We start from the raw sequence: 144,179 nt of genomic DNA, 5'->3' as shown, positions 1-144,179 counted from the left end.
TGTTGTTTCATTCAATTTTGAGCCATAGCTAAATTCTCCTTCAGTCCTAAAAGTACCTGTTTTTGATGAAGCAAGTGGTCCTCTACTTCTTGAACTCTTGGTGACACCTTTAATGATGATGTGATGGAAAGAGGATGATATCCATAAAGTGCCAAAAATGGAGATATTTTTGATGAGCTATGAAAATAAGTATTGTACCACCATTCTGCAAGAGGTAGCCAATCTACCCATTGAGATTGTTTTTCTAAAGTGAAACAACGTAGATATCCTTCCAAATATTTATTAACAACCTTAGTTTGCACATATGATTGAGTATGGTATGAAGAACTATGAGCCAATTACATACCCAAACATGAGAATAAATCTTTCCAAAAGTGACTAGTAAAGATAGGATCACGATCACTAACAATAACCTTATTTGTTTGACAAACCAAACATTCAACCTCAAATTTTTGAACATCACCTTTTAGCCCTTCCCAAAAAAATCTTGCTTGACCCAATGATATGTCTTAAAAAATCTTGAATGACCACCAATTGGGGACTTGTGTATATCTTTGAGAATCTTGTCTTTAAGAGTGGAATTCTTGTAGAGATACAAGTGTTGTTTATACCAAAGAATATCTCGCTTCAAACAAAACTTATCTGAACTACTAGGGTCACTTTTTATTTGATGGATGAGATTACTTGTTGCAACATCATTTTGCCACTCTTCTTTGGCTTCTACGACCCAATTTTCTTGTAATATTGAAAGGGAACACAATAAGGCTTCATCTTTTTAATCCTTCCTGGAAAGTGCATTGGCCACAATATTTTCCTTCCCTTTCTTGTATACAATTTCAAAATCATATCCCAACATCTTAGTGACCCATTTTTGTTGCTCTTCTAATGATAGTCTTTGTTCCAAAAAATATTCTAGGCTATCATGATTTGTCTTAACCTTGAAGTGTCGACCCATTAAATAAGACCTCCATTTTTTAACTACATGAAGGATTGCTAGCATTTCCTTCTTGTAAATAGGTTTGAGTTGAGTTTTACCTTTTAATTGATGACTCTCAAAAGCAATTGGTCAACCTTCTTGCATGAGAACTACTCTTATCCCATTTCCAAAAGCATCACATTCCACAATGAATTCCTTGGTGAAGTCTGGAGTGGCAAGCACTGGAGTTGTACACATAGCCTTCTTCAATTGCTCAAATCATACATTAGCAGATTCATTCCAATGAAAATAATCCTTCTTCAATAGAGTGGTAAGGGGTGCTGCTATACGACCATAATTCTTCACAAATCTTCTATAGTATCCTGTCAATCCCAAGAAACCCCTCAGTTTCTTAACAATTTTTGGAATAGGCCATGATAGCCTTAATTTTGTTAGGGTCCACCTTTACTCCTTCATGTGAAACTATGTGTCCCAAATACTCCATGCCCTTAAGACCAAAAGTACACTTGGATGGCTTAGCATAGAGTTGATGATCTTCGAGTAATTGTAATGCTTGATCTACATGCTGCAAATGTTCTTCCCAAGTCTTGCTATAAATTAATATATCATCAAAAAATACTAACACAAACTTTCTCAAGAACTTCTTAAAAATGGAATTCATCAAACTTTGGAATGTAGATGGTGCATTGGTAAGACCTAATGACATCACCAAAAATTCATAATGACCCTCATGAGTTCAAAATGTTGTCTTACAAATATCTTCCTCCTTAATTTGAATTTGATGATAACCCGATCTAAGATCTAACTTGGTAAAATACATAGCTCCATTTAACTCATCTAGAAGATCATCGATGACTAGAATAGGAAACTTGTCTTTAATGGTGTACTTATTGAGCACTCTATAATTTGGACACATGCGCCAAGTATCATCCTTCTTATGCACCATCACAACAAGTGACGAGTAAGCACTTTGGCTATGCTTGATAATTCTTGCCTCTAGCATTTCCTCAACAATTTTTTCTATCTCACTTTTTTGTATGTGTGGGTACCTATAAGGCCTGGTGTTTGGTGGTTGGCTCCCTGGAACTAGTTGTATGGCATGGTCATGATCCCTCTTAGGAGGAAGTCCTTTAGGCATATCTCTAAGAATCATTGAGTGACGATCAATTATTGCTTGTAAATCTGGATGAGTAAGATCATTAGATTGAGAGATTTCTAATGAACACAGCTATGCCACAAATCCATCCACACCTTTCTTAAGAAACTTTTTCATTTGATGAAAGCTTACCATCTGTGGGGATTTTGCCTTTAATCCCCTTAGCTCCACTACCTTTACTTTTGATTGAAATCACATGAATAGTTCTTGGAAGTTCATCTCAATTGTTCCAATGTAGTAAGCCATTATACTCCCAAAATAATATCTACCACACCCATGGGTATCCAATACATTGGGGTATCAAGTTGATAATCTCCCATGGATAATTTGATGCCATAACACTTCCCTAAACAACTAAATGTGCCCCCATCTGCAATCAAAACTCAAAACGTTGGGGCTGGATATATAAAACAATTTAGAAGAGATGCCAACTTTTTATTGATGAAATTATGAGTTCTACCCAAGTCAATCAACAATGTTACTTTCTGCTCCTTTAAGAAACCCACTACCTTGAGGGTTTGTGGTGCACTGAAACCTGGAAGTGGATGACAAGAAATGATTGATTGAGAATCATGTGATTCCTCACTTGACTCCCTATCCTCCTCTAATATGGGCTCATCCTCTTCTTCCTCACTTGGAACTTCAATATAGAACAATTTCTTTTCACTAAATTTATGTCTTGGACTATATTTGCTATCACAATTGAAACACAACCCTTTTGCTCTTTTCTCTTCAATTTGTTGTGGAGTCAACCTAGAAGGTTGAGGAAGAGAAGGTGTTGAATATCCTTTTTCTCTTATCACATTAGCCCCTTGCTTTCTAGGAATCAAGAACTTCTCCTCTACCTTGCGTGCCAATATAAAAGACTCATTTACTGAGCTAGGAGAAAACATGCATACCTCATATTGAATGTGATCCTTCAGACCACCCAAGAATAAATCATTCAAGCTCTCCTCTTCCACTCTTAAGGATAGATTTTGGAATTTTTGAATATGATCCTTAACTAATCCTATTTGTTGAAGCTTAGCAAGTTGGCTAAAGAATTTTTTTGTCACACTATTGCTATATTGTGCTTAGAGTTATTCTATAAAAATTGACCATGATACAGTGAGACTCTTTTTCCTCCTATGAGTACAAAGCCATTGATACCAAATGAATTGATCTAGTTCTAGATATAAGGAAGCCATTGTGACCTTTTACCCATATGGGATTTGATGTACTTCAAAAAAATCCTCCATTTGATTTATCCATGTTATAGGATCCTTGCCATCAAATTTGCGCATATCTACCTCTGGAAAAAAATTCCTAGATCCCGTAGGATTAGTAAAATTTGTGTCATTATTAGTCGACTTGAAGGTTTCACTTTGATTGCTTGAGAGCTCCTTCCTTGTTTCATTCATATAGGTTCTTAACATGATTCGTATATTTGATATATCTCCTCTTAGGTCACACGTATCCCTCTTAACCTCTTCCTTGAACTTACTAAGTTCCTCATTGGGATTACTATCCTCTGTTGCTTCCCAATCTTGATAAGAGGATTTCTCGGTGTGGTGGCATTCTTTTTGCCTCTTGTTGAAGGCCTCGTCATGATGGAAACCAATATTTCACACAAATAAAATGTAAACTCTTTGATTTATTTATTTATTTATTACTGTAACTTACTAACGCCAAGGTACCCTTAGAAAAAAGATCCAATTTTTTTTAGCTCAATTTTGCTCCCTTGAGAGAGAATTTTCCTAATTTTTTAATATCTTGCTTGCTTATTTTTTCTTCAATCTCTCCAAGCTTTGAAATTTGGGCTCCTCTAATATGTATTAAAAAACCCAATACAAGTTATACTCCAATTCAACAAGATGTGAGAGATATGAAGATCTATAAATTGTGTAGAAATAGTAATTCTACAATAAATTTCTCAAATTTGCTCCAATTCCTCTGAATTTTGGACTATAGCTTCTTTAATATGGTCTTCAAAAACCCTTTTAAAATCTTTTTAAAAATTGCTCAAATATGAAAGTTACACTCTTCCCAAAATCGCCCCAATGTTGAGAAAAAATCTTGCCTCTATGGTGTCAAGATCATGCTCCAATACCACTTGTAATGAAATAAATTGCATAATATAAGAAATACTATGAAATATTATATAAATACTTGATAATAACTAAGAGTAATAGGCCACTTCAAGGGGGCAACCTCCAATATCTCCAATGAGAACACATAGCACAAAATGATGTTGAAATAAGACTCAGAACCTCCTATATATACTTAATTATGCTTAGTTTGAATAGACACAACCCTACATAACACCTAGGCTGACCTACCTACCTAAATAATAATATAATAATGATAACATGACTTAATTAAGGATTAAGATAGCCACATATTGACTAGTCATAACCCTATAAACACCAATATTAAGGGCATAGCAAATAATCGTGACTAAAAACATCACATAAATACGTCACATTAAAGATGTCATATTAAAAACAAACACTTCACAAGCCTTTGTGTACAAGCCTATAGCCAACTAAAACCCACACAATAACCCACATCAAGAAAATAACACACATGTAAAATAAATTATGATTCAAGATTTAATGGTTAACCAAGGTTTAGTTTTGCTATAAATATTTTGTTTAATGTTTAATAGTTTTAAAATGTGGAATTTCACTAAATTCTCATTGTATGATAAAGTTCACTAATAGAAAGCATTAATTCTCTAATTAATAATTCATATAAAATCTCATCAAAATGAATAATTATCATTATATATATACACACTCAAAAATAGAACTGCTAATTTATTTTTTTTGAAATCTAATAAATCAAATTTCTAAAAATAGAACTTTTTAAAATAGATTTTTTGCTACAAATATTTTTTCCTAAACATAGGATTTGTAGATATAGAAAATTTCAATTTTTTTTAAAAAATAATTATTTTAAAATAGAAACTTTTAAAAACAACAATTTCTAAAAACAGAGATTCATTAAAATTATATATGAATTTTAAGCATGAAAACCTCAACTTGAATAATTCTTTCAACAATCAAATAGAAAATAATACATGAAAACTCATATTGGTGTGAAGAAGATAATAACTGAATTTAAAAAAAAAAATTTAAATCAGTGATATCAGATTTCCACAATCCATGATACAAATTTTCACTTCTGGGTTTGATTATGTAATAGTTTTTTACTATCAACTTTAAAGAGACCAACTCTAACCCAAAAGTCAAAGTTCTTTCTTTTTCTTAAATTAAAATTACAAAGATTCAAAACTCTAACTTAAACCAATTAAGCAATTTGAAAAGAAGAGAGAACAAAATCTCAACCAAAAATTTCAACTTTGAATTACTTTCTCATTTCTTCGAAAAATCCTCAAGATTCTTCCACCTAATAATAATGAATTTCTAAGATGAAAACCTCATCTAATTTATAGAGAAAACTAATTAGATTTTCTAAAAGTAGAACTCACCCTAAAAAAAAAAAATATTAACAATCTAATTCCTAATTTAAGTCACTATAGGGTCTTTTTGGGTCATGGAACAATTTCTACAATTCTCAATTTAGTCAAATCAAGGTTTTGCAAATCTTCATTCTTATTTTTGGAGTTTTAGTTGAATTGTTTGTTTCACTTAGAAGATGAGTAAGAAGACATATTTTTATGCATAAGCTTGGAGTTGCAGGTAGACTCCAAAAAGTAGTCCAATCTATTATTTTTACACTCCTCAAAAAGCATAACCAGGTTTTGATTCTCAATTCCTACTTGTTAGTGGAAAGTCTAAAAACCTAGTTTTGAGACAAAATTAGAAGTCTGATATTCTAATTCCATTTTTCCAATTTTGAAACAAATGCATAAATTTTCAAATTCAGATTTTGAAAAAGCCAATTCCTGTTATCTTCCATGAACCAAACGAACCCTAAAACTCAACTAATATTAAAGATTGAGTTCTAATTTTATAATAAAGTTCTTTTTAGTTTGTTTAATTTAACTTTAATTAATTTACAATATTTGACTCAATTATTTTATTTTATTTTATAGGTAAAAGACCTTATAACCTGGGATTGTATTTAGATTTAAAAAATCATCACAATTAGACACCAAAGATCAAAGGTGCATAGGTATCTGTTGACACAATAGTCTGCACCCTTGTTTGAGGTATGACCCTCAAACAACTTCGTGTAACATGGAAATGACCTCCAAGTGTAGGACTTGTGCTCTGAGGTCGAATCTCTAGAGAAGGTTGCCTTCCTTACAATTAGGATACACCTAAGTACACTTTGAATTAAAATGGAGAAGGAGATACATGAAAGAAAACTACCTAGTCTAATCTAAAGGGGGTGATGCACCTAGATTGAATGGTCACAACTCTATCTACAACTACACAAAACATCAATGAAAACTTGAAATACACTAGACTTAACTTTAGTCTATTCCCCAAAGCGAATTGCAGGTTTGAAACTAATGAAACATTGAAAGGAAAGATAATATTCACTTATGCAACGATCGCCAACAGATTGAACACAACATGTAGACTTAGGAAAATAGAAAGAAAACATGTACTACAAGGCACATACATGCACTAAACAACAAAATGGCAAGAGAAGGCGAGGAACAAATATTTCATTAATGAAAGGAAAAGTTGCAGAGCGTAATGCTACTGCAAAATACAAACAGGGCAAAATGTCTAAAACATATTTACAACTGCCTTTTATAGAGTTCATGCATAATTGATATTTCATTGAGTTCAAACTCTAACCAGGTAGAGTTGAGATTGCAAAGAAGCAATAACTGTTGAGTAGAAGAAATCATGAACAAACACACATCTCCATACAGGAAATCAAATCTTTTACATGCAAATTTGGCTCTGAATGGATAGAAACAACATCCATCATTATTTTGGTTGGGTAGATGGATAAGCAAGTAGCAAAAGGAGGAAAACTACATTTATCAGGCATGAAGAACATCAATAGGTGGTTGTAGTCAATCAAAAGGATTAATTTTCCATTAATGAGTTGCTTTCCTTCATTCTCAACATGCCAAATCAGACATACCATCAAGTCAAATAGAGTCAACTATCTAACTTGCCATGTGAAGCAATGTCCTTTCAGCTTTCTACCACCTCACCCAACCTTCTATTTTTATGTTGACCTGTGCCTTTGCCAGTGTTTATGGCTTTGTAGTCTAAATTTCTCTTTAACTATTTGCCCTTACGAAACTGTGACCACCCTTGTTTATGCTTCATCGCTATGTCACAACGTAAAATCATGTTGGCTCCTTAACTGTCGCGACCTTGCGACATCATGAAATTGGCCCTTCGCACCATCGCCATAGTTTAGAGCTAACAGTCTTCTAACCATGCGATGATGCCAAAGCAGTTATCTTACCTTTGTCACCTTGTCGTAACTTAAATCTTGGCTAGCATGAAATGTTTGTGACCCTGCGACCATCAAGAACCCTAACTGCTAGCACTATTATTCACGTTATTGCGGCCTAAAGCCTAACTACATTAAAAATACTTACGACCTTGCCAAGACAAGGTTTTGATCGTGATCACTGTTGGGCATTTTTTTTGCACGAGGTCAACGGTAGAAATCCATAGTGTAATTCCTCTCTTGAAAAGTAAATCTTTTTAAGGATCCACTCCAAGGTTCAGTGTTTGTCTTGTGACATACCAAATTTCGCTTAGTAGAAGATAAATGTGAATGTTCACAAGGAGGCCTTTGCTGGTTCTAAAACCCTTTTATCTTGGAATTGAAGTAAAATCCATTTGTTGTCTCAAAATATCACACCAAAAGAACAATATTTTTGTATTTTCTGTTTTTCAATGAATGCAACTCTAACAATGCAGCTACTATGAGGTCCTATTCTAACAAGGAGTTAGCAAAGCAAATAACATGAAATCAAATAACTTGAAATTGAAATTCCTAAATGGACATAAGCTACATAACACAACACGTTGCAAGTTAAACCTTCGAAGAAATCGGTAGGAAACCAATGAAAATAGGAGCAGCGCTTCCTAGAATCCACTGATGCAATCGTCAGTGAGAATCTTTAACAAATCGAATGATGTTTCACTCTTCGTAAAATCACAAGGCCATAGAAAGTGAACACATGCAAGACAAAAAGCTATGTAGACACAATCAGATGATCTCTTCTCAAGCTCGTTACGTCAACAGAATTCATATATCTGTAGCAAACACTAGAACTAAAAGATCGCACAACCAGAAACAACACAATAAACCTTTGGCTCAATCAAACAATGACACATCCAGGCAAGAATAACTAAACTCCAAATGGTAGCACCAAAAGCATAACTTGATTGCATAATAACGATGGCCCTTGTTACATTTTACAATGGGGTATTTATAAGAAATCGTCTCCTCAATTTGTGTTGAGACTAAGAGATATCTTAATGCAATAAAATGCTTTTAAAACATTTAAAACAAACTAAATATATACAAACTGATAATCTAACTAGTGCTTAGAGGAAATCTATCCATATTTTATTCATTAATTGGATACATGAGCCCTTTACATGTCAAAAACAATGAAAGCATGAGAGAGAAAGTAGGAGGAAGCCATCAGTCGAAGTAGAAGTGCATGGAGACACCAAAAATAGAAGCTGGCCCTTTACTTGATGTGTGTCGGAGTTAACTTGCCATCAAAATGCGCTCCTAATGCATGGAAAGTGATATTTTTGGAATTGGCAGTCAACTATCGGCACACCTTTGAATTGTGGACCTGCGGACCTCGACTGGGTCAAAATCTGAAAATTTTACTAAGTGTCAAAATTGAAATTTATGCATTTGGGTTTTGCTCATTTTTATCCTAAAGATATGTTTGGATGTTTGTCCTTGAATTTCTCTATAATCTTAGTAATCTTAGTAGCATCAGGAAGATCCAAAGCCTCATACTTGTCTTTGACCTTCTATTTGTAGTTGTCCACCTCAATTTGAGTTTTTGCAAAATCTCTGAGTTTGGTGTCCAACTCTAATAGTGCTTCTTCTATCCTGAAGGCTTGTCTGATGCCTTCATCACTGGATGCTTCCTCTAAAGTTTTTCTGAAATTCTCCACAACTACCTCAACTGGTAAAAGCTTCTCTCGTTCTTCATCTTCAAAAATGTCCAAGCATGCATCACTGTACAACTTTTCTTCTTCCAAAATTTGCTCTCTGGCTTGGTCCTTGAGCCTATGTCTCTCATCATGCAATGTTTCCATCACTTTATTTCCATCTACAATCTTTTCTATCCAATAATCTATCATGTCTAACTCTTCTCCGGTATATACATCAATTAGAATGTGGTACCTTTGCCCTTTTATGACCTGTAGAGTTTGTAAATCCTTGCTCCATACCCGTACCTCATCCATAATACTGAAGTCCTGCCTCAAAATTGCCATGATCTTATCAACATTCTCTTGTGTAGCATGCAATAACTTCAGACTTCCTGTGATTATAGTGACACCCTTATCCTCAAGGCTGTCTCGCCAATCCTAAAAAGCTCTCAAAAATAGACTGAACCGTACACCTTCCCCTTCTCTAAGAATGGTATTCAAAGTCTCCTCAGGGCGTTCAGAATCAAGAGGACCAATAACTTCAGCTAAATATCCTTTTAAGATCTCAACTTGCCTTCAAAGTGTTCTGATCTCAATCTCATCCTGTTCCATATGGTTAAGAACCTCCTTGACTCCCATAGTCATCATGTGTCGAGAAGTATCCTGTGTAGGCTTTCCTAACCTGATATCCTTCACTTCATAGTCCTGAAGAAGCCACCTGTGCAAATAAGTCCTGGTTCTGAGTAGTAGTAATGAATACAAATGGTGTTGCATCATGTAATGGAGAGTTAGGCTTGTTCAAAATCTCTACAATGTCACAAATATCATCCTATGAAGCAAGGAATTGATGCTTAGCACTTCTCGTTATTTCTTTCCGAAACCATCTCGAGATATGTCTTTCTATAACCTTAGCTCTGGATGATGAAGGGATGTGTTCAATTACCTCCTTCCCTTTATCGCTCTTGCTTGGAGTCTCCTGTTGTGAGGGTTCTTCTTCTGTAGTCTTAGTTTTTGTAGATCCCGTAGTTTGATCTTCAATTTCTTGAGAAGGTTGTTGTATACATTCTACTACCTGTGCCTCTTTTGATGGCTCATCAGTAACCCTTGGTTCTGGTTCTCCTTGTAATGATGATTCCTTCTGAACATGTTCTTCTGAACTCGGAGGTGGAGGTGTCACTGAAACCTTATCTACCATCATAACCTGAGGTGAAGATGGGGGAGTTGGATGAGGACCTTGTCTCTCGGGTGGCATCTGCGTCCAATCTTTCTATTGAAGTTCACCTGTAGGAGTATCTCTAATCTTATCTCCGACCAATTCTGTACCCACTGGCATGAAATCAAAATCTGGGATCGAGAGAACATCATCACTTAGCTCCCTTTTCTCATTCACTCATCTTTGTACTTCATCTTCCGAAGAAGAGAGTTCTACCATTTTAGCTTGGGTGGGTGGTGGGGTATTAGTGACACTCTTCTTTCTTTCCAATTCTGTGGCTTTGGCCAGTCAAGTTCTCCTTTGTAGAGGCACCTTCTCCCCCTCATCCAACTTTGTTTCCCCCTCATCTGATTCTTCCTCAGGAATGGTTTTAGGAACATAAGGATTAGGCACTAATCTTTTATGAACTCTTTGCCTCTTGTTCATTCTAACCTTGACCCTCTTTTGCTTCTATGGAACCATAGGAGAAGCAGTCTCTTCATGTATCAGATGAATGGATGTCTCTGGAATCTCTCCCTCCTCTTGTTGGCTTGACAAAACATGAGGCAATGGAAAATCAACCTGGACATGAGAAATTCCAAAGTCTTGGGGCTCCTGGGGAGTAGATTCTCGTCATTGCTGCAGGGGCATGTTCTTCAACATGCTCTATCTAAATCCTCTGAGGAGAGGCTCTCTTCCTGTTTTCCTTCTTCTTCTCCGAACGATGGTAGTATCCCACTGGACAATCAAGTTGGTAGACTATTTTTGGCCTGATAAGAGACTAGAGTGCAAAGATAGGAACTGTAACTTTCTTCCCCTTTACCCTTTCTGGGTGAGCATGTGCATGAAATATCACTGTATCCGGAATTGGATCAAGTGGAAAGGGTTTCTTGATCCAACTCTTTGTCATTCTAATGACATGTCTTGCTCGATGATTAATATCATCTCCTTCCTCTCTATTAATTCCTACATTCAGGATGGGCCTCTCACCAACTTTATCTGTATTGAATAAGGGATCCACTAGCTCTTGTGAATCCTATAGCCTTATCTCATCCAGGATGGTCAAATTGAGAGCCTTCTCCGCTAAATACAAAGTCATTCTACAATAGTCCTCGATACGAACATCATAGTCATTTGTGGCATTCATCCAATGATCTTCAATGGCGTCCTCGTGATAGAACTCTTTTTCTGCCAAGTTTTCCACTTTACCAACATTGTCGAAGAATGGTCAGGGAGAGTTATATTCTTCAAGAGGATAATTCTCCCATTCCCACTTGAAAGTCAAGATATCCTACTTTCTCTTTACCTGGTATGCTCCTATTACAAAAGGCCAATCCCAACAAGGCCTTCATTGTTTTTTGATCCTCTCATAAGCTGACTCAATCTACCAAAAAATTTCCATTAGAACCAACTTGTCACTTGGGTATCTTGGGAGCTTCTTTGGATGGATGGATGCACCACCAACCTGAATGTATGTGAATGTTTGAAACTGGATGAAATATGCACTGAGAGCTGTGATCTGTGCCTTGGCCTCATCAGTCAATCTCTTCCCATAATCCCCTTCGATGAATCGAATGATGGCAAAGATGAAGGCATCATTCACAATTCTGTACTCCTTGCTTTGCGATGAGAGCTTCTTCTTAACTAGCTGAGGATAGACTATATACGGCCATGCATTAGGATCCTGCATACTGCCCTTCTTGTACAACCTGGGATAGTTAGTGGCTCTTGCTGCAAGTAGATTGTAAGAATTTGGCTTAGGCCAAAATTCACCCAAGAACTAAAGAACTCAACACAAACACAAAGTAGACCAAAATAGATAGAGTATGATCAGAATGACGATATTCATTCAATAACTTGATTCAAGAGTACACTAGGAGTGCCTGAATATAAAGGCCTCAAAAGAGCTTCTAGAATGCATAGAAGTCAGCATCATGATATGTCATAAAACCAGGCACATGTCCACCAGATATGGATTATCCTCCATTGAGCATGGGATTAAGTGCGATGATGTGAGGATAAGCCTACAATGGTGTAGCACACAAATTAGTGGAGTAAACAACATGTGCTAAATAAGGAGTGCGGATAACTGTGTTGTCATCATGACAACTCAGTGAATGATGCATACTCTTGTGTTGTAGACACCATGTGCATAATTAGAGTTGTGTAACTCAATGAGAGTTCACAAACTCCTAAGTGTCTCACTAAAATAATAATAAAATAATGCAAAATAATTAAATAATGCATTAACCTAAGTAAAACTTAAGTAAGTGTAATAAGTAAATACTTATTTACACCAACATAGATATACCACATAAGAAGTCATATAGAACTTCTTCTTGTCCTTTACTGTCTGCAACTGATCACACAAGTTCTCACTAAGTGTGGTGGCCCAATCTAGTGGCATCTTTGCATGTCTGATGGTCTCAATGAAGTTGACCATGAATGGAGCGAGATGACCTGCTGCAGGCAATCCCATAACTCTGCTCAAGAGAATGATTGAATATCCAATGTCATCCTTCATGTATCCTCGAGTCATATCTACTTTGTTGATTGTCTTCACCCCGAGGTGGCTTCTTAATGAAGTATGAGGAATATATGATGTCGATGGCCTCCTGGTAATGATCCTTATGCCACCTCTCAACTGCTTCATATGAAAGCCTGATAAACTGATCGACTCTGGCCACTTCCCCAGTGACGCTCTTTACCACCCTTTCATCAGGAACAAAATGCCGAGATAGGGTCATAATCAATTCAGCTGATTGCGCTATCCCAAGATGTGATGCTGCATTTACCAATCCAGAATGGATTAAGGCGGATCTCAAAGATGATATTTTGGTTGGGTTGTTACAAACTCTCAAGAACTCTCGCAAGTCCGTGTTTCCAAGTTTTGTGTCTTTGATCTCAGAGTATTCATCGTGCAACCGTGATTTTGGGTTTACGCCTTGGAACTTGTACACAACTGATTTTGTTGTTGATCTGGATGTGGATGCCATCTGATTATATTACCTGCATGTCACAAAAGAGAAAAAAAATGATTAATTATTAGATATAAAAAAAAACGTAAGAAAAGAAAAGAAAAAATGTCCTTTTAGAAAACTTATTTATTTTGTTATTTAAAAAAAAAATTAATTTTTTCTTACAACTAAATTAAACTTAAAATAAATTAAATAAAAAAAAGGTGGGTGGAGGTGCGCGCCGCCACATGTGCCCAAAAGAGGGGAGGGGGCAAGCAGCGTCGCATCGCGTGCTCATAAGGGCACGACGGCGGCTGTGCGCAGCCCAAAGGGAGTGTGTCGTGGCTGCGCCGCGTGTCCAAAAAGGGGCGATGGCGCTTCCGCGCACTTCCTCCTGTGGTCGCGCGCGTGCTGGGGTTTGAGTGGGAAAAGAAATGGAGGTAGGGGGGAGGGGGTCTCCATACATCTCCCTCTTTGCACTTCTGAAAAAATGAACAAGTAAGAAGGAGAGGGGGGTTTTATAACCCCCTTCTTTTCCTTTGCAAAGCGTGCGTGCCTCGATGCGCATGCACGAGATTTTTTTTTTTAAAATAAATAAATTACTTTTTCAAATTTTTTACTCTAAAATTCTAACTTATTTAACCGAGTTTTCTTCTTTCGACTCTCAAACTATGAGTCCGGGAGTCGAAAAAAGTAGGGGGTCCTCATTCCTAGTAAGGAATGGGGCATGTGTTGTGGAGACCACAACAATCACCCAGTTGCCACTATCATTTGATCTTTTCATCTAACCACTATGACCCCATGAAGCCTTTAAATTTGACTACTAGACATTCCATTGTGACATTGCAACTTAAAGTTTAACCTTGCGATGGTGTGCTCCATGTGTATCGATGTTTCACCATCTTAACCCTGGTGAGGACTAACCTCTTGTGACTTAGCAATGAAAGTATTTCAAAACTTCATGACTCTGACCATGGTTTCCTCTTGACCACTTGCGATGATGCGACGAAGGAGCTATGATTGTGGCCTATTTGACTTTTGCATGCTCGCGACTTAAATCTCTAAAGCTCTTTGATGGAGTGCACTGATTCAATTGATCTGCTTTCATTTGATGAATAAATCCTTTGAATTTGACCCTTGCGACGCTGCAACTGAAGGATCTCAAAAGTGTCTGGCCCACCATGACACATGTCATTTTTTTGTTATGTCACCATAATTAAAGATCAAGCAGTTCCCACTAGCAACATAATGACAGATGTAGATTCTCTTTACATTTGACAACCAAGAAGATTGTGGGCCCTTTGAGGTCTTTCTTAAGACAAAACTTGACCTGCTACCAAAGTTAATCACTCCATCACAACTTAACCATTAACTTTGATCTTTAACCCTACGAGTGAGTGATCAAAGTAATTGTTGCGTTGCATCTTGAACTCTAATTAACCCTTAGCCTCCCGCGATTATGTGATAACACATGAATCTTGACTGTTGAAGTTAATCTTTGCATGATCGCAGCTTGAGACCGTCTGAATTTGGAGTTAATTATGATGCCATGACTGGTTGTGAATTTGACTGCGTCACACTATTGTGGCCTCCTTGATGGTTAAATGCTAATTGCCTGCAAACAAGCAATGAAGGCAGTCCCACAGTTGCAACTTGAAAAGCCTCCTTAGAAATAACTTTCTAAGGCTTAGGGATAGAAGGAAAAGTAAAGATTTTTTCGTCTACATGGAAAAATATTTGAATAGTCAAAGGATGTGAACAAGGCTACCACCTTGGTTTTCATGAGATTGGCAATATTTGGAAAAGAAGGGGGGGCAAAATTGGTCAACATTTCTAGTGACTCAAAGGGGATGCTTGCCTGCTAAGCATGAACCAGTGGCCTAAAGAAATCCATTCGGCTATGGAGTCACAAAAAATGAAACCATTATATTGAATCAACCATAAAACTACAACATCTACAACTATAAAATTTCAAAACTTTGTTATCTCACAAAGAAATAGCTTGTGCTTGTGCACTTCTTGGAAAACAAAAAAAACACCTAATCTACTATGTATAAAATTTATACACAAAATATTAAACAAACCCATTGACCAGTTTGTTGAAAAGGCTGCCCTTTCTCACCAGTTGATTTCTTCTTCAATGCACATGGGCAGCTAAAAATAGTAGCAAACATGACAAGCATATTGTTGTGTGGAGCAAACTTTTCCCAACATTGAACACAATGAAGCTTTCTAGCACTGGGGCGTTACCTTGTTGAGCAAGACTTGTTTGCTCTTCCTTGTGACCTTCACCCTCATGCTCAAGGGTAAGCATGACCAGGGGCAACTTGTTGATTTGTTGTAGATCTAGATGCCTGATGGGGCATCCTCTTGATAGCGCAAGGTCAAGGTAGTATGCCATGACCATGTTGTGCTCTACAATGGTGGTATCTTGTTGGTTTGTAAGTGGATTCTCTTCCTATGAAGAAAAAATCCCCACCTTGTCTTCATTGTATTCATAAACCATCTCCTTAGGAGCTACTAGTATGGTGTGGCCCTCTACTTGCTACTGCTGCAACTCATGATCATCTAATGGAGCAAACTATTTCATGTCCAAGGATGAACAAAACATCTCCATCTCATCCCAAAAAGTCTCCTCATCAGAATCCACTTGCTCTACTGTAGTAATATGCATAGGCTGAGGGAAAACCTCATGCATATCAACATGTTCCTCCTCAAGGACAGATCTATCCTCGAGGCTCTCTTTTCCATCTTCCACATTATGGAGGACTGTTTGTTGCAACAAATGATCTTCTTCCTTAGTTTGTAGTAGATCCTCATTTTCTTCTAAAGGCTCAAATGCCATAACTTGTTCCTCAAGAGAAGGAACAACCTTTTCTTCTTTTTCTTCCTCAACAAAGGAGGGGAGATCTTCAATTAAGAGGATTGAATCCTCTTCCTTTGGCTTAGCAACTACCTCTTTGTTCTCCTCAATAGGGTGCAACTCCTCCCATGGCAACCTTGTTGGTTTTTTTTCCCTCTCCCAAAACTCTATATTTGGACCATCAGGAGTCCATACAACCAGTCCACCCTTGAAGAGTGAAATGGTGATGGGTTCGAAAGGCTGATAATGAGGCCATATTTTTTGCATAGGGAGTGGAGAAGTTATAGCAGCAAGCTCTTGCAATGGAGGGGACTTCTTGAAGCTTGGGATGACATATTTTGGAGAAGGGGTTGCCTTTTCTTCCTTGGTCTGAAAATGAGCTAACTGGAGCCTCATTCTCCTCTCTTGCTGCAATAAATTTCTTTGCAAGGTTCTCCTCAAAATGTCTATCTCTCCCTCTCCTCTTCTTCTTGTTGTAGAGAGGCCTGGTATGCCATCTCCTCCTATTGGCTCTCAAGTTCTTATTGCCTCCATATCTCATCAAGCTACCTATCCCAAGCCAACAATTGCTTAGCATTTTCATTCACTTGGCTTTTGAAAGCATGCAACTGCTCACTTTTCTCATGCAACCTCTGGTCTATCTTTATACTACTCTCCTAAAACTTGTATTCAATCTGAATTTGGAACTCCAACATCATATCTTCAATATTTTTATATGGGGATGTTGGGACTGGTGGAGCAGGGGTAGGAGGAGAGTAAAAATTTTGAGCATACTGGCTATAACCAACTTGGGGCTGAGATGGAAACTAATAATATGAGGGTTGAGGAATAGAATTGTCATGATATGGGGGAGGGGTAATAGTAGCTTTTAATATGGTCATGACTTAAATCTCTAAAGCTCTTTGATTGAGTGCATCAATTCAATTGATATGCTTTCATTCGATGAATAACTCCTTTGAATTTGACCCTTGTGACATTACAACTAAAGGATATCAAAAGTGTTTGGCCCACCATGACACATGATGTCATGTTGTTATGTCACCATAATTAAAGATCAAGTAGTTCCTGCTAGTGATATAATGAGAGATGTAGATCCTCTTTACATTTGACAACCAAGAAGATTATGGGCCCCTTGAGGTCTTTCTTAAGGCAGAACTTGACCTGCGACCATGTGACCAAAGCTAATCGCTCCATTGCAACTTAACCATTAACTTTGATGTTTAACCTTGTGGGTGAGAAATGAAAGTAATCATTGCATCATAGCTTGAACTCTAATTAGCACTTAATCTCTTGCGACTGTGTGATAACACATGAATTATAACTGCTGGAGTTAATCTTTGTATTGTTGTAGCTTGAGACTGCCTAAATTAACTACAATGTCATGATTGGTTGTGAATTTGACTACGTTGTACTATCATGCTCTCCTTGATGGTAAAATGCTAACTGCTTGTAACCAAGCAATGAAAGGCAGTTGCACGGTCACAACTTGAAAAGCCTCTTTAGAAATAACTTTCTAAGGCTTAGGGATAGAAGGAAAAGTCAAGATTTTATCATATCCCTATTGGCCTACATGGAAAAGTATTTGAATAGTCAAAAGACGTGATCAAGCCTACCACCCTGGTTTTCATGAGATTGGCAATATTTGGAAAATAGGGGGGCACAATTGGTCAACAATATCCATGGTGTAGCCCTTATATAAATATCTCACAGTAATTTAACCAATTTTTAGCACCTATTTTTTATTTCTCAATTTATAACTTTGCTCTTGATACTTCCTTGTAAATATAACCTAAAAATTAAACTTGGCTACGATCAAGTTGTTAAGTTGAAAAAAAGTATGCTTCATAATAAAAAATGAAACTTATCTCCTATTAACTTTAACTTTAAAATCAAATAGTATATAATAAATAGTTTTGAATAATTTAGAATATGTCACTTATTTACATTAAACTTCCATGATATCAGCTAAATTTAACATATTTATTTTGACAGTAAAAGTTCCAAACCAATTTCACTTCAAGAACAAGTGTCTAACTTATCATATTAGCTTGTCTTATTAGATTCTCTTCTTCATTTTCTCCTTTGATAGCAAGATTATTTGCTTCTTTATTACCTTCCTTGTAAATATATTTTATGATTATTTCTTCAAATTGATCAACAATGGCTAGGGAATATTGAAATTTAGAATTAAGGATCCAGTTTGGCATCTCTCTTTTTCTTAACACATTTAGGATAATTTGTGAGTCTCCTTTGATAACTTTATTAGATTCTCTTTTCCATTTGCTCCTTTGTTAGCAAGATTATTTGCTTCTCTATTAACTAAACTATAAATATGTTTTATTATTATTTCTTCAAATTGATCAACCATGGATAGGTAACATTCAAATTTAGAATTAAGAATCTAGTTAGGGGTCTCTCTTTTTCTTAACACATTTAGGATAATTTGCGAGTCTCCTTCAATGAATAATTTGTTAATACCTATCTCTCTACTTTGAGCTAAGCCTTCTAGTAGGGCCTTTGATTCAACAAAGTTATTAGACATTGCTCCTAAAGGTTTGGCGTGTTTAGTTAGACATGAACTTTTATCTAAACAAATAATATATCCTAATCATGCTGGTCCTAGATCACCACTAGGGACCCCATCAAAATTTAACTTTGACCATCCAGCAGGAGGAAGTCCCCATTTACATTCTTTCCTAGCGACCTTGTTGGATTTTGAGTATATCATTGGTGAATTAATTAGTTTAAACCAATTTTTATGCATATTTGCATCCCAGATTGAAAAGAAACCTTCCTCCTTATATGATTTACTAAGATTATTGTTAACTACCTCAATAATATAAGCCTCCAATTTATTAAAAAAGGATTTTGTATCAATCTTTTGATTACAAAAAAAATCTTCTATTCCTTTCTTTCCATAATTCACATAGGAGTATGAAAGGGAATATTTTCCATAAATTACTATAAACTTTAGAACAACCATGTTTCAGCCAACTTTTTGAAAAAATTCATACATTATCAGGGAATGTGGTTTGCCAATTTAATTTCTTAAATAAGAAATACCAATAATTCTTAGCAAAGGGACAATCATAAATCAAGTGTTTAGATGTTTCAAATTCTTTTTTGCAAAGTGGGCATCTAGATGGTCCTTCAAAACTCATCTTGGTAAACCTATCTCCTATTAGAATTATCTTTTGGAGAGTAGCCCAAAGGAAGATACCTGCTTTCGAAAGACATGTTGAATCCCAAAATAGATTTAGAGGGGTGTCAATCTTATCCCATTTTTGAGAATTTATTATCTTTCATACCCTGGTTTGACTTTATAATTTTCATCTTTCAAGGCTCCCCAAATTAATTTATATTTCCTATCTTTATGATTTTCCTGCCTACATTTTAAAAATTGGTTAAAAATGTACATTTCTTGTGATGAAAGTGGAGTTTCATCTAGGGTTTTCCATTGCCATCCTCCATATTGATTATCATTAGTTTTAATTTTATAATCACTCACATTCTTATCCCACATAGTTGAAAGAGTGTTTTTTTATGTTAGAAGGTAGATTTACACTATCTGAACAAGGGAGCCCATCCCATGAATCTTCCCAAAATAAAGCATCCTTCCATAAACCGATATCCAAAGTTAAGTTATTAGCAATTAATGGGCTATGGTTCAACATAAAGTTCCAAATTCTTGAACCTTTTGGAGGGTTTTTAGTTCAAAACAAATACAAAGAATTATTATTGTCTAAATATTTATAAAATAAAAATTTGGCCAATTTACTATTATGTTATTTAATTTAGATTCTCCAAATAAGTTTTGCCCCTTGGGCTTCATTTTGCTAGCTTTGATTTTTTTGCCTAGGCCTCCAAATTCTTTAGGTCTACATATTGTTTCCCATTTTATCAAAGCTAGTTTTTTCTTATCTCTAGTACCTTTCCAGAAGAAGTTTTTAAGTTTATAGTTAATTTCCTTTTTAAACCTTTGGGTAGGGGAAGACATGACCTATGGTATGTGGGGATGGCTGAAAGTATTGCTTTGATCATAGTCATTCTACTAGCTTTAGTTAACCATTTCCCTTTCCAACTTCCCATTTTTTTCCTAAAATCATATCCAAAGCTTACTTTCTATAATGCCTTTTTCAAGTTGAATACCAAGGTATTTTCATGGAAAGGTTTCTTTTTTGAATTCTATTGTTCTACAAATTTCTCTCTCCACTTTTTCTTTGGTATTAATAAATAAAATATCTGATTTGTTAGCATTTACTTTTTGGCCTGATGCTTCCATATAATTATTTATTATTTGATTAAAATTTTGAGCTTCTTCCAAAATGGTTTCTCCTGGTAGAATTGTATCATCTACAAATTGTTGACGTGTTACTTTAGGGACCTCCTCAGTTATTGTGATTGCTCTATTTTTCCTTTTAGTTTGAGCTTTTATTATAACTCTGCCAAAATTTTATGCCTTAATAATGAAGATAAAAGGTGATATAAGATCCCCTTGTCGTATTCCTCTAGATATGCTAAAAAAAACTTCAAGGGTACCATTTATGAGAAGGGAGATTTTTAGTGTCTAAATGTACTTATCTATTAAGTTGATCCATTGACAAAAGAATTCAAAAGCTTTGAGTAGTTTACATAAGAATCTTCAATGAACTTTATTGTTGGCTTTTTGGATATCTAACTTCATTAGCATATAAGATTCCTTATTAATTTTTATAGAATGTATTAATTCTTAGATTGTGATAATACCATCAAGAATTGACCTATTAGGAACAAAACATGTATGTTCCTCTGTGTATCATCTTAAAATGGAAGCACTTCCATGTTAAGAGTATTTAGCCCTCCAAGTAAGTGGTCTGGGGTCATGTCAAGTGCGTTGAATGGGTCTTTGCATGGATTTGGTTATTTTCCCCTTGTTCTACTTATCTCTCTCTATTTCTAGCCTATTTCTAGAAACTTTCTCTGTGAACTTGAGGACTTTGACTTTCTAGATCAAGGATGACCTCAATTTTAACCTAGGTCAAGGATGACCTCAACCCTGACCTAGGGAAGGGTCGACCTCATCCCTAACCCTAGGTCCATTTTTCAATTTCTGGGAGTTTCAGGACATTCAGCTTTAGAAAGTTTTATTTTCCCACTTTCGTGTCTGCTATTTTGGGTTTCAAAATGGTAGATTCTTAAATTAAATTTGATCTAGGTCATTTTCTAGGGGTTAGGGTTGATTGGGATTTAATGCTCCCATGTCAGCATTCTCTAGGAGTTTGTGCCCTAGATCTCTATGTAAGGAAGCCTTCTCTCTTTTGGACATCTACAATCTATCCATTATCTAATTTCTATAGGAAAATTTGTTATCTACTTTTTATGAAGAGCATCTACAATCCATTATCAAGTATTCTATCATTCAAGAGTTCAAGTTCCCCATTGAAGATCAAGGATTGAAGCATTCAATCCTTTGAAGGGATTTGGTTCAAGCATTCAAGATTCATCATTTAAATCCTAGATGTAGCCATCATGGTGGTGTGATCTTCCTTCAAGATCCTTTGTTCATCTTAAAGATGTATTCATTCTTCTATCAAGATGGACTCTAGGCATACAATCATGGAGGTTTTGATTTACATATTAATGTTATGTTCAAGCTTTCGTATAAATATACTTGTTTACATTTCAAATACAATTGCATATCATAGCTTCATTGTTAGAATTACTTGTACTACTTGCTAGCATTCCTTATTTAAATTCCATTATCAAGGTTGATTCCAAACCAGGGTTTGACCAAGGCAAACCCCTCATCCAAACAACAAACCATTTTTTCTTGCAGATGTAGGTGTGGAACAACGAATGGAAGAGTAGATTTGGGTACCCTTTTCATCAAACTTGTAGGACCCGTGAACATAAATTTTGTCTGAGTAGTGCAGGTCATCAACTTTTCTGGGTACAATTGTGTCCTGGGGTAAGATAGTGCCCCACTATCAGGGTCAAGGTTGACCTCCCTTCAAAAGGATAAAAGTTTTATGAGTTTTCTCCCTCTCAACAATTCCAGTTTAGAATAGGTTACAAAGATCCCTAAAATTGTACATAGACACTAGAAATCAACATTTTCCAGATTTGTCCTACTTCAAGGTAAGTATTTGTCTTTTATCTATTTCAACATTTAAGCACATACTTCTCAAAATAGGAAGACCATAGGATCTTCTTTCTCCTTATTCTCCACTACATGATCTATTTGTGCATTGATCACTTCCTCATGCCTAATCAATTCAGATCATTCCTATTGGAAATTTGGGTTGAGGATAAACCCTATTTTCACCCTATTCATTTTGGTGAACCCAACATACTTAACCTCTTTTCTTTTGTGGAATTAGATGCCCTATTGTGTTTTGCAATGTTACATTTCATTTCATATTTGTTAGCTCTTTTCTTGCATTAATATAGATTTAGTTTATACTCCTGCATTTTTTAATTCAAAATAACAATAAAAATCTATATACAAAAAATATTTCTTGCATTTTATTTGCTATGAAGATTACTAAGATGCTTTAGTGTGTGGAACTATGTTCTTTATTACCCTTCTTTTATCACATCTTTACCATAATTATGAGATTTATGAGAGTATCATTCATTTTACTATGTTCACGATCTTTCATTTTATTCTCGCTTATGCTTTTGTGAATTTAACCAATACTAGTCTTCCTACATTCAAAACTTTCATTAAGGATTCATGTGGTAGAATTATTATTCTTTTAGATTATGTGATGGACTTGGTATATGATACACCATATCCTAATCTTCCTAACCCAATTCCTATCATTCTTAATCTGATGCCTAATTCTCCATTTGTTAATCCCCATTCTTCCCATACTTATGATGGAATTAAAGCTATAATTCAGGTTGCGAATGTGCAAGATTTCTTTGATTTACCTTCTTCTCTGATTCATGATGATATTAAGGGAAAGGGTAAAGAAACTTCTTCGAAACCTATTATTCCACCTTATACAACATTTACTTATAAGCATGATAACCAATCACCTCCTGTAGAAGCTTTACATGATATGTACACTATAGGATATAATCTAATAAGTAAAAAAGGTTATAAAGATTTCGGACTTGGAGTTAATGAACATGGTATTCTGTATCCATTTCATATACCCTCTAAACTATATTTGCATGGTGTTGGTTGTTCGAAGGTGATGTTAATCATCATCCTCCTCTTCATAAATTTCTTCCCATACCTACTTTAGATAACTCTGATATTCATCAAGAGGTGGCTAAAAAGGTGTATATTGAATTGATGAATTCCAAAAAAGAAATATTTAAACCTATACCAAAAGATGCCTTATCCAAGTACACATGTCCTTTTCATTATCATACTACACACTTACTTGCTAATTGTAGACATTTCAAATTGTATGTTCATGAACAAGTTGCTTTAGGAATTATATCTCACTCTCATGTAGTTTTACAATTCCTTCATAATTTTGATATAGGGGATTCCCTTCCTTGTGATATAATATATATTTATTCTCCTCGTCTCTAGACTGGGGGGCAAGAGGTGTACTTTCATCTAGTCTTCTAGGATCCATTAGGCATTTTATTTGGCTTAATTGGTATTCTTTCTTCCTATTTTCTATCATGCTATGTTCAAGATATCTTTTCTAAGACATTTGTTTTGCAAAGGTATCCCTTGTCTTCCTCCCTGAGGGGCAAGGTTCTTCCTTCTTTCTCTTTGTCTAGGGAACTACTTTCCTTAGCTTAGAGGTATTTATTTATATTGCAATATTATTTCTTCATATTGATAGATTTTTTGACTATGAATAATCTTTTTTAAGAGGTTGTTGTCCTAGGTAATCACCTCTTCCCTATATTGCAAATTATGTTCTTTACAAACTCTTACCTTTTTTTGGTGTTATAGTTGTTTTCCTCATTCCAAAGATTCATTTTTCCTCTTCTTCATAGGAGGCTTGGTGATTGAATCTTTGTTCCCACTTGCTTTATCTTTGAAAGATGGTATTTTATCTAAAATCACTCCTATGTGGTGGGGGTCTTGTTGATAAGATCTCTTTCTTTGAGGATCCCTTTTCCATAAGTGACATATCCTTTTCATGATTATCTATGCTCTTGGATGTATAGGTCAATATCCCTTTGCTAAGAACATAGTGTACATTATTGTTAACATGATATCTCCTTGCCTTGTGAAGTAGGTATCCTCTTCCTCTTCCTTATCATGTCTAGTAGACAACCACGATAAGGAAGGGGGCATATATAGTGTCTCCCTTGTACTATAGTTTTTTATTTATATGCTAAATCCTTGAAGGGAACACACATAAGTTGATAAATCCTAAAGAGACACACATTTTTCATTTTTTATATATGCTAAATCCTCTAAAGGTAACGCACATAAGTTGCTAAATCCTGAAGAGACATGCATTGTTAAATCCTCTGAAGGTAACACACATAAGTTGCTAAGTCCTAAAGAGACATGCAATGCTAAATCCTTTCAAGGTTATGCACATTAGTCACTAAGCCCTGAAGAGATACACATTTTTCAATTTTTCAATATGCTAAATCTTTCAAAGGTAACACACACAAGTTGCTAAATCCTGAGAAGACATGCATTTCATATTCATAGTGATACAAGAAGGTGGATATATGGGTATTCCAGAAGCTATTAGAAGACACATTTAAAATTGCAAGCATAGTTTTTGGGTGAACTATTAGGTTTGGCTACTTGTTGGGCTCTCCCTCTCCCTTGGTGATTCATGGTAAGGTGGGCATCTAACTGGGCGAGGTAATCACTTCTTCTTTTCTTTCTTTTTGCTTTCATGCTAGTAGGACTAGATCATGAAGCTATGCTATTTTTAGTGTTGTTCTTGTCTTTCTTATGTAACCACTTATGTTTTTGTGATATCTTTCCAAATATGATATTAGTATGAGAAATATTTCTTAGCAAGGTTTCTTGTGGTAGTTGATTTGGGTTTGTTTAGTACTAATCCTTTCTTTTATGTTGTTTTTGTTTTCATACCCTTGTACATGTATGTTGAGCTAGAATCCTTAGCCTAGGGGCTTGTGTCCTTAGATAAGTTTTATTTTATCTCATGGTGAATCCAATTGGATCACTTATTTCTTCTCCTTTACCAAGAGTTTGCATTGAGTTCACATTCTTGCTAAACTGGGGGCTAAATGTATCATCTTAAAATGGAAGCACTTCCATGTTAAGAGTGTTTAGCCCTCCGAGTAAGTGGTCTAGGGTCATGTCAAGTGCCTTGAAAGGGTCTTTGCATGGATTTGGTTGTTTTCCCCCTATTTTGCTTATCTCTCTCTATTTCTAGCCTATTCCTAACAACATTTGTTGTGAAACTAAGGACTTTGATTTTCTTGGTCAAGGACAACCTTTTACATCAAGGTCAACCTCGACCTTAACCTAGGTCATGGATGATCTCAACCTTGACCTGGGGTGAAGTTGACCTCATCCTTGACCCTAGGTCCATTTTTCAATTTTTGGGAGTTTCAGGATATCAAGCTTCAAAAAATTTCATTTTCCTGCTTCTGGGTTGGCTATTTTGGGTTTAAGAATGGTAGATTCTTAAATTAAATTAAATCTAGGTCCATTTCTAGGGGTTAGTTTTAATTGGGATTTAATGCTCCCATGTAGGCCTTCTCTAGGAGTTTATGCCCTAGATCTCTATATAAGGAAACCTTCTTTCATTTGGACATCTACAATCTATCTATTATCTACTTTCTATGGATGAAGTTATTATCTACTTTTTATGAAGAACATCTACAATCCATTATCAAGTATTCTAATATTCAAGCATTTAAGTTATCCATTGAAGATCAAGGATTGAAGCATTCATATTTTTGAAGGGAATTGGTTCAAGCATTCAAGATTCATCATTTAAACCCTAGATTTATTCATCATGGTGGTGTGATCTTCCTTCAAGATCCTTTGTTCATCTTCAAGATCTATTCATTCTTCTATCAAAGTGGATTCCAAGCATACAATCATGGAAGTTTTTATTTACATTTATTAATGTTATGTTTAAGCTCTCATATCAATATACTTGTTTACATTTCAAATACAATTGCAAATCTATTGAATATCATAACTTCATTGTTAGATTTACTTCTACTACTTGCTAACATTCCTTATTTAATTTCCATTATTAAGGTTGATTCCAAACCGGGGTTTGACTAAGGAAAACCCCTCATCCAAACAACAAACCATTTTTTCTTGCAGATATAGGTGTGGAACAATGAATTGAAGAGCATATTTGGATACCCTTTTTGTCAAACGTGCGGGATCCACAAACATAAATTTTGTCAGAGCAATGCAAGTCAAGGTTGACTTTTCGAGGTACAATTGTGCCTCGAGGTAAGATTGTGCCTCGCTATTAGGGTCAAGGTCGACCTCCCTTCGAAAGGAAAAAAAATTTTGGGTTTTCTCCATCTCGACATTTCTAGTCTAGAACAGGTTGCAGAAATCCTCGAAACTGTACATAGACAAAAGAAATCAATATTTTCCAAATTTATTCTACTTCAAGGCAAGTATTTATCCTTTATTTATTTCAAGATTTAAGCACATACTTCTCAAATAGGAAGACCATAGGATCTCCTTTCTCCTTATTCTCCATTACATGATCCATATATGCATTGATCACTTCCTTGTGCTTAATCAATTTGGATTATTCGTTTTGGAAATTTGGGTTGAGGATAAACCCTATTTTCACCCTATTCACTCTAAAATGAGCTTTAATGGTACTTTTAAAAGTCTTTTGACTAGCGCTTTTGAGAGCATTCTGTAGATTGTATTACATAAGGCTATGGGCCTAAAATCTCTTGGATCCATATGGTCAGTTTCCTTTGGAATTAAAGCTAGGAATGTATTGTTAATTTCAGTTAGAAGGGATCCAAAATTCCTTCTTCCCTCAATAGCTTTCCAAAGGTTGTCTCCTAGAAATATCCCAACATTTTTGAAAGCAAAAGGCTTGAAAGCCATCAAGGCCTAGAGATTTACTAGGATTAAGTTGAAAAATGGCCTCTTAAATTTCTTCTTTGATAAATTTCCTATTTAAGTTTTAATTATCTTCTACAGTTATTATTTTTGGAATAGAACCTAACATTTTATTTTGAGCTATTAAATTTGATGATTCAAAATTATTAAGGATATTTGTATAATAATTCACAAAGGTTTTCTCTATCTCATTTGAAATTTTAATTACCCTTCCTAAATTATCCTTGATTTTTGTTATTCTATTGATATTTCTTCTATTAATTGTACTACTGTGAAAAGACTTGTCTTTTTATCACCTTCTAACAACCACATTTCTCTTGATTTTTGTTTCCAAAATATTTCTTCTTTTGCTAGTATATTTTCTTGTTTAGCTAGAAGATCTTTTTCTTTGGTATATTTTTCATTATCCATTCCTATCTTAATGATTTATTCATTTAAGTTTTTGAATTCTTTTTCATTCTCTAGTTTTTCTTTAAATATGTTATTAAAATGAGCTTTATTCCATTTATTTATTTTTTCTTTTAATGATTTCAATTTGGCTATGAAACAAAACATTCTTGATCCTTAAATTAATCTTCATGCCACCATTAATATATATTATCAAGATATTTTTTTATCTAGAAACCACATTTTTTCATACTTAAATAGATTTCTTGATGGTTTTTGTGATCTAGTCTAACGGGGTAGCGATTAGATCTTGAATTAGGTAGAATGGATGTATTGAAAGGATGATTATAAGATATTAAATCCCCTTTAAATATTAAATATGTCCAATCTCTCTGCTATATCATAGAAGCTAGCTCGTCTATTATTCCATATGAAGACCTTGTTAGATGTTGGAATGTCAATAAGGTTATCTTTTGTGAACCATGCTTTGAAATATAACATAACCTAGTTGATGGTCATGGATCCACTTGATTTTCTCCAGAAGGTAGAATTGCATTAAAAATCTATAGTGCCTCTCCCATTTGATTTTTGTAAGTCATCCTGATGGATGCAACCTTTATGATCTTACTTTGTAACTGATCATGATGGGGACCTGTGGGTGGTCAATACCCTTAGCGTGATTTGTTTATGTTATTGTATCAACTGGACTAATTTATGCTTATACTTGATCAATGGGATTATGATGTATTTGGTGGTTTTAGTGAGGTTTGTGCCAATATTTACTTGGATTGGTGTGGCATCACAATATTGTTCTGTGATTACCCTGAGACATGAATAGTGGTTTCACTATGTATTATTTATCCTACTGCACTTGACTAGGTTCTTACAACAATGTTTACTCATGTGTTTGACCATGTTGACTTATGTGTTTACTGTGCCTTAATTGTTGTTGAATAACTAGTTATTATTTCCATTATTAAATGCTTAAAATGAGCTATCCATATTAGATTTATGTAATTATGTGCTATGAATATTTACCTTGTTCTTTTAGGTAATTTATGCAAAATAGGCTATTTAAATGATTATTAAAACAAATTAATTCAATGCATTAATTACGTAATTTATGTACTTTTGCTTCGGTTATGATATATTTTGCATCTACACTTGATTGTGTTCATTTAGTGTGCAAGGCTTATATCTCTAGCAATGACGCATGAAGTTAGTGATCAAATTGTTCATGTTGCACCAATATTGTCCTTGTATGGGCGATGGATCTTTTATTTTATGTTAACCCTCTAGTAATTGCTAAATTTGAATTCATAATGCATTACGTGATTAGACCCATGAGTGTGTCTTTGCATTTAGGACTCCATGGTTGCTGTAGAAAAGATTAAATTGAATGTTATTTTAATATCTTAGAAGGATTTAAATTATTTGATTTAATTTTTATTTTATTGCTAGCTAATTTTGTTGTAGTTTAATTCCAAGAAATTAGAATTACTTGATTTATTTGGGTTAAAGGGGCTAGTTGGTTATTAAGTTAATTTAATAACCTAATTTATAAGTCGCTTTGGAAAAGTGCTTATATTGGTAAAAAGAAACTTTATTATACACTTTTCACTTTGTTATTTTCATGATTGGAGAGAGATTTGTCAAACCCTCTTCATGGCATTTTCTTCTTTTGTTGGTTGGGCGAGATTGGCTTGGTAGATCGTCACGTGGTCGGTCTCATTAGATTCGTAGCGGAGAAATCTTGCTATGCCAAGCGTTTCAATGCATTCGATGGGTTTGTTATTTTATGGCATCATTTCCCATTTTAGCTCTTTGGCAGCAAGGTAGGGTCTTCTCATTTTTATGGTTTTGATCTATTTTAGCTTCTATTTCTTGTTTCTAAATGTTAAGGAGTAGAGAAATAGTGTCCCCCTATGTTTTTATGCAATTTCATCACCTGATTGGACGTGTGTGAGTATTTTATGTTTTCAGCATGTGGGTTTGGAGGTTTTCTTGTTGTTATGTTGATGGATTTCCTTGAAGTGTTTGGATCCATGATTTATTTGATAAGTGCGATGTTTAGTGGATTTAGACCAATGGGTTTTAATTTCATCATTTTATTTGATGTTTGAATTTTGGGTGTTTTTGAGATCGCCTTGTTTTGCACGTCATCTAGTTTTTGTTTGTTTCTTTGTTTGGCCTATTTAGGGATTGGATCTTTTCGTCATTGCCTTATCAATTAGGATCATGGAATCAAGATGGTTATAGGACATTATGGAGTATTTTATTTCTCGATCCGAACTCATGTTTCCATATTAGATTTTGTGGACTAGTGTCCTTTGCCAGATTTATCAACTTGTGAATTTGAGCCAGTTTAGTGAGTTTTATTGGATTCATGGTCTTGTGACCCTATGATAGACTTGGGGTTTTAGTTTCATTATTTTTTGAGAAGTTTGGATTTCAGGGTTTTTATCCTTGCCTAGTTTTGTGTGCCACCCATAATTTGTTGGGAGTTTGGCATTGTCTTCTTGGATTGTGGAAATGGATTATATTCCATGTTTCCTTGTATGTTATTCTTTTACTTCATGGACATTGGGATTCATGTAGAATCTATACTCCAGGATTTAGGTCGATTGAATGAGTTCATGATACTTGGCAATTTATTATATAATTGGGATTTGTGTAGAATCCATACTCTCAGATATAGGTTGGTTAAGTGAGATTGATATACTTGTTCATTTGTTGCATTCCTCATATCCAACCTTGCATTGATATTACGTGATTACATTCGTGAAGATGGTTGTGCCCACACACAAGCACGTGTGCATGCACATGAGGGGTTCTTGCACAACTTGTACTCTAAGATATAGATCAGTTGAGGGGTTGTTCATTTGGGGATTGGGTTGGGAACTTGCATGGCCTTTGGGCACTCATTGTGTGATGCGAATGGGTATGTAGTGTAGACAGTGGAGTGACTTCTCTCGTAACCTCAGACTAGGGCCGACAAGGTAATGTGAAGAGGTTTTAAATAAGTGATAACCAAATTAACTAATGGGTAATAAAACTTAATTAAGATAAGGGCACACCTGAACATTCTCTAATGCATCAGTGCAAGGGTGTGTAGTGTCTGTGTGTTCTACAATCTTTCATGGAAGCTGTTACGAGGATATGGTGTGATAGTTTCTTGAGGGATTCATTCTACACTAGAGATAGCTTGTAGTTTCTGATGCCAAGCGACCTACACTCCACTTGAGTCCCTACATAGTTATCCTTAGTGAGTCTGCCCAGTGAACTAATGTACTGCATTATCTTCGTGATCATATAGATGTTGGTATCATGTTCTTGATTGGCATGTACATGTTAGCCATGGGTGATTATCTTGTGTGATTATGGTCAGGTCTATGTCTCAATGACCACGATGGGTGTGGATCTATGGGTACCACATGGTTGGGAAGAGTAGCTAACTATACCACTATTGGGGACCAGTGTACATAGATGGTCTACTTCCTATTTGAGGTCTCATGATGCCATTATGGTAGGAAGGAAATAAGCACAAATGATTTAATTTGGTTATTTCATGCTTGCACTTTCCTTCTTGAGATGTTGTTTATCATAGTTTAGAGTAGCATGTTGTTTATGTGAGTTATCTAGATCTTCTTTATACTTTTGATGCTCTTTAGTGGTTTTTCCTTGAGTATGGTAGTTTCGGTACTCCCTAGTGTGGAGATTCTAACTCTATTTTCTACCTAGTTTAGCCTTTTAACTTTGTTGTTGTTCCTAGACGACACTAGGACAACATCTCGTATGATACTAGTAAAGTATCATACTCAGTTGGTAGAATACTGTATGATATTGGTGAAGTATCACACCATAGTAATGAGAAGTATCATACTACATCTTTAGGAGCTTGGGACATATATACACACACCCTTGCACACGCGCGCACACACACACACACACACACACACACACACACACACATAAGTGGCATATTCTTTTTCCTTTACTCCTCTTCCTCATCTTCCTTATACTTAAGATATATTTATGTATATGATGATTCATTCAAGATAGGTTTCAGCTCTAAAGGAGTTGAGATAAAAATTCCATAAATTTGGCAGGATTTTAGACTTCAGGAGTTTAGGATTCAAATTTGGCCTAATTTCAGGATGCCTACTCATGAATTTGTTCATGCTCTATGCATTTGGTTAATGAACTTGTTTGGTTTAATCATTTAGGAATTTGTGTTTGGGATTTAAATTGAACATCGTAACCTTTTTAGTGTTTTAATGGAATGAACCTTGTATGTTTAACTCATGTAGATGGAAATGAATACATTGTTAGTAATGAACGCTTGGGGATCTTTGGTTGGCTAATTAGTTAAGTCTTCCATTGCAATCTCTTTTATGTTTGTTGTTGAATGTTCCTAAGCTTTATCTTTTTTTTTTTAAAGGTTGTCTTTCTTTATCCTTGTTTCCAAGTATCTCCAGATGAGGCATTACTTCTAGTATTAGAGCCCATGTTCAAACATTGGGATCTCTGTGTATATGTTGCCTATATGGTTGATGTTGTGATTGTGTTAGTGAAATGCATTCCGATTGAGTTTTTTATATCCTATTGCTTAGGTACCTACTTGGGATGAACTTTCTTATCTAGTAGTTGTGACTCGAGTGATGTGAGGGGAAGGAAGTGAAACCTTTGTTTCTATGTATCTATTAGGGATTGATGATATCCCTTGGTGAGAACCTCATCCAAGCATACTAGACCATGTTGTGGGTTGTTGCTCATGGATTTGAGTGGTTAGTGACCCTTGTGTGGTTTATGCGGTTGGTATTGATGTGCCTTAGTATGGCTTGGTTGCTTGTGTGACCCCTTAGATGGAGTCACTACTTGGTGTCCATGTTTTGACCTTGAGTGCCTCTTGTTTTTCTCCTTGTGGAGTAAGGTGACTTGTTTTCCTTGTGTCCTCCTATTGAAAGAAAAAGAAGTTGAATTTAATTATAATTTATTGTTATTTAACTATAGAAAGGAAATATAGATGTAATTCAATGTTATGTCATTATAGCAATGAAATATTTCCTTTCATTGAGAAATGAGTGTACATTTAGAAAATATTGTAAAAGTAGTACCTGTTGCAATAGATCATTTGGGTTAATGACTTATGTCCCCAAATTGCTTGTTTCTTGATCTCAGGAAAATTTTCATAGTATGATGTGTTTAATGAAGTAATTGATGGTATATTATTTAATGTGTATGAGTGTGTTCTCTAACATTTCTTGGATGATATATTTCGTAGCACCATGTGGTGGTTAATCCCTGTTGTGTGGCTATTCTTAGTCATCAAATGTAATGTGATTCACTTGATGCCTTGTTTTATTTTGTCGGTGGAACTTTCCACAGGTTGTTTGGGCTAGCATTGTTTTGGTATTGTCCTTTCTTGGATTAGTCATCTAAATTTATCTATCGCTCTCTTTGTGACAATTTTCAAACTTGATCTATTGTTGAAATACACATATTTTTGAGATTTAATGTTGGAATTGATAATTCCCCCTATTTGGATTGTTCTTTGGTTTCTGGTGACTATTCCAAATATCTTTTATTGTTGCCCAGTTGTGTGTTGTGACTCTGTCATGTTCATTTCAAACCATTAATAGTATGTACAAGGGACAAGATCACATAGAACATACTAGTGTGTTTGTTAATGGATATTGAGTTGTAACAAAAATGTTGTTTGGTTCAATGTTGATATAAATGTAATGTTTTTACAAGAGAGAGAAAGTTGATAAAAGTACATACTTGATTATATGATAATTTATTCTTGTTGTATTTCTCTATCTTGAATTCAAATATTCATAATTTTTTATTGACGATGGAATTAATCCTAATTATGTTAAATGAGATTTTATGGTTTAAAAGCATGCTATTGATTTCTTGTTAGGTTATGTGGTTGTGTCAACATTTCTTCTATTTGTTGGTTCTGGATATTTGGGTTGTTTACATTCTTTCACAACTAGGATGGTTTTCTTTCCACCTTGTTTGATGCTCTTGTGAGTTGTTGTTTGTGTGGTCCTTAGTTGTCCTTAAGTTCTTCATGTCATAGAGCTTGTGTAGACCCCTTTTCACCTCTTTTGTAAAGAGTCAAGTGGAGCTTAAAGGTTGTTTCTCCTGGTAGCTCCTGGTGGATTCTGATAGCTCTTTGTGGCTCCCAAAGTGAAGGTCATTTATTACTTAGTGCATTATCACATGACCTAATGCTTAGAATGCTTTGATCTATGATCATGAGTCTTATGACTATGTGCTTTTCTAGAGCTATCCTTTGTTTGTGGGTGTTATCCTTTGGTAGTTGGGCATAGATTAGTTCAACTTTGAGGTTGACCCTAGTTGTGAGCCTCAGTGTTGGTGTTTTTCCCTTGTGCTTGCCTCTCTAGAGCAAGTAGGTTGGCATGGTTATGACACTAGCACAGTTAGTGTTGGATGAGTGTTTAGATGGTTGGTAGAATTATGAGTTCACCCCAACACATCTTGGGCTGATTTAATGCAAAGGTTGAGAGAGACTCCCTCTTAGTCCTAATACACTATAGTTTCTTTCTCTCTAAGCTTGCATCTTTAGGATGCTATCTTAGTCAAGTTTCTTTTCCTTGGTTGACTTAAGGTTGGAGATTGAGTTTAGTGGAAGATTGGGCACAATTTTCCTAGCATGTGGCTTGAGAGACATGGTATCCGTGGACATGTATTACCCTCTTGTGAGATGGCATGAAGTTTTTTAGTGTAAATAATTAATTATTATTACACTTTACTTAAATTTACTTAGGATAATGCATTTTTATATTAGTTATCATGTAGACAGTTAGGAATATGCATAGACATATGAGTTGTCTTGTTGACAACACATGAGTTAGCAATTTATTTGAGCACATGGTATCTACAACATCTCTTTATGAGATACACCTATGTAAACTTATCCTCTTATCATCACATAAACTCCTGTGCTCAATGGAGGATAATCCACTCTTGGTGGACATGTGCTTAGTTGTGATGTTTATCTCTTTACTGACTCCTAGTCATTCTAGTTGCCTTTATATAAAAGGCACTTCTATGATGTATTCATCCAAAAATCATCTGATATCCATTATCATTTTGATCATTATTGAGATTCTCATTTGATCATCATTTGTCTCTCTTGTGCTATCTATTGAGCTTCTTGATCTTGGTGTTGAATTATTGCCTTAGGCAAATTATTACATGGTATTAGAGCTATACCAAATTCTTACATGGTATCAGAGCCACAAGAGCTTCATTACATAGCCATTGGAGAGGTTTTTTTTTAATTTTTAAATTTTTGGCAGGTCAAGATTGGAGCTTGCTGGTGCAAATCAGATATTGGTATCACATTCAGAAGGTCAAAAACCCCCAAATCGACTTTTGTTTCATCAAAATTGGACATCTGAGGTAAAATCTAGAGTCATTTGATTTTTGAAGGTGCGATGACAACGATTCAAGAAAAATAATTACAGAGGTGATTTTCAAACAACGATATTTCCCTCATACGAACTCCTTTTTTCAAGCAATTTTTTTGTTTTGTTTTGGGGTAGAATTTTGTGATCTACACATTGGTGCAGGATGTTTGAGATCTTTGTTCTTGAAATTTTCTAAAAATCAGAAATCTCAATTTTTACAACTTCAAAGGCTTCATTCGGGCTCATATGGACACATATTCAGGTGCTATTTTTTTTGAAAGTGCATGATTTTTTGTCTACTTTCCAGATCTGGTATCTTTATGGAGTAATTCTAAGTAGACATAGTACTTTTAAATTTTGGTCTCATTTTGACCTATTGGCACTTGTAATTAATTAGATCCTTGAGAGGTCTTGTGTCTTGTCTTATTGAGTTTGATATAGCTTCATATTTGTTGTTGTAATCATCAAAATTAGAAGTCCACTTTGGTTCATTTGGACAAGTGGCTCATTGTAATCGCACTAAATATAAAGTGCTAAATCATGCATTAGGGGGGGTTTCTTTAAAAAAATTTTGCATTTTGGGGGTGTGTACATTATTTAATCTCATGGAGTCATGTCAAAAGTGTCACTTTGGTTTAAGATTCAAATTGACAAAAAGGAACTATCATAAATGGAGTGCTTTGATGATTGATCATCTAAGAGAACATAAGAAAGTGTTTCCTTATCTATATTCAAAGATATTTCCACCTAATACTAATTGGGAACATCTTTCTCTTCTTCTTCTCTTTATGTATAACAATATGAGTAAGGAATCTTTGGCTCCTCTTAGTAAGACAAGTAGTCCTCATCATGTTTGGATGTGTCTTTGGGAAGCATATGGAGATCCATGAGTCCCTCCATTACTAGAGGACATTCTACCTCCAGTCACTCTAGTTGTGGTACCTACAACTCTAGTTGAGATCATGCCTCTTGATGCTCCTGTTGTTTCTACTGATCCAGTTCCAGCCACAAATGCTCCTGATTCATTGCAATAGGAAACACCATGTCTTTCTATTTCAGCTTCATGGGATGACTTCCTTCCAGATATTGTAGTGTTGTTTGTGGAGTCTTACATTGAAGATGTGGGAGACATTATTGATGACATCCATCTTCTCTTTATTGAAGAGAATTCTTCTTCACTTGTTGCGAGGGAACACTTTGACCCTCAACCACTTGATCTTTCTTTTAAGACTAACATGATTGTGGACACTTCTTTTCAGTAGTTAGAGGAGGACTCTTTTACTTCAAAGGAGACATATTAGTCTTTAGAGATTGTATTCCAGTTTCCTCAGACATCATATCTTTTGAGGATTCTTCCTACTAGTTGGGGAGCATTCTCTACTACACCTATGATACTACTTCTTCCTACAAGGAGGAACATCATTTAGTTTTCATGGTGCAACTCATTCAGTCATCAAGGAGCTTCTTTCATGGGTGTGCATTCATCATTGAGGGGAGGCTACATTGCTTCTCTTCCCATATCTTCCTAAAAGGATGATTCCTTGTCTTTGGAGTTTGTTTCACTTTCATAAATGGACATGTTACCTTGTTTGCCACCTTCTTTTGGGCATCCACCAGATTGGCTTGTGGCATCTACATTCATTAAGGACTTGTCAACATATGAGCAGACTTCAGAGGCAGCATCCATAGCATACTACATATGGATTCCTCATCCATCTTCCTATCCACAATGGGAAGTATACTTGCACCTATACTTGGTGTATCTTCTTCCTAAAGGGAGAAATGTCATTTGTAGGCATTGGATACTTTTTTGTCTTCATGGCATCCTTGCAGGAGATTATTCAACATTAGGGGATACCATCCAATATTTTTTCTTATGGGGCATATATGCTTGTACATGCATGATGTATGTCATATTGGGGGATCTTGATTACTCCATTCTTGCATGCATCTTGTATTTCTTCATCTCTCTTTTTGGAGGAGGTTTTTACCATGAGGTTTTCCCTCTTTCTCCATTTTCAAAGAGATTACATTGTATTGTATAACAAGTAGAGCGTTGCATTTGTACATGGGTACCTAACATGGCCTAGTAGCTGGGACTCACATTGCATCTTGCATTTAGCTTTGTGAGCTTAAGTGCATTCCTCTAAGTTGTACTTAAGGGGTTTTTTAGTGTAAATAATTAATTATTATTACACTTTACTTAAGTTTACTTAGGATAATGCATTTTTATATTAGTTGTCATGTAGACACTTAGGAATATGCATAGACATATGAGTTGTCTTGTTGACAACATAGGAGTTAGCAATTTATTTGAGCACATGGTGTTTACAACATCTCTTTATGAGATACACATATGTAAACTTATCCTCTCATCATTGCACAAACTCCTATGCTCAATGGAGGATAATCCACTCTTGGTGGACATGTGCTTAGTTGTGATGTTTATCTCTTTGCTGACTCCTAGTCATTCTAGTTGCCTTTATATACAAGACACTTCTATGATGTATTCGTCCAATTATCAAATCATCTAATATCCATTATCATTTTGATCATTATTGAGATTATCATTTGATCATCATTTGTCTCTCTTGTGCTATCTATTGAGCTTCTTGATCTTGGTGTTGAATTATTGCCTTAGGAAAATTCTTGCATGGTATCAGAGCTATACCAAATTCTTACAAAGTTAAATATATAATTTTGTCGATTAATGAGATTCTTTGTATCCTTGTTGAAAGGTGATGCCTTGTCTAGTTGGGTTAAGTAACCCTAGTTTCCAGTAATAGTTGATTTTTTTGTATCATAGAGACTATGTTGCTCCTATGCTCGGCGGTTAGTTGTTAAGTGTATTTTTTCATAAGAGTATAACTTTGGTAGTAAACTATCATCCTTTGTGTTCTAAGGGTGAGTTGCTTGGTTTTAAGAATACTCATGTGTTGCATGCTAGTATTCTTGGGTGTTTTGGGAGGGTTAATACCCTTGGTTCCAAATCTATTTGGAAGTGCTTAATGTGTTAACCTTTATTTGTGGTCACTTGGTAGGTGTATGTTGTAGTTGGATACCTACGACGAGGTAGATTGGTAGGTTCCTTGCCTTGTAGTTTTGAGTTTTTGGCTAGATGAGTTTCCCTAACTCATGGGAAGTTCCTTGTTGAAGGACTTTGTATTTTTGTGGCACCCTTTTCTGTTGTGGTTGACCTATGAGGGGTTGACAAGATGCCTTGGGAGTGTTGGAGTATTTTTGGTTCAACTTGTGGAGAGGTTGTTGTGGTTTTCTTATTTTGTTTGGATTTGACTTTTTTTTTTCTCTTGGTATGGTTAGTCTCTATTCTTCGATTGCAGGCTTCCCGGAGTAAGCCTAGTCTTTGGGGGGGGGGGGGGGATTATTTAGTTCCTCTCCCATTTGATTTATGTATGTCACCATGATGGATGCAACCTTGATGATCTTGCTTTGTAACTGATCATGATGGGGACCCGTGAGTAGTCAACACACTTGGGGTGATTTTGTTTATGTTATTGTATCAACTGGACTAATTTATGCTTATAGCTAATTAATGAGATTATGATGTATTTACTGGTTTTACTGAGGTTTGTGCCAATAGTTACCTAGATTGATGTGCCCTCATGATGTTGTTTTGTGATTACCCTGAGTTGTGAATAGTAGTTCCACTGTGTATTATTTGTCCTACCGCACTTGACTAGGTTCTTGCAGTAGTGTTTACTCATGTGTTTGACCATGTTGACTTATGTGTTTATTGTGCCTTAATTGTTGTTGAGTAACTAGTTATTATTTCCATTATTAAATGCTTAGAATAATTGTAAATGATATATCCATATTAGATTTATGGAATTATGTACGAAAAATATTTACCTTATTCTTTTCAGTAATTTATTTAAAATGGACTATTTAAATGATTATTAAAAGAAGTTAATTGGATTCTTGAATTGCATAATTTTCAAACTTTTTGCTTCAACTATGATATATTGTACATCTACACTTGATTGTGTTCGTTTAGTGTGCAAGACTTATATCCCCAGTAGTGGCACATGAAGTTAGTGATAAGACTGTTCATGTTGAGCCAATATTGTCCTTGTATGGGCGATGTATCTTTTATTATTATGCTAACCCTTTACTAATTGGTAAATCTAGATTCATAATGCATTATGTGATTAGACCTGTGAGTGTGTCTGTATATTTATGACTCCACAGTTGTCACAAATATTATTTTAATGGCTTAGATGGTTTTAATTATTTGATCTAATCTTTATTTTATTGGGGGCTCATTTTTCCATAGTTGAATTCCAAGCAATTGGAATTGCCCAATTTATTTGGGTTAAGGGGGATAGTTGGTTGTTAAGTTAATTTAATAACCTAATTTATAAGTCACTTTGAAAAAGTGCTTGTATTCTCAAAAATTAACTTTATTCTTCGCTCTTCACTTTGTTATTTTCATGCTTGGACAGAAAATTCCCAAACACTCTTCATGGAATTTTCTTCTTTTTCTCTTTGAGTGAGATTGGCTTGGATGATCTCTGTGAGGTTGGTCTCATTGGATTCATAGCAGTGAAATCTTGTTATGATGAGTGTTTCAATGCATTCAACGGGTCTGTTATTTTATGGTGTCATTTCTCATTTTAGCCCTTTTGGCTGCGAGGTAGGGCCTTCTCATTTTTATAGTTTTGCTTTGTTTTAGATTCCATCTCTTGTTTCTAAATGTTAATGAGTGGAGAACTAGTGTTCCTCTTTGTTTTTATATAATTCCATCACCTAGTTGGATAGGTGTGAATATTTTATGTTTTCAACTTGTGGGTTTGGGGGTTTTCCTATTGTCATGTTGGTGGATTTTCGTGAAGTGTTCAGATCCATGATTTTATTTGAAAAGTGTGATGTTGGGTGGATTTATACCAATGGGTTTTAATTTCATCATTTTATTTAATGCTTGAATTTTGGGTGTTTTTGGCATCACCTTGTTTTGTGTGTCATCTAGTTTTCACCTATTTCTCTATTTGGCCTATTTAGAAATTGAATCTTGTAGCCATTTCCTTATCGACTAAGATTGTGGAATTGGAATGGTTATAGGACATTCTAGGTTATTTTATTTCCCAATTTGAATTTGTGTTTCCATTTTGGATTTTGTGGACTTGTGTCCTTTGCCAGATTTGTCAGTTTGTGAATTTGAGTCTATTTAGTGAATATTATTGGACACTTAGTCTCGTGACCTTATTATAGAGTTGGGGTTTTAGTTTCATTATTTTTTGAGAAGTTTGAATTTTAGGGTTTCAATTCTTGCCTTATTTCGTGTGCCACCCATAATTTTTTGGGATTTTGGCATTGTCTTCTTGGATTGTGGAAATAGATTATATTCCATGTTTCCTTGCATATTATGCTTTTATTTCAAAGGCATTGGGATAATGTAGAATCCGTACTCCCATATTTAGGTCAGTTGAGTAAGTTCCTGATACTTTCCAATTTATTGCATTATTGGGATTAATGTAGAATTCATACTCCTAGTTATAGGTCAATTGAGTGAGATCGTTATACTTGTTCATGTGTTGAGTTTCTCATATCCAACCCTTGCAGCATTGGTATTATGTTATTACATTCTTGAAGATGATTGTACCCACACACGAGCATGTGCGAATGTGCATGATAGTTTCTTGTGAGGTTCAGATTCCCAAATATACGTCGGTTGAGGGATTGTTCATTTGGGGGTTGGGTTGGGAACATGCATTGCCTTTGGGCATTCATCATGTGATGAGAATGGGTATGCAGTGTTGAAAACATATTGATACAAGTATGATAAATGTGTTTCAATCATTGTTTTGTCAACCTAATGTCAAACTTGCTAGTTACTGGTAAGACAATTACTTATATGATTTAAGTACTATCATTTATTTGATTAATGAAGAGGATTTGATCAAATGAGATAACAATAACACCTAGAGGAAAGGTTGAGTTATAATATGAAAAGGAGTACAAGAATCAATTAAGATAGTGATATTATAGTGAATTGATGATCTACTTAAGGTTGCAAAGGTTGGTTACACTGGTTAAGTTCAAAAGAACAAGTTAAACAAAGTTTGTCTGCCAAGTTTAACATTCTGCATAGTGGGTGCTAAGAAAAGTTAGTGCAAGTTGAGTAGAAAATTAGTTGGCGCTGAGAAAAGTCAATTTTAGTGTAAGCCGAGTGAAATAGTGTAAGTTGAGTAAAGTTTAGTTGATGCCAAGCACCAACAAAATTTAGTTGGTGCCTAGTGATTTAATAAAGGATGCCGAGCAACACAATACGTGCCAAGCATCAGAAGCCAGTTAATGTCGAGTGTCAATATTATGAGAAAGTTCAAGAATTTGATGAATCTAAGCTAGCAAGTTTGATTTCTTGGATTATGTAAACTATGTGGAAGATAAGGTTAACGAGCTAGTGGCATAGAGTTCATGGTGAACCATTTTGAGGTGAATTCAAAGAGGATTGAAGGAAAGTTTCTAGAATGGAATGTAATGAAATAAGGGGTAGATTCACTGAATCCTACCTAATCTAACCTAACCCTAATATGGACAATAGAGGTTGAATGATCTAGAAATATCTTAATTCTCTATTTATAGAGATGATTGGTGAGAAGCAAGGGTTGTCATGTGCGAGAATCTAAGGAAGACAAGGAGTCTAGGATATTGCTTCATTTAGTGACCTAAGTAAAGAGATTGTATTGACAAGCAAAGCAAGAAGGCTTACCAGTATAGATGCTTGAAGAGTGAACAAGTTATTAGAGCTAAAGAGTGTGAAAGACAAGCAGAATGGAGAATTGAAACAAAAATCTGTAATCTACAAGTGTGTTGTAAGTTGTTATCAAATCAAGGCTTACTGTTACTCTGTAATCATTGTATTAGTCTCAGATAAATCCTTTGGATTAAGGTTGACCTAACAATCATTTGTAAATCCTTTAACTAGGTGACATTCCAAGTGAATGATCTAAAGTCCTCTAACAAGGCTCACTCCTAACAGGGTGATTGAAATCCTTTAATTGGGTCACATTTAATAGTGTGCATTGTAACCTTTAATAGGTTTGACCTTTCATAGGGCATCACTTCAGAAGAGTGAGAATGAGTAGCATGTTATTTATGGTTTTTCCCAAATTGGGTTTCCACGTTAAATCATTCTGTCAAATGTGTTATTGAATCTGTTATGTTTCATGTTTAAATTTATGCAAACTAATTTGACAATAACCTACAAGCTTAAGTGATTGCATAATCTAATAGATGCATGCACGATGGAAATGTTTTATGGATATGGGCTCACTAAGATGTGAAAAGTTTTATTTGTATTGATTCACCCCCCTCTTAGTTATTCTAAAGAATTCCAACAATTGGTATTAGAGCCATCTACTTAAGATGACTAGTTTGAAGGTACTAGAAGCAAAAATATCAAGATGTCAAAAAAAGAAGTACCCAAGCTTAATAGAGATAACTTTCCTACATGGAAAAGTCTAATGAAGCTACACCTAGGAGGTCTTGGAGATCATGCACAATCTACCATTGCTGTTAAGCATGTTGATCCTGTTGGAGCCCTAATTGTTGAAGATCTAAAAAAGAAAGAAAGAACACAACCAGGCTATGTTGGAGATTGCCTCTACCCTAAGTTATGCCAAGTTTGATGATATTAAAGGTTGTGACAGTGCAAAGAAAATGTGGGATACCCTGCACACTATCTATGGAGGTGACAAGAATGTTCTAAGACCAAAATTGAAAGTCTCAGAGGTAATTTTGATGATATAAGAATGTAAGAAGGTGAGAATATTGCTCAATATTGCTCTAGGATAAAAGATGTTGTTAATGCAATAAGAGGAGCTACTGGTAAAATATATGATGATACTGTACTAAGTAAAGTTTTGAAAAAACTACTGCCCATTTATACTATTAGAGTTTTTGCAATACAAGAACTAAGATGTATGGTAGGGAATGATCTAACTCTTGAAGGTATGGTAAGTAGGCTCACTAATTTTGAGCTATCTAACTTTGATAATTACAAACCTAAAAATACTGAATCTACTTTCAAAGCTAAGCTATCATTAGGAACCTGATAAGAAGAAGAAGAAGAAAAAGGAAAAATATGTGTCCAGTGATAGTGATATAGATGAGGAAGATGTAGATCAACTTGAAGCACTATTAGTAATGAGATTTCACAGTGGTAAAGGCAAGTTTAAAGGTAAGTTACCTATCATGTGTTTCAATTGTAATGAGGTTGGTCATATTACTGCTAGATGTCTAGAGAAGAAGAATTACAAAGGTGGTGACAAGTACAAAAGTAGAAGAGATGAAGACAACAAAGACTGCAAAGATAAAGGCAAGAAGTCTTGCCACATTGCTGAAGAGGAAACAAAAGATAGATCTGATGATCATAATGATGAAGTGGTGTATGTTGCGATGAAGGATGAATCTGATGAGGATGAGGCAATTGTACTAGTGTCTTATGTGAACAAGAATGAAAGATGGATCATTGATAGTGGGTGTTCACATCACATGATTGGAGATAAAAATAAGTTCATTACCTTGAATTATTATAATGAAAATAGTGTAAGGTTTGGTAATGATGCACCATGTCTGATAAAAGGAAAAGTTTCTATCAAGATCACAATTTTTTTTTAATGTAACAATGCTTATTATGTTGAAGGACTTATTTATAATTTGTTGAGTGTGTAACAACTAAATAATTTGGGATGTAAGGTTCAGTTTGAGAAAAAAATTGCTAAGATATATGATATTGATAGAAAAATTATTGAAAAAGGTGATAAACTAGAGGTAATCTATTCTACCTTGATATAGAGGATGCTACTTGTTGAGTTGTAGAATTTGATGATGTGTGGCTATGGCACAAGAGGTTATGTCATGTTAAGTTTGATAACTTGGTTAGTATCAGTAACATGAGAAGAGTAAGAGGTTTGCCTAAGTTGAAGAAGTTTGACAATATAATTTGCAAACAACATCAATTAGGCAAAATGACAAAGTCAAGTTTTAAGAGTAAGGCTCATACCTCTAAAGGAATATTAGAGATTGTTCATATTGATTCGTGTGGACCAATTGAAGTGAAAAGCTATAGAGGAGATAAGTACATTATGCTGCTTATTGATAATTATTTTAGAATGATGACAAATATATTTATAAAACAGAAATCTGATGCTTTCTAAATATTTAAGTGGTACTTAGCAAGAGTTGAGAAGGAAATAGGTAAAAGTCTGAAATGTTTGAGATCTAAAAGAGGGGGAGAATTTACATTAAATGAGTTTGAGATGTTTTCTAATGACAGAGGAATAAAAAGACAAACATCTGCTCCTAGAACCCCTTCACAAAATGGAATTGTTGAAAAGAGGAACAAATCTATAATAGACTGTGCTAGGACACTCATGATAGAGAAAAATGTTGCTTTGAAATATTGGAGAGAAACTATGAGTACAATTGTTTATACCTTGAACTGTGGACAAATCAAGAAAGGTACTCATTCAACACCTTTTGAACTGTGGTATGGATACTCACCCAATGTAAAATATTTTAAGGTATTTGGAAGCAAGTGTTTTATTCTTAAAGATTTCAAGAATGGTAAACTAGATGAAAAAAGTGAAGAAGGTATATTTCTTGGTTATTCCATAAGAAGTAAAGCTTATAAGTGTTTAAATACTAACACTAAAAAAGTTGTGGAAAGTGCAAATGTGAAATTTGATGAATATACAAAAGTATACGAGGCTGAACCTATGAAGAAACCAAAAGAATACAAATCATTTGTATACTTCTATGAAGGTATGCCTGCTAATGAAGATGTTGTAAATCAAGTTCCAAAACAACAAAAAGTTTCAATGACTGTTGAGTCACATACTATGAATGCCGAGTTGCATTCAGGAACTGAGCTACATTCGGGTGCTGAGTTACAAAATGAAGTTGAGGCACATTTTAATTCTGAGATTAGTGTACATGAAAGAGATGCTGAACTACCTAACAAAGAGGTAGATAGCGATTCAAAAGTTAAGAGACCAAATGTAGAAGCTAGAGCTAAACCAAGATTGTCTAAGTATGTCAAGAGACATCACCCTACTGCACAAATCATTGAAGATAAAGATGCTAGACCAATGACAAGGAACAAGTTGAGAAATGATACATGTTTGCTGAGCATGCAAAAACCCAAAATAGTGAAAAATGCCTTAGAAGATGTTGACTGGAGTAAAGCCATGGAAGAAGAGATTGAAAAAATTGAGAAACATAAGACATGGACTCTAGTTCCTAGACCAGAAGACAAAAATGTGATTGGTACCAAGTGGGTATACAAAAACAAGTTAGATGAAAATGGTGAAGTCATAAGGAACAAGGCAAGATTAGTCTGTAAAGGATATGCACAAGAAGAAGGGATAGACTATGAAGAGACATTTGCCTTTGTTGCAAGAGTGGAAAGAGTAAGAACTCTGCTTGTTTACTCTCCATACAAAGGTTTCAAAGTTTATCAAATGGATGTTAAATTTGCATTTCTGAATGGTATATTTGAGTAAGAGGAACTTATATAGAATAAACAGAAGGATTTTTTGATGCTAACAATAAAAACATGTATGTATACTACACAAAGCTTTATATGGTTTGAAGCAAGCACCAAGAGCATAGTATGAAAGACTTCATAATTATCTTGTGAAGATTGGATTTGAGAGGACTGATGATAACAACACTCTATACTTGAAGATAGAGAAAGGAAAAGGTATTTTGTTATCTAAAATTTTTGTTTATGGTATCATATTTGGAGGCCAAGATACTTTATGTAATGCTTTTTCAAATTAAATGAAGAAAGAAATTGAGATGTCTATGTTTGGAGAGATCAAGTTCTTTGTGGGTTTGTAAGTACATCAGATGAAATATGGTATATACATCACTTAGTCAAAGTATGTAAAGGATATATTGAAAACTTTTGGATTGGAGGATTCCAAGCTAGTAAGTACACTTGTGGTGATAGGACATAAATTGTCAAGAATGATGATTCAACTAAGGTGAATCAAACATTATACAGGTCTATGATTGACAAATTACAAGATGTAGTACACAACATACCTAATATTGCATTATCTGTAGGGATAGTTGCAAGATTCTCTACTAATCCCAGGGAGAATCACTTGATGGTAGTTAAGAGAATAATGAGATATCTGAAAGGAACATAGGACTATGGTCTAGACTACAAGAAAAATGAGAAATTTGAATTGAGAGCCTATACTGATGCTGATTGGGTTGAAAATATTGATGACAGAAAGAGCACTAGTGGAGGAACATTTTTCTTAGGCAAAAGGCTGGTTACATGGACTAGCAAGAAACAAAACTACATTTCTTAATCTATTGCTCAAGTTGAATATGTCAATGTTGTGGTAAATTGTACAAACATTGTATGGATCAAACAACTACTCAAAGGTATGAAGGAGGAAATCACTGAACCTATGATACTTTATTATGATAATACAAGTGCTTTAAATATATCAAAGAATCTTGTGATACATACAAAGACTAAGCACATTGCAATCAAGTATCAGAGAATTAGTTCAAGATAAAGAAGTGAAGATGGAATATGTTAACACAAAAGAGAAAATAGCTGATATCTTCACAAAAGCATTACCTACTGATGCTCATGAGTATCTAAGAGGTAAACTACTATCAAAGGCTATCTAAGAAGCATGAGGAGTGCCCTGCATCAAACAAGTTGATTGACATATATTGCACATTGATAAATTGGATCTTACTTTAGGAGCTGCCTAAAGTAATCAAAGAGCTAGAGCTATAAATCAATCACAAGCAAGGTGACAAAGGGAGAAACTAAAAATATTCATATCTACATATAAAGATGACAAGTCTTTGATATTTTTGTTAAAGAGGGAGAAAGTGTACTAAGAGTTAAAGTGTATTGAGAGATTGAAAGCTTAGGCAAATGAAGGAGAAATCTTGATCTGCCTAATCCTAACTACTGAGAGAGAAAGTGTACCTACTGATTACATCTACCTAGTAAGAGGGAGATAATGTTGAGGGAGATATAAGAATTAATCAAGAGGGAGTCATAAGGATGAGTTGTTTGATTGTTTGTTGGTCAGAACAAAATTTTGTAACCTATTCAGAAGATGAAAGTTGTTGATAGAGGGAGAGATTTCAATACAAGGAACTATTTTCTTTTTGGTATTTTGTTGGTCTTACTAATTAAGTCTGGTAAGTTTGGTTTGCCATCAATTCTAAAGAGGGAGATTGTTGAAAATAGATTGATACAAGTATGATAAATGTGTTTCAATCATTGTTTTGTCACCTGATATCAAACCTGCTAGTTGCTGGTAAGACAATTGCTTATATGATTTAAGTACTATCATTTATTTGATTGATGAAGAGGATTTGATCAAATGAGGTAACAATAACACCTAGAGGAAAGGTTGAGTCATAATATGAAAAGGAGTACAAGAATTAGTTAAGACAATGATATTATAGTGCATTGATAATCTACTTAAGGTTGCAAAGGTTGGTTACACTGATTAAGTTCAGAAGAACAAGTTAAATGAAGTTTGTCTACCAAGATTAACATTCTACACAGTGGGTGCCAAGAAAAGTTAGTGCAATCCAAGCATAAAATTAGTTAGAGCCGAGAAAAGTCAATTTCAGTGTAAGCCGAGTGAAATAGTGTAAGCTGAGTAAAGTTTAGTTGATGTTGAGTATCAACAAACTTTAGTTCATGCTAAGTGATTTAATTGAGGATGTCGAGCAACACAATATGTTTCGAGCATTAGAAGCCAGTTAATGCCAAGTGTCAACATTATGAGAAAGATCAAGAATTTGATGAATCTGAGCTGACAAGTTTGATTTCTTTGATTGTGTAAATTGTGTGGAAGATAAGGTTGATGAGATGGTGGCACATAATTCATGGTGAACTATTTTGAGGAGAATTCAAAGAGGATTGAAGGAGAAGTTTCTAGAAGGGAATGAAATGAAATAAGGGGCAGATTCAATGAATCCTACCTTATCTGAACTAGCCCTAAAATGGATGATAGAAGTTGAATAGTAAAATATCTTAATTCTCTATTTATAGAGATGGCTGGTTAGAAGTAAGGGTTGCCATGTGCAAGAACCTAAGGAAGATAAAGATTCTAGGGTATTGCTTCATTTAGTGACCTAAGTAAAGAGACTACATTGGCAAGAAAAGTAAGAGGGCTTAAGAGTATAGATGCTTGAAGGATGAACACGCTATTAGAGTTGAAGAGTGTGAAAGCTAAGAAGAATGGAGGACTGAAACATAGATCTATAATCTCCAAGTGTGTTGTAAATTGTTATTAGATCAAGCCTTATTGTTACTCTCTAATCATTGTATTAGTCTAGGGCAAATCCTTTGGATTAAGGTTGACCTAACAATCATTTGTAAATCCTTTAACTAGGTGACATTCCAAGTGAATGATCTAAAGTCCTCTAACAAGGCTTACTCCTAACAGGGTGATTGAAATTCTTTAACTGGGTCACATTTAATAGTGTGTATTGTAACCTTTAACACGGTTGGCCTTTCATAGGGCATCACTTCAGAAGACTGAGAATGGGTAACATGTTAGTGGTAGTTTTTTCCAAATTGGGTTTTCACATAAAATCATTGTGTCAAATATGTTATTGAATATGTTATGTTTCATGTTTACATTTCTGCAAATTGATTTGACAGTAACCTACAAGTTTAAGTGATTGCATAATCTAATAGATGAATGCATGATGAAAATGTTTTATGGATATGGGTTCACTAAGCTATGAAAAGTTTTATTTTTACATATGGACCTTGGATAATTGATTCACCCCCCTCTCAATTATTCTGATGGCGGCATAGTGATTTCTCTCGTTACCCCAGACTAGTGCAAACGAGGTAATGTGAAGAGATTTTAAATAAGTAATAACTAAATTAACTAATGGGTAATAAAACTTAATTAAGAGATGGGAACACATAAAATTTCTCCAATGTGTTAGATGTGTGAGGGTGTGTGGTGTCTATGTATTCGACAATCTTCTTCAGAAGTTGTTGCAAGGAAACAATGTGATAGTTTCCTAAGGGTTTTATTCTAGATCAGAGATATCTTGGGCTTTTCAATACCAAGCAACCTACACTCCACTTGAGTCCCTAAATATTTATCCTTAGCGTGTCTGACCAGTGACCTGATGCACTGCATTGTCTTCATGATCATATAGATGTTAGTATCATGATCTTGATTAGTGTATGTGTATTCACCATGGGTGATTGTCTTATGTGATTATGGTTAGGTCATTATCTCCACGAGTACAATGGGTGTGGACCTACGGGTACCATGTGGTTGGAAGACTTAGCTACCTATACCACTATTGGGGACCGATGTACATAGATGGTCTACTTCTTGTTTGAGGTCTCATGATGCCATTATGGTAGGGAGGAAATGAGCATGACTAATTTGATTCGGTTATTTCATGCTTGCACTTTCTTTTTTGAGATGTTGTTTATCATGGTTTAGAGTAACATGTTGTTTATGTGAGTTATCTAGATCTTCTTTAAACTTTTGATGCTCTTGAGTGGTTGTTCCTTGAGTTTGGTGGTTTTGGTACTCCCTGGTGTTTTTTGTTAGGGGAATTTAGGCCCCTAATTCTATGTTGTTAGCTTCACGCCTCTGTCAAAAGGAACTTCCCCTTTCCTACATTCATAAAAACATTAATATTTTTCTAGTTGTTAGCTAGTCCTGTAGTTGCTCTAAGTTCAACTGAAGATCTCGTTCCTCTTTTTCTACTTCATTTTCCACATGTGGGATGTTCTAAACCTTGTAAGTTTTCCAAGATACCAAGATTGTCTAGATTGTTACTAGCGTTCTGCACACTTGCAACAATAGATTCATCTTCCATTTTATCTGAATGTTCTTTTTCTAATTCTTTCATAGTTTTATTAAAAAAATCCTCTATCATCCTCGTCCACTTCTCTGCCTATCATTTTCTTAATTTGATCATTTTCTCCATTGATTTTATCCATATCTTGCTTGAATTCTTCTAATTTCTGGATCCTAACCAACATTGGAATTTTTCTACTTTGTTCCTATCTAGAATATCCAAGCCCCATTTATCTGGTATATCTTATTGATTTATTGACTCAGATTCCCTTAAAAATGTCCCCACCTCAATAGGAATATATCTACAATCACCTTCTCTTTTGTCTACTTTTTTCTTGGGAGGGTAAATTAGATTTCATTTCCTTTTGTTTTATAATATTATACTCTTTTATTGTTATCATACCCGATTGTTTATCTTCCTCCATTCCTACTAAAGTTTCTTAGACTATTTTTGTTTTCTTTTTCTGTTAGTGATTCACTATTTTCCTTTGTATTTATTAAATTGTGTTTTGCTAAATTATCCTCTATATCCTCATCTTCAAATCCTTTCTTATCCATTTCCATGATTCTTTCTATTATTCATTTTTTTTCATTCATTGCCTCTTCACTTTCTTCATCTTCTTCTTTAGTGTTAAGATCCTCATGGAAGTCTTCTTCATCTAAGCCAACTTCATCTAAAGGAATGGGGGATTCAAGTCGATCCTCTATATTTACTTTGTTCAATGTTATTTCCTCAGCTTCTATTAATTTTTCTTAACATCCTTTGTTCCAATTTCACTCTTTTCAGGATTAGAAGTAAACCTTTGCTCCTTTTTCCCTTCTTTTCCTTGCTAGTTAGCAATCATATTTTCTTCTTTGAGGAAATATCTTTTTCCTATTGGCATTTTCCAGAACTTATATAACTTTTGATTCTTTTTTAGATCAGTACTCTCATTATCTTGTTGGGTATTTATTTCTTGAGTTTCCCTTCCTTGCATTCTCTACTTCTACATTTTATAACATTGGATTGATATCTTCTATATTGATCTTCTATTGTAACACCCTAGATTTTTTTTTCTCTTTTTTGGCCTTTGTTTTTTATTCTTCCCCTCTTACCATCTCTGATCTTGATGAGTTTTTAATTTTACCCCTATTTAAATTGTTTTCTTTTGTGCCTTCTTGGGCTACTAGATGCTTGGTTTTTCTGATATCTCTATTAATTCTTACCTCTTGTTTTAGTAAATTTAAAGGTAGAGCCTTGTCTGGTCTTGGCTCATAATTAGTTTCAATATTGTTATACAATGTCTATTTTAGAGGCTCTATCTAATTCTCTCTAAACATCTAGTTGTTAGAAAGTATAATATGATTATTTATCCTTGGGATTAGATTTATGTATGATCAATCATCACCTCTCTCTCTCTCTCTCTCTCTGACTTTCATAGATTGTAACCCCCAATGGTGATATTTCTATATTTAACCTCATATCATTTTCCAAAAGTTGATCCTTTATGTTTGTGTGGGGGTTATGAGCTTTTTCCCATAGAATAAGTTGATCACAAATGTCATTATGTATCAACATCATGTCCTCCATCAACTTGTTGTGTAATCTCATGTTTTCTCTTATGTCTTTAATAAATAGATTTTGTTTTATACATTTTTCACATTATTCCAACATCATAATCTTATCTGCTATGTTTGAGTTAACTGGGAAACATCTTTCATTCTCTGTTGTATTCTTCCTCTTCTCTATTAAACCACATATTTTGTTATCTTGGTAGTTTCCTTTTCCTATTCTATCTTGTGAGTAATCCTCTTCATGTTTGCTTGTGCTTGAATAATATTGATCTAGATTAATTTCAAGGCTTAGGTTGCATCTACCTCCACTATCTCTCCTTCTTCAATATCTAGTTTTGGAGATTGGATCATGCTTACTAGGCATTTACCTGTACTCTTTGGATCTCTTGGAATTTGATATCCATCTTTCCTTGATTTTTTACAAATAACCCCTAGTTCTTTTTTCTTTTTACCATTGAGACACAATTTTCTCAAATATAATGTTGGTTGCATAATCGAGTAATAATTTTAATAATTATATCTAGATTCTAGATCAAACAAAATTATTTATTGAATTTGTTTTTCGTATAGGTTATAGTTTATAGATAGATCTATTGGTGATAATTTTAATTGGGTCTAAATCTTGAATTTCATTTTTCATACTAAATAGAACTTTGATATCGCTGCATTTTATAAAGCTAGATTCTAGTCCTTGAAATTCACCTATAGAATTACCAATTCTTTTAAATATCCAAATATGATTAAGTTCCATTAGCAAAATTTTATTTATAATCCCAGTTGATTTTTTTATTTTACTGATGTGAGTTTCATCAAAATTGGGAGACCAATTACAAAAGTTTACGCTATATCCTTTAAGAAAATGTTGAGAATAGTACATCTTTGATTTTCTTATTATTACAATGTAAGTATGCTAAAGAATCAAAGAGATATAAAATACTTACATGACCCTATCAACCTACCTTCAACCATTATGTCAGAGTGTAATTTGTCGGATTTAGATTATTCAAAATTGTGAAAATCCTTGTGGATTTACATTTTAACCACTAGTTTTTTGAGAAATAATTGCTTACGATCATGACTTTTTCTATTATTTTCTTTCTTTCTCTGTGACAACCCTGGTAATCATCTTTATTTTTCTTCTTCTGTTGATTATGATTGAGTCACTAAGATCTCCACTTTTGAATGATTTTTCAACTTTGATCCACTGATTTGTTGCCATTGAATCCTGATTTGGCTCGATTATGAAGGTTGTCAATTACGACTTCCTCTATTTTTTTCTGAGATTTCATTTGTTAGGGTACCAAATAAATTATTTAGTGATATCACATATTTTGTTTTAGCGAAATAATTGTTTTACCTATTTAAATTTGGAATTCGCCTTTTATAATTTGGTAGAGTTGAGTGCCCTACTTTTTGGGCAAAATAATTATGAGGCATAGAATTCACTGCTAAAATAAGGTCGATTATTATTATCTATATTACAAGACAATATCTATGGAAGATTTTTGCTTAATGCAAAAGGGGTCATCTCTACCCTTGCCTTTTGAGATGCAAATATTTTTATAAATCTAATAGAATTTTGATGTGGACAGAGTCTGTCAAAAAAGATTAATGAGGGGAATCCTTTGAGAATGACTTGCCTATCTATGGTGTTCCCAAACTTTGTATATCACAGATCATTGCCAAGATTGTTGTTTCTTTTTATCGACCATGAATTGCACACAATTGGATTGGTGTGTGCGTGGATTGGCTATAAGGCTTGGCCTGATTAGATCATAAAGTGACGACAATGACTAGCGTATTGATTGTGAATGCGGATTCAATGTTGTTGGGTAATGTCCAAAGTAGGATTCCTAGATTGATGATTTGGATGAAATACCCATGCAAGTTGTTTCTAATGGAAAAATGCCACCGATGACTTGGATCTAAATATGTTTCTCAACGAGGGCTATGTACTGAAACAAAATCACAAATCCTCTGTTGACATGGTGTTAGTTGTGTGTGGAGTCGCCTTTTCTTTTTCTGAGGACCTCCTTCAAGTCCTTACCTATCTTTGTTCGAAGCCTTTTCCTCACCATTTATGTGTTCACCATCCCTTGAAGTAGCTGGTCGAAGTCGCAAGCTTCCACGGTTGTGATCCCTTCCTTTGAACCGCTTTGAACCACTTTGAACCTTGGTTCAAAGTAGGTTCAAAGTAGTTCAACCTAAGATTTTCATACTAACGCTTTTTCTTTGGTAGGAAATATTCATCATGCAACAACTTTCTTTGAAGCACTTTGAACCACTTTGAATCTCAGTTCAAAGCAGTTCAAAGTAGTTCTTGATTGGAGTGATCGGTGGTAATTTATTTTTGAAGTATGATGTGCCGCCTTTTCACAATCAATTGATGGTCTTGTCAGAATATCAAGAATCAAAAGATTTTTCCCTTTTTTCGAGGAGGAAGTCATCATCATTAGAAGTGGGAGAATAGATCTTTGATTTGAGGAATGATCGGATATTGTATGAAATCAATCATTGTTAATTCATGTGAGAAGAGAAATCATTAAATGAAAAGCTCATGCAGTGATGCTTCAAATGGGCCAAGCTTGATGTGGGGTGATGTTTCATCATGCCTATTAATTATCTAGTACTTTCACATGTAAACCTCTCCTTTAATAAAATCCATTCAGTAGCTTTGTAAATTACTTTGCAAAAAGCTGATTTCGAAGAGAAGGAGCTGTTAAGGAAGATAGAAGAAGTTATTTGGTTTTTAGTGGAAAGTAGGTGAGAGTTTAGAAATATTTGTTTTGTTCTGCAAATCTGTTATTTTCAAAGGATTGTCTACCAGAGGCTTTGCTTTTTTTGTTGAGAATGAAGTCAGTCTTGCACTTTTTCGGCAATGCTTCTAGCCTTGAATGTAAGAGACAAGTGATCTATGATACAAACTTAGAAGGGGTAAATGTAGAGAAGCTACAAACAAATTTTCTTAAGAATACTAAGGAGATTAAGGGATGCATGGAAGTGTTAACAAGTGGGTTGATTGAAGCTGTTGCCTTTCCTCCTGCTTTCGTAAACCCTGAGCTTCTGCAACTTTGCATTGACCATTATGATGTAAGAAGTAGAAGCATAGTAAGTGAGAATGATAACAACATACTTTCCATCTCAAGAGAAACAATTTCATCTATTTTACAATCAACATCAAATACGTTTTCCGCATTCTCACCCACTCAAGCTTTAGCCAAATACCAAGAAACCCCTAGCATATTCCGAAACACCCTTGCCAGGAAATGGATGAAAGTTAACTATGGAGGTGGGTCTAGGCTGCCCAAGGTCATAACTAAGGATCACATGAAACCCCATATACACGACCTGGTTGTATTGTTGCATAGAGTGAAGGGTTCAGTTGATGTATATTTGTTTGAATATTGGATGTATAGGTACATTGAGATTATCTTAAAGGGTGAGCAATGGATGGATTGGGCGGAGATCATTGCCAATTCCTTGAGGAATCAACTCAAATGTGCCAAAGAATCTTGCGAGGATTTCTATATGGCCTTGTATTTAACTTATTGTATTGCTTGTACATGTGATCTCACTACCCTTCCACATGGGGTGTGGAATGAAGAGATAACTGTCTTCCAATATTGTCCTTTGTTGTAGAAAGACAGAGTTTGGATTTCCGTAAGGTGCATGATGTATTGTATGGAAGTGTTTATCTAACTCTAAAAAGTGTTCAGATGTCATGACTTTCTCCTGAATCGCAGAGGCTAGTTCAACAGTATGGGAGTCACTTCATTCAATTTCCTAGGTTCACATATTTGAGAGTTGGAGGGTTTGAAGATGAACCTGTGAAGTTACCCCGATATGCCCTTGATTGTTTCATTTTAGCCGAGTTATGCAGACAGCTTTCCTCTGTCATCAAAGATAATCTTCCTCAGGAGAATTGGGAAATGGTTTGCCCTATCAAATTGGGCTCCTTAGTCTGTACTAATATGAATAATGCTTCCATCATCAGAAACAATTTGCTGGGATTCAATCTTGTTTTCTATCACAACAAGAAAAACTTTGATAGTAAGGGATATGCAGCTCTCACCCTTGGCCTTGAAATCAACCCTTCAACTGCTCCTCATCTAGAAGATCTATGGAGAGATTGTGGAAATAAAGAAGAAGTCTTGAAGAAAGACCATTCTAGATTAACCTTACAGCAAATTAGTTCTTTCAGATTGAAGTTCAAAACACAAGGAATTATTGAAGACGGTTCATACCTAATTGAACCCGGTTGGGAGGAGTCAAATGAGGCAAAGTTCTTAGCAGTAGACTGGAGCAAAGAGGAAGAAGATGATATTAATTTGAGTGCTAGATCTATATTAACCTATATAGATGATTGGTTACAGAGGAAAAGAAGAGGAAATATCAATGAGTCTTCTCCTAAGGTGATTTCTTCCCCAGGGCCACTTCAATCTGACATTCCATTTTCTCATATTGCAGGTAATGCACTGATTCCATATAAGAAAGTGAGATCCCCTCCCCATTCACAAGCTACGGCTCTTAGGACGAGATCCTAGTCCAAGTCTAAAGCCTCGAAGAAACCTAATATCCAGAAGCAGGAAATGACATCTCAGGGGCAGGATTTAGATGATAAATTTGTCTCCCCTCATGGGGTAGACGACGAGGTTCAATTCATTGAAGCCTTAAAAGTAGATCAACCCAAGTTCTTAACTCCAACTAGAGACACTCAGGTGATGTCAACTACTCCTGTTGTTCCTTCATGGTTGTCAAATTCAATAAAAAAGAAGCAAAATCTACAACCAGTATCCACACCGGTAAAGGACATAGTCACTAGATACGCGGCCAGAGGTTCTAAAACAAAGAAAGTGAAAATGGATGCTTGTCTCACCAAAGACCCGGTAATAGGAAAAATCATAGTAGAGGTGGCCACTTATAAACAAAAGAAAGAGTCTGGGGAGATTGATGATGAAGGGTTCAAAGTTACTTCTGTTGAAATTGGTGCTATTAATAGGAATACTGGCAACAATTTCTTTAAGTTTTTTGCTGACCACATGCTCACATAATCAAAGAAAGATTCCAGAGAAAAGAAAGAATTGAAAGCAATGGTGGTGACAATGGCTACATACATCGATTCGCTGATCAACCTAGGGGCTGCTCCCATAATCCAGATTCCACAGCCTTTCGACCCAAACTCTGTTGGGAGCTAGTAGTTGATGAAACAGATGTAGAGGGGAAAACTGCTAACTGATGCCATGACAAACTGGGTGAATAACATAGTAGACCAGGGAAATAAGTTTATTTATGAAGTTACTAGTGTCTACTCCAAAGCTGAAGTGCTGCTAGGGGAGATTCAAACCTTGATCCCAGTATGAGAAATAGAATTAGCACATTGCCAAGCTGTGGTTCTCCAAGTATCAGAGGTTAAAAAATTCAGGGTTCTCAAATTCCTGAATGAAAATCCTATGAAGACCGTGGACCCCTGCATGCTTTTTATTTTGAAAAATAATATGAACTGGAAGGAGTCCATCTACAAATAAACCATCAAAGAAATACAAGGCATCGAAAATAAGATCACAGAAATGCACGAGGAGCTGGTAAAGGACATGAAGATTGTCAATCCTACAGGCATCTTACAACTTGATGAAGGGAATATGGACACTGAAGTATTAACTAGGAGTTTCACTGGAGCAGTAGAACAGATCAAAGACAAAGAATTGCCGAAGGCCAACAATGTCACCTCATTGGCAAGCATCAAATCTATGTTGCGCCTTAATGAGAACCTGATGCCACGTCAGAATCTGAAAGTGAAGGAGTATAGGTGGCAGAAAGACACATGCAGAGCTTGGTTGATGAGCTTGAAAAACCCATACTCCCATGCCACGCAGGAATTCATGTCCACGTTTCGGAGTTGGAAGCTAGTGTGCCAAACTGTCGGAGAGGAGGAAAAAACTGACAAAGATACCAGAAACTGAATCGTCGCATGTTGGCGCTCTTTCTTTTTGATAACTGCTTTCTAGTTTAATAACGGTTTCTTGTATTAATCCGATAAGGCTAGGTTTTGATGGACGCCCTTCGGATTTGAAAAACTATAAATGCTAGGGCATTGAACAATGTTTTTTTTTAGCAAATAGGGGATAGAAGATTGAAGTTAGATAGTAGCATTTCGATATAGATTTTTTCTGGATAACAGTGATTAGTGATGGTATATGAATGTTTTGGCTTTCAAAGACTTGGTGCATTGAAATTTAAATATACATATATGAAGAATTTTGAATTATGCTTTGAAACTTTGTGTTCAGAGTGTTGAATCATTATTACTTTGTGGATGTGATTTGACGATTCGAAAGTTCCAAATTGTTGTTACTTGGTTGTAAGTTCTCTTAGTTTCTGTTCTTTGTTAGTGATGCATGTTGAGATTTTAGCGAAAATTCATTCTTTGAAGTGGGTTTTCTTTTTCATATCAATTGAATCTATCCATCTTTAAGTAGTCTTTTGATAATTACCTCACTACCTAGGAGTAGTTGAGAGACCCTTATGCACTTTCGGGAAAAAGTGTGAAAGTAATTTTCAATTTATTATAAATTTGGTAAGGGAGTTGTACCTTCAAAAAATTTAGAGAGGAAGTGTAACGTAAAAATAATGCTTTCTCAACTGTAGTGAATGATTATGTTCTTTTATAATATTGGGTATAGAGTAAATTTGATAAACTATTTAAAAGGACAATCTGTTCACTAACACATGGCAATATCAGATCTGGAAGGGGAATGATTACTCGATGACATTTGTTGTAAATACCAAAAATGTTTCATGCGATGCAAGATCAATTTTTGATTGATGCAAATAGATATCATTGATGAGGATCAAGCATATTAGGTTGGACTCCCTGATTTTCATTCGCATAATTTTGATCAATTCCTATTCGCTTTCTTGCACTTATCTAAAATATCTTTTAGATAATTCCTACACTAATTCTAATCAATTTTTTTTAATAAAAATAAAAAATAAATAGTTCTATATTTAAAATATGAGCACAATATTCAACTCACTTATTAACCACTTAACTCAAATTACCATAATTAGAACTCAACTTAAAATAGAATAAATAAATTTACTATAATTAATAATTTTTTTCATGCAAATCACTAAATTTTTAACTTAAATCATAATTCAATTTACTAAATTGAATGTGCAACTTTAATTTCATATTAATATTTAATTGATAATTAATATATATTTTTGATAGGTTAAAGGTCATGAGGCCAAAGATTGTGTTTAGATTAAGGAAAACCATCTCAATTGGGCACCGAAGATCAGAGATGGATAGGTATCCTTGGTGTAGCCCTTTAACCCATTTTAGTGTTTGTTTTTTATTTCCAAATTTATAGCTTTACTCTTGATAATTCCTTGCTAATATAACCTAAAAATTAAAGTTGGCTATGATCAAGTTGTTAGAACGAAAAATGGAACTTTCTCCTCTTAACTTAATTTTAAAATCAAATAGTATATAAGAAATTTTTTAGAATAACAAAAAATAGGTCACTTATTAACATTAAACTTTCATGATATCAGCTAAATTGATCAATCATATAGCTTGCACATAGACACACCTAACCTATCAAAATAAATTAACATGTTTATTTTGACTATAAGAGTTCTAAACCAATTTCACTCTAAGAACAACTGTCTAACTTATACTTATTATATTAGCTCACCTTATTAGGATCTCTTCTCCATTTTCTCATTTGTCAGTGAGATTATATGCTTCTCTATTAAACCTTCCCTATAAATATGTTTTATGATTGTTTCTTCGAATTGATCAAAGATGGCTAGTGCAAATTCAAGTTTCAAATTAAGGATCCAGTTTAGGGTATTTCTTTTTCTTTATGCATTTAGGATAATTTGTGACTGTCCTTCAATATCTAATTTGTTAATACCTATCTCTCTACTAAGATTCAAGCCTTCAATCAGGGCCTATAATCCAACTAAGCTATTAGACATTACTCTTAAAGTTTTGGCACATTTAATTAGGCATGATCCGTTATCAAAAACTCGTCAAAAGTTTACTTTGACCATCCTTCAGGAGGAAGTTCCCATTTACCTTCTTTCCTAGTGATCTTGTTGGATTTTGTGTATATCATTGGAGGGTTAATTAGTTTAAACCAATTTTTATGCATATTTGCATTCCAGTCTGAAAATGAACCTTCGTCCTTATATGAGTTTATGAGATTATTGTTAGCTAACTCAATGATACAAGCCTCCAATTTGTTAAAAAGGAATCTTAGATTCATCTTTTCATTACAAAAAATTCTTTTATTCCTCTCTTTCCATAATTCAAATAGGATTATGAAAGAAGATATTTTGCATAAATCACTATAAACTTTAGAACAACCATATTTCAACCATTTAAAAATAAAAATTAATAGGTTATTAGGGAATGCATTTTGCCAATTTAATTTCTTACATAACCAATTCCAACAATTCTTAGCAAAGAGACAATCATAAAGCAAGTGTTCAGACATTTCAATTTTTTTTGGCAAAGTGGGCATCTAGATGGCCCTTCAAAACCCATCTTGGTGAACCTATCTGCTGTTAGAATTCTCTTTTGAAGAGTAACCCAAAGGAAGATACCTACTTTTGGAAGACATGCTTGATCCCAACATAGATTTAGAGGGATGTTGATCTTATCCCATTGTTGAGAATTAATTATCTTTTCATACCTTAATTTGACTTTATAATTTTAATCTTTCGAGGCTCCCCAATTAAATTTATCTTTCCTTTCTTTATGATTTGCCCACCTACTTTTTAAAAATTGATTAAAAATGTACTTTTCCTGTGATGAAAGTGGAGTTTCATCTAGGGTTTTCCATTGCCAACCGCCATATAGATTATTGCTAATTTTAATTTTGATAATCACTCACATTCTTACCCTACAGAGATGATAGAGTGCTTTTTATGTTTATTGGTAGATTTACACTATCTGGAGAAGGGATTCCATCCCATGAATCTTCCTAAAATAAAGAATCCTGGCCTAAATTGTTATCCCAAGTTTAATTATTAGCTAGAAATGGTTGGCAATTCAACATAAAGTTCCAAATTCTAGAACCTTTTGGAGGGTTTTTAGTTCTAAACAAAGATGAAGGATTATTATTACTTAAACATTAATGATATAAAAATTTGGCCCATTTACCATTATGTTCTTTAAACATCCTCCAAATAAGTTTTGCCCCTAACTCCTCATTTTGCCAACTCAATTTTTTAATGCCTAGGCCTCCAGATTCTTTAGGTCTACATATTTTTTCCCATTTTATCAAAACTTGTTTTTTCTTATCTCTAGTACCTTTCCACAAGACATTTTTAAATTTAGAGTCTAATTTATTTTTTACACCTTTAGATAGGGGAAAACATGACATATGATACATGGGGATGGCTGAAAGTATTGCTTTGATCATAGTCATTCTACTAGCTTTAATTAACCATTTCCTTTTACAATTTCTCATTCCTTTATCAATTTTTTCTAGAATAACATTTCAAGCATTACTTTCTCTAATGCCTTTTTCAAGTTGAATACAAAGGTATTTGCATGGAAAGGATCCTTTTTTGAATTCCAGTATCCTGCAAATTTCTCTCTCCACTTCCTCTTTGGTATTAATAAATAATTATTTTGATTTGTTAGCATTTACTTTTTGGCCTAATGCTTCCATATAATTATTTATTATTTTCTTAAAATTTTGAGCTTCTTCCAAAGTGCTTTCTACTGGAAGAATTGTATCATCAACAAATTATTGATATGTTATTTTAGGGACCTCCTTGAAGTTATTGTGATTCCTCTAAGTTTCCTTTTAGTTTGAGCCTATATTAAAGCTCCACCAAAAGCTTTAGCCATAATAATGAAGAGAAAAGGTGATATAGGATCTCCTTGTCTTATTCATCTAGATACACTAAAACAACCTTTAGGGATGCCATTTAGGAGTAGGGAGATTTTTGGTATTGAAATGCAATTATATATTAAGTTGATCCATTGACGAGAGAATATGAAAGCTTTGTGTGTTTTACATAATAATCTCCAATCCACTTTATTGTAGGCTTTTTGGATATCTAGCTTCATTAGCATACAAGATTCCTTACTAATTTGTATGAAATGAATTAATTCTTGGACTATGATAATACCATCGAGAATTGACCTATTAGGAAAAAAAACCAATTTATTCCTTTGAAATAAGCTTTGGTAATACTTTTTAAATTTTTTTGGCTAGTACTTTTGAGAGTATTTTGTAGATTGTATTATATAAGGCTATATGCCTAAAATCTCCTTGATCCATGTGATCAGTTTTCTTTAGAATTAAAGCTAGGAATACATTGTTAATTTTAGTTAGAAGGGATCGAAAATTCCTAGCTGCCTCAATAACATTCCAAAGGTCTTCTCCCATAATATCCCAACATTTTTGAAAGAAAAAGGCTTGAAAGCCATCAGAGCCCAGAGATTTATTAGGATGAAGTTGAAAAAGAGCATATTTAATTTCTTCTTTGCTAAATTTCATTTTAAAGTTTTTATTATCTTCTACAATTATTATTTTTGGAGTAGAACCTAACATCTTATTCTGAGCTATTAAATTTGATGATTCAAAATTATTGAGGATATCTATATAATAATTTACAAAGGTTTCCACTATCTCATTCGGATTTTCTATTACCCTTCCTGAATTATCCTTGATTTTTTTAATTCTATTAATATTTCTCCTATTAATAGTACTATTGTAAAAAAAACTTGTCTTTTTACCACCTTCTAAAAACCACATTTCTCTTGATTTTTGTTTCCATAATATTTCTTCTTTTGCTAGTATATTTTCTTGTTTAGCTAGAAGTTCTTTTTCTTTGGTGTATTTTTCATTATCCATTCCTACCCTAATGATTTCTTTGTTTAAGTTTTTCAATTCTTCTCATTCTCTATTTTTCTTTAAATAAGTTATTTAAATGATTTTTATTCCATTTCTTTATTTTTTCTTTTAATGGTTTCAATTTGGCTATGAAACAAAACATCCTAGATCATTCAAATTTCTCTTCGTGTCACCATTGATATATATTCTTAAGATTTTTTTTAATCTAGAGACCAAAATTTTCACACTTAAATAGGTTTCGTGATAGTTTTTGTGATTCACCCATTTCTAGTTTAACCAGATAATGATTAGATCCTACACTAGGGAGAATGATTGTATTGAAAGGGTGATTAAAAGATATAAAGTTTCCTTTAAATATAATTATGTACAATCTTTATGCTATATTACTAAAGACAATTCATCTATTATTCCATGTGAAGACCCTGTTAGATGTAGGAATGTCAATAAGGTTATCTTTTGTGAACCATGCTTTGAAATCTAACATAACCTGGTTAATGGTCGTGTATCTACCTTCTGTTTCTTTTGAATGTAGAATTACATTAAAATCTCCCCAAATGAAAACATTTTCTTATGAACAAAGCTGCAAGTAAGTACTAATCTCATTTCAAATTTCTTTCTTATTCGATGTTGGTGTTGGCCCATACACACTAATAAGTATGAATTGGATTTCACTTTTGAAGATTTTTACTCCCCCCCTATCCAATTAATATTGATATAAGTGGAGTGAAATCTATATTCCTTGGGTCCCATATAATACCAATCCCACTCGAGGCTCCTACTGCATCAACTAATTGTTGGAAACTACAATTGAAACAATTGTTATGTTGTCATTGATGTCAAACCTATTGGTGACATAGTTTTCTATCTTATATAAGTGTCATATCTATTTGATTGATGAAGAGGATTTGAGAAGTTTCTCATAACAAAAGCACCTAAAGGAAAGGTTGAGTTATAAAGAGGAAACTACAAATAGACACTTGATTAGTTGGACTTTGACAAGATGTATTGATTGTTTAAATCATGTTGCGAGAGGAGAAGACAATAATGTACAAGAATTGAAAGTTTGAGCATAGATATATCAAATGTATAGGTTTGATCGAGTAACAAAGTAGAAGACTAAAGAGTTTTGATGCACATGACCAAGTGATGCTAGTGTCAATTGAGCCATAATAAGTGCCAAGAAAAGTTAGTGTTGACCAAGCATCAGTATCGACCAAGTGACAGTATATGTGTTGAGCAAGAAGTTTTAAAGCGATGGAGTAATTTAGTGATGACCGAGTGTCAAAACAAAATGTTGGCCAAGGAACATCATTTTAAATTTTTGTGAGGAATCATAATTTCCAACTAACTAAGTTGATTTCTTAGGATATGGAAAGCGTGTTGAAGATAAGGATAGATGAGTTGGATCATTTAATTCAAGGAGAGAATTAGATAAATGACCTAAGAGATGGATTCCAAGAGAAGTTTCTAGAAAATAAGAGATAAAAAGCATGGCAATTAGATTCATTGTATTTGATGGATCAAATCATAAACCCTAAGATCTATGGTGTTGATTAAGTGGAAAAAGATCATAATTACCTATTTAAAGAGGTACAAAGGTGAAATTTCTCTGTGTGTGCATGTAAGAGAACACAGAGTGCAGAGAGGCTATGCACAAGTGAAAAAGTTCCAGAGAGTTGGAGTTGTTATTGATGTTTTTGACTGGTGGATCTAAGCAGAAGGCTTAATTGAGTTGAGAAGAAGTAAAGGGTAATTGCTTGAAGGGTTGCCAAGCAAATTAGAGATTGAGATAATAATGGAGGCCACAAATTAAGTTAATACATGAGAGATGAACAAAGATCTCTACATGCAAAGTGATTTGTACTTAATAGATCAAACTCTCTATTACTTTCTAACCATTGTGAATAGTATTTTAAATCCTTTAATCAAGGTTGTCCTAATAGTCATAAGTACCTAACAGTATATGTAAATCCGAAATAACTAGGTGACATTCTAATGGAATGTTCTAAAGTCCTCTGACAAGGCCACTCCTAATAGGGTGATTAAATCCTTTAACAAGGTCACATTTAATAGTGTGTATTGTAACCTTTAACTGGGTTGGCTCCTAATAGGGCTCACTTCAAAAGAGTGAAAATTGGTGACATGTTGCTGATGGTTTTTCCCAAATTGGGTTTCCATGTTAAATCCTAGTGTCAAACTTGCGTGGATGTTATTATAATGTTTTACAGATTAATGTTTATATTGTGCAAGTATGCTATTTTAGAATAGTGGACAACTAGCTAATGTTACTAAAAGTTTATAGTAGAGACTGAGTAATGGAATGATAAGACCTAAAGGTTTTTAAGTGTTTGTTTGTTCAATTGGTACATCTAGACCTTGGATAACTGATTCACCCCCCTTCTTAGTTATTCTAAATATTCTAATAATTGGTATTAGAGAATTGGTACTTGTAGAGAGAAGTTTGAAGGTATTCAAAGCTAAAGATCATGGCATACAAAAGGGAGGTACCAAATTTGAACAAGGGAAATTTTCCTACATGGTAAAAGTTGATGAGGCTACATATAGCTAGTATTGGTGATGCTGCATTGGATTTTCTAGACAATGCATATGTGGGCATAACAACGATCCCTCTGACCACTCAACAACTAAAAGAAAGAACACAATTAGTCAATATTGGAAATTGCTTCAGCCCTAACTTATACTAAGTTTGATGACCTAAAAGAGTGTAAGAATTAGAAGAAAATGTGGGATAAATTGAAGATCATCTATGGAGGAGATGATAATGTATTAAGAGCCAAATCAAAAAGTTTGAGAGGTAAGTTTTATGAAATGAGAATGACAAAAGGTGAGAATATAGTACAGTACTGCACAAGAATCAAAGAGGTTGTCAATGCTATTAGAGAAGCTAAAGGAAAGATTGAATATTTAAAAATAATAAAAAATGTATTGAGAACTCTACTTCCTATTTATGCCATTAGGGTTTTTATAATACATGAATTGAGATGTACTCCAGGTAATGACCTAACTCTGGAAGTTGTAATAGGTAGGCTTATTGCTTTTGAGATGTCTAATTTTGATAATTACACTCCTACTACTGTTGAATTTTCTTTTAAATCACAACTGATAAAGGAAAACATGTGAAAAGTGATAGTGATGCTTCTGATAATGAAGTTGAATCATTGATTACTAGGAGATTTGGAAGAGACAAAGGAAAATACAAAGGTAAACTTCCCATAATCTATTTTCATGCAACAAGGTTGGTCATATTGCTACTAGGTGTTATAACAAAGAAGACAAGGATGAAAGGAAGGCTAGAAAGTACAAAGGAAGAAGAGATGATTGTGTTTTCAAGAATAATAAGGACTACAAGGACAAAGGTAAGAAATCTTGTTATATTGCTGAAGAAGAAACTGATATTGAATCTGAAAGTAATGATGAAGAGGTAGTCTATGTTGCTATGAAAGATGATTTTGATGAAGATCAGAAAACTACTTTAATCTCTTATGTGAATAAAGGTGATAGATGGACAATTGATAGTGGTTGTTCCGATCACATGATTGGTGATATGAGTAAATTTGAGGACATTGGACCATACAAGGGTAGCTTTGTAAATTTGGTGATGATATTCTATGTCTTGTGAAAGGAAAATGGTTAATTCAACTAATTGATAAGATCAAATGTGATAATATTTATTGGGTTGAGGACCTAACTATAATCTATTGAGCATTTCATAGTTAAACATATCAGGGTACAAAGTTGCATTCCATCATAGAAAGGCCAAAATATTTGATGCTGATGGTAAATTGATTGAAAGTGTTGATCAAACAAGAGGTAACTTGTTCTATCTACATTTATCTAATAAGAAATGTCTATTTGAACAGCATGAAGACATTTGTTTATAGCACAAAAGGTTATTTCATGTAAATTTTGACAATTTGGTTAACATTAGCAAAATGAAAAGAGCAAGAGGTTTTCCAAAATTGAAGAAACTTGAAAATACCATCTATAAACAACGTCAATTAGGAAAATGACGCAGTCTTGTTTGAAGAGCAAAACATATTCATCTGATGATATTTTGGAATTGGTTCATACTAACATATGTGGACCCATGGGTGTTCAAAGCTATTACGGAGACAAATATTTCATTATATTTTTTGATGACTATAATAGAATGATGACTATGATGTTTCTTAAGGAAAAATCTGATGCTTTTCTATTGTTTAAGTGGTAGTTGGCCAGAGTTGAAAAAGAAATAGGGAAGAGTTTGAAGTGTTTGAGATCTGAAAGAGGTGGTGAATTCATTTCCAATGAGTTTAACATAGTTTGCAATGGTAGAGGAATCAAAAGACAAATGCTTACACCTAGGACCCCTCCTCAGAATGGTATAGCTAAAAGAAGAAATAGATAAATTATGGACTGTGCTAGAACATTGATGATGGAGAAGAATGTGCCACAAAAATATTGGAGAGAATTTGTAACTACAACTATTTATACTTTGAACAAAGTGCAAGTCAAGGAAGGTAAAAATGCTACACCTTTTGAATTATGGTATGGATAAGCATCTAATGTGAAATATTTCAAAGTTTTTGTAATAAAATTCTATATACTTAAAGACAATAGGAATGGAAAATTTGATGCTAAAAGTGCTGAAGGTATATTCCCAAGATATTATGCTAACAGAAAAGCTTATAAGTGTTTGAACTCTAACACTAACAAAGTTGTGGAAAGTGCACATGTGAAAGTTGATGAATAGATAGAGAAAAATGAAATTGAATGTAAGATAACACCTGAAGACTACATTTCATTCATATTTGTGAATGATAGTGTTACAAGCACTCCACGTGAACAAGAAAACAAAGCTGATGATTCTTAGTAGATTGGGAATGCTGAGTTGCAACAACTAGTTGTCGAGCAGTAGAGTGTAGGTGTTGAGAATTAGATAAATGATGACGAGTCACAAAAAAAGGAAGTTGAACAATAGGAAGTCAATGCTAAGCATACAAAACATGAACCAGAACCTGAACAAGAAAGAGGCATAGAGTTTGAAATAATTTTCAAGATGAACTTGTTGAAGAACAAAGAAGAAAAGAGCCTGTGTTAGCAAAATATGTAAGAAGACATTATGCGCTTGAAAAAATCATTGGAGATAAAGAGTCTGGTGTTATGAGAAGAAAAATATTCAGAAGTGATACATGCTTACTTTGTGAGTTTGAACCCAAATCTATGAAAGATTCTTTGGAGAATGAAGATTGGATACAACCTATGAATGAAGAAATTAAACATTTTGAAAAATAATAAAACATGGTCCCTAGTACCTAGACCTAAAGACAAATTTTTTTTGGGTACTAAGAGGGTATTTAGGAACAAGCTGAATGAGAAAGGTGGAGTCATAAAAAAAAGGCAAGACTGGTATGCAAAGGATATGCACAAGAGGACCATGTTGACTATGGGGAAACATTTGCCCCTGTAGCAAGGTTAGAAGGAGTTAGAACACTGCTTCCATATTCTGCTTATAAAAGATTCAAGGTATATCAAATGGATGTCAAATCAACATTTTTGAATGGGATACTTGAAGAAGAAGTATACATAGAATAACTTGAAGGATTTTTAGATCCAAGAAAGAAGAATATAGTGTGTAAGCTGCACAAAGCTTTATATGGATTGAAACAAGCCCCAAGAACATGGTATGAAGGACTGCATAATTATTTGGTGAAGATTGATTTTGCAAGAACAAATGATAACAACAATCTATATTTGAAGACTAGCAAGAACAATGAGTTATTGTTATCTAATTTTTTTGTTGATGATATCATATTTGGAGGCTAGGGAGCATTATGAAAATCATTTGCTAATGAAATGAAGAAAAAATTTGAAATGTCAATGTTTGGTGAGATTAAATTCTTTGTTGGTTTACAACTATATCAAATGAAGCAAGGTATCTTCATTACTCAGTCCAAATATATCAATGAGCTACTAAATTTTTTTGGGATGGAAGATTCAAAACCAGCGAGTACACCTATGGTTACTAGATAAAAATGATCTATGAATGATGATTTTGCTAATGTGAACCAAACACAATATAGATCAATGATTGGTAAACTATAATATGTTGTTCATAGTAGACTAAATATTGCATTAGTAGTTGGGATAGTTGTTAAATTTTTAGCAAATCCTAAGGAGAATCACATTATGGTAGTGAGAAGAATAATGAGATATCTAAAAGGAATAGAAGACTATGGATTGTATTACAAGAAGAGTGATAGATTTGAACTAAAGGTATCCACTAACTCTGATTGGGCAAGAAATATTGATGACAGGAAGAGCACAAGTGGTGGTGCATTCTTTCCAGGAAAGGGATTGATTTCATGGACAAGAAAGAAGAATAACTACATTTCCTAATCTACAATTGAAGTTGAGTATGTGGCAACAATAGTGAACTGTTCAAACATCATATGGATCAAACAATTGTTGAAAGGTATGAAGGAAGAAATTACTAATGCAACTATTATCTATTGTGATAACACAAGTACTGTTAACATATCAAAGAACCCTGTTATGCACACAAATACAAAGCACATTTCTATCAAGTATCGTTACTTAAGAATGCTAGTTCAAGACAAATAAGTAAAATTGGAATATATGAATACTAAAGAATAAATAGCTGACATATTCACTAAAGATTTACCCAAGGATGCTTATGAATATCTTAGAGGTAAATTGGGGGTGATTCCCCTAGACAAAGCTACATAAGAAAAATGAAGCATTGCATCAAATGTGTTGATCAGACTACTTTACACATTGATGAAAACAATTCTACTTTAGGAGTCACCTAAGATAGTAGTACAGAAGAAGGACAATATAATGGAATATTCATATAAAAATGATAGATGAAGAACTCAATACTAACATGAAAATATCTACATGAGAAAGATGTATGAGATAGAGATAGTGTCTTTGGCATTATTGTCAAAGAAGGAGAGATTATCTAAAATATAAAGAGGGAGATATCTATGACATCATGAGTGAGTGACTGTGTAGAGGGAGTTCATAATATCTACATGAGATGTTACCAGAGATATAAATCAGAATGAAACTAAGGATATTGATGAAGATTTGATAGTGTTACTCTTGCTATACAAATTTTGAATTGTATGGTAACTTGAAGTATTCCTAAAATATTTTAAGAGGTGTTGCAATCAATGCGAAAGATGAATATTGTTGGAAACAACAATTGAAATAATTGTTATGTTGTCATTGATGTCAAACCTATTGGTGAGATGGTTTTCTATTTGATCTAAAAGTGTCATATCTATTTGATTGATGAAGAGGATTTGAGAAGCTGCTCATAACAAAAGCACCTAGAGGAAAGGTTGAGTTATGAAGAGGAAACTATAAATGGCCACTTGATTAGTTGGATTTTAACAATATGTATTGATTGTTTAAATCACATTGCAAGAGGAGAAGATAGTAATGTAAAATACTTAAAAGTATGAGAAAATATAGATCAAATGTATAGGCTTGAATGAGTAACAGAGTATAAGACTACATAATTTTGATGCACATGATCGAGAGATGCTAGTGTCAATTGAGCCATAGTAAGTGCCAAGCAAAGTTAGTGTTGACTGAGCATCAATATCAACAGAGTGATAGTGTATGTGCCAAGAAAGAATTTTTATAGTAATTGAGTAATCTAGTGATGATCGAGTGTCAAAATATATTGTTGGCCAAGGAACAATATTTTAACTATTTGCGAGGAATCATAATTTCCATCTGACTAAGTGGATTTCTTGGGATATGGAAAGTGTGTTGAAGATAAGGATTGATGAGTTGGATCATTTAATTCAAGGAGAGGATTAGGTAAATGACCTAAGAGATGGATTGTAAGAGAATTTTTTAGAAAAGAAGAGATAAACATAAGGTGATCAGATTCATTGTATTTGATGGGTCGAATCGTAAACCCTAAGATCTATGGTGTTGATTAAGCGATAAAAAATCAAAATTACCTATTTAAAGAGGTCGATAGGTGAACTTTATTTGTGTGTGTGTGTGTGTGTGTGTGTGTAAGAGAATGTAGAGTGCAAAGAGGCTATGCATGAGTGAAAATGTTCCAGAGAGTTGTAGTTGTTTTTAAAAAAAAATTTTTTTAGAGGGGTAAACGCTTTGACCTAGAACTATGAACCAGTGAGGCCACAAACGAGGGACCTCATCCCCATTAGATTTGAACCTTGATGGAAAGAATAACAACTCAATAACCTAACCATCACAACATGCCACTATTGGCTACAGAGTTGCAATTGTTACTGATGTTGTTGGTTGGCAAATCTAAGAAGATGGATTAATTGAATTAAGAAGAAGTGAAGGATGATTTATTGAAGGGTTGTCAAGTGAATTAGAGATTGAGATGATAATAGATGCCATATAGTAAGTTAGTACATGAAAGCGAACAAAGATTATTACATGCAAAGTTAGTTGTACTTAACAGATCAAGCCTATTTTTACTTTCTAACCATTGTGAATAGTATTTGAAATCATTTAATCAAGGTTTCCCTAACAGTCATAAGAACCTAATAGTCTATGTAGATCCTTTAACTAGATGACATTCTAACGAAATGTTCTAAAGTCCTCTGACAAGTCCACTCCTAACAGGGAGATTAAATCCTTTAACAAGGTCACATTTAACAATGTGGAATAGGGTTTTCTCCTAATAGGGCTCACTTCAAAAGAGTGAAAAATGGTGACATGTTGCTGGTGGTTTCTCCCAAATTGGGTTTCTATATTAAATCCTAGTGTCAAAATTGTGTGGATGTGATTATGACGTTTTAGTGATTAATGTTTACATTCTGCAACTCGATTATTTTAGAACAATGGACAACTAGCAAATGTTACATAAAGTTTATAGTAGAGACTGAGCAATGGAATGATAAGACCTAAAGTTGTTTAAGTGTTTGTTTGTTCAATTGGTAAATCTAGACCTTGGATAAATGATTCACCCCCTCTTAGGTATTCTAAATATTCTAACACTAATTCCATTTTCCAATAACCTAGTTTTGTACTAATTTTTTCTCCTTTTACTTTGTTAAGCTTTGATTCTTGTTTTAATACTATATTTGATTCAAATAATGTTAGATTGCGCTTGAGTAAGCACTTTTGGTTAGGGGTATTTAGGCCCCTAACATTCCATGTTGTTACCTTCATGTCTTTGTGGGAAGGAACTTCCCCTTCCCTACATTCATAAGAACATAAATCTTTTTGTGGTTACTAGCTAGACCTACAATGACTCTAAGTTCATTTAACGATTTCCTTCCTCTTTTTATGCTTTGTTTTCCACATATTGGATGTTCTAAACCTTGTAAGTTTTCCATAATACCAAGATTGTCTAGATTTTTACTAGCATTTTGCACACTCGTAGCAATTGATTCATCTTTCATTTTATATGTGTGTTCTTTTTCTAATTCTTTCATGATTTTGTTACTAAACTTGTTAATTTCTTTGCCTATAGTTTTCTTAATTAGACTATTTTTGCCATTTATTTTATTTAAACCTTGCTGAAGTTCTTCTAATTCTTGGATCCCAAACTCCTTGCAAATTTGAAATTTCTAGATAATCCAAACCCTATTTATCTAGAATTTCTTGATTTATCATTTCAGATTTCCTTAAAAAAGTCTCCACCTCAATAGGAATATATCTACAATCACTTTCTCTTTTCTCTACTTTTTCTTGGAAAGGTGAATTACAATTTATTTTATTTTTATTTTATATTAGTATACTCTTTTATTGTTATTATATCCTATGGTTTATCATCCCATATTCCCACTAAAACACCTAAGATCGTGTTTTTATCTGAAATCAATTCATTATTGCCTTTGTTATTTATGAAATTGTGTTTTATTGTATTGTCCTCTAAATCCTCATCTTCAAATTCTTCCTTATCCATTTCCATGATTCTTTCAATTAACCATCTTTTTTCCTTCATCACTTCTTTTCTTTCTTCATCTTCTTCTTCAATGTTGAGATCCTACTAGAAGTTTCCTTCAACTATACTAACTTTATCCAAAGGAAAAAGGGGGTTCAAGTTGATCCTATATATTTACTTTGTTCAATGTTGTTTCCTAAGCTTTTGTTGATTGATCATGAACTTCTTTTGTTCTAATTTCCCTCTTTTCAATATTAGAAGGAAAATTTTGCTCCTTTTCCCCTTCTATATCCTCTTTATGTTCTCTTAATTCTTTTAGGATCTAATCTCTTAAATATTTATTCTCATTCTCCATTTCTTTCAATTGTTTTTGTTGTCCTTCATTCCTATTTATCTTTATATTTTCCTTACCTTGCTCGAATAGTTCTTGAATTCCAAACTCTTCCCATTTTTTATTTGAATCTATTTCATTTTTCCTTTCGATGTCTATGTCCTTGTTGTTATATGAGTATTTTTAACTAACTACTTTGAATTTATTCAAGAATGTCTCTTCCTCTATCATTATGAGCTTTCTATTGAAACTCTTCAAGATTCCTTTTTTCCTAAAATTCTAAGGTATGTTGTATATTTCAAAAGGGCCCTTTCCATTTGCTGGAGTTTGCCATAATTTGTGAGATTTTATTTTGATTTCTTTTGCTCTTTTCCTAGTCATTATGATCTTCCATTAGTTTGATGTTGCAGGGGAAATTTCACTCCTCTCTCTCTTAGTACTCCTTGTTGATATCCTTGCATTCTTTGTTTTTCTTATTGAGGCATTATCTTCTTTGAGGAGAGTTAGCTCATGATTTTCCTTCTGTTCTTTTATCTAGTCTAATATTGGGCTACATTCTATGTTACAACCTTCCTCAATTACTGACTTCTTTCTATTTTTCTTTATACATATCCAGATTATTAGTTTCTGATTATTTATTTTTGTTATTGGGATCACCTCTTTTTTGTGAATTGTCCCACTTTTTTGTTTCCTTTAGGCCTTCATCTTGATCCAGAATGGTTCTAATTTATTTTTTGAATCCTTCCTCTATTGAAAAATCATTAATTTTTTCCTTAAATCCTTTTTCTTCTCTACCTCTTGCAAGTTCTATTTCAAGCCTAGCTTGTTCTCTTGTTATGGTATTCCTTACTAAGCTGTCTTTTAATGATATATGATTCTCTAGCACTACCGTGTTTTGATTTTCTTTATGTACTTCATCCCATAAAATTAATTGATAACATAAATCACTTTCCACTAATAGAATTTTGTATACCAGTTGTCTACGTCTTTTCATGTTTTCCTTGGTTTCTTCACTATAAGAGTTACTATATTTGCACCATTGAAGCCTATTTATATTGATCTTAATAAAAATAAAATTGTAGAGTTAAATATTTCCTTTATCTTGTATATTCTCTTTATTTTCTCCTTGTTCAATAATCCTAATCAAACTATCTTCTTGAAGAGGTGTGAGATTGCTATTTGGATTTTCTTCGTAGTCCTCTATAATTTCCCCTTCCTCAACTTCCTTTGAAGAACATATTAAGTTTTCCAAATGAGCCTTGTCTTTTCTGCTTTTGGTTAATTTTGAGGAAAAATCTAATAGATTATGTAGATGATCCTTGGGTTTTTTTTGTACTATTGTCTTGTTCTTGTTCCAAATAGTTAACCTTGGGAATATGCTACCCAGGATTGAAGTTCTGCCCATATATATGAAACTTCATGTTTCTACTCCTATCTTGGTGTCTAGAAGGACAATTATATGGAGGCATTTCTCATATATTACATAGTTTAAGTTATAGATAGATCTATTGGTTATAACTTTAATATGTTTAAGCTCTTGTTTTTTTGGCTTTAGAATGATTAATTGTTTAATACTATTAGAAGTTTTATAATTAGCTTCTATGCCTAAGAATTCACCAATAAAAGATCTTATTCTTTGAAATGTGTGAAAATTTATAAGTTCTATGAGAATTTATTTGATCTCAATCCAGGTTGGCATTATTAAAGATTTAACCAAGTCTTTATTATAGTTTGGCATCCATTGAAATTTTCTTATGCTATAACCTTTATAAAAACATATTAACTGAGAAAGGAGACTATCTTTGATATCTATATTCTTACAATGTAATAAATCAAATGGTTAGTAAGGTGAGACATACTTACGTGTTCTCCACAGAAGTCATACAACCAATCAATGAGTTTTGGATTCTTTTCTTTAGGTATGTTCTAGAAGACAAATACTCCCAGATTTTTGCACTCCTATTAATTTTTGTTGTGGTAATTGCTTATAATTATTGTATTATAGTCATTATAACAACTCCTGATGGGGAGCTTTACATTCACCTAGGGTTGTATCTCTATTCTTCTTTCTACTTTTGTTGTTTATTAAATTTGAATAAGGATTATGATCTATGCCATAGAGTCTATTAATGACTTTAGCATTTAGGTTAAGGGCTTGTTGGACAAATATCTATTCCCCATTACCTAGGGCTTCCTTATATAATATATTTTGGCTAGGATTATGATGGCTAGTGCTAGCAGGGATTTTTTGTTTGCTAGGCCTCATAATTCCTGAAGTTTTTAGTGGATTGTAAGTTAAAGGTGGATCGTGTTGCTCTATAATTTCATCTATGGCATCAAAATTGTTTTGACAATGCAGTGGTATGACATTTTGGTTATGTCCAAAATCATGTATTGACTTCCCATATTTTGTAAGGTTGAAAGATTGATTTGATTTGCATGTTGCTAATTATATTTAAAAACTTCACTTTTTGCTAGAGTAGACCCATTAGAAAAGAGTTGTTGAGAAATATCTACTTTGACATAGATGAACATTACAATTTTCTTTAAGTGTTGCTAATAATCTTTCTGTCTCTTCTGTGTACTTCACAATATATTCTACTTGCCTTCCTTGGAATAAATTTCATTATTCTTGATTCATTTTTGTTGAGTTGCTTTGATAATCTTTCCTCAAAGAAGTTTTGTTGGTTCCCATTTCCATAATATTTATTTTGATTCACTTTTTTCAACTATTGTCACCACATGTCTTTAGATCCAGGGTGGTTTTGCCATTTAAATTTCCTCCCCTCTACTACTTCATTCCACACTTCCTTGGAGTTTAGGGTTTTTCTTTCCTTTTTGCACTGGACCGTTTGCCATCTGTAACATACCTATAGATCTGGTTTGATTTTGGGGTTCTTTTTCCCCTTGACTCACTCATCATTTGTTTTTGCAAATAAATTTCTATAAACATCCCCAGTTCTAGATTTTGATAGCTTTTGTACTTTGCATTAACAAGTGTTGACTGCACATCTGACTGGAGTGTCAAAAAGGGATTCCATTCGCATGGGAAGCCCATAAGCTTCGATGCTAGGCAATACTTTGTCTTCTTAAAAAATTCTATCTATTTTTCTTCTATTATGAATAAGTTTCGTGATCTACGCAGAGCCATATTCTTCTTCTGGGTATTATTAGTTCTCTTGTACAAATTCTTATTAATATTACTAATATATAATTTAAATGATTATTAATAAATTTAGCACACTATAATATTAAAATTAATATAAAATTATAATTAATAAATGTAGCACAATTTAATATGCAACTTGATATTTAATATCAATTCATATTTATGCAATTAATTTGGATTTAATTTTCATTTTATTGATAAAAGGTTGAAACCCTCTTAATTTTATTTTAAAAAGATATAAAGATTATACATTTTTACCCTATTCAAAGTGCGTGCATCAGGGGAATAAATAATGGGGTAAGAAAACCCCCGGTGTAGTCCAGGACCTTTGTCATGTTCATGATTAATACATTTGCAAGATTAGACTGAGGTCTTTAGAAGGCATACCTTCACTTATCATAAAATAGTTTCGTAATCCCTAGCCAAGGGAAATAATACAATTCTAGTTTACAAGGGCTTGATTTTTATTAAGGTCAATTACCCCTCTGTTGGGGGCCTTTCAAGGGTATTCCTTCATTTACATTATTCCAATTTCTCACTTGTCATCTTAGTTTTGTATCTAGAAATTCCTTGCTATTATCCAACCTCCTTTCAATATGCATCCTTTTTTCATTCATGGAATGCTTTTAAAACATCACTACATTCTTTGTACCAAGTTAGTCTCAATAAAAACATTTAGTTATTAGTATTTGAATATATCTCTTGGTGATGAAATATAATAGAATGCTTCTTGGTATTTTAAGTATGACTCATGATCGTATTTACACTAAACTAGAATGTCTCTTTTTATGTCCTAGCAGTATCATTTAAAAATGATATTTTATATTAAAGAATGAATAGGTTTAACTAAAAAATAACTAATGAATTTGAAAAAAGGGGTGGAGAAGAATCATTTTAAAAAATGTCTACGAAGTTGAAGGAAAGACTTTACCATCTGCAGAACTCTCTAGTCTAGAGATTAGTTGTTTAATGTGTTGTGTGCTCATTTAAACATATTAGTACTTGATTCATTATATGTTTTATTTTTTATTTTGTAAACAATACAGATTCAAATTAGAATGAGTCTTATGTTTATTCTTATTACCTTTTTTTGTTATTGCTTGGTTTCTTCTTTATCTCTTCTACTAATATCTTAACACAATATATATCTAATACTTTATTATTATTGGTGCATTAAATTAATTTATGAATAGTGGTAGAGATTTTTATATTGCCATAATAGTTTTGGTTTGAAACTATTAGAATCAATGCATTTATATTAATCTTGCCTCCATTAGTACCATAACTTTTAAGCTTCTAATCATTTGATCTTTGGGAACCCTAACCAAGAAGCAAACTAGACCACATTACTTAGTAAATGTCCATTGCTGCTCTAAACAATATAATTTTTGTCTATCTTACTAAAGATACTAAAAACTTTAGATAATTAGTAAATATGATATACAAATGTATTTAACTTCTTAACAATATAAATCCAAACAAGTTTGAAGTTAAGATTGATAGCCTTGGAATGAGAATGTTCAAAAGATGACAAATCAATCTATAGGCATGACAAAAAGAGAATGATGATCCTCCTCCTCATCTATAACTTCCTATTTTTCTCTACTAAGAAGTTCTAAAAGATTTATATCTAGATTAGATTTTCTTTCCCATACTCCCACCTTGTCTTCTACAGTAAAACATTCATCCAATCTCTATTTCTAGGAGTACAAACATGCATGTAACCGAATAGGAAGTTAAAGTCCTTTGCACAATTGGAAACCATTCAATAAGTATGATAGGGTCAAAATAGAAGACAATAGGATGTAAAGACACTAACCATCTCCTTTGTTGAGGAATGTCATAATGACATGGTCTACATATTAACAAATCATTTTTGATGTTTGCCAGAACCTTTTCTAGGTTCCCCAACAATTATGGTTTAAATAATCTTTTACATGGAGTGTAGATACTTGATTTGTTTGGCTCTATAAAATATTTCAACACAATAGACATTGAGGTGATATGACTATCTACACAAAATGATTCAATTTTAGTGGAAAATTATTTGCTATTTGAATAAGAAAGAAGTGACATTACTCATTATTGATTGGAAAAAGTACGAAGAATATGCCATAAACCATAGAATAAAACCCATTACTGAACACAAAAGTTCTTGGCTGAAATAGATGAGAAAAGAGAAAACACCCAACACCCAATTAGAAAGACTAGAGAGAAACTTATGGTCTTTCCTTATAGCTAACGAACTATTTTGATTGATCATGTAGGCAAGAAACAGAGTTTAAGTGGGACAAAACCCAAACTAATCAGTAACCAACCTATAGTTTGCAGAACTAGGTCCAATACTAAAGCTCAAAGCATGCATGAATGGTAGCTCATGAGTCCATTGTAATGGATTTGGATCAAGATAAATAATAGGATTTTGTATCCACAGGCAACAAACTTCAGGTTCAAGGGCTAATGGATACTATTTCTCAAGAGATGGACACATTGGTTATCACAGTTAAAGATGCATCAATAAAAGAAACCTTAGAAGTAGTGCCAAATTGGTTGAATAAATTTGTAAGTAAAAAGCACAACCTAGTACTTGTGTCAATTCCAATTAAGGACATTATGAGTAAGTATACTGCCAAGACTCCCAGGTCTAAAAGAACAAAGAATGCCACTAGGATATTCACAGAGTCAAAAATTGTTGGAAATATAAGAGGAGTAACTGAGGGGGAAGGGGTGAATCAGTTACCACAAAAATAAATCCCAGACCCCTTAGATGTCAATACAAATCAAAACCAAACTCTACTAAAACTGAAAATACTATTGTAACTTGATTATCACTGAATCACTTGACAAACACTAAGAAGTACTGTAACTTGGTAAACACTGAAATATTACTTCTTTAGATGTTTAATGTGATTAACCACAAATAACTTAGTTGCAGAACATAAATCACATAACATGAACACATATGATGCCATGATTTAGCGTGAAAACCCAATTTGGGAAAAACCACCAATTGCAACTAGTTACTATTTTCACTCTTCTGAAGTGAGCCCTGTTAGGAGCCAACTCTGTTAAAGGTTACAAAACACACTATTAGGTGTGACTCTATTAAAAGATTTAATCACCCTATTAGGAGTGGCCTTATTAGAGGTCTTTAGACAATTCAATCTAGAAATACCACCTTGTTAGAGGATTTGGAAAATAGCTATTAAGCTAACTCTATTAAGAGATTTGATACACTGCTACAATTATAAGAGAGTTACAATGATATGACTTGATTGTTGATGTGGCTATATTGCTGATTTCAAATCTTTGTTCTAGCTTGAATACTTTATCCTCCTTGATCAAATAAACTTTGTAGCTCAGTCAACTCAGGATACTCTACTATCCTTCCAATTTTCTTCCTTGATTTATCTTTTTTATCCCATGCTTTCCATATTTAATCCCACAACTTGACCTTATACTTGAATCTTTTGCATAGTCAAATCAACTTGAATACACTTACAAATATTCAATATTCATCCTTTAAGTCGGCTAGACTTAAAAAATAAATTCATTAAGCTAAATATGTTGATTCAAGAAAATTTTCATTAGCCGACCCAACTCAGTCAACACTAACTTAGAAAAGACTTTTTTTAGACTTCCTTTTTTAACCATGTGAACTTGATTAACACTGCATCCTAAACTTAATTCCTTTGGTAACCAAGTGAGCTTAATTAACACTGGTTCTATGTCAACTTCTCTTTGGTACCCAAGTGAACTTGGTAGACACTATCTTCCAGCAAATTTTCTTTGGTGACCGAGTGAAGTTTGACCCATATTGTCTTTGAACTTGGTTTACTCTAGAATGGTTAGCAGTCACTGGAAACTATCTTCATCGCCTAAGTGATCTTGGTAGACACTGACTGGTAAAGACTTGACATCTTGTATAACGTCAAAGACAATTGATCAATTAATTAATTATTTTTAACAATCTCCCTCTTTGACATTGATAACAACACAACATGTAATGAAATTTTAGAGAAAAATAAAAGTAAGGATAATATCCTTAGTTTCATTCTAATTCTCATCCATGAGAACTCCCTCTATTAGTGTGAACTCCCTCTGACACAATCTCTCCCTCTCGAATGATTTTATGATTAATCTGATTACAACGACTGCAATATCAAACTCTCCCTCTTTTATATCAACTCAAGTTCATTCTACCTCTTTGACATCTCATCTCCCTCTTTGACATCACATAAAATATCTTAGATATATGACAAAAAACTCTCTCTATTAGACATTAAATTTCTTTGATGTATGATATAACTCTCCCTCTTTGACATCTCATACCAAAGATTGTTCAATACAATTGATTAATTGTGTATTGTCTTTAATGTTACACAAAATGTCATATCATTGCTAGTGAGTGAATGCCAAGCTCACTTGGGCATTGAAGACAATTTTCTATGTCTATCAAGCATTCCAATGTTTGCCTAGTTCAAAAGATAGTATCTACCGAGTTCACTCGGGCATCAAAGGAAAGTTTGCAAAAGTTGAGTGTTAACCGAGCTCACTCTATTAATAAAGGAATTGTTGGATGGAATCAGTGTTAACTGAGCTCACTCGGTTACCAAAGGAACTCTATGAATATAACGTGTTAACTAAGTTCACTTGGTTAATACAGGAAAATCATTTCCGAGTTAGTGTTTATCGAGAAAGGTTGGCTAATAAAGATTTTTCTTATTTTGGCATATTGAGTTCAATTGAATTGTTTGTTAGTTCTAGTTGACTAAGGAGATGAATATTAATTATTCTAAGTTATATTCTAGTCGACTTGACAATATGAAAGATACAAATACAAGGTCAAGTTGAGAATTAGAAAGATGGATGCATGGAAGATAATTGAATATTTAATGATGCTAAGAGGAAGCAAATCAGAAGGATAAGCATAATATCCTTGTGAAGTTGAAAAGATACATTCAATCAAGAAGGATCAAGTATATAAGCCAGAATTGGGATCTCCAATCAACAATTTAGTTGCATAAGAAATCAGGTCATCTCATTGTTACACTCTAACTATTGTAGTAGTGATCTAAATCTCTTAACAAAGTTGGCTTAATAGCTATTTGTAAATCCTCTAACAAGGTGACATTTCTATTGAATTGTCCAAAGACCTCTAACAAGGCCACTCCTAACAGGGTGATTAAATCTTCTAATAGGGTCACACCTAACAGTGTGTTTTGTAGCCTTTAACAGGGTTGGCTTCTAACAGGGCTCACTTCAGAAGAGTGAAAACCAGTAACTAGTTGCAATTGGTGGTTTCTCCAAATTGGGTTTCCACATTAAAAATTGGTGTCAAATGTGTTCATGCTATTTCTCTTATATGTTTGCAACTAATTTAAAGTTACATTAATCACAGATAATATCTTAAAGAGTTTCATGTTCTGCATTTACCAAGCTATTTTAATATTTACCAAGTTACAACAATTTTTTGTGTATTTTCTGAGCATTAGCAGAGTTAAGTCTCCACAGAGTTGTTTTATACTGACATCTAAGGGATCTGGGATTTATTTTAGTGGTAATTGATTCACCCCTCACCTTTCAGTTATTCCTCTTATATTCCCAAAAATTGGTATTAGAGCTTTTGGTGCTTGCAGAGAAGGTTTCAAGGACCTAAGCTAAAGATTAGGATGTCTTATAGGAGAGAGAATCCTAGGTTGAATCGAGATAACTATACAACATGTCAAGGACTTATGAGGTTACATCTGGAAACTATCAGTGATTCAAGGTGTATGTATCTTGATAATAAATATAAGACTCTTACTGGTACATTATCAATTGAAGATATTGTTGAGAAGAAAAATCATAACATCATGATGATTGACATTACTTCTACTCTTAATTATGCTAAATTTGATGAAGTCAAAAGTTGTACTACAACTTATGATATGTGGATCAAACTAAAAGATATCTATGGAGCAGATGATAATGTAAGAAGAGCTAAAGTTGAAAGTCTTAGAGGACAATTTGATCAGATGAAGATGATAGAAGATGAAAATATGTTGAGACAATCATAGCAAGTGTGAGTGCAATCAAAGCATCTAGAGGAGACATTGATGACAAAACAATTGTAAGCAAGGTATTCAAAACCCTTCTTCCTATCTATGCAATTAGAGTGTCTTCTATTCAAGAGATGAGATATGATCCAAATAGCAAAATAACTTTAGATGATTTAGTTGGAAGATTGACAACTTTTGAGTTAGATAACTATGATAACTATGTCCCTAGTTCTAAAGGTATTGGGTTTGCATTTGAAGCCAAACTTTCAATCAAGAAAAGGGGTAAGAAATCAAAGGTCAGTCAATTTGAAAGTGACAAAGAAGAATAAAGTTTAGATAGTGATCTTGAAGTTTTTGAAGCCCTACTTTCAAAGAAATATTTTAAAGGCATAGGAAAGTACAAAGGTCTAATCTTCTTTTCTTGTGAAGAAGTTGGTCACATTGTTGCAAGATGCCCAAACACAGAAGTCAAGGATGAAAAGAAAAGAAATAAGTACAAAGGCAAGAAGGCATTCAAAAACCACAAGGACTACAAGGACAAAGGTAAGAAATATTGTTTTATGGCTAAAGATTCTAATAATAGTAAAGATGAATTGGTATATATTGTTGTAAAAGATGAATTTGATGATGAAGAAGATAAAATGACACTTATCTCTCATGTTAGCAAAAATGACACATGGATTATTGATAGTAGCTGCTCACATCATATGACTAGAGATAAAAAAAAGTTTTAGCACATGAAATATTATGATGGTGGTAGTGTGAGATTTGGAAACAATGAACCTTGTTTCATAAAAGGAAAAGGATGTATCTCATTAACCAATGAACTTAGATGTAGCAATGCTTATTGGGTTGAAGGATTAAAGAAAATCTACTGAGTGTGGCATAGTTGAATAACATTGGATTTAAGGTAGAATTTATGAATGGGAAGGCCAAACTGCTGGATGGAAAAGGAATTCTAGTTGGATCTGACATTCAAACAAAAGGTAACCTATTCTATCTAGATCTTAGTGAAAGTTCATGTTTTATTGTTTAAGTAGAAGAAAGCTAGTTATGACACAAAAGATTATGTCATGTGAACTTTGATAATCTAGTTAAGATAAGAAAAAATAAAAGAGTAAGAGGTATTCCTAGCTTGAGGAAACCTTATATGGTTTATGCAAAAATTGTCAAATTGGTAAGATAGGAAATACTAGTTTCAAAAGCAAGAACTATCATCCTGAAGAAGTCTTAGAGCTTGTACATACAGACTTATGTGGACCTATTAGAATAGAGAGTTACAATGGAGATAAGTTTCTCATTCTTTTTGTTGATGACTATTCTAGAATGATGACTGTAATGTATCTAAAAGAAAATTCTAAAGCTTTTAAAAAATTGAAGTGGTATCTGGCAAGAGTAGAAAAGGAAACTGGAAAGAAGCCAATATGTTTAAGATTAGACAGAGGTGGTGAATTCATCTCCAATGAATTCAATGAATTCTACATTGAAAAAGAAATTAAAAGACAAGTATTAGCCCCTGGTATACTTCAACAGAATGGTATAGTTGAAAGAAGGAACAAATCCATCATGGATTGTGCAAGAACATTGATGATAGAAAAGAATGTTGCAATCAAATATAGGAAGGAAGCAATTGACACTAAAATGCATACCTTGAAAAAAGTACAACTAAAGAAAGACTCAAATCAAATTCCTTATTAACTATGGTATGGCTACAAACCTAATGTAAGTTACTTGAAAGTATTTGGTAGCAAATATTATATCTTGAAAGAATCTAGGAAAGGTAAATTTGATGTCAAAGGTGATGAAGGCATATTCTTAGGACACTCCTATAGAATTAAAGCATACAAATGTTTGAATTTGTCTACTCATAAAATCATAGAAAGTGCACATGTGAGAATTGATGAGTTTGCAGAAAAGAGTGAAGAAGAAAGCAACAAAGAGCCTAGGGATTAAAAAAGATTTGTTTACTATGAACCTGATACTCTACCAAATCTATCTAGAAAAAAGGAGGTTTCACCTCCTGAGTCCCCAAAATCTCCAACAGCTATAGAGTTGTAGACAGTGCAACCCAAGTCAAAGTTTGAAGGACCCTAGTCATAGTCTGAGGGATCCAAGTCATAGTGAGAAGCTATCAAGCTACCACAAAAGCAAACTGAGTTTGATGGACCCAAGTCATAAATAGTGGGACTTGAGCTTAATACTAAATTTCATGATGAAATCAGTGAAACAAACTCCAAATCTAAAGTACCTATGCTATCAAGATATGTCAGAAGGCATCATACATCTGACTAGATCATTGGAGAAAAAATAGATGAAACAATGACAATAAACAAATTGAGAGTTACATGTTTACTTGTTGAATTTGAACCTAGAAATGTTAAAAATGCTTTGGATAATGAAAGTTGGATTGAAGCAATGAATGAAGAAATAGAATAGATAGAGAAGAACAAAACTTGGACTCTTGTTCCTAGACTCAAGGATAAAAATGTAATTGACACAAAGTGGGTATTCACAAACAAGCTAAATGAAGATGGAGAAGTTTCCAAAAGCAAAGCAAGGTTAGTATGTAAAGGTTATCCTCAAGAAGAAGATATTGATTATGGTGAAACTTTTGCTTCTATTGCAAGATTAGAAGGTGCTAGAACTTTACTAACATATGTAGCTCACAAAGGATTTAAATTTTATCAAATGGATGTAAAATCTACATTCTTGAATAGAACTCTTAATGAGGAAGTCTACATAGAACAACCTAAAGGTTTTGTAGATTTTAGCAAAAGAGATATGGTCTACAAATTACACAAAGCATTATATGGTCTCAAGCAAGCTCCTAGAGCTTGGTATGAAAGACTTCATAACTACTTGACGCAGATAGGTTTTCAAAGAACAAATGATAACAATAGTCTGTATATCAAAGAAGGACTAGACAAGAAGATTTTATTGGTAGAAATATTCATAGATGACACTTTATTCATAGGAAATGATGACTTGTACAAGGCATTTTCAACAAAAATGAGTAAAGAATATTAAATGTCTATGTTTGAAAAGATAAAATTATTTGTTGGATTGCAGATTTAGTAGAAGAAATATGGTATTTACATTACTCAATCCAAATATATCAAAGAGATACTTAAGAAATTTGGAATGGGAGACTCAAGACCAACTGGAACCCGTACATTTACTAGACATAAACTTTCCAAAAATAATGATTCCAAAGAGGTAGATTAGACCACATACAAATCAATGATTAAAAATTGTAGTATATTGTACATACAAGGCCTGATATTGCATTAGGAGTTAGTACGATGGTAATATTCTCAACAAATCCTAAAGAAAATCACATGATGATAATCAAAAGAATCATGAGATATCTGAAAAGTACTGAAGACTATGGTTTATGGTACAAAATAGGAGGCAATTTGGACTTAAAAGTATTCACAGATGCTGATTGGGTAGGAAATATTGATGACAGAAAAAGCACTAGTGGTAGAGCATTCTTTCTTGATAAAAGACTAGTGTCTTGGACAAGCAAGAAACAAAAATGTATCTCTCAGTCCACAACAAAGGCAGAATATGTGGCAGTAGTAGTAAATTGTTCTAATATTGTTTGGTTCAAACAAATGTTGGTAGGTATGAAGATAAAGATTAAGGATTCAGTAGTTATATACTATGATAATGCCAATGCAATTAATATATCAAAGAATCTAGTGATGCATACCAAAACAAAACACATCGCTATAAAATATCACTTTTTGAGAGAATTGGTACAAGAAAAAGAAGTCAGATTGGAATATGTAAATACTAAAGAACAAATTGTAGACATATTCACCAAGAGATTACCTAAGGATGCATTTTTGTATCTAAGAGGTAAGCTAGCAGTCATTCCCCTATCTATGAAGTTTAGTGATGCATCAACTAGAGCATGTTGAAGATCAATCAATTGGTATAGTATTAACAAGGGAATATTACAAATGAATCAGTACTTGAGCTACATTGATTCACTAACTATTAACTTTGTCATGAGATGTCAAAGAGGGAGAATTTTGTTGTCATATCTTAGAGAAATTTTGTAAACAGAAAGAGAAAGAGATGTCAAAAAAGGAGAATGAACTTGGTTTGATATCAAAGGAAAAGTTTGCTATCAAAAGTTGTAGTAGATAGAAGTTTTTTGACAGAGAGAGAAATTGAAGGCAAAAAGAGTTCACACTAATAGAGGGAGTTCTCATGGATGAGAATTAGAATGAAACTAAGGATATGTTCCTTAATCTCTAAAAATTACATTACATTATGACATGTTGTGTTGCCATTAATGCCAAAAAGGGAGATTGTTGAATACAATTGATTAATTGTGTATTGTCTTTGATGTCACACAAAATGTCATTTCATTGCCAATCAGTGTATGCTAAACTCACTTGGACATTGAAGACAATTTTTTTGTGTTTACCAAGCATTCCAGTGTTTGCCTAGTTCAGAAGATAGTATCTACCAAGTTCACTTGGGCATCAAAGGAACATTTGCAAAAGTTGAGTATTAACCAAGCTCACTCTGGTTAATAAAGGAAATCTTGGATGGAACCAGTGTTAAACAAGCTCACTTGGTTACCAAAGGAACTCTATAAATATGCAATGTTAACCAAGTTCACTTGATTAACACAAAAACAATCATTTTTGAGTTAGTGTCTACCGAGTAGGGTCGGCTAATGAAGGATTTTCTTGTTTTGGCATATTGAGTTCAATTGAATTTTCTATTGGTTCTAGCCGACTGAGGAGATAAATATTAATTATTCTAAGTTATATTCTAGCTGACTTGACAATATGAAAGATATGAATACAAGGTCAAGTTGAGAATTAGAAAGATAGATGCATGAAAGATAATTGAATATTTAATGATGATAATAGGAAGTGATTCAAAGGGATAAGAAGAATATCCTTGTGAAGTTGAAAAGATACATTCGATCAAGAAGGATCAAATATACAAGTCAGAATTGAGATTTGTAATCAGTAATTCAGTTGCATCAAAAATTAGCTCATCTCATTGTTACTTTCTAACCATTATAGCAGTGATTTAAATCTCTTAATAGAGTTGGCTTAACAACTATTTGTAAATCTTTTAACAAGGTGACATTTCTATTCAATTGTCCAAAGACCTCTAACAAGACCACTCCTAATAGGGTGATTAAATCCTCTAATAGGGTCACACCTAACAATGTGTTTTTTAATCTTTAATAGGGTTGGCTTCTAACAGGGTTCACTTTAGAAGAGTGAAAATCAGTAACTAGTTGCAATTGGTGGTTTTTCCCAAATTGGGTTTCCACGTTAAAACTTGGTGTAAAATGTGTTCATGCCATTTCTCTTATATGTTTGCAACTAAGTTAAAGTTAAATTAATCATAGATAATATCTTAAAGATTTTTATGTTATGCATTTATTGAGCTATTTCAGTATTTACTGAGTTACAACATTTTTTGTTTATTTGCCGAGCATTAGCAGAGTTAAGTTTCCACAAAGTTATTTTGTACTGACATCTAAGGGATCTAGGATTTATTTTAGTGGTAACTAATTCACCCCTCCCCTCTTAGTTATTCCTCTTATATTTCCAACAATAGCATTTAGTGTAATTCCATGTACCTGATGTACTGATGCATACACAATCCTCCCTTTTACAATATTGCATCAACTTGACTGATCTTCAACATGCTTGTTTGATGCATCACTAAAATTTGATCAATCAGCTTCAAATAGGGAAATGATGCCTAGCTTACCTCTTAGATATAAAAATGCATCCTTAGGTAATGGCTTGGTGAATATGTCTGTAATCTATTCTTTTGTACTCACATATTCCAATCTTACTTCCTTATCTTGCACCAGTTCTCTTAAGAAATGATACTTAATTACAATGTGCTTGGTTTTGGTATGCATCATAGGATTCTTGGAAATGTTAATTACACTGGTGTTATCATAGAAAACAACAACTGGATCCTTGATCACTTCCCTCATACCCATCAATAGTTGTTTGAACCAAACAATATTTGAATAATTGACTATTGCAACAACATATTCTAATTCTACTATTGACTGAGAGATACAAATTTTTTTCTTGCTTGTGCAAGATACTAGTATCTTTCCAAGAAAGAATGCTCCACCACTAGTTCTCTTCCTATCATCAATGCTTTCTACCCAATCAACATCAGTGAATGTTTTCAATTCAAAATTGCCTCCTTTCTTATACCACAAACCATAGTGTTTAGTAACCTTTAGATATCTCATGATTCTTTTGACTACCATCATATGATTTTTTTTGGATTAGTAGAGAATCTTGCCACCATTCCAACTGCTAATGCTATATCAAGTCTTGTATGCATTACATATTTAAGTTTTCTAATCATTGATCTGTATGTAGTTTGATCAACTTCTTTTGAATCATCATATTTGGAAAGCTTATGTCCAGTAGACATAGGTGTTCCAACTAGTTTAGAATCTTCCATTCCAAACTTCTTCAATATCTCCTTGATGTATTTTGATTGAGTAATATAGATACCATCCTTCTTCTGTTGAATTTGCTCTCCAAAAAAGAATCTGATCTCTCCAAACATTGACATCTCAAATTCCTTACTCATTTCCTCAGAAGATTTACACAAATCATCATTTCTAGTAAATAATGTATCATCCGCAAAGATTTCTACCAATGCAATCTTCTTATCTGGTCCTTCTTTGATGTATAGGCTATTGTTATCATTAGTTATCTAAAAACCAATCTTTATGAGATACTTGTGCAATCTCTCATAGCATGCTCTGGGGGCTTGTTTGAGACCATACAAACCTTTGTGTAGTCTACAAACCATGTCCCTTTTGTTAGGATCAATGAAACCTTCAGGTTGCTCTATGTAGATTTCCTCTTCTAAAATTTGATTCAAGAATACTGATTTCACATCCATATGATACACTTTGAATCCATTGTGTGTTGCACATGCAAGGAGTGTTCTAACACATTCAAGTCTAGCAACATGAGAATTTTTTTCTCCATAGCCAATAACTTCCTCTTGAGCATAACCCTTGCAAGCTACCCTTGCCTTATTTCTAGAAACTTCTCCATTCTCATTGAACTTATTTCTAAATACCCATCTTGTGCCAATTACATTCTTATCCTTGGGTCTAGGAACAAGAGTACAAGTCTTATTCATTTCAATCTAATCAATTTCTTCATTCATAGCTTCAATCCAACTTTCATTCTCTAATGCATATTTTACAGATCTAGGTTCAAATTTAGTAAGCAAACATGTACCTTTCAATTTGTTCCTTGTCATTATACCAACTAATTGAACTTCAATGATTTTCTCGGGTGCATGATGCCTTCTGACATATATAGCAAGTCTAGGCTCCTTCTTTCTAACACCACCATGATCTTCTATTTCATGCTCGTGTCCCATTATCTATGACTCGGGTCCATCAGACTATGACTCAGTTTCCTCTTGCTGAAACTCAGGTTCTTTTGATGACTCAGGTCCTTTTGATGACTTAGGTTGCACTTGCTACAACTCGGGTTGAACTAGAGATTTTGGGTACTCAGGTGGTGAAGGTTGTTGATTCTCACTTGCTTGAATATTAGGAACAATATCAAGCTCATAGGAAACAAAGTTTCTATAGTCTTTAAGTTTTTTATTGCTTTGTTCTTCGCTCTTTCTTGTAAACTCATCAATCTTCACATGTGCACTTTCTATAACTTTATCAGTAGATAGATTCAGATATTTATATGCTTTGCTCTTATTGGAATATGCCAAAAATATTCCTTCATCAATTTTGACATCAAATTTTCCTTTTCTAGACTCTTTCAGAATATAACATTTACTGCCAAATACTTTGAAGTAACATACATTGGGTTTATAACCATACCATAACTCAAAAGGTGTTTGATTTGAATCCTTCATCAACTGAACTCAACTCAGGGTATTAACTGGAGTTTTGATTGCTTCCTTCTAGTATTTGATAACAACATTCTTTTCTATCATAAGGGTCCTTGCACAATCCATGATTGACCTATTCTTTCTTTCAGCAATGTCATTCTTCTGAGGTGTACTAGGTGCAGATACTTGTCTTTTGATTCCTCTATCATTGCATAATTCATTAAATTTATTAGAAATGAATTTTCTTCCTCTATTTAATCTCAGACATTTTAGTTTATTTCCTCTTTCTTTCTCCACTCTTGCTAAATACCATTTGAACTTTTGAAAAGCTTTTGATTTGTCCTTTAAATACATAACAATCATCATTCTAGAATAACCATCGACAAATAAAATAAAGTACTTATCTCCTATGGTGCTTTCTATGCCAATAGATCCATAAAGGTCTATATGGACCAGCTCCAACACTTCTTCAGAATGATAGTTCTTTCTTTGAAAACTTGTCTTGCCCATCTTGCCAATTTGACAATTCTTGCACATGCCCATGTCAGGTTTCTTTAGGCTTGGAATGCCTCTAACCCTTTTGTTCTTTCTTATATTTATTAGGTTGTCAAAATTCACATGACATAACCTCTCATGCCAAAACTAAATTTCTTCTACTTGAGAAATTAAACATGAACTTCCATTAAGATCTAGGTAGAATAGGTTAGCTTTTGTTTGCTTGCCCGTCCCAACTAGATTTTCTTTTCCATCCAGTAGATTGGCCTTTCCAATCATGAATTATAACTTGAATCCAATGTTATTCAATTGAGCCATACTAAGTAGATTATGCTTCAATCCTTCAACCCAATAAGAATTATCACATCTGTGATTATTGGTTAGTGCAATACAACCTTTACCTTTCACATAACATGGTTCATCAGTGTCAAATCTAACACTTCCACCATCATAGTGTACTAATTTTTCAAATTTAGATTTTTCACTAGTCATATGGTGAGAATAACCACTATTAATAATCCATGTATCATTCTTACTAATATGCGAGATAAGTGTCATTTATCATTCTCATCATCTAAGTCCATCCTAAACAACAATCTAGACCATTTCCTCTGCTTCTTCACTACTTTAAGAATCTTTAGCAATGTAACAAGATTTCTTACCTTTGTCCTTGTAATCCTTGTACCTTTTTAAGTCCTTCTTGACCTTGACCTTGTACTTGTCATTCTTCTTTTCTTCTTTTCTTTCTTTGTTTGGACACCTTGCAGGAATGTGACCGACCTCTTTAAAAGAAAAGCAAATCAAAGGAATTGTGCCTTTGTACTTTCCTTTTCCCTTGGGAAATATTCTTGAAAGTAATGCTTCAATGACTTCAAGATCTTCATCAGAACCATCTTCATCCTTACTATTAGATTACCTTTTAGATTTTGTAGCTTTCTTCTTTAGTGATAGCTTGGCTTGAAATGTAGACTCAAGGTTGCTAGTGTTAGGAACATAATTGTCATAGTTATCTAGCTCAAATGTTGTTAATCTTTCCACTACTACATCCAATGTTATCTCATTCTTGGGATTGCATCTAATCTCTTAAATTGTTGACACTCTAATTGCATATATGGGAAGAAGTGTTCTGAGAAACTTTCTTACCACAGTCTCATCTTCAATCTTTCCTCCTGAGACTTTGATTGCACACACACTAGTTTTAATTTTTTCACTATATTTTGCAATATTCTCATCTTCTTCCATTCTTATTTGATCAAATTGACCTCTGAGACTTTTTTCCTTGGCTCTTCTTACATTATCATCTCCTCTGGATAGATGTCTTTCAACTTGATCCAGATCTCATGAGCAGTACCACAGTCTTTTACTTCATCAAATTTAGCATAGCTGAGAGTTGAAGCAATATCAATCATCATAATGCTATGATTCTTCTTTTCTGTGATTTCGTCAATAGTCATGGTTCCATTAGGTGCCACATACGTGGTGTCTAGGTACTTTAGGTTCAAGTCTCCAATAGTTTCCAAATGTAATCTCATCAGTTCCTTCTATGCCTTGAAGTTATCTCTATTCAGTTTAGGGATCTCCCTTTTGTAAGACATCCTGATCTTTAGCTTAGGTCCTTGAAACCTTCTCTACAAGAACCAAAAGATTTGATACCAATTGTTGGAAATATGAGAGGAGTATTTGAGATGGGAGGGGTGAATTGGTTACCACAAAAATAAATCCCAAATCCCTTAGATGTCAACATAAATCAAAACCAAACTTTGATGAAACTGAAAATACTGTTGTAACTCAATTAACATTGAATCACTCGACAAAAAGTAGAAATTACTATAACTCGGTAAGAACTAAAATATTGCTTCTTTAGATGTTTAATGTGATTAACCACAATTAACTTAGTTTCAAAATAGAAAACAAATAACATAAACACACATGACACTAGGATTTAATGTAGAAACTTAATTTGGGAAAAACTACTAATTGCAACTAGCTATTGTTTTTCACTCTTTTGAAGTGAGCCCCATTAGGAGCCAACCCTATTAAAGGTTACAAAACACACTGTTAGGTGTGACCTTATTAAAGGATTTAATTACCCTGTTAGGAGTGGCCTTGTTAGAGGTCTTTAGACACTTCAATCTAGAAATACCACCTTGTTAGAGGATTTGGAAAATAACTATTAAGCTAACTCTTTTAAGAGATTTGATACACGTCTACAATTATTAGAGAGTAACAATTCTATGACCTGATTGTGGATGCAACTATATTTCTAATTTTAGATCTCTATTTTGGCTTGAATAATTGATCCTCCTTGATCAAATAAAATTTGTAGCTTTGTCAGCTCAGGATGCTCTGCTATCCTTCCAATTCACTTCCTTGATTTATCTTTTCAATCCCATGCTTTTCATATTTAATCCCACAACATGGCCTTATACTTATATCTTTTGCATAGTCAGGACGACTTAAATAAACTTACACATATTCAATATTCATGCATTAAGTTGTCTAGATTTATCAAATAAATTCATTAAGCTAAATATGCCGATTCAAGAAAATCCTTCATTAGCCAATCCAACTCAGTCAACACTAACTTTGAAAAGACTTTCTTTAGACTTCCTTTGTTAACTGCATGAACTTGGTTAACACTCTATCCTGAATTGAATTCCTTTGGTAACCGAGTGAGCTTGATTAACACTGGTTCCATGTCAACTTCTCTTTGGTGCCCAAGTGAACTCAGTAGATACTGTCTTCCTACAAACTTTTTTTGGTGCTCGAGTGAATCTTGACACATAATATCTACGAACTTGGTTTACTTTGGAATGCTCAATAGTCACCATAAATTCTCTTCATCACCTGAGTGAGCTTACAAGACACTAACTAGTAAAGACTTGACATTTTGTGTAATATCAAAGACAATATACAATTGATCAATTGTTTTCAACAAAAATGGGGGAGGTCACTACTAAAATCACTGACTACAAACCCAAAGGGGATTCCATAGACTTAAGTGCTAGTGATGTTGAAATAACTAGAGTAGATTTAGGGATTCTTAATAGAGAAACCAAAGAACATTGGCTACAACATTCTACTAAGAATATGTTGATTCAGTCACAAAGAGATGGCAAAGAGAAAAAGGAGCTCAAATAGATTAGTGACACTCTAACTAAATACATAGATTCTTTTGGTGGTTTTGGGGAATTACCTTTGGTAGGGGCTCTACAAACTTTTGAACCAAATTTATCTGATAGTAAAAAATTATTGAACCAACTGCAATGAGAGAAAGCCATTGTGATCATGATGGATAATTGGGTTGAAAAAATAAGAAAGAATGGGTTGAAGTTTATTCATGTATCCAACACAGTCTTTACTTATGTAGAATCCTTCCTTGTAGAGGTTCAACCCCAATTGCCACTCTAGGAAGTAGACAAAGAAAAATGTAAAGCAATGGTCACTCAAATTTCCAAAATAGAGGAATATGGGGTTGCTAAGTTCCTAGTTGAGAATCCTTGGAAGGTTGTGGATGTAGGAATGCTCTATGTCCTAAATAAAATTATAGGATTGAAGTGCTGTATTTATGAGTCCACAATATCCCAAGCTTAGACTATTGAAACGGAAATAAAAAACATGTATGACAACCTCATCAAAGATATGAAAATTGTTAATCTTGTCAGTCTACCTCAATTAAAAAATGGTAATCAGGATGAGGAGACAATGGTCAAAGCCTTCAAAGACACCATGAAAGTGATCAAGGAGGAGGTGAAATCTACAATAACGAATTTTACAAAGGTTGCACAGGTGGAGGCTATATTGATTTTTTGTACAACTAATCTTCCCAATAATGTACATCAAATCTTGATGATGAGATGGGATAAAGACACTTGGAAAATGAGACAATTGGGCCTAAAGAACCCTAGCCCAAATGCCATTCATGAATTTGTAAGTGTGTAACAGAGCTAAAAGCTGATGTGTGGAACCATTGGAGAGGACAAGAAAACTAAAGAATCAGGGGGTGATACGCTCGTTTAATTGATCTTTGTTTCATGTTTCTTGATACGCTTGAACTCTGAGGACATGTGTCCTCTATATGTTATTTAATTTTAATAATTGTCTAAACTATCACCAGAAGGTCAGGTTTTCAAGGAGACTTACTGATGATCTAAAACTATATATAGAGAGAACTAGAAGAAGATAAGGGTTAGAAAAAGATGTTGGGAAAAAAATATTATATGGTTTTTTTAGAGTTAGAAGTTTTTTATCTCTATTTTCTTTGACAAGTTGAACTTGGTACAATTTATGTGTTATGAATGAGATTATATTGGCCTTTCAAACTCTGATTATAGTAAAAGAAGATAGTGCAATCTGAATCATTTGTGTGTTATGAATGAGATTATCTTGGCCTTTCAAACTCTGATTATAGTAAAAGATGATAGTGCAATCTGAATCATTTGTGTTCATATTGATGAATGAGATTTTCCTTTTGAGAATATTGACCTTCATGTGTTGAACTATCTTATCATTCTGAATATGTTAATGGTTGAAGTTCAACTGTTGTTAGTTAGTTGTACATTTTAATTATTTTCATGAGAACTTGAAATTCCTTGTTCTTTCTCCAAGTTCTTATTATTAGTTCAAAATTACATTTTTTAAAGTCACTTATCTAAGAATAAGTAAGATTTCCTTTATACTTCTGGGTTAAAAGTATATGTGTTTATTTAGATTAGGGATTCATTGTAAATCCAACAAGGGAGTTGTACCTTATGGAATTTAGAGAAAAGAAATAAACACATGCTTACCCAAATGTAGTGAACTCATATTGTCTTCAAAAAGGTGATAGAGTCTTTTTAAAGGGAATATTGGTAAGAAGAAAAATCTGTTCACCAACAAATTTTATGGCGACTCCCCTAGGAAGTCAAATAATTTATGACCTAGTCTATTATAAAACCTCTTATGGTGATTAACCATGGGTCTACCACATAATAATGTCTTTCCCGAGGTGCAACTTAATCTAAGATTCCATGATACATAACAGTACCTAATTTTATATCTGAACTTGGTAGCTTGAGAATTAAGAACAAGATATTGACAATACCAATGAGTATTGTGAGTTCTTGAAGAAGAGGAATAAATAGGTGAAATACTGAGAGGGATTCCCATTTTTCAAGAAGTGACAACTATGAATAGGATTTCTTAGAATCTTGCTAGAAATTAAACCAAATATTTCTATAATAAAGTGGAAAAACCAAGGTATACTAGAGCCAAGAGGTATGAACGAGATATAAAAAAATATTTTGAAGCTATAAGAAACTTGAACTTTGTGCTTGATCATACATTGAGGAGAAGAAAAAGGTAAAATTTATCAGTAGACCTTCTTCCCCACCTCCATCTTCTCACCATTCAACAATAATATAGGAATTGACCATCCCTTGAATAATTAGAGCTCTTTGTATAAACATTTAACCCTTGAACTTTTTGCTTCCAAGTATGGTTTTTAACCGTTGGGGACAAGCATGAGGCCCATTGAACTTAGGGGGGAATCTTGGAGCTTTACCAAAAGAAGATAGAGATGGATTTCCAAAGTTCAATAAAAATGGCAAGGTAACAAATGAAGACCATTTAAGTGCCTTCCATTTGGCCTGTGGAATAGTAGATTCTCCCATAGAAGATATGGTTGCCAGGATTTTTTTGAACTCTTACCGATGTTGTGATTGACCAATTCCATTATCTTCCTTGCACTTTCATTACCACTTGGAATGAGATGGTAACAACATTTCAATTTAGGTTCAAGACACCAAGTGCCAGACACACTTTGTTGCTCCAATTGACACAATTGAAAAAGGAGATACAAGAATTGATGAGGAAATTTCTAACTAAATTCAACAAAATATTGCAAAAGATTCCTGCAACATCAAGACCAAATAATGAGAATTAGAAAGGCTTTTTCCTAAATGTGATGCCTCCTGATATTAGTTTTCATCTTAGGAAAGATGAATTTCAAGATCTAGCATCAACCCAAAGGTAATTCATTATACTTGTAGATGTACTTATCACAACTGATAAATGGAAGTGGGATGTTTAGACTCCAAGTACTTCATTTTATGTTGCCATTGAACTCGTCATCCTGAGATTGGTAAACAACATGATTTCCATTAAAAAAAAATGACAACCTACTTCTCCTTACTAATCCCCTTGTCAAGACATTGGTCATAGGAAATACAATCTACGACATGGGAAAACTCTACCACCCTCACAACCTTGGTCACATATTAAAGATACCCTCGACAAAGAGGTTATGTGTTCATTCTACCGGACCATAAACCATAATGGGGAGACCTGTCCCAATTGGTTAAGACATTTGTAGATGAACTCTACACTAGTCGAGATTAGAGAGACACAATAGGAGGAAGGAAATCTAGAGAGTTCAGGAAATCATGACATATTATATTTAAAATATGAGTTAGATTCAAATGAAAGAAGAGATATCCTAGCTACTCTAAGTGATTCTACACGTATGGTTCTTACTAGGAATCAAGGAACTCCCAAATTTTCATCTGGCATTAGTTCACCAGACATGACACCTAAGGGAAAATAATAGGTAAGGGGTACTCCTAATGTGAAAGTGGAAAATGTTAAAACCCTACAATAAAATGTTGTAAGTTCTCCTTCTTCTACATTTGATATTGTCAAATTTTGTAAAACATCTACTCTAACTATTTCAACTGTTGAATATTTGAAGTCAAATCCCAAGGAATTGGACATACTAGTTAAATATGTCAAAGGGGAGTCAAATTCAATACCTTAAGGAACCCATTTAAAAAAGAAACCCCATCCTTAAATCAAACCCTTATTTTTGTTTATGAAGAACCTCCTAAAAAATCTCAAAGTCCTGAACCCTCACATATAATGGAAGTTGATAAAGGAGATTATAATCCCAATCCCTTCTATGTTTCTTTTCTATTGAATGGTAGGAAATTGAGTAACTTTATAAAAATCTCAAGGGCATCAGACACTATCATGCCTTCTTCTATTGCTAAAGCTTTAGGGCCCACACTTACAAAAACCTTTGTAAGAAGTTATTTGATGGATGGGAAACAAGTACCTCTCATGGGTAAAGTAAAAGATGCATAAGTTGCATTGGTTGCATGCCCTGACGAGAGGGTGAAATCAACCATATATGTCACACATATTCTGGCTAGTTATGGAATGTTTCTTAATAGAATCTTCTACAAAGATATGGGAGGATAAATTACGATGCACTAGTTCGAGGTGATTATCTCAATAGGGAAGAGAAAGATAAATCTTGAACTTGAACCAAAAAATAAATACACTATCTTCCTCTCTGGTGATCCCAAAGACCAAATATTGTATGAACAATGCTAGTTTAGGAACTATGTCATTTTGTCAAAAATAACTAATGAACCTATGAAAGAAGTTCAAAAGAAAGAAATAGGATTATGAAATATGGAGTTTGGTGAGAGCTCCTCAAGCTCAGGTTAAGGAGTAGGAGTGGTGCTGATATCACCCATGGAAGATAGCACCCCTTTTTCTTTTAAGCTAGATTTCATAAACATTACTAACGCTACCGAATATGAGGCTTTGTTGTTAGAATTATAAAAAGCCAAACACAAAGGGATTAAACTATTGATCATGAAAGGAGATGTTGAATTGATAGTCAACTAGGTGAGATACATGTATAGAGTTAAAATGAGAGACCCAAACACTACAAGAATTAGGTTTGGGACAAGATATAATTCTTTGACACTTTCTTTATTGAATATGTCCTAAGAAATGAGAATACTCATGTTGATTCCCTAGATGTATCAGGCTCACTTCTTTTTCCACATCTATATTTCAAAAGAGATAGTTATACAATTGAGATGATTTACAAACTAAGTATTCCAAATAATGTATATTGGTGGTAGGTATTTAATGATGACTCTTATATTGAAAGATTTTTCTCTTGTGTTGAGAATTTCTCTAAATCCTATTTTAAAGGGTTAGTTAATGAGTGCAAAGAGTTTTCCTCATATTCTAATACTAAAAAGGAAGGTATTTAATTGAAGGGTATAGAATTCCAAAAGGGTTTTGTCTCTTTGGAATATTTATTTTCTAGCAAAGATGATAGTTCCATAGGAGAAAGAGGTTCACACTCTACAATAATTCAAGAAAATGATAAGATAATTATAAGAACCAACGCAGAACCTAGGTGGATCTCAAGAAAAAATTGCTCACCTATTGAAAGGGATAAACTTATTTTTTTTTGTTGAATTACAAAGATTTTTTTGCATGGGGATATAAAGACTTAAATAATTTTAATAATGGACAATTCAGAGACCACATTCTATTATAACCCAATGTTGTATAATTCAATGAGAGCAAAATGTTGAAATCTAGAATAATCTACCTAATCAATCATTCAACTTGGATACCCAACATCGCGCATGTCAGGAAAAAGAATGGGGAGGTAAGAATTTGTGTAGACTTCCAAAATTTAAATTAGGCAAGCTTGAAAGACAACTACACTCTACCGGCAATAGAACATGTCCTTAAAATAGTAGCAGGTTTTGAAATGGTGTCCATGATTGATGAGTTTTTAGGTTGCATTTAGATAAGTATGGCTAAGGAGGATCAACATAAAAATTCCTTCATCACGCCTTGGGGTACCTATGCTTACATTAGAATGTTGTTTGACTAATTAATGTTGGGGCTGCATTCTAAAGGACCATGAACTCATCTTTTCGAGACCCGAGGAACAAGATCATAGTAGTGTACCTTGATGATCTAATATTCTTTTCGTGGAGGAGGAAACACCATCACAAAGATTTATGAATGGTATTACAGAGGTGCAGAGAGCATAATATATCTTTGAACTTGAAAAAACCTATTTTCTTTATGGAGGAAGGAAGATTGTTAAGACATTTACTTTCAAATAAGGGCATCTATATAGATCTAGAGAGGGTCAAATCCATTCAACAACTTAGTCTACCTTCTAGAAAAAGTGGCGTAAAATCCTTCTTTGGATAGATAAATTTATTAAGGGTTTTCATTCCCAAATTCTCAGAAATCACAAGCATATCATAAATATGATGAGTGAAAAACAACATTTTGGATGGAGTGAAGAAGGTCAGAGGTGTAATGCCCCGCCAAGGGAGCCAAAGAATTTCACTAAGTTTGCCAAACAATTTTTTTTTTAAAACATGAAAGATAAACCATCCATAACATTTGCAGAAGCAATAGTAACAATTCAAATGAAAGTAAACATAACATATATAACAGATTAAATTCTTCATGAATCCCTTAACGTTGTATCACATCTAAATTAACTATTCATCTAACATCACATCCTTAGCAATGATACATCCAACATTCTTAAACCATATACAAGTGTCCTTTCTGTAATTACATTTCAGATTGCTCAATCATCCACTGTACATGTTACAAGGTATGAAAGGCTTAAAAGAATAAACATCCATGTAAATAAAGTACATCATCATCCAATATTAATCCATGATGCAATTAAAGTAAATGAAACCACATATCATACATGATACATCATCACAAAGAATAACCTTATATTACAACATAAATAACTAAGTGCACAGTTCCTCCCAACTGTTAATAGCATCATTAGACCATCGTGGGCCCAAGCCATCCCTCCGTGCGTAACATTCCAAATCACCAAAGAGATCATCGGTATTAACATAGTAGGAATGTCACTCCTAAAACATCCTACTAACATGCAAAGTAAAGCATAATATATCATATGCAAATCATCAATCTAAGAAATATACTAGTAAATACATCCATCATAAGGTATATCATCAATCATAATGCTCCAAGAATAGAATGAAGATAAATACCAACCAAGAATACTCCGGCCACGGTGTCTCGAACGAATTTTAAATGATAAGAGTGGAAAAACACCACCACCCGACCGCGTGGAACCTAAGTGGTCCACTCCCACCATGCTGAGGAGATAATATCAAGTCCCAAACAGGCTATTCAAAACACAAAGCACAAAACTCTATAAGTCCAGGAGTCCTAAAAGTATACTAACTCAAAGGTCCCATCACACAAAATCGACATCTAATTCCCAGAGGCACACAAAGACATGTAGGAAATCTACTCTGCAAGTGGGAAAGTGTCATCGCATTTATCACGTACAAGTTACCCTGGCAGATAGCTAAACTCCACGGGTCCATACTAATCTCGTGCGGCCACTAGTATCCTCTCATATTGACGAGGCATACTACGGAATGCAAGGTCACAACCCTGCGTTCTCTCTACTCCCATCCTAGTCTGTACAAGCACTCAAGGCATGGGCGAGAACCAAAACAATTATCTTTTTATGTTCATTTAATCCCCATTTAGTGTGTAAATGTTATCACTTATTAACCAAACTTACAATGAGTTACCTTGGCAGCCACTTAGGGTCCCGACCCCCATTGCAAGCCACTTCCTGACACTACAAGTAGATTACCTACCCTAAGCTCATGGAATCATAAAATCACCCCAGTCCTATACAAGCGACTGGAAAAAATACCAAAAGATAATCCATAAAAAGAATCATCAAATATCCATGATAAAAGCATCAAATATCCACAATAAGAATCATCAAATCTCCATGATAAGAATCATCAAATCTCCATGAGCATCTAAAAAGCATCCATAGAAAATCATGACCACAACACTTCTCTATTGGAAACTAAAGGTGTCACTGATAATCATAAGTATCCATTGGTTCTCAATAACCAAAATATATCTCAAAATAAATCCATTGGTTCTTCAACAAGCAACCAAGAATATCTCAAAATTATACTGATCGAAGACTCCAAAATGGTTGAGTCAAAACATGTCACAACATGAAATCATCAAGAAATAAATCAACATTTTAGTCCCATCATGGCGACTAGAAAGTAATCCAGGGATAACTGATCGATGACTCAAAAATGATTAGCTCAAGTGTCTCATACACATACATCTCAGCTTCACATGAAGACTGATGAACAATAACAATCAGTAAATACAAACATTTCATAGAGCATATGATCACATTACCATGGTTGGGTTTAGAAAGATCGAGACCAAATAAGATCAACATGCTATCACATCTCATAACCCCCGAGCCTCTAGTAACAACCTAAGACTGGTCAACACTAGTCAACCCAAAACCCAAAACAAGAAGCATAGAGAATACACAATGCAAACACATGTTTTGGTTTTTCTATATTACATAGTTGAAATAAGTGTAGGGGTTTCCAATTTTCATTTCAAGTATACATCGAGTGTCTAAGTTTAATCATTTGACCTACAAGTCAACTCATTTGTTCCCCCGATAGCACTATCCTTCTATTATTTTAAAATAATATTCTAAGAATAGCTTAAGGGTAAATACTTTACTCATTAAACTGATCATCATTGACCTTTAATTAAATTGTTCTCTTTATTTAACTATGATCCATATTCTAATTGATTAACTCTTCTTCAATGTTACTTCAACTTTTCAAGAATCATTATTCGTTATATTATAAGAGAGCTAATTATCTTTCTTCAAATAAGAAGATTATAACTTTATTAAAATGATCAATTAAATCAATCAATTAACATAGGTACACCATCCATGACCTATTAACATTCTAATAGTTTTCAATTCAATATTACTAAGTCTCACCATTAAAACATCTAAGGTCATTATTCAAGTCATCATGACCTATCAACTTTGATATCAATATTTTTTACAATCTCGTTAAAAGAATTATATCAATAAAATCTCCATTACATAACATAATTATTAATTAAATCCAATTAACTCTAGTTAATTGATTTAATTAATAATTTCACAACCAAACCATCAATCCAATGAATATTAGTTGGTTAATAACAAACTATAATTTGTACGTTAAAAGTCATACACAAATATTCATATTCATAGATCAATAATAATAACTTGTTAATATTAAATAACAAGCTATATTGGAAATCTTATTAATAAATCTATAATGACCACATTCGTCATTCTTTCAAAGAATACTAACATTCCCTTGACGAATTCGTATTATCAATAATTATTTCAAATAAGACTCTATCACACAACTTAATTATTAATATCATAGTTATAATATCAACTCAAAGAACATCAATTGATTAAAAATCAATTATACTTCAAATCCAAAAAATTCAATCATTAAATAATCTCCACTAGATTAACTCTAATCAAATTTATTGATAACTATGTAAACCATTATTTATTAATAGTTTGTTAGACCCAACAAACATTAATAAATAATAAACTTATCAAACCATTACTAATCGATCTAGAGAAACTTTACATAAACTTCATTAGCTAATATTTAACTAACTCTAGCACAATTACGATATATCAATATTTTTTTTAATAATACATAACGTATTAATAATAACATAGCAATGTTATAATGACTCCTTATCATTTTAATAATACTTAATTAAATCTCATATAATTCGCCATTTGCGACCCCAAACAACAACTCAAATAAGACTAGATTAAATATTATCCAAATTGGATTCTCTTAATTGAATTATTAATTATAATTATTACATAGAACATAATTAAAGGATAACCAACCGTCTACCAAAAGAACTACCCTCACTATATATTAGATTAACCTTCTCAATGTATACCAAGGGATAAAGGTTAATTAAGTTTAGGGCTTGGATTTAACCACCATATCAATGAATCCACAATTTCCATTTTATCGCAATCAACATCCACTCAAACTCTATTGCATAGTTTAATTATTAGTTAAACTTAATTATTTCCAAAATAATTAAATTAACCTAATAATTCACATAACTATAATAATATTTCCACACCAAAACCTTCACTAATTCAAACAACTAATATCTCTTTTAAATTAAACTATAATTAAATTTGTGTTCCACATTTATCTTATAAAAATAGAAATAATAACAAATATTAACTTATATATATATATATATATATATATATATATATATATATATATATACATACATACATATAAAATAACAATATTAACATCACACTTTATATGATAACTATACAATAACATATATAATATCACACTTCATATAATATAATATTTTATAACAAACTTAATAACCTCACTCCCAAACTCATAGACGAGTTATATTAAACACCGCCGGCCGCTGATGCGTGCAGCTTGCGGATCGTAGGTACACTGTGATCATGTAGGTACCCTGCGATCTCACAGGCCTGCAGTACGTCGGCACAGGGGTGAGGGTGTGGATTCATCCGCACCTCAAAAAATGTATATAAATCATTTTTTTTTGAAAAACACTTGCAAAGTGATTCAGGTTTAATAAATGTGTTTTCCTCCACAACGTTTTACATATATGTATTTTTAAATATAGTCATTTTTCCAACTAAACATATATATATATGTAAGCAAATTTTTTAATAAAATAAACAGTACAACATTTTTTAATAATGAACATACACCCATAATTTGCATGATCTTTACATACATACATACATACATACATACACACACACACACACACACACATACATACATACATACATACATACATACATACATAAAGGGCTCTAAATCATAATAATAATTGTTCTATAGAATTTATCAATTAATCTATCTAATAGATTTGTCCATATGCATGTAAAAATATAATATTGATAGAAAGGTTACATCTAACCATTCAAATTTTCAACGTAGAATTTCCATTCTAATTTCAAATCTTGTCTATCTAATTTCACAATATAAATTTGAACCCAAACTCGATTCAGATCTAATTTCTTTCTCATTTGGAACTAGGGTTTTCTATTGTTTTCTTCTCAACCAAATAAAATATCTAGTTTACAATTTCAAATTATAGATTCAATCATAGAGAAGATTTAGACACATATAATAGACACGATGAAGACAGGAAGAGAAAGAGTGCAAATAGAATATGTGATTATCACGAGTGCATCTGGACACTGATGCTAATTTTCCATGCCTCAAAAGTCCATAGAAAATCCCTTCCTTCTCCAACATTCACAATTCCTTCAAGATTCATGCCAACCAAAAATTCCCACGTGACTAGAAGTACTTGAAGAAGCATAAGAGCATGTAGAATCATATGAGCATGTAGAAGCATATGAGCTTCTCAAATGCATGTAAGCTTTGAAGCTTGAAGCTTCCATTTAAGCTTGTCCAAACACACTAGGAGAGCCTCTATTTAAAGGCCTCTAAGATGCATCTAGAGTGTCTAGAAATAACTAGAAGATAGGCATGACAACCAAGCATGAGTCTTCTCCAACCTTCCAGATGAGTCTTAAGGTTGTAGACACCATGTGCTCAAATAAAATGCTAACTTCTAAGTGTAGACAACTTGTGCATTCTTAGAGTGCAAACTCTTGTGTTGTCTACATGACAACTCTCGAGAATTTGCAAACTCCTATGTGAGCAAATATTAAAAATAATGCACATTAATTAATATAATATTTACTTTACTCTTTTCAATTTAACTTATTTATTTATTAAATCTCATGCACTAACTTTAATAACTCCACTTGTTTTATCTTAATATATTTATATTTTAATCACATGAAATCTAGAATCTTTTAATAATTTTAATATATTTTCCACTTTTACCTTCATTTAATTTCCAAAACTTAATTGCTAAAATATTTATTAGCTTTAATAATAATATTATTTAGTCATTTATTTAAAAATGAACTCCAAATATATTATTATTAAAATAAATATTGTCACATTCCAAATTTAAACTTATAACTTTTATCTTCAAATTTAATTATTTTATTTAATTAATTTCTCAATTAATTAAATAAAATAAATATTAAAATAACATATTAATTTTTCATTAAATTAAACCATTAATTAAATCTTTTAATTAAGCTTAATTAATAGAAAATACATCAAAGACTCACAAGGTAAAAATATGAAAACCCATCATAGCCAAAATACATACAAAATCAAACCAAGGGTTAATATCACGAATTACGTTATTCAACGTATTCAGAGGGTACTCAACTCAGATACTTGTCCTAATTTGCAATTAGGACAAATGGCTTAAAGGGTTGGGATTTGGACTTGAGAATTTATCTCCCCTCTCTTATCATTGAGATAATGTAATAGGGTACGCTCATCTTGGCAATTCAGGGAAGTCGATACCCAATACCTACAACCTGCATAAAAGCCATGCATGTACAAGCACAATATATACTAAACTAAACAGGCAATGGCAGGAAGTGGTGCATCATGTAGATCCCGACTAGCAAGTGACTACGACTCCCTTTCTTAACCAAATCAGACACGCCATACATAAGAGCAAACACACACACACCATACACATGCAAGTATGGGGTAAGTATCCATAAGAAAACACATATGATAATAAATAATCTTACTAATCATCATTAATAACTGCAAACATTGAAAATAATCATTGTGCATACATAAAATGTAAAGTACCAAGTAATCTCATCACATATCAACTGAATCCATAACACAATATCTAAGAGTCTCAAAACAATGTTGCTAACCATCAACATAAAACTAGTCTAACAAAGTTCGACAATGATAACAAAAATGCGACCTACGGGCAGGCACTACAAGAGGGATTTTGAAGATATCAAGTCAACTATAGCATAAGCCCCTATTTTGGTCAGCCCTGATTTTATAAAGGATTTCATGATTTATTGCTATGCTTCAGAACACTCTCTCTCAAACATTCTTACTTAGAAAACTGTCAGTGGTAAAGAAGCACATGTTGCTTTTATACACACAAAACTTGACATCACTCCCACATGAACCTTGGACTAGTGACATGATTATCTATGAATATTATGCCTTGCTAAGGAAAGACCATGTTCTTGCCAATTATAAAAAGGTGAATAAAATGTTCATGGGTAAACTATGTTTTGAATTAGCTAGCATGTCAGAAAAGAGGAATTCCCTTAAAGCCTATCAATCGATTCAAACCTATGGTAGCATATACATTTATTTCCTAAGGTTAATCTACATTAGAGTAGGAGGTTTTGAAGATGAGCCCACAAGGCTACCTAGGTATGTTGCAGATTGTTTTGTGTTAGCAAAGGTGTGCAGACAACTTGCTTTTGTAGTAAATAGATACCTTCCTGAGGATAAGTAGAAGACTATTTTTCCTGTCAAGTTGGGTGAATTATCATGTGGATCAATGAAATATGTAATCAAAATTGGTTGTGATTTGTGTAATTTTGATTTTGATCTCTATTAGGAAAGAGTAGGTGTCAATAATAAGGGTGTCAGAGGAGAACATTGGATTTATAAGGACATATAACATCCTCTCCTCACATTGAATATTTTTGGGAGGATTATCTCAATGAAAGAGAAGTCAATAAGAGGGATCTAGAGAATATCATTGTCTCAAATTGTGAATTGAAAATGAATATACATAGGTTGTAGGAAGATGGTTCAAAGGTTGTTGAACTAGAATATTTGAATCATAATGAAGAAACATTTTCTTTTAGTGATTGTACAAAGGATGAAGAATATGTTATAAACCAAAGGATTAAACCCATTATTGAATGCACAAGTGCCTAGCTGAAACAAATGAGAAAAGAGAACACACCCAAGACCCAATCATAAAGACTAGAGAAAAACTCATGGTCTTCCCCTATAGCTAATGTAATTATTTTAGTTGACCATGCATGTGAGAAAGAGAGTACAAGTGGGACAAACCTTGAACTAATCAATAACCAAACTATAGTTTGTAGAACTAGGTCCAATACTCAAGCTTGAAAGCATGCAAGAGTGGTATCCTAGGAGTCCATCATAATGGATTTGGACCAAGATAAAGAACAAGATGTTGTATCTATGGGCATCAAACTTCAAGATCAAGGGACAATGGATATTGTTTCTTAGGTGATGGACACATTGGTTACCCTAGTTAAAGATGCATCAATGAAATAAAATTCAAAAGTAGTATCGAATTGGTTGACTAATTTTGTAACTAAAAAGTGCAACCTCGTACATGTGTCCATTCCAATTAAGGACATTGTGATTAAGTATACCACCAAGACACCTAGGTCTAAAATAAAAAATAATGTTGCTAGGATGTTCACGAAATCAAAAGTAGGGGAGGTTACTACTAAGATCGCTCACTACAAACCCAAAGGAGATTCCATAGACTTAAGTGCTGGTGATTTTGAAATAAATAGAGTAGATTTAGGGGTACTCAATAGAGAGACTAAAGAACACTAGATGGAGCATTCTACTTAGAATATGTTGATCCAATTATAGAGAGATGAAAAGAGGAAAAAGAGTTCAAACTAATTATTAATGCTCTAGTTGAATACATGGATTCGTTTGGTGGTTTTGCATTACCTCTGGCATAGGTTCCATAATTTTTTGACCCAAATTCCTTTGATAGTAAAAAGATATTGATCCAACTATAAAAATGGAAATCCATTGCAATACCAATGTATAATTAGGTTAATAAAATAACCAAGGATGGGGTGAAGTTCATTCAAGAATCCAGTACAATCTTTAATGATGCAGAATCCTTGCTTGGAGAGGTTAAAAACCAATTGCCACTATGGGAAGTAGACAAAGAAAATGGAAAGCAATGGTTAGACATATTTTTGAAATAGAGCAATATGGATTAGCTAAGTTCGCAGTCGAGAATCCCCTGAAGGTAGTGGATGCATGAATGATCTATGTCTTAAAGAAAAATATAGGATGGAAGTGCTCTATATATGGGTCCATGATTTCACAAGCTCATAATATTGAAAAGGAAATAAAAAACATGCATGAAAACCTCATCAAAGATATGAAATTTTATCCAACTAGTTTGTCTCAATACAAAAAAGGTAATCAAGATTAGGAGATAGTGGTAAAAGCCTTGAAAAACACCATAAAAGTGATCAAGGAGGAGGTAAACACTAAAAAAATGGATTTCATAAAGGTTGCATAGGTAGAGACTATGTTGAGTTTGTGTATAACTCATCTTCCCAATTATGTAGATCAAATCCTGAAGATGAGATGAGATAAACATAGTTGGAAAATGAGACTATTGAGTTTGAATAACCCCAACCCAAATTCCATTCAAGAATTGGTAAGCGAGTACCAGAGCTAGGAGCTAACATGTGGAACCATTAGAGAGGATGAGAAAATTAAAGAACCATGGGGCAATATTTCTATTTAATTGATCTATGTTTTATGTTTCTAGATACACTCAAACTTTGCGGACATGTTTCCTCTTTATGTTATTTAGTTTTTATAGTTGTCTTAACTATCACCAGGAGATTGGGTTTTCAGGGAGACCTGATAATATAAAACTATATATATAGAGAACTAGAAGTAGATAAGGGTCAGAAAAAGATATTATGAAAAAAGGACTGTATGGTTTTTAGAGCTAGAAGTTTTTGATCTCTGTTTTCTTTGACAAGTTGAACTTGCTGCAATTTATGTGCTATCTTCAAACTCTGAAACTAGTAAAAAATAATAGTGCAATCTGAATCTTTTGTGTCCATATTGATGAATGGGATGTTCCTTTTAAGAATATTTACCTTCATGTGTTGAACTATCTTATCATTCTAAATATGCTTATGGTTGAAATTTAACTGTTGTTAGTTAGTTGTACATTTTAATTATTTTCATGAGAAATTGAAAAGCCTTATTCTTTCTCTGAGCTCTTATGATTAGTCCAAGATTACATTCATTAAAGTCACTTATCTAAGAATAAGTAATTCTACCTTTATATTTTTAGGTTAAACGTATACATATTTATTTAGATTAGGGATTCATTGTAAATCCAACAAGGGAGTTGTACCTTATGCAATTTAGAGGGAATATTAGTAAGAAGAAAAATATTTTCACCAAAAACTTTCTATATAAATTGAGTTGCGATAATACATAGTAAACATGAAATAAACATATGCAACAAAATAAGCATCCATAGAAGTTGACACAAATATTTAATGTGGAAACCCTATTAAGGGAAAAATCAACTGGGATTGGAAACCAAAAAATTCACTCTTCTAAAGTGAGATCTATTAGGATCCAACCTTCTTATAGGTTACATACAGATTATTAATGAGACCCTGTTAGAGGATTTCACCAAAGATCATCTAGACCTTATCACTTCTAATATCTATAGAGTGGTTTGCTTTAAAGGACTTACAAAAAATTCAATAGAATGTCATCATATAATAGATTTACAAATAAGACTTGTTAGGTCCACTCAGTTAAGAGATTCTATACTACAATGGTTAGAGAGTAACAATGAAATGATCTATTTAGAATAGTGCCACCTTGCTTGTTTAGATCTCTATTTTTCTCAATCTCTTTCCTTTGTTCACCCTCTTTCTTCCTTCTACTCCCATCTAGCTAATTCACTCATTCATACATCAACTTACTACTTCTCTTGCTTGGTCCTTGCAATGCAATTCTACTAAGTTATCCTTTTGTTTATCAATTTATTCTTCCACTTCATCATAAACAATGAACAATGCATTCATCCCTTAAATAGAAAATATTTTGCTACTTTACTAGATTCTTCCATGTTTTGTCTCTTAATCACAACCCTAGATCTTTGTATAGCTTAAATTCATTTAATCTAAATACTCTGGTATCACAACTTCATCTTGAACTTTGTGCTCCAATTCAAACAATAAAATCTCTTTCATCAGATCTTCTTTCAATTTCTCTAGTCAAAGATCTCATAACTAACTTCATCCTTATCTTTGAAACTTCTCAAACAATCTTTATTTTCATAAAATGTTGACCTTAAATTAATTCATCCCCAAACCATACTTTCTTTCCTTCCTTGGTTAACACTACATCCACTCAGTCAATACTAAGCTTGGTTAACATTGTTGTTTCTCAGTCAATATTATTCATCCTTTTCTTCTTCATTAGGTGCTCGGTGACAATTGTAGTATCTCAATTAATACTAAGATTCTTCATTCACCAACCAAACTTTCTTGTTCATACATGATCTCAACACTTAATAAAATAATGTAAAATGATCAAACCAACATTATACTATCAAAGTGTAACTCATTCAAGTTCCCATTGAATACCATACACTTATTAACACTTACATCATCATTATGCTTTCTTCAAATCTACTTCATCAATAAAATCCTCTTCATTAATCAAATGATATGGCACTCTATTGAATTAGCATAATGTCTAACCAATTAAGGCTTGGAATCAATGAAAATGTAACAACTGATATGACTCTTACACATACATTAACATCATTATCAGTTGGGGCTAACAATCTCCCCCTTTGGCATTTATGAAAAACATGATTACATATTAAATTAAGAAGTTATGAAAAATAATAATCAAATACCAACATAAACATTTTCAGCTCTCTGACTTCATTTGGGTTCTCTGCAACTTCATGATCTCTGCTCTTTATTAGGTTCTTTGTTACGCATCAGGTTCTCTTCTTGATCTACAAAATTCTTTTGCTCCCCCTTAGGATATAATTTAATCTATTCAACAACATCAACAATGTCATTCTTGTTAGAATATATAGTCCACCAATATAACTAAGGTACTATCCTTTCTAAAAAGATTCACCATCAATCTCCCAAAGCTATTAAGTTTATCCTTCAAGGACCTAATGCTCTGATACCAATTGTTAGAATATATAGTCCACCAATATAACTGAAGGGGGGGGGGGGGGGGGTGGTGAATTAGTTATCCAACTAATATCATAATTATCAACCTTATTAGAATTTAACCATATGAGAAATATAATAAAAAATCACAACAAGATACTCATACACATTAACACCAGATATGTTAAGTAGGGAAATCCTTGATCAGAGGGAAAACCTAAGTGGGGATGGTACCCATGAGATGATGTACTTATATAAATATTTCTTGTTAGAGAATGAACCTTGTTAGGAGTCTATGAATACATTTAGTACATATGAGTCTCTATTAGGAGACTTTGAATCACTGTTAGGAGATTCCAACCCTATTAGGAGTTGTGGAAGATAGCTAGACCCATTGCCCAAACAACTTCACGAGCAAGACCAATGAACCCACTGTCCAAATGATCTCTGTATTATTCCTTTCAAAATAATAGAAATGAAATGAACTTCCTTCCTCTTCTTTTATCCTATCAACCAGACCTCTGCTCTTTTAGACCTTGTAACTAGATCAGAAAACTTGCATCCAATAATCCCTTGGATTGCTTACATAAATTCCTCAAATACTTTGCTCCTTTTCTCACTTCACACTTCATACAATGATCATACACTCATAAATCTACATTAAAAACAAGGGAAAAATCTTTCCTTTATGCCATTTCTTCAAAATAATTCCTCGAGTCAGCCTTGAGGATTTTCCAATTAATTATAATAAGATAATTAATTAATTACAATTACAATAGCACTGTCAACTTATAGTCTATACAAAACTTCACACGTGCAATACTAGGGCTTACATACTCACTGACATCACCAACATACTATCCTCTGTCACTGATTGATTGCACATCTTCTTACTACATTTTAGATTTAAGATAGCGAACATACATCATGAATTTCTTTCCCAATACTCTATCTCTAAATTGCTCTCTGTAAATTAGGTACAACTTCCATATGTCTCTAAATTAGACTCTATGCACTTAATCATGTCATCACGACATAGTGTAGAACATGTCCATGACTGCACATCACCAGACAATTAAACCATTATCCGTACCATTAAGATCTCTATCTGCTACTTAGCCATTCTTTATAGAAACCATGCTATGTTGACATCAATGACAAACATAGTCATGAACGCAACATGTCAATACTCTTCAATGCTTAGGATACTCCCCCAAAGTAGTATCATCAACATTCATGCTAACAATCTCCCCCTTTGATATTGATGGCAACATAGATAAAAACCCATCTAATTTCCAAGAATACCAAACAATACTCAACTGCTATTGCTGCTATTCTCATCTTCTCGAATTCTCATCATCAACCAATTCTAAAATCCTCTACACTCTAGGATCAACATCATTTGTCTACACACTAAAAAAATCTCAACACAAAAGGTGCATATTCCTACTTCTTCTACAATAATTGTTTACTTCACACTAAATAACTTCACAATACATTAGGTGCATATTCCTATTTCCTTACATGAATCTTTCTAAATCTCCCTAAAGAGATATCTCTCCCTCATTCATACAATTCTTCTCCCCCATAGGACATTTTTTCATGCATATTCTCTCCCCCATTGACATCAATGTCAAAGGTTTCAATGTTACAAAATACCAATTGTACCAATTGCTAATATGCTGCTCCAAGTCTTCAACCAGCTTGAGTGTCCAAAGACACTGTTCAAAACCAAATACCAAGAGTCCTCAATGACTCTACTTATCACAAGATACTCCCCCATATGGGAAGCATAAGCATTTAGTCTAGTCTAACAAGATTGCTCTGTACCACTGGACTGATGCACTTACTACATCATCTACTTAGATGTAGGCAAGGTAATAACCCCAAGCATACCTCTCAAGTACTCAAATGTATCTTTAGGCAAAGGCTTCATAAAGATATCTGCAATATGGTCTTTAGTACTCACATACTCCAATCTAATATCATTTTCTATTGTTTTTCTCTTAGCACATGATAATTAATAAATATATGCTTAGTCTTAGAATGTAATAAGATTCTTAGACATACTTATTATACTTGTGTTATCACAGTAAATGATAACAATTTCTTCAAACTCAATTATGATATCCTTCAACATTTGCTTCATCCACATAACTTGATTATAGTTATTTGCTGCTGCAACATACTCTACCTCAGCTATACTTTGAGAGCTACAATCTTGCTTCTTACTTAGCCAAGAAACCAATCTTCCTCCAAGAAATAATGCTCCACCATTGGTGCTCTTTTTGTCATCCATACTACCTACCCAATCCACATCAGTATACGCACATAGAGTGAAATCACTTGATCTATCATACCAAATTCCATGGTCAGATGTTCCTTTCAAATATCTAAATATTTCCTTTATTGCTGAAAAGTGATACTCCTTTGGATCAGCTTGAAATCCAACTACAGTCCCAACTACATTTTCTATATATGGTCTAGTGTGAGTTAGATATTGCAAACCTCCAATCATGGATCTATACTTCTTCTACTCTACTATAGGTGTCTCATCTTTGTTGGATAACTTGTGTGACTAATTATCATAGGTGTTCCAATAGGTTTACACCTTTCTAATCCAAACCTTTTCAACAAGTCTTTCAAGTACTTAGCTTGTGAAATGAAAATGCCATCACTTTTCTACACAATTTGTAATCCTAGGAAAAACTTAATTTCTCCTATCATACTCATTTCAAACTCATTATTTATCTCTTTAGAAAATGTACCACTTGATTCATCATTACCTCCAAAAATGATGTCATCAAAAAATATTACTATTATCAACAAACCATTCTCAATTTCTTTCAGATATAAGTTACTATCTACCGTACCTTTAGCAAATCCAAGCTTTCCCAAATAACTATTCAACCTTGCATACCAGGTTCTAAGTGTTTTCTTGAGACCATATAGATCTTTCTTTAGTCTGCATACCATGTCTTTGTCTTCTAATAAAGGAAAACCTTTAGGATGCTCAATATGTACCTCTTCTTCAAGTTCTCCATTTAGGAAGGCTGATTTAAAACTCATTTGATAAACCTTGAACTTCTTATTTGCTACATAAGCCAAGAACATCCTTACTACTTCCATTCTAGCTACAGGTGCATATGTCTCCTCATAGTCTATGCCTTCTTTTTGTGAATATCCCTTGCATACAAGTCTAGCCTTGTTCCTCACAATTTCACCTTGTTTATTCATCTTATTTTTGAAAACCCATTTGGTTCCTATCACATTCTTGTTTTTAGGTCTAGGAACTAATTCCCATGTATCATTCTTCACAATCTGATCTAATTATTCCTTCATTGCTTGAATCCATTGATCATATTTACATGCTTCATCTGCACTCTTAGGTTCAACTTGAGATATTAGACATATCTCCTCATTTACTTTGTTCCTTTTCATCAAACCTTTGTCTTTGCTTCCAATTATCTGTCCAGGAGGGTGATTCTTTGTCAGATTCCTATTAGAAGTAGGAGTTGACATGTCAACTCTTATCTCATCTCTAGGTTTAGATCTCTACTCTCCTCTTTGCTTAATAGTTAACACATCATTGTGCAAATAATTGTTAGTCTCAAAGAAAACTTCTGCATTCTGTCTAACAATTCCAAATTGTCTTCTTCTTCATTTGAATTATAATTATTATCTTTTCCTTAGTTCCAAACTTTTCATCAATCCTTACATTTGGGAATTCAACTATTATCTTAGTTCTATAGTTAAAACATTTGCATGCCTTACTTTTCAATGAATAGCTAAGAAACATACCTTCATCGCTTCTTAGACCAAACTTACCAATGTTATCATCTCTCTTTATATAACATTTACTCCCAAATATTCTGAAATAGTTAACTGATGGTGAATGACCAAACCATAGTTCATTAGGTGTCTTGTTCATATCTTTTTTGATCTATATACTTTGTTCAGAGTGTATACTTCTATATTGACTTCTTCTCTCCAAAATGTCTTAGAGACATCATTCTCAAACAACATCGCTCTTTCTGCCTCTGCTACTAACTTATTTCTTCTTTCAATAACCCCATTCTACTTAGGTCTTTCAGGTGAAGATAACTATCTTTTGATTCCATTTTCACCACAAAATATGTTTAAATATCTAGAGGTGAATTCTCCTCCTCTATTTGATCTCAAACACTTTATCTTAACACCAGATTCATTTTCAATTCTATTCTTAAATACCTTAAACTTCTCAAAAGCTTTAGATTTCTCTTTAAGAAATACTATCCACATCATTCTAGTGAAATCATCAACAAAAATCACAAAATACCTTTCACCATAGAATCCTCTTGTTCTTGGAGGACCACTTAGATCTATGTGAACAATCTCTAGCTTCTCTGTGGTAGTGAACTTCTTGCTAGGAAATGATACTTTCTTCTGTTTAGCCAAAATACATTCTTTACAAACAACATTAGTAGGCTTTGTTATCTTAGCAAGTCTTTGACTGCAAATGTGCTACTAAACTTCACAATATTATCAAAGTTTATGTGATAGAATCTTCTATGCCACAACGAACTATTATCCACTTTAGCTACCAAACATGTCATTTCAATAGGATTCAATTGAAATACATTACCTCTAGATCTTGTGCCTGATCCAACCAACTTACCTTCTCTATCTTTAATAATGTAGGTCTTCTCAGTAAATTACAATTGATAACCCTTGTCCACCAACTATCCAACACTCAATAAGTTATGCTTCAATCCATCAACAAAATAAACATCATTAGTGTTAGTTTTACCATCAAGTGTAATGGATCCAATTTCTATTATATGACAGGCTGCATTGTTACCAACTCTAACAATACCTCCATCATGATTCTTGAACTTGAAAAACTTATTCATATCACTAGTCATGTGATGCAAACAACCACTTTCAATTATCCAATTAGATTTCTTCTCAACTTGGGAAACTAGAGCTCTTTCTTCTCTAATTTCTCTATCACGACCATCTTCCTTGATAGCCACAAATCCCAATTCATCATCACCTTTACTTTGAACTTCCTCATTAGATTCTTCATATTCATTTGCATAAATTTTTTTTCTCTCTTCTAGGCTTTAAATTCCCTTTTACTTTTTCTCTCTTTCAGGACATTTAGATGCATAATGACTGAATTCACCACAAGTCCAAAATTTAAAGATTTTAGTACCATCTTTTTCTCTTCTCACAAGAAGGGCTATACCTTCCTCAATCTTCTCATCTTCATTAGATCCGTTGCTACTAGAAAAATCTCCACGTGTGCTTGCACTCCTTATCAGATTACATCCAATGTTCAGGGCACTAAAAGCTATTTTGACTCTAGCTAGATCTCCAGATTGTCTTAGATCTACTTCTGCAAATCCTAATCTTCCAAGAAATGTTTCCTTTGTGAAATATTTAGTGCAAGGCATTACTAGTTGAATCATCTAAGCTACTTGTTTGAATGGTTGCATCAAAATTTTCAAGATCTTCCATATTACTTCATCTTCTTCCTTGGTTCCACCATGAGACTAAATTTCAGCAACAATTTTTGATATTCTACCAATATAACTTCTTAATGATTCATCTTCCATCATCTTAGCATCTGCAAATGCACATATCCAATTCTACACTCTCATTCTCTTTGTATGTGTATCACCTTTAAAAGTAGATTCTAATGCTTTCCAAATTTCACAAGATGTTTGAAGTGTCTTTACCTGACTATATTCATTTTATGGAAGAGCTGAGAGTAGAGCTTCTCTAGCTCTTATGTTATACATGAACATATCTCTCTTTGCTTCATTGCAATCTTCAAGCTTTTGTTCTTCAACACTTGTCTTCTTACTCTTTGTAAAGATCCAACAACCTGGACCCATGCACAAAAAATGAGTCTTCATCTTCTCCTTCCAACTATCATAATTGGCCCCATCAAATCTAGGACTATCCTTTCTAAAAAGATTCGCCATTGATCTCCCAAATATATTAAGCTTATCCTTCAAGGACCTAGGGGGGTGTGAATCAGTTATCCAATAATATCACAATTATCAACCTTATTAGATTTTAACCATATGAGAAATATAATTAGAAACCACAACAAGATACTTATACATAATAACACCTTGGTGGGGATGGTACTCACAAGATGATGTACTAATATAAATATTCCTTGTTGGATGATGGACCCTATTAGGAGTCTATGAATACATTCGGTACATATGAGTCCCTATTTGGAGACTTTGAATCCATGTTAGGAGATTCCAACCCTGTTAGGAGTTGTGGAAGATAGCTGGACCCACTATCCAAACAACTTCAAGGGAAAGACCAATGGAACCCACTGTCCAAATGATCTCTATATTATTCCTTGCATAATAATAGAAATAAAATGAACTTCCTTCCTCTTCTTATGTCCTGTCAACCAGACCTCTTCTCCTTCAGATCTAATAACCAGATCATAAAATTCACATCCAATAATCCCTTGGATCACTTACATGCATTCCTCAAATATTGCTCTTTTTCACATTTCACACTTTATACAATGATCACACACTCATACTTCTATAGTACAAACAAGGAAAACATCTTTCCTTTATACCATATCTTCGAAATAATTCCTTGAGTTGGCCTTGAGGCTTTCCCTATTAGTTATAATAAGATAATTAATTAATTATAATTATAATAGCAATGTTAGCTTACAATATATACAAAACTTTACACGTGATATACTAGGGCTTGCACACTCGTTAACGTCGCCAATAGATTGTTGTCTATCACTGCCTGAGTATGCATCTTCTTATTGCATCTCAGTTGTAAGATAGAAAAAAAAATCAAGAATTTCTTTCCCAATATGTTGTCTCTGAACTGCTCTTTGTAAATTAGGTACAACTTTTATGCATCTTCAACTTAGACTTTGCGCACTTGACCATGTCATCAGGACATAGTGTAGAACATGTCCATGGCTATGCATCACCAAACAATCAAACCATTATTTGTACAACTAAGATCTCTATCTACTACTTAGATAGTCCTTATAGAAACCATGCTATGTTGACATCAATGACAAACACAATCATGAATGTAACATTTCAATACTCTTCAATGCTTAGGATACTCCCCCAAAGTAGTATCATCAACATTTATGCTAACAATTCTGCCTTTAGTTATCTCTCCCCCTTTGGGTGTACTCATTTATTCATACATTTGCTCCTTTTTCTACTTCTCTCTTTTCTTTAATCCCCCTTTGGTAATAATAAACATCTTTCTTGTTTCATTAACGCTCTTCCCCATTATATACTTCTTAGCTTTGTTTCATGTACATCACTTAATCACTCCCCCTTTGAAAATAATGCCCAAGATAATTATAAGCTTCAATGAGAAATTTATAAAACCTTTTAGTTATACCTTTAGTCTTGCATGTACAATTACATTTTCTTTATTACAAATTTTTTCACAACTTTAGGACTGTTCCTAAAGAATGAACTCCTACATCAAATCCATAAAAATACTCTGATCATCCATGAATTGATGCAACATACATCCTCTCTTAGTTAATCTTGGATAGGGGAATGAACCCTAATTTATCTCTTAGATACTTAAAAGCATCTTTAGGCAAAAAATTTGTGAATATATCTGCAATCTGCTCTTTTGACTTCACATACTCCAATTTAACTTATTTTTCTTTAACTTTCCCCCTCAAGTAGTGATACTTGATATAAATATTCTTTTTTGGGTATGCATCACAAGGCTCTTTGATATGTTAATAACATTTTTATTGTCATAATAGATAGTAAAAGGTTCGACAAATTCCTCTTGCATACCTTCCAATAGTTGCTTGATCTATACAATATTTGAACAATTAATAGTAACAAAAACATACTCAACTTCAATAGTAGATTAGGAAATACAACTTTATTTCTTACTTATCTATAAAACAAACCTTTTTCCTAACAAGAAATCTTCCCCACTTGTGCTCTTTCTCTCATCAAGATCTCCTGCCTAATCAACATCAATATAAACTCTTAGCTCAAAATCATCTTCTTTCTTATACCATAATCCATAATCTTTTGTCTTTTTAAATATTTGAATATTCTTTTTATTGTAGTCATACGTGTCTCCTTAGGGCTGGTTAAGAATCTTGTAACTATACCAACTACATGTGCAATATCAGGTTTGTTGTGTACAACATACTACAACTTTCCAATCATTGATCAGTACTGTGTCTCATTCACTTCACCAGTGTTGTCTTCCTTAGATAATTTGCATCCAGTGACCATAGACATGCCAATTGGTCTTGACTCATCCATGCTAAATATTTTTAGTATCTCCTTAACATATTTAGACTAAGTCACATAAATATTCCTCCCTTTGTTTGATTAAATTATAAACCATTGAAGAACATAATCTCACTAAGCATTGACATATCAAACTCTTTATTTATTCGATCAACATATGACTTGCACAAAAAATCATTACCACCAAATATTATGTCATCAACAAATATTTCAGCAATCATAACCTTATCTTCAACTTCACTTTTAAAGTACATGCTACTATTGTCACTTGTTCTAATAAAAAAATTATGAGCAAATATGAATGCAATTTCTCATACCATGCCCTTGGTTCTTGCTTCAATCCATATAGGGAATTATTCAATTTACTTGCTAGGTGCTTCTTATTTGCCTCCATAAATTCTTCAGGGTATTCAATGTAGACCTCTTCCTCTAGTATTCCATTTAGAAACACAAACTTAACATCGATTTGCTAGACTTTAAATCTCTTGTGAGATGCATATTTCAACAATGTTCTAACTCCTTCCAATCTATCTATAGGTGCAAAGGTCTCACCATAGTCAATTCCTTTTTCTTGTGCATAACCTTTATAAGAAAATCTATCTTATTCCTCATAACTTCTCATTTCTCATTCAACTTGTTCCTGAATATCCATTTGGTTCCAATGGCATTTTTGTCTTTGGGTCTTGGTACTAGTGTCCATGTATTGTTCTTTTCAATTTGATCTATCTTCTCATTCATAGCATTGATCCAATCATCATTCTTAAGTGCATCTTTTACAGTTATATGCTCAAATTCAACAATTGAACATGTGTTATCTTTCAACTTACTTCTTTTCATAACTCCATCACTCTTGCCTCCAATGATCCATGTATTGTTCTTTTCAATTTTATTATCTTCTCATTCATAGCATTTATCCAATCATCACTCTCAAGTGCATCTTTTATAGTTCTATGCCCAAATTGAACAATTGAACACACATTATCTTTCAACATACTTCTTGTCATAACTCCATCACTCTTGTCTCCAATGATTTGATCTTGTGAAGGATTCCTTCTGACATACTTTGCTACGATAGTCTTGGTTATGAATTCTCCAACATTATCATCACTTGGTTGGGGCTCAATTATGCTCGAGGTGTTTTATATATGGCTTAGGTAATGCTAATAGTTGCTCGATAGCTCTTTGTTGTTGCTCAATGTACCATTGCAATGACTTGGTTTGGTGCTCGGGTACTATATCAAGTGCTCTATCTTGAATTAAAAAATCTATTGTAATATTGTAATATTGTAATCTTGTAGTTCTTTCTTTCTCTCCTCATCATTCTTATTTGCAACCTCATCAGTTCTTACATTTACACTTTCAATCCTTATTGCAACCAATTTATTAAAACATTTGTATGCCTTTCTCTTAGTAGAGTAACCTAGGAATATACCATCATCACCTTTTGAATCAAACTTTCCATTTCTTGAATCTTAATAAATATAACACCTACTTCCAAATATTTTGAAATAACTTACATTCGATGTATGACCATACAAGAGTTTATATGGTGTCTTGTTTGTTCCTTTCTTCAACTAAACTCAGTTGAAAGTGGAAACAATACTTCTTATAGCTTCTCTCTAGAATATTTGTGCTAATTCTTTTTCAATTAATAGTGTTGTATCACAATCAACAATAGATATGTTCATCCTCTCTGCAATACCATTATGTTGTGGTGTTCTAAGTGCAAATAATTATCTTTTAATACCATGCTTAGTACAATAGTTAGTAAATTCAACAAACATGAATTCACCACCTCTTTCAAATCTCAAATATTTTAACTATTTGCCAGTTTCCCTCTCATCTCTAGCTTTATATTATTTGAACATATCAAATGCATAAGATTTAAACTTCATAAACATTACAATCATCATTATAGAACAACCATCAACAAATAGAATGTAATATCTATCTCCATAGCAGCTCTCAACTTTCATAGGACCACACAAATAAGTATGAACCAACTCCATAATATCATTAGATGAATGTGACTTACTTGAGAAACAAGACTTAGTTATCTTATTGAGTTGACATTGTTTGCACATAACATGATCAGGTTTATGCAAATTTGGTAAGCCTCTCACTTTCTTCTTTATACTGACTTTAAAAATAGTATCAAAGTTCACATGATAAAATCTCTTATAACCATACATCTTCAACTTTAGCAAATAGAAATGTACTTATAGTAGGATCTAGGTAAAATAATTTACCTCTTTTTTGTTCATTTTTGTGGCTTCACAAAATATGCTCTATTTTAGAATTCAAAACAGGGATCCCCTCTTTGCTTTTAGGGTGAGGGATCCCATTCTCTAGAATAGGGCACCTAGTTGTGCACCTCGGTGAATAAGGTCTCCCTTTGGGTCTAAGCCAGCCTATGTTCTCAGATTGTTTGGTCCAAAATAGATTCAACATACCAAATAGTCAATTTTTCACAAGACAAAACAAAAAGTGTGCATATGTGCACATAACACACATGCCCACCACTAGAAGGAGCACAATGTGCACTTAAAAGAATAAAGTCCTGAGATGTACACATATGTACATGTGCATGTGCACACCTTCAGAGATGAGCTATGCGCACCCACGAGCTCCTTGCACCTATAAATGCAAGGACCCCCCTCTTGACATTCACTTCACATTTTGAGAGCCTCTTGGAGCTACACCTGTGCATAGTCACACATTTGCACGTTCACATTCTCGCACCTCAAACCTGTCTAAATCTTCAATTGTCCATGGTGAATTTGTGATGCACACAAGTGCACTTATGCATGTGCACACGCCTCTATGGTGTGCATTATGCACAATGCACACATTATCCACATAAATATGAAACCATAACTCTTGCATAGAGTCACAGATGTTACACACATGTGCATGTGTGCTATGTGTGCAACATGCACAATGTGCATCTTTCAAAGGAAAATACAACACAAGTGGGCCATACTATGCACACCCTATGCACATGCACATGTGCACCTGGTGTGCAAGGTGTGCATATGCACCTTCTAGGACATATTAGCTAAATATTGCTAGTTTTCCCAGTTTCATTGTTAGTTTCTTCTAATTCGATTAGTTTTTTCCAGTCTGGTTGAGTTTGTTAGAGTGTATTTTGGTTCCTTATTAATGATATAATGATATTTGGATTTTTTGTGGATAGAATGACATCTTCTTCATCTTCTATGACAACAAAGATCACTCCCAAGCCAATGGATTTCAATTATCAAGGAGCATTGAAGAAGTCTAGATACAAAGGAAAACACTCAAAGATCTGCAACATTGAATTGGGGCATATCAATTGGAATGCATTTCTATTGCTATGCAACAAACCCAAGGATAGATCGGCAACATTGTCAGTATTGATCAAGAGTGGGCTAGTGAATACAACTTCCCATTTAGTATTCGTCCAATCCTCTGAGCTAATAATGAATCTAGCTCACCATTACATACCTACATAGAAGGTGGTTAAGAGTGACAAGAGAAATTGTGTTGGACATAAGACCAAAAAATATTGAGAAGGTCTTTCATCTACTAAGGGTAGATCAATACTTATAGATCACTTATGACATGGAAGATTGGTGGTATAGGGAGAATTAGTCCAATGTAAGGAAGCTAGTACAAGGGAATTACCTCATCACTAAGCCACCATTGAACTGAAGAGGTGGAAAGGTTGACATGACTTGAGGATATATGATCAACAATATTGGCTACTCTATAGTCCTTTTGAGTAGAGTCATGGGCCTCCCAACAACAAGTCACCTAGAGACTTGAATGATGAATTTCATAGAAACCATCAGAACATGAAGAATACCAATTGATTGGGCTATGATTCTCAACAACAACTTAGATGAGAAACTCATCTCAATGAAGAATGATCAGTGATTCTACATGATCTCCTATGTTGTGTACCTCTTAGCCGTAAGGGCAACAAATTATCTTGGTTTGGTCGAGAGAGGGAGCATGCAAGGTGCAAATGCTTGTCTACATATAATCTACCCTCAATTTGTGAAGAAGAATCTCCCCTTTAAGATTCCCAAATATAGATTGTGAGTGGTGGATTAATTTTTTCTATCATTTGTTTTATCAAAGGGGACTATGCTAAAAGAATCTTAGTAGAAGTAGTGACCCAAATAAAACTTGAGTAGGTGCTTATTTCATATAGTTCAACACTTTCACCTATATCCATATAGTTGGTACCCTCCCATGCACAAAAATGTCCCTTGTTATTCTTTAGATGGATCGTTACTATTGGATATAGCAAGACAACTAGCCTTAGCTTATGAAAGAGTGCAAAAAGAACACAAGAAAACATGGTTCTAGTCGATCACCATTGAAGCCTTCAAGGTCAAGAAGAAATGGGATATAATCACTTCTAATTCTGAATGGGATCCATACCCCTTGGAGGATTATCTAGAACCTTTCCCCTACTTTGACAATATTAGGATGGTCTAACATCTTGTAGGGAAAGAGTCCATACTAGATGTAATGATTGAAGATCATTGGATGAACTATGTAGATGACTATGATGTCCATATTAGGGACTATTATAGGATGAGTCTATAGTTGGAAAAAAGGACACTTGATTTGGATGTACCCCTAATGGTGTGGAAAAAATATACTCTTGATGTGTTGGATCTATTATAATACAAGGAAAAGATCTATGAGTGACCCACTATGAATGAAGAGATCGTTTGAGAGGAGAACAATGATATCCATAATAGGGCCTGATATGTTCTACAATTAACCAAGGAATGGGTCAAAAAGCCTTTATGCTTGGATGTAGTTCCCTACACTCCAACTCTATAAGCAATTGCTCAACCAAAGAAGGGTAAAGGAACTAAAGTCATAGTTCCTACATACCCAACGAAGTCACCAATAAGGCCTAAGATGAGACATCAAAATGAAAGGGAAGTGGAGTAATTCCATACTGAGAGGGTAAATAGTAATAAGAGAAGAAGTGATACTCAAGAAAGAGCCCAATAGGAAGAGGCTCAACTAGAATAGGCTTAGTTAGAACAAGCCTAGCTAGAATAGGCTCAGCCCAAGCAAGCAGAGGCTCTAGCAAAGGAAGCCGTAGCAGCCCAAGTGGAGGCCACCCCATTAGTACCTAAGAGAGCTTGAACTGAGATGATAGTGTTGGGATAGAAAAGGAGAAATTTGAAGAAGAAAAGTACTCCATCTCCCAAGGTTCTAGAGACCATACCTTAGGCTCAAAATGAGGAAGAAGGGGAGGAAATTAAGTATATCCCACTCAATAGGAAAACTTAGTTGGGAAGATCCGCGAAAGAGGAAAGGAGAAAGAGCTTAAAGTAAACACCACCTTCCATCCCATAACAACCAATTCAAATAGAAGCCTTTGATAAAGAAGGGAAAGGATGGACTGAAGAGATGGGACATATTTCTTTGATATGTCAAACTTTTACTTCATGCCAATAGGCATGTAGATGGTAGGGGAATTGATAAGGAATAACCCTTAGAATGAATCACTAGGAGAGGATTGGGATCAGTTTCCTCCCTTACCTAAAGTGTCACTTGGTATACCTCCTCCACCATTAGTGAACCTTCCATATGTGACTTCTCCTCGTAAAGAACATGAAGCAATTACAATACCTCCTTTACTGACAGAGCCAGAGAGCCAGACCATGGAGGGAGATGAGTATGTCCAATTATATACAGATGAAGTATCAGAAGAAAGAAAATTTCCCAAGGAAGGAGAACACATTCCTCCCAGAGGAGAGATTGGATCCTCACCACAAGAGGAAATAGAGGCTCAAGTAGTAGTGCTTCCAAGACAAGAGAAGACTCAAGAATGAAGTGATAAGGGGAAAGGGAAAGCTTTGGAACCAACATAATAAGATCAATACATGTCTCCCATGAGAACTACCTTGGCATGGTTGAAAAAGGAGGTTTCAACTCACTAAAGAAGATATATGAAGTACATGGAGGTGAAGGGTATGGCAGAGTTGATAAAGGTAGTTAAAGTATGAGAACCTATTAAAGGTGATGCTAAGAGACTGGCCTTTATCATGAAGATGTAGAACACATATCTACTAGAACACATTTCCATTCCTCCTCCCCATATGGATACTAAAGATATTTGTCCAAAAGACTATTCAATGAAGGATATAGTGTCGGGAAGACCCATGGTTGATGCAAAAAAGGTTTTGACCACCACCAGTTATTTGTGGATACTAGGTTGGAGATCAGTAACTATTGCAAGTGGTACACAATAGGTTTGAGTCCTTTGATTTTCTAGGAACTCAAGAGATCACTGCCATCATCAAAAAGTTTAGAACAACACATCCATACATCATTTTGGTCTAAAGGGAAGAAAACCCAAATGTTGAACATTGAGCTTTGACACTTAGGAAAATTCTATTAGTTTTTTCATTATTAGAAGGTGAAATTTTCACAAAGGTGCACTTACCACAAGGTGTTCTTTTCAGAAGGTGCACCAAAAAAAAGGTGCACTAATAGTTTTGATAAGTAACAATGATGCTGATAATTAACTGCTAGTTGCTATTTTTGAGCATTCCATGTATTGGAAACATGTTTTAATGAAAATTTAACTCCCAAAAATGCCTATAGAAGGTTAAGATTGCATTATTAGAAGTTCTAGTGACTCCCAAATCATCTCATGGATTCTCTTTTCTTATCTTCTTCTTCTTTTATAATTTTAAGTCATGTAAAGGCTTACACACCCATTAATTGATATAAAAAAGGATGGAGGCCTACTTAGCACCATTTAGAGAGTCAGTTTGTATATAATTAGTTTTTTTATATTAGTTTTTAGCACAATGTTTGCATTAGAAGATCTCTCACTTCTAACACAAAACAAGAAGTGGGTTTCTTATAAGCACATGGATATAATATGTACCCTAGGCTGATATTTTGATGCAATAATAAATGCTATTGGTGATCTCCTTTTGAGTGTAGTAACTCTTTCCTGAGTGTGTTATATTTGTGAATGAATGTGTTCATGAATAATAATGGAGCTAATGGTTTTATTATGTTCTTATAATTATGCAATCTTTTAGTTTTGGTGTTTTCCTTATGTTAACAAATTCTCCTATTGTGACAAATTGGAGAAACGATCACTATTGTTCTTGCATATCATTTCACCTTGTGTGTGTGCACTTTCTATGGCTACACAATTTGATGAATCATAAAACATCTTTTGGTTTTCATTAAATTTCCCATCAACTATTGCATCACTAGAGTTGAGGAAGCACTACTCCTAATTTAATTGGTTTCCTATCAGGTCCTTTGATCATTTAATTCATAGAAGTGTTGTTACTTTGGCATATGTCTGTTAGGAATTTCTCTTTCAATAATTTTCTTTGATCTCTCATTACCATATCTTTGTTATTTTTTTTGAAACATGTGGTTAAAACAGGAATTCATATAGTTGCATTTATAAGAAATTACATTCATCATTAAGCTAAAAATACAAAAATGCATTGGTTTTGTGGTTACATTTCATCAAAGTTGTGCAAAATTGACAGATACCAGCAAAGGCCTCCTTGTGAACATTCACATTTATCTTCAATTAAGCTACCAAACAAGTTGAAAAACAACAATCCAAAACCTTGGAGTTAGTCATTAATAAGCTTTTCAAGAGAGAGATTCGTAAGAATTTCTACTGTTAGCATCATGTCAAATGACCACTCAACATTCACTAGTTCCAATCAAGTTTCCATCAAAATCATAGATCTTTAGCTTCTTATTCTAAAAGTCCAATTAGTATCCTATGTTGTTGAACTATGCAACACTCAAAAAACTATTTTTTAGACCTTGAACCCTATAAGCCTCATCACATCTGATCTTATCATTCAACATCAGTGAACCTCTACCTTTCTCAAGACATGGAACATCATTTCCAAGGTTAACAAATCCTCCATCATATTCTTCTATCTTATCAAACTTATCTATATCACTGGTCATGTGATGTGGAAAACCTTTATCAATAATCCATGTATCATTTTTACTAACATGAGAAATAAGAGCTTTTTCTTCTTCATACCTTTCCTACTCAGAATCTTCTTTAACAACAACATATACAACTTCCTCCCTTTCATTCTCATCATCAGAGTTTGACTCAGTGTGCTCTTCCTCGCCAATTTAACATGACTTATTTTCTTTCTCTTTTTTCTTTGGTATTTTTTCTCCTTCTTGTCATTCTTGCTCTTGTTAGGAAATTTAGTAGCAATATGATGAACTTCACTACTTTAAAAATGTATCAAAGGAAGATTACCTTTGAATCTTCATTCACCTCTCGGTAGGCTCCTATCCATAAGTGCTTCAAGATCATCCATCTCTTTATTATCTGAATCTAAATCACTATCATTCTTGCTACACTTATCTTTCTTTGAACTTCCAATAGTTAGTGATACCTTGAAAGCACCCTCAATTTTACGTACACTATTATCGAAGATACTTAACTCAAATGTATTCAATCTTTTGAACAAAGCATCAAGAGTAAGAACATTACTAGGCATAGCTCTGAAATCCTAAATAGAAGATCCTATAAATTGATAGTAAGGTTCTCAGTACTTTACTTATAACTCCTCCTTCAACTTTGATGATACTAATAACTTCCTTGATTCAGTTACAATATTGGACAATATTTTCTCCTTCTTTCATCCTTGCGTCATCATACTTTTCTCTTAAAATTTTATCTTTATCTCTCAACACATTATGATTTCTTCCATGTAAAAGTATTAGCTTGTCCCCTATCTATTTAATAGTAGCACCATCTTTGACATTATCAAATTTTGCATCATTTATATAAGAATAAATCTTTATCATTAGGCTATTGTGTTTTGTTTTTGTTTCATCTCCTCAACTATCATAGGAGGGTTTGGAGTGTGTATTGGTTGTCTAGATAGTGTAGTGCATAATCTCCATCTCTTTATAGGTGTAATCTCATCCTTCTTTTCCATGAAAATTTTTTCTTCTTATTCAACTTCAATAACTCTCTCTTGAACATCTATACATCTTTAGTTGAAGTCCATTTCAACTTTCTCGTTGAAGAACTTAGCTCTAATACCAATTGTTAGATAACTGGGGGGGGGGGGGGGTGTGAATAAGTTATAACTAGTTATCCTACATGCCTTAAAACATATTTTCATAATCTTAAACACTTTAAACTTTCAGATCACTAGCTTGGTAAACAACTAAAAAATTCAACTTAGTCTTTTAGTAAACTACTAACTTCATATAACAAGTATCAGAGTAAAATTTTTGTATAATCTGAGTTGCAACAATAAATAGTAAATATGAAATAATCAAACAAAACAATAATAATCCACACAATTTGATATAAGTATTTAATGTAGAAACCCTATTAAGGGAAAAACCACCTAGGATCGACAACCCAAAAATTTCACTCTTCTAAAGTGAGCTCTGTTAGGATCCAACCTTATACACATTATTAATGTACCTTGCTAGAGGATTTTCACCAAATATCATTTAGACCTTATCATTCTTGAATATCTATAGGGTGACATGCTCTAAAGACCTTACAAAATATTCAACAGAATGTTAGTATACAATGGATTTACAAATAAGACTTGTTAGGTCCACTCCATTAAGATATTTTCTGCTATAATGGTTAGAGAGTAACAATGAAATGATCGATTTAGAATAGCACTACCTTTCTTGTTTAGATCTCTATTTTTCTCAATCTCTTTCCTCTATTCATCCACTTTCTTCCTTTTGCTCCCTTCCGGCTGATCCACTCACTCACATCAACTTAGCACTTCTCTTGCTTGGTCTTCACAATGTAGTTCTTCTTGGTTACCTTTTTGGCTATCAATTGCTTCTTCCACTTGATCAACAATAATGAACAATGTGTTCATCCCTTAATTTTTTTTTGTCACTTCACTAGATTCTTCCATGTTTTGCTACTTAATCAAAATTATCCAATCTTCATCTACTTCAAATTCATTGAGTCTAGACACTCAGATATCACACCTTCATCTTGAACTTTGTGCTCCACTTCAAATCATCAAATCTCCTTCATCATATCTTCTTTGAATTTATCCAATCATAGATCTCATAAATAACTTCATCCTTATCTTTGAAACTTCTTAAATAATATTTATTTTCATCAAATTTCAGCCTCAAATTAATCCATCTCCAAATTCTTCTTCCTTTCCTTTATTTGTTAACACTACATTTTCTCAGTCAATACTAAGCTCAGTTAAGTATATTCTCGCTCGATTAAGACTATACATCCTTTACTTCTTCATTAGGTGCTCAGTGAAAACTTTAGTAGCTTGGTTAATACGAAGATTCTTCATTTATGAGAAAAACTATCCTTCTTAGACATGACTGCAACACTTAATCAAATCATGTAAAATAATTAAACCAACATTATACATTAGAGTCTAACTCATTCAAGTATCCACTGAATACCATACACTTATCAACACTCACATTATAATTATACTTGCTTCAAATCCTCTTCATTAATCAAATGATATGACACTCTACTGAATTAGCATAATGTTTAACCAATTAAGGCTTGAAATTAATGAAAACATGACACCTAATATGACTCTTTCACATACATTAACAACATTATCAGTTGGGCCTAACAATATATTGATCACTGATGTGGTGGAATTATCACCTCATCAATACTCATAATAGTCAAATCCATATGTGAGATCTATTTGCTCCTACATATGCTCTCCCACCATCCTTTGTAATGCCTTGGATCCTACCATTCTTTCCCCATTTTGAGCTACATTCCTCTATTTTTAGTACCTCTTCCTACTGTCCCATGTTTGGTGGTTAGCCTTCTTTAGATCTCTCTCTCTCTCTCTCTCTCTCTCTCTCTCTCTAATATCCACATCCCTATTCCTCACCAAAGTTACCCTCTTTCTTCAAGGTATCTAACTATTGTTATAGGGCATCCCTCTCCCTCTCTACCTCATGTAACTCCCCTACTAGTTTATCTCTCTTCTTGTGTGGTCCATTCCTATCCTATATGAGATCATCTATGGTGCAAGAGAAAATTAATAAAACTCCCTAGGATTTATTTCTTTTTTTTGGGTTTTGGCATGTACTGACTCTAGCCAAGTCAGGAGGGTGAGTTTGGGCCTTTCTAGGTCTTTTCTTTGTTCAAGTTGGTTCTTAGATGAAGTTCCATTCTAGGAGGTTTTGATTTGATTGTTTAAGTGTTTTTTGTATTAGGGGTCATGGGTCTAGGACCATAAATCATAAGGAAGATGTAGGTTTTAACCTATCTTGTCCTCCATGATGTTCTTTACATCCTATTACATGGATTGGAGATCCTACATGTCATTTGGAGCAAGAAAGGGAAAAGATGTAAATTGTGCAAATGTTGTAAAAAAGGAAAGAATGGAAAAAAATCATGCAAATTGATGTCCTAAATGATAAATCATTCCTAGAAACCATTAACGGATCATAATGGATAGGTTTGGAAGTTCCCAAGTGAAGGAAAGCAAAGTTTCTCAAAGATACAAAAAGTTGTCAAAGTTGTGCAATTTTTTGAAAAGTTGCTTGACAAATTTTTGACAGGAAAAGTTACATAACGCAAGGAAGAGGTTGATGGTTATTGCAACTACCTACAACCTCTTGGGGAGCTTATAAAACCATGAAGGAAACCCATCCCAATGGTTAGAAGTTATAGTCAACGAATTTTGTGCAAGTGAATCCACAAATTACAATTCAATTTTTAACAATTTTTGAGTTTCTTGTTTTCCTGTACAAAATAATGAATTGAAATAATCATTCTAGTGTTGGGATATTTTTTTTCATGTTATTAAAATAATTTTCCATTTAGATTTCAAGTTTGTAGGTGTTCATTCAAGTAGGTTTTAAAATTCATTTGTAAATACTTTGTGTACTAGTCCACTTTTGACCATCTATACAAGAATGGCTCCCCCATGAGTTCCTACCATGAGTTATTCGTGGCTGTAGGGAAAATGGGAGTAGACTAAATGTACATAATGTACATAGTTTTTGGGGCCCTGGAGAGTTTTTTGAGAAATTCAAATGTGATGCCGAAGGCAAGTCTTTGATACTTGGTTAGGTGATCACAATATTGCAGGAATGTTTTAGGGTTTGAGTGTGAAGGATACTTCAAAAAAAGAGTTACATAAGGAGAAGGGGTGAGTTATGTCACTATGTGCAAAAGGATAACGTCTCATAATAAGTTTTTGTTGAGGGAATGGTTAGACCCTAGTCAGCCCTATCATCTTTATTGTGAAACCCTTAATTATAGGCATACAAATTTCTTTTAGGTGTACAGATGACTTGGAGACCTGTACTTGAGATTTTCTAAAATGGTACTCAAATCTAAAGATTTTTTCCATCTTGTTCAAAGAAAATTGGAGTTAAAACTCAAAAACCCAAGTAGGAGGGCTAATTCAATTATGCCTAATTGGTGGAACTTGGGTAGTTTTGTAAAGATCAGTATAAAACCCTATTGGTTTTGAGTCTAGAAGATTGGATGATGTCCAAAAATTCATAAGGAAACCCCTCCCTCCTTATAGTGGCAGGAATAGTGAAGAAAGATAAAAAATTGTAATTGACAAACTGGCTTGAAGAGGCATTGATGAGTCTAAGAGGCAATTCCATTGGTGTATATAGTGAGAGGATAGAGTAGAGATTATCTATGGATTATGGTGTCAAAGGGAGCCATAATATGCTAAGAGGAAGCCTAAGCAATTCATTGAGAAGCTAAGGACTAAGCAAGCTACCTACTTTGTCTTACATCAATCTCACTCTTGACATAAGACATCTTTCTATGTAGCTATCTCCATATACCATTGATTTGATCTAGTCCATGCCTCTCTTAGAGATCATACATTTTCTATTGGATCTCTTGTAGTTGAGGGACTCTCTCATTGTACCCTCAAGGATGATCTGGTCTACTCTTGCAACCTTTATTGGTAGTAATATGTCTAGACTTATACCATATCCTATGACAGTGCATGTACCTATTGATCAATGTCCATCGTTGCCACACCTCCTTTTCAATCACCTATAACCTATGCCTAGTGTCCCTATACCTATCCCCTACCTCCATCTACCCTTGCCACTCTTTGTCTCACCACCCTATGAGAAGGTGTTGGTGACACTCTCCTCTCTCCCCTCCTCATAGGTGTAGTTGTATAACATTTTCCCCACAATGTCTATACCACCACTCTCTACAACCCTTGGGATATTTGATATGCATATGTTTGGATCTCATATGCATGTTCCTCCATCATCCATATCCCTAGCGAAAAAAAATCCTCTCCACATTCTTAAGTATCCTCCCAATCCTCTTTCTTTAGATGTTGCAGTAACCCCATGATTTGCAAGCCCTACACATGGATCTAATTCTTCTAGCCTCATATTTTTCCACTCTCTCAATATACCTCTAGCATCTAAGGATATTATAAAATTTGTGACCCTCTCCCTCATCCTCTTTTGAAAAATGTGCTCATGTGGAGGCATATCTTGTACATAACCAAATTATCACCAGACTTTGTCTAGTCAATACCAATCCACTATGTGCTCCTTATTATTAGTGATATAGATTGGTGTTATAAAAAAGGGTATATTTATTTTATCCTCATAACATCCTTGCATGTTCATATATAGTCTCTCGGTAATCCCAACCCTCACCCTATCCAAGACCCTCTAGTAATCAATGTTGTCTACACCCCCGTTGTGTAGATTTTTGCACGAGATGAACATCATTTGCTCTCTCTTTTCCTTGTCCAATCTCCCTATTGATCACATGACAATAATATTCTCCAATGCTCATTTTGTAGCAATGTCACAAACCCAAAATGATGACCCTTGAATCATCCTTAGCATGATTGTTATCCCTCTTTGTCAGATATTTTGATACTAGTTACATGCTAGTTTCAAAATGGGTTGTCCCTTGTTGGCATAATTAAATATTCACTAATTAGACTTTTTTGAAGTTTATTTAGGATAATGCATTTACATAATAATTATCATGTAGACACATGGGAGCTTGCATTTCATTTTAACATATGGTGTTGTATAAATCCACTTGAGGTAGAGTTAATTATCATCCTTTACATCTTTATGTGTGAGATCCACCTATTTCTCTTATCACATGATCATCCTCTCATTGTTGCACATGTTTCACATAATTTGTTGTACATGGAGGGTGATCCATCACTGATAGACATGTGATTACACTATCTAGTTGACATTTCATCTCTTGTATCACTCCTAGTTATCATGTATAGCCTATATATTTACGCATGTCTACATTATAATTGATTAGATCCATTATTGTCTACATGTGATTACACTTTTTAGAAAAAGTCTTAACATAATTACAACTTTTGATTAGTTAGAATCATATTAACTAAATCTATACCTATCATTGGAAGTAAAAATTTTGTTGTCTTTCATCAACCAAAACTAGACGTCTTAAAGTCTCTTCATAGATTGATAAGTCGATAAAGACATATCAAGATCAGAAGACTAGATCAATTTTGACCAATCATTGGCTCCAAGATGTTACATGACTTCAGGTTATAGGAACTATGGAAGTTCAGTCTATCATGCACCAAAAAATCCAATTAGGATGTAAACAACCATATAGATAACATTCAATCTCATTTACATCACATTTTATTCCATAAATTTCCATATAACCATAATTCAAACTATATGTGTATATGTGATGATGTAGCACGAAAACATCTTAAAATATATTAAAATACTATGTAGTCAATATAAAGAACATAGCTAAAGTCACCATTAGAGTATAAAACATAGCCATATATTCATACTAAAAGTAAAAAAAATCTTCTCATCAAATTCCCCTACCATATTATGTCTTGGTTGTCCTAAAGGAGTGATGGGGACACAACCCAAGAACAGAATGGACACAACAGAAAAGGGAAATTGTATTAACTGAAAAATAAGCTAGTACATTCAGTACAGAGAAAATAAACTTCCAGACATGCCCTAAGGGCTTACAATAGCATAAATGTGGAGATAATTTCTCCTTTCAGTACCTCCTCTCAAACTCCACTCCGAACTGCCTTTTATAATGCCAAAATTCTCCTTAAATAGACCCCAGAGGGTTAAGGACTAGGAGTACATTCTAGAAAGTGCTAGTAGGCATCCACTGACCAAATGGAAGGTTCCAAAAGCTGCGTTAGAAGTCTTTGCAAATCTAGAAGAATCCAGAAACAATAACTGAACTTCTCAGAGGCATAACTTTTGAACCGTAGCTCCGATTGACGAATCGTTTATATTTTCAAAAAGCTCTCGATGCGCTCTATAGCCCTATGGAAAAGCTTTGCTCGTCCCCCATTTTTCAGCCCTTTTTGCGGTTATTTAATGCCCCTAACTTGACTTTGAAGCATTCTTAGGAGGTCTCCAAAAAAAAACTGCAATAACTTTCAAACCGTGGGGCCTTTTGACCTGATTCTTTTTTTGGAATGCTCTAAATCACAATTACATTCATCTGGCCAATTCAAACCTTCTAGATCACCAAAATGATGGCCAAATTGCATGCTCCTATTTTTTTGAGATTTTCTAGGTCACTGATAGTGGAACTATGAGAGTTGGAACCTTTATTTGGCTCAAATGGGTATCCAAAAATGAAAACACATGAAACAGAAACTAATTCTAAGTACATTTTTTTGGGTGACACAGGATTGCCCTTAGACCTCTGGATGCTCCTGCATCAGACACCCAGGGTAGATTGAAAAGTGACCCTGTCACTTTATGAATGGTAGAGGAAATCCCAAATGGGAAACCTCAGTTTCTGAAATCCAAGTTGAGTCATCGATCGGTTGTCCTTTCCATTTGACCAAATACTCTTCATACTGCCTGTTTCTGGTACTCCTACCCACATGATGATCTAGAATGTCTTCTATCTCCTCCTTCTTAGAAGCAGGAATTGGACATGGCTCTAACACCAGCTCCTCATCTGCACCATCATCATGATACTTTGTTAAATCTGTAATGTTGAAAATGGGAGAAATTTGAATACCATCTGGCAACTCCACTTCATATGCATTTCCTGAGTCATGTTTCTTCAAAATTTTGCAGGGGCCAAATTTCTTCATTTTCAGTTTTTTGTAAGTACCGGCTGGAAATCTTTCTTTTCGTAATTGCACCATGACTAAATATCCTACTTGGAATTCCTTATGTCTTCTCCTTTGATCAGCCGTAGCTTTATACTCTTGATTCATCTTGGTAATGTGTGCTTGAACCTCATGTAGATGCTTGATATGTTCAGCAAATTCCTCAGCTTCAACACTTGTTCTCTCCCCTTGTTCTATCTTCCTCAGCTCTGGTGCAGTCCTTGGGCTACTCCCATATACAATTTGGAATGGTGATTTTCCAATACTCCTATTTACAGAGTTATTATAAGCAAACTCTGCCTGTGGTAGAATCAAATCCCATCCCTTGGGCTTATCCCCAACTAAACATCTCAAGAAATTGCCCAGACTTTTGTTTACCACTTCTGTTTGGCCATCAGTCTATGGGTGATGTGTGGCACTGAATTTTAGGTCTGTTCTCAACTTCTTCCACAATGTCCTCCAGAAATACCCCACAAATTTAGTATCTCTTTCAAAAACTATACTCCTTGGGAGACCATGTAGTCTCACCACCTCTTTGAAGAACAAGTCTGCAATATGGACAACATCATGATTTTTGTGGCATGGAATGAAATGTGCCATTTTGGAGAACCTATCAACCCCCACGAATACTGAGTCATTACCCCTTTGTGTCCTTGGCAATCTAAGAAAAAAATCCATACTTATGTCCTCCCATGGCCTTGATGGAACAGGCAATGGCTGATATAGGCTAGTATTGTGACTAAACCCCTTGGCAACTTGACAAATCTGGCAAATCTATACAAACTTCTTCACATCTTGTGAAATTTGAGGCCAAAAATAATGTTCTCTAAGAATGGAAATGGTCTTATCTCAACCAAAATGTCCTGCCATCCCTCCACTGTGTTTCTCCTTAATCAAATTTTCCCTCATGGAACTCTTTGGAATGCACAATTGACTACCTTTGAACAACATGCCATCCTGAATCAAATAGTCTAACCACTTGGTTCTATCTACAACAACAGGTTCTTTACAAGCTTTCCATGCTTCAGCAAAATTAGGATCCTCGAGGTACAAATTCTTGAGTTCATCAAACACAACTACTTCAACCTGCATTACTATAAGCAGCAACTGTCTCCTACTTAGTGCATCTGCAACTCTATTAGATTTTCCACTTCTATGCTTCAACACAAATGTATAACTCTGCAAGAACTCTACCCACTTCATATGCCTCTGATTCAATTTACCTTGGCTATTTAGGTATTGTAATGCCTAATGATCAGTATACAAAACAAATTCCTTTGGCAATAAATAATGCCTCCATTTCTTTAAGGCCTGAACTATTGCATAGAACTCTTGATCATAAACATAATACTTCTTCTTTGCATCATTCAATTTTTCACTAAAATATGCAATAGGCTTACCTTCCTGGCTTAATACAACCCCAATAGCGCTACCACTAGCATCACAATCCACCTAGAAAACCTTTCTAAAATTTGGAAGTGCCAACACAGGCTGTTTTGTTACCTTCTTCTTCAGCAATTCAAAACTTCTTGTAGCTGCTGTAGTCCATTTGAACTCTTTTCTATCTCCTCTTATTGTATTGGTTAGGGGTGCACATATGCCATTGAAATTTTTAATAAACTTCCTATAAAAACTAACCAGACCATGAAATGATCTTACCTCAGTAGCAGACCTTGGAGTAGGCCATTCCAAGATGGCTTTTACCTTCTCTGGATCCATTTTGAGACCTTCAGGTGATATAACAAACCCCAAATAGACTAACTCCCTTTTTGCAAAGATACATTTCTTCAGATTAATTAATAGTTTCTCTTCCCTTAGCCTTTCAAGGACACTACGAATATGCAGTAAATGTTCTTCCAAAATCTTGCTGAAAATTAAAATATCATCCAAATAGACAATAACAAATTTTCCCAAGAACTTCTTAAGTACCTCATTTATGAGCCGCATGAAGGTGCTTGGGGCGTTCGTCAATCCAAAGGGCATGACTAACCACTCATAAAGACCCTCCTTAGTCTTGAAGGCTTTTTTCCATTCATCCCCTTCTCGAATCCATATCTGATGATAGCCACTCTTGAGATCTATCTTTGTGAAGTATTGAGCTCCACACAAGTAGTCCATAAGATCATCCATCCTTGGAAAAGGAAATCGGTACTTGATGGTTATCCTATTTATAGCTTGAGAATCTGTACACATCCTCCACTCTCCATCCTTCTTTGGTGTGAGTACTGCAGGTACTGCACATGGACTCAGGCTCTCTCGAATCAAGCCCTTCCTCAACAGCTCCTGAACCTATCTATTTAGCTCCTCTGTTTCAGTAGGAGTCATCCTGTGAGAAGCCTTGTTAGGAAAACTAGCTCCTGGAATTAGATCTATCTAATGACTAATTTGCCTTATTGGTGGCAATTCATCTGGAACATTATCAGAGATAATATCTCCAAACTCCCCTAGTAAATCTAAAACTTCAAGTGGTATTTCACTACTACCTTCTTTATCTTTCCTAGGAATCAAAGCATAGCACATATGCTGATGTTTCATGCCATCTAAAAACTTCCTTCCATCAACAAGACAAATCCTAGCACTGCTACATACCTTTTCACCTTCCTTTTTCATGGGCTTCAATTTGTGGCAAACTCCATCCTTTGTTAGAGAGTATGTGTTTGCATGTCCATCATGTACTGCATGTCTATCAAACTACCATGGTCTACCAAAAAATAGATGGCAAACATCCATCGAAATAACATCACAGAGAACTTCATCATGGTAACTCCCAATTTTAAATTTCACTAAACATTGTTCACTTACCAAGACCTTATGATCATCTTTTACCCAAGCAATATGATAGGGCTGGGGATGTTTCTCCCTCTTGAGCTTCAACTTAGAGACCATCTCTTCTGATACCAAGTTATCAGTGCTACCACCATCAATGATCATGTCACAATATTTATCCTCACACTTGCATCTGGTACAAAACAAATTCCTCCATTGTCCTGGTTCAATCTCACCACTTAGTAGGACTCTTTCATTTACCAAGGTCTCTCCTCTTTCTGCATCCTCTGAATGTGATGATTGTGCATCTTCATCCACATGAGCAACCCTATCTTGGCCCTCAACTCTCCTATCTTTCCTTCCTTGTCGTTGAGGGCATTCAAAGGCATGATGACCTTCTTCATTGCAATGGAAATAGGTACTACGGAAGCCTCCTCTTCCTTGTCCACGTCCTCTACCTCTTCCTCTTTGATTTCCAAAGTCTTGATCATGGGAGCGGTTGAAAGCCTCATTCCTCTGGTTCCTGCTAGTACCCACATCTTCATTTTTCTTTTGGGTTTCATTGTGGCCTCTAGATGATCTACCACTTCCCCTTCCTCCTTGACTGCGCCCTCTTTGTCTTCCTTCAAACCTTTTATTCAACTTCTCTTCAACTCATAGGGCAAACTAGTATGCCTCTTCAATGCTGGTCATTCTTACCAGACTTAATTTCTCCTGGATGCTAGGTCACAACCCACTGATATAACGAGAAACCTTCTCCTTATTTTCTTTTGCATGCCTTGCTCTAATCAAGAGTCAATAAAATTCCTCTATATATTCTTGGACTAATCTTCATGCTTGCTTTAACCCATGCATCTTCTTAAACAAATCAAGCTCGTAGTCCATAGGAATGAACTGCTTCTTCAATTTGTCCACCATGCAATCCCACCTTGTGATCTTCTCCTGTCCTCTTCTGTTTCTTTCTAGTTGGACCTCTTGCCACCAAATTTTGGCATGGCCTTTCAGTTTGGCCTTTGCAAACTTAACCCTATCTGGGTCCCTGATATCCTCATACTCAAAGTATTCTTCCAGTTCATTGATCCAATCGATCAACTCATCTGGTTTCAGATTTCCTGAAAAATACACCCACTTCAATTGTAGGTATGCAAACTTAGTAATGGCCCTAAAAAGCCTTTCCTCTGCATGATTTAGAACTTCCCTGTCAAATTCCCCTTCTGGTCCAATTTCATCTTCTTCGTTATCATCTTCACTTTCATCACCTGCGGCCACAATTGTTCCTCTACGGAGCTCTTCCTGCAATGCTTGTACTTGCATTTAGAGGGCTCTAACCTCCTTAGGATTAATAGCTCTAGCCCTTCCACCACACTCTCTTTGTGGAGGAATCTTCTTAACTCAAACCCACAACCACACAGTCCTGGTGCAAACTGCCTCACAATCGGCGCTCTGTCTACACACTCAGGAAAACCCGCTCTGATACCACTTGATGGGGACACAACCCAAGAACAGAATGGACACAATAGAAAAGGGAAATTGTATTAACTAAAAAATAAGCTAGTACATTCAGTATAGAGAAAATAAACTTCCAGACATGCCCTAAGGGCTTACAATAGCATAAATGTGGAGATAATTTCTCCTTTCAGTACGTCCTCTCAAACCCCACTCCGAACTGCCTTTTACAATGCCAGAAATCTCCTTAAATAGACCCCAAAGGGTTAAGGACTAGGAGTACATTCTAGAAAGTGCTAGTAGGCATCCACCGACCAAATGGAAGGTTCCAAAAGCTGTGTTAGAAGTCTTTGCAAATCTAGAAGAATCCAGGAACAGTAACCGAACTTTCGGGAGGCATAACTTTTGAACCGTAGCTCCGATTGACGAACCGTTTACATTTTTGAAAAGCTCTCGAAGTGCTCTATAGCCCAATGGACAAGCTTCACTAATCCCCCATTTTTAGCCCTTTTCAAGGTCATTTAATGCCCCTAACCTAACTTTGAAGCATTCTTAGGAGGTCTCCAAAACTCCAAAAACTGCAATAACTTTCAAACCGTGGGGCCTTTTGACTTGATTCTTTTTCTGGAATGCTCTAAATCACAATTACATTCATCTTGCCAATTCACACCTTCTAGATAACCAAAATGATGGCCAAATTGCGTGCTCCTATTTTTTCGAGATTTTCTAGGTCACTGATAGTGGAATTGTGAGAGTTGGAACCTTTATTTAGCCCAAATGGGTATCCAAAAATGAAAACACATGAAACAGAAACTAATTCTAAGTACATTTTTTTGGGTGACACAGGATTGCCCTTAGACCTCTGGATGCTCCTGCATCAAGGAGGTGCCATTATAGACTTCTAAAAAGAGACAGAGACCTAAAGTAAGAATTCATAGTCATGCCCAAATTAGTTGCAATCTGATTCCATTAGAATTTATTAGATCTCTCAATCATCCACCTTTCTTATTCATGTTCTTTTGAATATTTCATTCCACACCAATGAAGAATTGGCCAAAGAAACAAAGCAGTTTGAAAAAGTTGAGGAACCCAAATCAGTTCTTGTCTTTCTAAAAACTACGTATAATCTAAAAATATACCTATAGCTACATGATATTTCAAAAGAGAATGAGGTTCTTTATATTTTAGATCATCAGTCAATTCTTGGCTTATTCATGTTGCATATGTGAATACTTTCTTTCCATTGTACTAAACCATTTAAGTGGATATGGCATAACTATCATTTTTTGTGTGTGCTAGAGTACATGTCTTCTCACCTCTACTCTATTCATTATTAAAAAATATATATTTAGGATGACACAAATAGTTGTGTCATAATAAAGAAAACTAGATTGATGATCTAAATGAATGACACAACTTTCCTTGTAGATCCATTGTGTAACGCTTGAAGATTCTTTAATCTTCTTCCTCTTCCTTGGCTTTCCCTGTGAACACCTTGTCTCACCTATCACTCTCTCATGTTCCTCATTGTCTCTAATAATTTGATTGTTGTTTGGATCTCTTCCCTACAACTCTTGTCTTCTTCTCTGTTACATGTCAAAAACATTAACAATATACAATAAATTGTACAAAACCCATTTACACTTCCCAATGTTTGGGCACCAAAAACCATATTATAAATTCTCGCTCACATCTTGGATTCAAATTTTGAATAGCATATATGGGTTAGTCACATAACACCCAGGACTACCTATGGGTTGGTATATGGACTAGTAGGCTTGCTTGTCTCCCCATGGACCTATGATGTAGCTTTAATCCTTTCTATCTGTGAACACTCTAATTATGGAATTATATCATATCATGTAGCCTATGCATTCCAATTTAATGTCACATGAATGATAATTCATCATGCATACTCTTTGCCTATGACTTTTAATTTCACCTTTGTGCTTGTGTGATTCATGACAACCACTTTACTTGTCTTGACCGATATTTATACTCTACCAATGTTCAATATGATTTCAAGTCTTCTACCATATATATACTAGTTTCCAATAAATGAAAGCATAGGTAGTAGTCATCACCTTTCTCTAGTCCCCATGTCACTTTGATTGATAGGTCCAATAATCTCCCCCTTTCACATTAATGACAAAACCTTCAACCATATTTGACCTTATTTTACAAAAAATTTTGGCCTTAGAAATTTCATCCTTCATCTCTTTGACTATACTGGTGGAATTATTTATGTTAGTGTAGAATTAGTGAAAAACAACGAGACCCCCCCTCAACATCATCTCCTCTTCCTTATTTATTTTATTCACCCCTCTGCATTCTAAGTTTCTTTGTGTATTTTCCCTTTTTGGGTATTATTATATTTTTTTAATTGGTACATAAACTCCCTCTTTCATTATTTTCCTTGTCCTTTAATGATTTTCTCATTTACTCCCTTTCCCTTTATTCTCCTAGTTCTTTTAGCTTGTTCTCTTCTTTCTGTGTATTCTTTTCCTTTACCTAGCTCATTCTCCTCTTTTGTCACCAATGAAAAAGGGTAAAATGATGCTATCACAACCTTTCAAATACCTCTTTATAATGAGTGCAAGACCTCTCTAGTTGCACCTGCCATGAATCCTTAATATTGGTGAGAGCAAGTATCAAATTGTAATATCAACCATATGTTCTTCTATGCCATCCAAGGTACTTATAAGTGGCTTGGTGATTTGTATCTCTGCATATTTTATATGCTCCTAAATGATACCTACTGAGGGTGATAGGAAATGTTGAAGTTATAATATCTTAAGAGTCTTCTTGTCCTATTTGACCCTTATCCTATTAATAAAGTGAATGGTTTCTTGAACCTTTGATATATATTTTGTTGAATCTATAAGTGGATCAAATGGGTTGATCACTTGTTGAAGCTCTTACTGATTTGCCTTTATTTTCTTCCCTAAATCATTTGTAAAGATACTTGGGTTAGATACCTTTTGTAGCATTGGGGTGATGGCCTTTAATGCCTCAAACATTTCATCTTTGACTTTTGATAGAGTTACCTTTCTTATCTCAATAATACTCATGAGCTTTTCCATTCTTTTTTTTTTTCAACTTTCTTCCGGGTGAATGCACCAAGTTTTGGTGCAAGAAAGATGACACACAAGTAAAATTTCAAAATTTCTAAAAGTGCACATGTGCTTTTTCTTAGGCTCCACAAGCCTAGGACATGTGGATCTCAAGTCAAAGAGCGCGTGCGCTATAGTACATACACACTTTTAAAAAAATCTATAAATGGGCTGCAAACCTGTGGTCCATTCCATTTCCCTTTATTTCTTTGTGCTGATTTCTTCTTTCCCCTCAACATCGTGCACATGGTTTGTGGAATTTGAAGAATTTTCTCAATCTCCTCCTGAAAATGCCTCCTTGTCACCAAAGATCAAGATCAGGATCATCAAGTATGTTTTCTACTCTTCTTTTTGCATTGTTTTGTATGTTTTTGTATTGTTTTGTATGCTTTTTTAGTTTTTCTTCAAATTTGTTTATTTATTTAAAATGAAATTGGTTTCTTATAAGAAAATGTGAATAATAAACCACCAAATCCCCAGCTTGATCAACAAAATCAAAATAAAATCCCTCCATAAGATCAAAATCTAAACCCTCCATAAGAAGAGCAAGAAATTCACAACCTCCACCAATTGAAAGACCTCCTCCTAGCACCCAAGACAATATAATGAATGAAATAGAAAGAGGAAAAAATGAATTAGAAGAAATCATTGGTAGGTTGAAAGCTTGCGGGAAAACTAATCCTATGAGAGCACAATTGGTATCCTCCCTTAAGTCCATTATGAGCCATGTAGCTTTTGTTAATGGTTAGTTGGATATTTGACATGTTAAGAGAGAAGAACAAAGAATATATTATGCAAAAAAATTATCCTATAAAGATGTAAGAAAAATGGACATAGAAAAATGTAGCATATGTGCATTTCTTAATAACCCTGGAGAACAAGACATTGTTAAACATAAAACTAAAAGGTTACTCATCCATTTGTGCATACATGATGATATTAGAAATAACATTTGGGATAGATGGTGGATGGTATTTGATGCCCCTCCTTACAATAATCATGAGGTTATAATTTATTTCTTAAATAAATTGTATTGTGAATTTTTTCTTGGGGAGATCCCCAATTATTTTGATATGTTAGATTCTCAGGTTAGAGGTGGGGGTCATCATTTGAGAGGCCAGGGACATGTTGTGACCGTAATGCAGTTAGGGTGCCTCTTGTCAAGCCACAAGGTGAGCATGTGATTATTCCTTCAGTTGTGAAGGAACATGTAGAGACCAATACTCTAGGGACTATTAATGTCTTGACACAGACCCTCATTCATTATGCTAGTCCATTAGTTGAGGAGGAGCCTTCTTTGCATTATGGTCACATGTGCACATTATGTAGATCCTTATGCACATTTGGCAGTCATGTTGTAGACACTATGGATGATGGGCTAGTCATTGATGAATTCCCGAGTGACACATTTGGCATTACACACAAGTAAATTATAATTATAATAAACTAATTTGATCACATTTAATATGTACAGTGAATGACCAATTAATTAGCATGTCTTGACATTGTTCAAAATTCAAGCTAATAGTGTTGATGACCCTAGTACAAATTCCCCAACCCCATTTTACATCCCATTGATGAGTCAAGAGGTATGTATTTGTTTAATCATTTAAATTAATATATATATTTATTAAGTAATCATACGAAGGATTGACAAATTTTTTTTA

The sequence above is a fragment of the Cupressus sempervirens genome, chromosome 5 (assembly GCF_028749045.1).
Source record: "Cupressus sempervirens isolate cs-2001-9-10 chromosome 5, ASM2874904v1, whole genome shotgun sequence".
In the NCBI taxonomy this organism is placed as follows: domain Eukaryota; kingdom Viridiplantae; phylum Streptophyta; class Pinopsida; order Cupressales; family Cupressaceae; genus Cupressus; species Cupressus sempervirens.
The sequence above is the reverse complement of the archived record's forward strand: the minus strand, read 5'-3'. Positions refer to the sequence as shown.